Source organism: Ascaphus truei, chromosome 6, assembly GCF_040206685.1.
Source record: "Ascaphus truei isolate aAscTru1 chromosome 6, aAscTru1.hap1, whole genome shotgun sequence".
Classification (NCBI taxonomy): domain Eukaryota; kingdom Metazoa; phylum Chordata; class Amphibia; order Anura; family Ascaphidae; genus Ascaphus; species Ascaphus truei.
In genome coordinates, this window is record NC_134488.1 from 102,203,661 (window position 1) to 102,324,855 (window position 121,195).

At 45.2% G+C, this 121,195-nt stretch overlaps 1 protein-coding gene and 1 long non-coding RNA gene across 7 annotated transcripts; both read right to left on the bottom strand.

Moving 5' to 3' along the window:
- Positions 1 to 7,774: 7,774 nt before the first annotated feature.
- LOC142497519 (uncharacterized) lies at positions 7,775 to 24,948 on the bottom strand. Its single transcript, XR_012802265.1, has 4 exons — positions 18,818 to 24,948; positions 16,224 to 16,375; positions 8,243 to 8,403; positions 7,775 to 8,136 (listed from the first exon to the last, which is right to left on the bottom strand). It is a non-coding gene; the product is annotated as an uncharacterized LOC142497519 (long non-coding RNA).
- A 2,991-nt stretch (positions 24,949 to 27,939) lies between these two features.
- On the bottom strand, positions 27,940 to 94,497 carry KCNJ14 (potassium inwardly rectifying channel subfamily J member 14). Of its 6 annotated transcripts, XR_012802266.1 has the most exons (5): positions 94,067 to 94,497; positions 77,337 to 78,196; positions 42,531 to 42,596; positions 41,985 to 42,246; positions 38,362 to 40,331 (listed from the first exon to the last, which is right to left on the bottom strand). XR_012802266.1 is itself a non-coding variant. In XM_075605394.1 (4 exons), the coding sequence occupies exons 2-3, from the start codon at positions 78,063 to 78,065 to the stop codon at positions 42,567 to 42,569; spliced, it is 759 nt and encodes a 252-aa protein (XP_075461509.1). In that variant the 5' UTR covers positions 78,066 to 78,196; positions 94,067 to 94,497; the 3' UTR covers positions 38,362 to 42,246; positions 42,531 to 42,566. The 6 variants fall into 6 exon arrangements, 5 of the variants coding, with proteins under 5 accessions (XP_075461510.1, XP_075461509.1, XP_075461507.1 ...); XM_075605394.1 differs by having other exon boundaries at positions 38,362 to 42,246; XM_075605392.1 differs by lacking the exons at positions 38,362 to 40,331; positions 41,985 to 42,246; positions 42,531 to 42,596 and adding exons at positions 74,236 to 76,752; positions 78,739 to 78,959 and having other exon boundaries at positions 94,067 to 94,490.
- Between the last annotated feature and the right edge of the window lie 26,698 nt (positions 94,498 to 121,195).

Sequence of the window (121,195 nt, forward strand, 5' to 3'; positions counted from 1 at the left end):
CCATAGCCTCTCTGACCTTCAACACATACTTCAGTCTGACTTTTTGAGACTCGAAAACTGGATTTCCCAAAACAAACGTTTTTTAAACACTGACAAGACTGTAACAATGGTATTTGGGACCAAGACTAAATTTGTAAAGCTTCCAGTGACTGAGCTACTGATTAGAACCAACGCTAACACCACCCTAACACCTGTCACTAGTTTTAAATACCTGGGCTTATGGTTTGACTCCCACTTAACAGTCGGGATGCACATTGATACCCTGACAACCAAGACCTATGCCAAACTAGGGGTACTTTACAGGAACCAATCCTCCCTAAGTCTCCTGGTCAGAAAGCGTATTGCACAGCAGATGCTAATGCCAAGTATTGACTATGGAGACATAGTATATGGCTCGGCTCCTCAAACCCACCTTAGCAAACTTGACACCCTCTACAATTCAATTTGTCGTTTTGTTCTCCAATGCAACTACAACACACATCACTGCGAAATGCTCAAAGAACTAGATTGGTCAACACTAGAGTCTAGGCGCAAAGTTCACCTTTCCTGTCTTGCCTTTAAATTCTTCATGGGCAAGCTACCCAGCTACCTGAACAAGCTTCTCACCCCTACCACATGCAGCACTTATCACCTGAGATCAGACTCCAAAAGACTATTCATGGTCCCAAGGCTCAACAAAGTATCCGGACGTTCCTCCTTCTCCTTCCGCACACCCCAAAACTGGAACAACCTACCAGAGACTCTCACATCCACCACCAGTTTAAGTTCTTTCAAATCTAAGGCTGCCTCACATTTTAACCAATGTCTTGTATATAATGTATACCCTGTTCATTTATGTAACTGTACTTGTAACCATGTATTATTTGTTTTACTCTGTGCCCAGGACATACTTGAAAACGAGAGGTAACTCTCAATGTATTACTTCCTGGTAAAATATTTTATAAATAAATAAAATAAATAAATTACGGAGCTTCGTCAGGGACAATTTTGCAATGGAGGGGGAGCGGACGTTATTTATACACTAGCGTCGCCATAGAAACGATAGGGCTCAGCCAGGTCTTTGCAACTATATTGCATTATTGACATTTATTTTATTTAAACTAGTGACTGTATTACCTAATTATAAACCCATTTTCTCCTTTGTATTGGGTTTATTTACATGTGTAATAAATATACAAACACTATTCATTGTGACATCCATTGAGATCATATAGGTTGTGTGTCTTACATATCTGTTATATTTTTATTTTTTCACTGTGATTTGTGACATCTTTGCATTTTTTTCAAATTGAGGGTTGACTGCTGTACACATCTGACCTTAAACGTTTGGGTTTCACTATTACCCTGTCTGGTAACCTGTAGTTTTGCCTTTGGGATGCTCAAATATTAGACATCAATGAATATCTTTGTGTACACATGCGCAATGTGCTTTAGGCAAGCCTTTTTTCTGTCATTACCTCAAGCACGCACAGCATTATATCACTGCTGTTAGCCGATGAGTCTATCAGCTCACGCATGCGTAATGGCAATCAGGGCAGAGTATGCGCATGCGCAATGTAATGCTATTGAGTGTGAAGTATATCACCTTGCGCATGCTCAGTAGCTTTCCAATATCCGTTCTGCTTCTTTCTTTGCGGATTAGAATGTGGTTAGTATGTCCCAAGGCAACCAAGCGCGGTTAATATAGGACTTTACCCAATAGCGATAAAGGTATTTTACGGTGTGTCTCAGCAGTCGCGCATGCGCTTCTCTGCGGATGCGCAAGAGTGGAGTGCTTGCAACGTTTCTATAGCGACGCTAGTGTATAAATAACGTCCGCTCCCCCTCCATTGCAAAATTGTCCCTGACGAAGCTCTGTAATAGGAGAGAAACGTGCGTTGGGCGCGTGATGATGTCATCAGCCCCCGTTATGGGGCTGTTTTAAAACAGTGTCTGTCAGTCATTTCTCTAGTTTAGCCCTACATATAACAATAGTGTAGCCGTGAGGGAATGGTTCTTCATGTATTTTGGTACTAATTATCTGGATTCACCACCTATTTAAGGTTACATAGTGTTCCATCCCTGCTGCTAACTTTATTTACCACTCCATTGGGCTAGCTAGTAAAGTGGTGGGCTTTTTTGCTCACCCTGGCTGTTTGCACCTTTTGTAGCCTCCAACACTTCAATTTCAATTGTATATTGGAGTATTTATACATGAGAGGTGATCTTGGTGCATATGTTACTTTATTTATTTTTACTCTTTATTAAACAATTCCTTCGGTAATATATGTTTTAAGTATATAGCATTAAAAGTTACATTTTAATAATTGGTAGTGTGCATTTAAGTGAATTTTCTTTGGAGAACAATCACTTTGTACTCCACACTTTTTTTTTTTTTACTTGTGAACACACCTGAGATACTTGGGAAATCCGCTAATTTAAATTAGCATAATGTTCACAGCGTGTTCACAGGTATCTGGACAAATAAGAAAAATGCTGCACACCTCAAAATATGAGCAAAAAAATTGATACAGTTACTCCAATGTTTGTATGAAAGCCTGTAATCAGTCCTGGGTAGATGATAGAAGGAACAAAGGGCACAACGGATTTAGAATATCCAAACTCATTTTTTGAGCCAACACAATGTTTCGACCGTAATGGTCTTTATCAAGTGACATAGTGGCATGTCACTTGATAAAGACCATTATGGTCGAAACGTTGTGTTGGCTCAATAAATGAGTTCACAGGTATCTGCCCACATAGAGTAAAAAGAGTTTAGTATAAAATATTCCGTAAATAAAAATACCACTTGTGGGTGCATTTGCATGTCTCAGACAGGTCTACAACTCTATCTTTCCCCATTATCGCTTAGCAAACAGTGCTTCCAGTGCAGCCAGGGATTCTAGTTAATGACATGCAAATGAGCTCATAGTGATGCACTCTTCCCTTCTTATCCAATTTAACATGGACCCCTATAAGCACATGCCTGCCGTATTACACAGCGTTTCAGCACAGCCTGGGTTAAAAAGGACATAGCCTGTAAACCTACTCAGACAGCTTTTTTATTTTTTGAGCCCCAAGTGGAGTACTTCTCTTGTGCTTGAACCACAAAGTGTTAGTCGTTCAGGTGCTTGTACTTTGTAAGACCGTGTTTCCAGAGTCAGACTGGCCTTTTTCAGTTCCATTGATCTTTGGCCAGAAAGCCCAGCAGATCATCGATGTCAGAACTCTGGTGTCTTCCTCCTGCAGGGTTTCAAACACCTCTTCCCAGAATTCTTCAGCCAGAAGGCCAGACAAGAATGTTCGAGATCAATTGTCTTTCGTCCCTAAGGCCTAATCACCCATAGTCTTTACTCTCATGGGTAGATGATGATCATAAAGTAGTGCATATCCAAATACTGAAACAGACAAAACAAGTGCTCAACTGTGCAAAACCATAAGTGCCTGTGCATAAGTGCCATAGTGAATGTGCAGTGCACACCTGACCATACAAAAAATGTCCAGAGTTTACTTTTTTTTTAATTCACACGTACCTCTAGCCAAAAGGCCAGAGTACAACAAAAAGTGAAATCAAACAAAGTCTGTGGGGAAAAAAATGGTCATGATGGGTCCGTTCTGTGCTAGAACAGCTGGTTGAATCTTTTGGGTCTCATCAGTGCGAGGTTGGTTACTGGCTATGTAACAAGAAGCTGGTGAGTGGGTATAACCAGACTGTCACGTACGGCACACCTGTGAGCACGTGGCCTGTATATGGGACAAGGGGTAATACACACCGCTATCTAACTGATTCAATCTTCTCCCCGCAGGGTCCCTCAAATGAATAATATCTTCCCTCAATCCGTCCCAATATACCATCTGTCACTAATAGCGCACTTGTGAGCATGTGACTTAGATATGTAAGCACGGCTTACACACCGCTAACTTGCTGCCTCACCTTTCTCCTTTGCAAGGTACTTCAAGTGAATACATTTTTACCCTTACTCGGTTACAATATATCTTTAACGTGCTTCCACCACCAAAGATAACGCAAAAACGATATTTGCTAGGGTCTTTGGTCCCTTTGTACTAAAGAAAAACTATTCAATTAAAAATCTGTTATAGCAAAATGTGTTCGAAAATGTAATTACTGTCTACAAAGCATTCAACAGTTCAATCAGAGCCCAAAGTGTAACATTAAAGGTTAGCTTTAATATACAAAAAGTACAGTTCTTAGGTTACAGAAAAAAAGATTACAAGAAATATACAATATAAAATAAATGCAGACTGTTTCTTAAAACCGAAAGATAAAAATAAACAGAATCTAAATTTACGTTATTGCCTAAAATTGATCAGATCTTTTCCAAAAAGGTGATGGATTGGAATATGAGAATTCACGTATGACATCGGACACATCTCTTGTTGAATTCTAATTCATAATTCAAATGTAGGACTTTACAGACTACGGGCTCTATGCAGTAAACGCCGAAAAAGTTCAATCGCCAAGGGTACCTTATCGGCATGATTCTTCCGATTTTCCCTCTCTGTACGCAATAAGTGCCGAATCTTTTCCGAATCAAGCCGAAAACATTTGCTCCCACTCTGCCAATGATTTGCCGATCACACACAGGTATATCGGCGTCCATGGCGAGGTGGTGTTAGGTTCCCCAATGAAACTTCTTTCTGAATCTGCCGAAGCAAGCTTGTTTTGGCTTGAGCGGCCCATTTACAGGCAGCGTGTATTTTTATTCATTCTCTGTGTTGTTGGGAGAGAGAGAGACACACAGAGCTGGCCGATTTACATATTTCATATTGACTGAGACAGTTGTGGTATATTGTGAGAGGTTTGTCCTATGTTGTTTTGTTTACATCTTTGTATTGTTTTCACTTTGTAAGTGTTCAGTGCGATTGTCTTTAAATTTCTTTTCTGTTCTTTGTGAGTGCTAGAGGTATGGCCGCAAGGTGTGGGAAGAGTGATGCTGGTGTGAGTGGTACTTGTAGTCGTGTGAGTACGCGTCTGAGTGAATGTAGGATTTAGGGGAGTGCTGTTGCTGCGAGTGCGAATGGTGTTGCTGTGAGTGTGAGTGCTGCTGGTGGCTGTGTTGCTGGTGCTGGTGGGGTGTCTGCTGCTGGTGCGTCTGGTGGTGGGGTGGTTGCTGGTGGCCCGCTTTTGGAGTCTCTTCCATTGGAAGAAGGAGAGTCCAGTCAGCAGCAGCCAAGCTCTGGGCCTGCACGTATTCAGAAGAAACGTCTGGAGCGGCCACATAATCCTCGGTTCAATGAAGAGGAAAACAGAGTTCTTGTCACAGGGATTCTGGAGCACTATGACTGTCTGTATGGGCATTTACTAGGTAAGTCTATCTTTGCATTGATTCTTCAAAGACATGTTATCCTAGGACATGTGAGATGTCTTAATATCAAAATATTATTCTATAATATCTATCAATTAAACTTAATTGTTACACACATATTCCTTCATGCTTTAGAACGACCATAACAATCAGTCTAAAAATTTTGGCAAAGTTCATACAATATTCATGCAAGCTTCCTTACATTTGTATGTTTACACGTAAATGCTCATGTGGTATACATATTACACCTAAAGCAGCATGTTTGGTATCTCTTGGAACAGGTAGCAGTTTAGGAAACTGATCGTTTTTATAATAATAATTAACGTCATATATTTTGTATGTATTTCAAAGGCGGAAAAGTTCAGCATCCAAAAAAAAAATGTGGGATCAAATAACCTTGGCTGTGTCTGCGTGTGGGAATCATGTCAGGGACCGGCCGAATTGTCGGAAGAGATTCGATGATATCAGGGCAAACTTAAAGAAAAAAATACAAACACAACGGATGCATGCTTCTGGCACTGGAGGTGGGCCGCCAGCACAAGCTCTAATCTTAACACCATTGGAGGAGCAGATGAGGGAAACATTTCTTCCTGTCGTCGTGGAGGGTTTGCCCGGGGACAGAGATATCGGAATTTATTCTGCTCCATTTCCACCAGTTGACAAATGTTACTGTACTAGGCGTGTCGTAGGTTAGAGTTCTTATCTATATTTCCGCTGCAACTTATACTTTCTTCCCAATTTAAGCATACCTACATATATATCTGTATATATGTCTCTCTCTATATATCTATTTATCTATCTATCTATCGATATATATTTACATCTAGTTGTCCTACAAAAAGTAAAAATGAATATATATGCTGGCAAAAGGTGGCACTGAGTGCTCATTTGCATGTCATTTCCCAGAATCCCTTGCTGCAGTGGAAGCGCTGTATGCTGGGTGATAATGGGGAAAGACAGGGTTGCAGACCTGTCTAAGACATGCAAATGAGCATACAGTAATATTTACAGTTGCTATATATATATATATATATATATATATATATATATATATATTAGTGATAATCTATGTTACACCTATAAACAGGCCATTACTGCCTCATCAAGTCTTGCATGGAAGATTGTGCATTCAAAGGCGAACATTCATAATTTGCACAAACCCATTTCGTTATGTTTAATTAAAGCTCTTTTTTCGCTTCATGTAGTATACTGAGAGCATAAATAGGAACATGTACCATATGGTATTTAATTGTGTTCATATGTAGCTCACTTTTTTATTCATATGTAGCTCACAGATTTTTATTTCGCTCATGTACCGGTGTGTGAAACCAGCTGCAATTAATATGTAATCACAGCATAGAGGTGAACAGAGGGGGTGGGGTCGGACACAGAGCCAGATCACAGGGTCATGGTTGGGTCAAGTCTTGTGGGACGGCTTACAGGTGGTAGAACCAAATAAAAGGTCATGGTGGTGTCACGTCTTAGGGGAGGGACTACAGTTGTTACAAGCTGACAAGGTGAACAGAAGTTCATCACATTCATTTGAAATTGTAATTCTCTGAAGACTTTCACCCACCAGGCCACTATATATGAAAACATACGTTAGTCATTCGTTCACTCATATCTTCTTTTTACCTTATAGATACGCCACATTATCACACTAGTACCATCTGTGAGCTACACATTGCATGTGTTGATGAGTGTCAGCCACATTGAGCGCTACACCTTCTTCTCTTAAATGTTCACACAGATCACTAAAAACATTCATTCACATTTCCACAATTAGGTAATGAATTAAAAGCAGAGTCAACTTTGCTGTCATGGTAGTGATGTACATTATTGTTAGATTACTACACAACATATGCAGTGTATGTACAACAGAACACTTAATTTTACAACACATTCATGCATGAACATTGTATGTTGTATTGTTTTTACAATAAATGTGCCAATTAGGTTCACATGTACATTGATGTTAAGATGGATAATGTACAGCTTGCCAGAAACATATCATTGTCATTTCGTTATGTGATGCTGATATTTAGCCATAAATACTCCCACTACACAAACTTAATGTTAATTATGTACACGTCAATAAAATTCTTATGTTATTCTTCTATATAGTTGCTCCTGAAGCTCATGTGTCACCTGACACTGAACATGTCTCATCACCTGGCTCATCCAGCTAATCATCAAGCATGGAAGGTGAGTGTATGAGGTGCAGCACATCTAATGTGTACATTTGTAGATGTTAATTTGCCATGCTAAATAAATGCCTTTCACATGTAATTAACTTCACATCAGTTATTGTCACAGAAGATGTAGTGTTTCCTGACAATATGTATTGTGTGTGTTGTAAACTATCAGCTAGGAGTTGTGAGGTTACAACAAATTTTCATTAATTCTTCTTTCACACTGAGTCGAAACATCATTGTTACTTCAAGCATAAACTTTTAATTTGACACAAATTAAAAATTATGGAAACATGTTATGTGTTACACTATGAGAACAACTATCATTATATTGAAAAACAAGTGAAAGTTCCATGGCAGTTCATAATGTGTTTCTTTATTTGTAGAACCAGATGTTGCCACTCAAGGACAAATTCACTCAAGTGACCATGAAGATGTTCCCACTTCTGGATTAACCCAGCATTCAAGTCCTCCTGCTCGTGACACCTACTCAGCTATTGCAGCTTCTGAAGAAAGAATCTTGGGTGAAGAAAATCGTCGCCATTCAGAAATGATGTCAGTGCTTGAAAGGATGATATCACTGCAGGAAAGGTCAATATCACAAATGTCACAAATTGAAAGAGTCATCATCCAAGTTCCTAAAGAAATCCAAAATGTAAACAGGACATTACAAGCAATAGTTGTGAATCTAAGCCAAGCAAATCAGTTGCGAATTACAGCAAGAAAACAACAATTCCACTTTACCCCATCTGAGGATGGATCTTTACATGCTGCTACTTTTTCTCCAGAGTCATAAGTTCTTCATTCCCCAGTTCTGTATGATACTGGTACAGTAGGTGCAAGTTCTGTGCAGATCCCTCTCAACATCCAACCGCTTACATCTGTTCAAAATCAGGAACGGACACCTACAAATGAGACACGAAAAAGAAAGTTAGGGCAACAATTACTACTAACCAGCTTTTGGAAAAAGATTAAAACACCAAAACAAGAAACTGCTCCACCATCAGTCGTGCAATGTTTAGCAACTGCTTCACAACTGCCACAGGCCACACCCAGTGCCCCTGAAGTGCAACAGCCCACACCCACTGCCACTGAAGTGCCACAGCCCACACCCAGTGCCCCTGAAGTGCAACAGCCCACACTTAGTGCCACTGAAGTGCCACAGCCCACACCCAGTGCCCCTGAAGTGCAACAGCCCACACCCACTGCCACTGAAGTGCCACAGCCCACAACCAGTGCCCCCGAAATGCAACAGCCCACAACCAGTGCCACAGAACTACCACAGGCCAGTACAAGTCGTACAGTTAAGGCCAAAGTACTTGGGAAAGGGAAAAGGCAAACACAACAGCCAACAAGCAGGCCTGTGACTCGCTCTCAAAAGGATAAACAAAAAAAAATAATCACATTCACTAAATTTGTTGGTGTCCTGGTGGTGTTTACTGCAGACTATTTCATGCATAGTGTATGTATGATCATGTACAGATGCTTGATAACATTCAAGTATGTCCTTATACACATGAATGTTTAGAAATGCTCACTGGCTGAATTATGGCATATTTAATAACATATGAATATGTATTAATCATCAGTTGATTTATGGTACAACATTACACACTTACCATGTTAATAGAAGCTGACATTCACTTAGCTCTTGTTCAAGATGAGATGTATGTGGGTTTGTTTGGTAATGTAGATAGTCATTTCATGCTAATATTATTGACATACAACTTTAAATAACTACCCATATAACAGCATACATTTTGATGTTGTGTTTTCTGGTGTCTTTACTCTGTAACACATTACTTACCTTAATCTTCTTTCATAGTACATAATGTTGGCATGTGATCATGTATGATTTTTGGTTACAATAACAGATCTGTAAGTGTGTATGAATATATCTTTATTATCTCTGTATCTCTATGGATATATGTATACACACACACAGTGTGTGTGTGTGTGTGTGTGTGTGTGTGTGTGTGTGTGTGTGTGTGTGTATATATATATATATATATATATATATATATATATATATATATATATATTAACTGATATATATATATTTATATATATTTATATATATATTTATATATATATATATATATATATATATATATATATATATATATATATATATATATATATATGTAATCAAAAAATAAATAGATGATACCGTTCTGTGGCTAACGAAATGCTTTTATTTGTGCGAGCTTTCGAGATACACTGATCTCTTCTTCCGGCGATGTTACAATGAATGAAGCAAGGATTACTTAAAAACAGTGTCTCTTGGAATGTTATCTGTGCTGGTCCTTCCCCCGGTGTGGATGAGATTTATGGCTGGAGGTGTCAAAGGGTAACTGAAAGCAAGTGAAGAAAGAGTGTGTATGTGTATCAGTGTGAATAAAAATGAATGGAGAGCCCACAGTATAAACAGTGCTCTACACAAGGTGTGTGTGGAGTGAGAGAGGATATAAATGGTGTGGGTGGGTGTGGAAATGTGAGAGTTTGTAGCACAACTAAAAGTGTGTGTGGATACTATGTGGTCCCTATTGGTGTATAGGGATGGAAAAAATTATTTCTAGGTGTATAGGGATGGAAAAAATTATATATATATATATATATATATATATATATAAATATCTCTGACACTGTTGTCAGCAAACAGGCCTTCTGTTAATGAGATATAAATTTTAGGACACTTGCTAAAATTATGGTATCACTATGATTGAGCCCCTAATTCACTGAGCTGTATTTAACTTTCAATATGATTTCAACAAGGCCTACTTACACACATCAATGGCTTTAGTTTAGCACTATATATATATATATATATATATATATATATATATATATATATATATATATATATATATATATATATGGGGAAAGGCGGGGTTGCAGACCTGCCTAAGATATGCAGATGAGCATACAGTTGTATTTGCATATTTGCTTTCCTGTGGAGGGTTTTTGTCACTTTTTTTACTCACCATAACTTAACTCAGTATTATGGTATAGCCTATCCCATAGCCTCTTTGCATACCTAGTTAAAATCAACCCCACACTGATGAGACCCATTAAGGTCGAAACAGCTGTCTGTGGGTGGTTTTCTGGGTATGCACCTTAACCCTAGCTGACTCAAAGCTGTGACCATGCAGCAAGCTTAAGCCTATAGGGAACCATGTTAAAAATGGTTTTTGAGGCAAAAAGTGACACTGTGTGCTCATTTGCATGTCATTTCCCAGAATCCCTTGCTGCAGTGGAAGTGCTGTATGCTGGGTGATAATGGGGAAAGGCGGGGTTGCAGACCTGCCTAAGACATGCAGATGAGCATACAGTTGTATTTGCATATTTGCTTTCCTGTGGAGGGTTTTTGTCACTTTTTTTACTCATATATATAATCAGAATGAACAGTACAGGCCTTCGTGGCTCAAAAGAGGCCTTGTTTGGTGTTAAATACAACTTCTACCCAGCTGACTCAAATAGGCCCTCAAACATACTCACCCAGTAATGTTATAAACTGTAATGAACTGTTAAGAGAATTACAACAAGGCCTGTTTGCACACAAGGCCTTCAATGTAGCAATATAAATATATATATATATATATATATATATATATATATATATATCTACTATATATTTCTGAAAGTGTCCTATGTGTCCGGGTCTGTATGTGTCTCCCTGTGCCCCTCCCCGTGTCCCTAGCGGCAATCTCATTGGACCTTGGGCCAGGCCAATGAGATTGCTCCCTTGGGCCGGCCGCCCCCGCACACCTCTCATTGGCCTGAGGCGGAGTGAAGGGCACACACACACACACACACACACATCACTATACACACACATCACTATACACACACACACACACACACACACATCACTATACACACACATCACTATACACACACACACACACACACACACACACACACACACACACACACACACACATCACTATACACACACACACACACACACACACACACACACACACACACACACACACATCACTATACACACAAACACATCACTATACACACACACACACACACATCACTATACACACACACACACATCACTATACACACACACATCACTATACACACACACACATCACTATACACACACACACACACACATCACTATACACACACACATCACTATACACACACACACACACACACACACACATCACTATACACACACACACATCACTATACACACACACACACACACACACACACACATCACTAAACACACACAACCCCCCCACACACACGGTGTTACATACATTAGCGGGGCTCACAGTGTTAGCAGCACATCTCCCGCTCTCTTCCCCACCGGTCCCGGAGGCTCCGCCTCTTCCTCCGCCTCTCCCTGTTTCCCGCGCTTTCACCCCCCCCCCTCCACGTGGGAGCTGCCGGACGGGTGAGGGAGCGGCCGGACGGGTGAGGGAGCGGCCGGACGGGTGAGGGAGTGGACGGGTGAGGGAGCTGCCGGACGGGTGAGGGAGCTGCCGGACGGGTGAGGGAGTGGCCGGACGGGTGAGGGAGCGGCCGGACGGGTGAGGGAGCGGCCGAACGGGTGAGGGAGCGGCCTTCACCTTCCCACACTCATTTCCCCTCCACCCCCCCCCCCCACCCGGCGCCGCTACAGTCAGCGGGGGAGCGGAGTGAGCGAGCGCACGCCAGGGACACAGCGGGGGAGCGGCCACAACACGCTGCCTCCCGCCTCAGATCCACGTGGGACCTGCCGGACGGGTGAGTGAGCGGCCGTCACCTCCCCTCACTCCACTTCCCCTCCCCTCCACCTCCCCTCCACCTCCCCTCCCCCCCTCTCCCCTCCCCCACACCTCCCCTCCTCCACCCCCTCCACCTCCCCTCCACTTCACCTCCCCTCCAACCCCCCCTTAACCTCCCCTCCAACCCCCTTCACCTCCCCTCCACCCCCCCCTTCACCTCCCCTCCACCCCCCCCTTCACCTCCCTTCACCTCCCCTCCACTTCACCTCCCCTCCAACCCCCCCTTAACCTCCCCTCCACCCCCCCCTTCACCTCCCTCCACCTCCCCTCCACCCCCCCCTTCACCTCCCCTCCACCCCCCCCCCTTCACCTCCCCTTCACCTCCCCTCCACCCCCCCCCCTTCACCCCCCCTTCACCTCCCCTTCACCTCCCTTCCACCCTCCCCTCCACCCCCCCCCCTTCACCTCCCCTCCACCCCCCCCTTCACCTCCCCTCCACCCCCCCTTCTCCTCCCCTCCACCCCTCCCCTTCACCTCCCCTCCACCCCTCCCCTTCACCTCCACCCCTCCCCTTCACCTCCACCCCTCCCCTTCACCTCCACCCCTCCACTTCACCTCCCCTTCACCTCCCCTCCTCCACCCCCCTTCACCTCACCTCCACCCCCCCCTTCACCTCCCCTTCACCTCCCCTCACCCACCCCTCACTCCACTTCCCCTCCCTTCCACATCCCCTCCACCTCCCCTTCCCCCCCTCCCCCCTCCACCCCCTTCACCTCCCCTCCACTTCACCTCCCCTCCAACCCCCCCTTAACCTCCCCTCCACCCCCCCGTTAACCTCCCCTCCACCCCCCCTTAACCTCCCCTCCACCCCCCCTTAACCTCCCCTCCACCCCCCCTTCACCTCCCCTCCACCCCCCTTCACCTTCCCTCCACCCCCCCCCCTTAACCTCCCCTCCACCCCCCCCCTTAACCTCCCCTCCACCACCCCCCCTTAACCTCCCCTCCACCCCCCCCCCCCTTCACCTCCCCTCCACCCCCCCCCCTTCACCTCCCCTCCACCCTCCACCCCCCCCCACCCCCCCTTCACCTCCCCTCCACCCCCCCTTCACCTCCCCTCCACCCTCCCCTCCACCCCCCCCCCCTTCACCTCCCCTCCACTTCACCTCCCCTCCAACCCCCCCCCCTTCACCTCACCTCCACCCCCCCCCTCCACCCCCGCTTCACCTCCCCTCCACCCCCGCTTCACCTCCCCTCCACCCTTACCTTCACCTCCCCTCCACCCCCACCTTCACCCCCACCTTCACCCCCCCCCACCTTCACCCCACCCTCCACCCCCACATTCACGGCCCCCTCCACCCCCACCTTCACCTTCCCTTCACTCCCCCCTTACAACCTCCCACCTTCCCACATCCCCACCACCTCCCCCCCCCCTTCCCACCTTCCTACCACCTCCCCCCCCTTCCCACCTTCCTACCACCTCCCCCCCTTCCCACCACCTCCCACCCCTTCCCACCACCTCCCCCCTTCCCACCACCCCCCCCCCTTACCACCACCTCCCCCCTTCCCACCACCCCCCCCTTACCACCTTTCCACCACCCCCCCCCTTACCACCACCTCCCCCCCCTTACCACCCCCCCTTCACCTCCCCTCCGCCCCGCCTTCACCTCTCCTCCGCCCCCCCTTCACCTCCCCCCTCCCCCCCAGCCCCACACCTCCACCCTTCCCACCTACCCCCTCCGCCCCCCCTTCACCTCCCCTCCGCCCCGCCTTCACCTCCCCTCCGCCCCCCCCTTCACCTCCCCTCCGCCCCCCCTTCACCTCCCCTCCGACCCCCTTTCACCTCCCCTCCACCCCCCCTTCACCTCCCCTCCGCCCCCCCTTCACCTCCCCTCACCATCCCCCACCACCCCCCCCTCACCACCCATCCTCCTCACCTCCCCTCCACCCCCCTTCACCTCCCCTCACCACCCCTCCGACCTCACCTCCCCTCCTTCAATGCCTTTTGTCCGCCCTCCTGCCTCTGCCTTTCGCCCACCCGCACTTCTGCCTTTCACCCGCCCACCGCTCACACCCCTGCGCCACACAGCCGCCGCACGCACTCAACAGACACCCGCCACACTCGACACACACCCGCCACCTCTCACCCACCCCACACACTCGACACACACCTGCCGCATCCTGCCCCTACGCAACAATATCACTGACCAGCTGTCACCCGCACTCGCCACACACCCGCCGCCTCACACCCTAGCAGGACTCCGACCCACAGCCAGCACTCACTACCCACCCGCCGCCCGTAATGAACACCCACCTGCCGCCTCACACACGCTCACACCCTAGCAGGACCCCCACTCACAGACAGCACTCACAACCCACGCGCCACCCGCCGCCTCACACCCTAGCAGGACACACGCCTCACATTTTCACATCACTTATGTCACCAAAATATACATTGTACTGTGGTGTGTTTACAATAAACCATTTTTATACAACATCGTATTACATTTTATTCCATCTTTCTTTTCAACATTATTATCCAACCTTTACAACAAATACTCACCTATTGTTCCACGATTTATAAATAATACTACATATTACGCATTTACATCCCGGGCAACGCCGGGTCTCTCAGCTAGTATATATATATATATACACACAAGAAGAAAGGGCAGTTGGCACACTGTAAATTGATAATCCACTGATGCTTGTCCCATATGCACACATAAACAGATACATTTTACCAGATGTTGGTCCGGAAAAACGAGACAGCACACAGCCAGGGAAATCCAGAAACACTGTATTCAATAGAAATACATGGCACTGCATCCAACGTTTCGGTCATCTAAGTGTGACCTTCCTCAGGGATCTCTATCTGGTAAAATCTTTCTGTGTATGTGCATATATGGGATAAGTATCAGTGGATAACCTGTTTTCAGTGTGCTAACTGCTTTTTATTTTTTAATATATACACATATATATACATATATACACACAATAATTATATTAAGTTAATTATATATAGATAAATATATATGTTGATATATTTATATATATTTAATTATATATATTTATTTATATATATATATCTATGTATATATCAAGAGAGACTAACAGAGAGAGTGAAAGAGAGAGAAAAACAGAAAAAGAGACAAACAGAGATGTGTGTGTGGTTAATTTTAGTTAAGTGTAAGCAGAAATCTGTTCATCCTAGCACTGTAGAATATTTCACACACATTGTTATTCTAATTAAATTCGTCAACTTGTTTTGCACATGTTGATTGCCTAAGCCGAAAGTAAAGTTTCGATTCCTCTGAAAAGAGTGTATCTTAGACAAAGAATTTCAGCCAATTATTGTAACAAATTTCTGGTGGGAGAAAACCTAGGCGTATAACAGTTAGGTTGTATTATAACCTTGGAACAAACCGCGAAGATAACATGTAACTATTCACACATTAAGCAGACATCCGTATGCGCTCAACTTAGACACTGTACAGTTGAACAGAGAAGAAATGGCAGAAGCTTCCACATTGCACAGCCATCCACGTAAATCATACAAATTTATGAAGCAATCGAATCAACGCCAGAGAAAAGTGCAAACGTGGCCAAAATCTATGACTTGATCCAAAAGAAATATCCATACTACCAAGAACCTGACAAACAACGAAATTTTAAAACTTCTGTACGATTCACTTTATCCGCAAATGAATGTTTTGAGCGTGTCCATGATCGGCTAGATCAACAATATGGATGCTGGCATGTTGCGCCATCATTTAAACTTACCATGGAACATGGAACATATCTTCTGTTAAATAGCATATTTTTGCCTAATACCAGTGACATTGAAGCCGCACCGACTGTCGCGTCTGCTGCTATACCTGCACCCTCCATTCATCAAGACCAGATGCAAGATGGACATAACTACTATGATATGTATCCAAACTTATATGGGCAATACCAATGTGGATGGGAAAACAACCAACAACTGTACGTACCTCCGGACATCTTGTTTGAAGAAGCCACTGCAGATCCATATGACTCCCTCATGGAGATGTGTGTGATTCAGGATTCAACGGTTGCCTCAACCATGGATGATACTGTTGTGCCTTCCTGGAGCGAGCAGTTGCAGCCAAATCAGTTTTCACTTCTACAAGAATGGTAAATACAACTTTCGTTATGCCTTTACTCAAATTATATATGTCTACATTAATAATATACACCATTTGTTAGCCAAATGAGTGGATACAGCTTAACATTGCAGACAGGCTTACATGTAGCATGCACAAACACATTATTTCCTATAACAATATACTATATGACGAACCATTAGTACACATTGGTGACGGAGTCCTAAATCCTAGATTATTATCGCTTTTAAAGTATCATTTCAACATGTTATACTAACTGTAACATACACACACACCTCATTGTTTAGCATTCAACATATAAAAACAAAGTGTCGCCCACATATGACGTGGGACCGTGGTAATGTCCCAAGGCGTCCTTAAAAAGGTTACCGATGCAAGCCCCACCCCTACCTGACGTGCGCGCATGAAACCGTATTGGCTGTGCCCGTAACTTATTGTTACGGTCAGTGCAGTGTGTCATGCGTGCGTGTTGGTGGGGCGGTGCGTGCAGAGCGGTGGAGGCCAATGTTCATTCAGTGGGAGGGGTGTTTGCGTGCATTTCACGGTGCCTTAACATGACGTCACACGTATTTTGTTCTCTCATTGGCTGATCGTCCGTTTTTTCCGTGGGAACACGTCCGTTTACAAAGTTTGGATATGTACGTGTGAAGAAGTTAATTTGTTTCGCTTCCATATCATAACTTCCAGCCATGATATGCTACTGCTAGCAGCACCATGGAGGGACATGTATTGAACGCACAGCGTACACATCGTTTTGCGCATGTGCTAAGACTTAGTCCACACATTCGTGACGTGCGCGCGCTACTGATGTTGTGCGAGCACATTATTATGTATACAGGCACCGGAAAAAACATATCATTAGTAATGCCAGCAACGCCACTAGAAAAATGAGACAGTTCTGTATCTGTAGTTTTATCCTTGCAGTTTAAACATATACGTTACTTATGCGTGAATATCCGCAATCATATAGAGATGTGTTAAGCGTTGTCATACTGAGATATATATAAATGTGCCATCTTTGAACATCATGTGTTTGCTGTATTTCACAGATGTCGCGGATGAATACATGGGACCAATGTATGATTTCAGATGAGCCAATCGTTATATTAGATGATTGTGACGACTAGTGAACAACTATTATAATAAATATGTAACAATGCTTTCAATGATTGGTGCGCAGATTAACAATCACTACATAATGTTATCCTATAGTGCAAATATTTACTATGCACTTAATTAACATAATGATGTTGCTAAGCACGGAAGTTAGAACTTCTATTGTTTTTTGGTTATTTTCTACTAACATTATATGTATTGCCATGTGATATATGCAACCAACATTATCACTCAGCAAACACATTAATCTACTATATATTATAATCTCACGTGTGACTTTCACAGAATATAAATGCTACATAACAACTCGTAGACATTGTATCTGAACGTACACAATAACAATAGTGAGGTGATAGAAACTGTTTAGTCATGTGCATTTTATATTATCACCTAAGTTGTAGTGGTAACCTAACATGCATGAGCTAATGAATGTTAGTTAAAGATCATGAAACCATGAACATTTGTGTGTACATTTTATTCACACGACTAACTATAGTTTAGTGTTATTAGTAAACGTTCAACACATACATAGCTAAGTGAGGCCGATGATAAAAGCAACAATATTATGTTGGTTTATATTATTTCATGTACAAATACATGCATCACACAAAAACTACAACACACACACACTGTTGCTGAAATGTGTGCGTATGCAAATGTCCACTTCATTTATGTTCATATGTTGACATTAGTTATAAAGGATCATGATCATTATTAATAACTAACGTGAATGAAATAAAAATTATATTAACTACATTGTCATTGTGTTGAATGAATTAGGAAAAGTTGAGAATCTAAAGAACTATACTTTGGAATGGTGTTAACATTTTGACACATGTTACATGTACGTCAAATCAACACACATCTTTCACTTATACATACACATGTGACAATGTAGTAATCAACATGAAGATGAAGTGATACAACAACTAATCCACATACATTGCAATGTTAATGATGTTTAAAACATTGGGGTCTTTTCATACAAACATGCATTGAGTGTTAACATTGCTCATGTGCATCAATGGATGTTCTCCTCCCATAATCAATAGCTGAGCAGGGTTTATCCCCTTATCTCCCCCCACCCCTATATTCCATGAATGGATGTTGTTACGTTTGCTAAATTACATGTTATGTAATGTCCCTAATGATTTTAAAACACACTGCACAATAACCACCAAGTGTAGCTAAACGCACGTACACAATACAGAAATGACATGTTTCAATTGTCACATCTTTTTCATTACGTTCTGTTTATACATCCTGTAACTATACATGTATCGAGGTTTGCACATCTTATGACAGATGTGAATTGAAATACATACCATGAGCAGTCATTGAAGTGATATACCTTGAAAAAGAAAACATGAATGAATATAAATCATTGTCATGACATGTTCATTAAGTTAAGCAACACACAGAATTGACCATTTTGTATGTGATATGAAACAACATCTAGAATACGTCAAATATGATCTGAAATACACAATAGTGTACACATCATTGTGACTCACATGTCACACTCCAAAAGCAAAATTGTATGTAACCATACTGCACTAGCTATTGGCTATCGACATAGTAGGTTTATTGTGTATGCCTAACCAAAAATAGCATGCACAGAAAATATAGATTTAGTACACATTATTTCCTCACGTACACACAACACCTTTTAGTGGTAAGAAGTATAATACAACCTGTTGATGAATGACATACCGGTGCCACATGCAATTGTCCACACAGCAGAGAAGAGAAAGGTGTGCGAACCATATTCATTTGTTTCCTAAGTGAATGATATTTGGACAAATGTATTTATCATAACAAAGAATGAATACATCTATGTAGTACTATGAACATATATGTATTTGCTTACATGAAAAAAATGTGTTTATGACATTCAGACGTGTCTCAACACCACTGGCTGTTTGGTCAGTGTCAGCTGGTAAATTGACGGGATGCTCCTCCTCCAAGCCCTGACGTATGTCTGTTTGTACATTAATTCAGAGTGCCACATTGTGCAAAATGCAACATGCAATTATAATATCAGACACTTTAGCAGGCTTATATTGAAGTGCCCCACCAGTTCTATCGGGACACCTAAATCTTGTCTTGAGAAGCCCAAATGTCCTCTCTATGACGGATCGCGTAGATATATGGGCAACATTGTACCTCTCCTCTGCTTCACATTGAGGGTTTGCCACAGGGGTCAACAGCCACGGCCTAATTCCGTGTCCTGAGTCACCTATAATCCATCGTGCACAAATATGAAACAATTTGTGTTAACATTATTACATACAACATTTCCTAGAAAACCAAGAGTTGTTTGTTAACACATCATAATATGTACTCACCCACCAGCCAACCTGGTCCTGGTCTTCGAAAGCATGGAAGACTGATGAGTTTCTCAGGACAGAGGATTCGTGACTGGAACCAGGGACTTTGGCTACCACATGCATAATCTTCATCGTGACATCGCATACCACCTGTACATTCAGGGAATGGTAGTGCTTACGGTTATGGTAAGCATGCTCACTCTGACTAGGCGGGATCAAAGCAACATGGGTGCAATCTATTGCACCCATCACACATGATATCCCGGCTATGGTATAAAAGCCATTCCTGACTTCCAGCCACTCTGTGTGCTCTGTAAGAAAATGAATATAATTCCTAGCGCATCTATTCAGTGCACATAGAAACTGGGTAAAGGCCCGCGAGAATGTAGATTGCGAGACCCCGCCCACTATGCCCACAGTTGTCTGGAATGACGCGGAAGCAAGATAATGTAATGAGCACAGCATTTTAACAAGCCCAGGGACTGCACGACCTCTGGCTGTCACAAAATCTAAATCTCCCCGTATCTCTTCTTAAAGAGCTAAGATTGCTGCTGAACTCAAACGATAGCGACTTACAATCTCTTCCTCACTCATCCCATCTAACAGGGTTCTCTCTCTGTACAAACGAGGATGAGGCACAACTTCTCTCCTCTCTCATCTCCTTGCCCTCTCCCTCGACCTCTCCCTCTCCTGTCCGCGTGCCTGTCCCTGCCACTGTCCCTGCCTCTATCCCTGTCCCTTCCTTGGCCTGTGACATCCTCTCCATCAGCAAGCCTCTCGTCCAATAGAATCTTCCTCCGTCTCATAAACATTCGCATCATTTTCAGGTCTGTAGCTGTGAATGCGCAGGTAATTGCCCTCCTTTAAATACCTATGTGATGATGTCAGGTGACTTGCTGAAGTGCAAGGTGTTACATTAACATATCCAAGTTGTTCACTCCCAACGTGTATCCAGTACCAATTAAAAGGATTATTTATGTGTGTTCAACAGGAAATCATGATATTTGAGAATGATGTAACGTTAAGCTTTGTAGAACCATTTCTTGGCAAGTATTTCTGGAATGTGTAATGCATGTACCACTTCTGAACACAACACTCAGTCATCTAATTAGGATACAACCATGACATTGACGTTGAGAAACTACGTTGCAACATGTGTAATTTGTCATGTTATTGTCACCTGTTCACATGAAGTAATTGTAAAGTGCATATGCATAATTTAATGCCATCAGGATTTTTGCTATTGATTCAGTTTAAATCGTGTAAAAATGAGTAACTATTCTACATGTGTGTATAAGTTAGCATGAAGTGATTGTAATGCTTCGTGTACAATGTAAACATGCAATGTGATTGAGTGTCCAATTGCGGCCGTCCTCAAAAGAGGGAGGTCACAAAGTACATGTAAACATGAAAACAAAAGGCTACATTTACGTTTGATCATGCGTTACACATTCAAAGCATTCTCTAATGTATAGCAACATTACTATACGCTGGTTGTGTTAGATGTGTGAAATGTGTTACATCATATAATAAATTGAAGCACACTTCAGTTACATGTTGGATATGATGTGAGCTGCTCCTTTAAGAGTTGAGTATAGGATTTTCCCTTGACACATCATAACATGAAGAGTAATGTGACACGCAAATCATCATAACATATAAAAGTACAATGTTATGCAAATAATAAACGTAAGGGGTGACACGATGAAGTGAAGGACCTCGACACTGTAATGCCAAGCACATTTTTATTATGAGCAATACAACGTAAACAGTCCTATAATGTTATAAGTCCCCGCTACATTGACTCCATTGATGTAGAGATGAGCTTTTTTTTCTAAGTGCCGTCCCGGCAACCTTGACGATCCTTCTCCCCTCCAACTTGCCAACTTTAGTTGGCGGGACCAATTGCCGAAGAAATCTCCATTTCTGAGTGCCGATCAGCACCGCTAAGCTGATTGGGGCTACTTGAATACAGCCGATTTCAAAAAGTGCCGAAAAGTGCCGATAAGTGGGTTATCAGCAGCCGCATGCCGATAAATTTTTATCGGCAAGAAAAACTGCCGATTTTGAGCACTTATCGGCGCTTACTGAATCTCAAATCCAATTTTGGCGGGAAAATGCCGATAAAAGCCTTATTGGCGCTTACTGCACGAGGCCCTAAATTCCCTTCATTGAGAACAACATAACCCCACTCCATTTATCAACCGGCTCTGGCTGACATTTTTACGACTAAGAGAATGACGCTTAAACTTTGCCTCAATATATAAAAGACTTCATAACTTTTGTTTCAATAATACATAGACAAACTCCATCTTCACTGTGTGTGCCTCTATGTACTTAATACTCACGCTTGGATATGAAATATGACCACATAACTTCTATTTGTGCATGAGAAACAGATATCAGAGATTGTACATTGGAAACCCTGTTTTTATCATTTGATTTGTGAAATCTCAACAATTACACATATCTATTTGTTATTCGTGCGAATTGCTGTCCGGCCCAGGATTCCATATTTAATAACTTCACAAACTTTTTTGGGAATAGCTTCTTAGCCCCACCCTCTGAAATTTGCAGATCCCTTTCAGAATGCCTGTCAAGGTACATTGAAGGTGGGTCCTGTTTTTTTTGTAGTGTCAGTGAAGCCATATTTAAACCCCCCCAGATATTATTTATCCTTAGATCAGCACATAAAAATAGGCCTGGTCAGGGGTTTAACAGGCAATTAATTCTTGTCATTTTTAAGACAATGTTGTAACCAACATTAACCTCTCGTGTGCCAGATTGATTGAAATACTCAATAATTTCTGCCATTTACACAGACAAAAAAAGTTATGGTGGGTAAAGGAAAGTGTCATAAACACTCCACCATACAGTGTACAGTAAATAAAAATACCAGTTGTGGATGAATTTGCATGTCTCCCTTTCCCCATTATCGTTTAGCATACAATGCTTCCACTGCAGCCAAGGATTCTGGGTAAGACATGCAAATGAGCACTCACAGTAAGTCACTCTTTACTTGTTGTCCATTTTAACATGGACTCCTATAGCTTATGCCTGCAATATTACACAGCTATAACATGGTGGTACCTTTACTCTAGTACAGTGGGTCCCAACCTTTTTTACATTGTTCACCTCCTGCCAGAAGATATTTGTTCTGTGAAACCCTAATTAACAAATAGTAATGCCTACACATGATGCTATTGCTCACAAAACTGTTTGACCGTTGCCTGGCAGTATAGTGTCCTGACAGTAAACAAAGAATAACTTCAGTTGGTCCAATGAAATATATTAAAGTATAGTGTGGGTCTGGGTTGTGAGCTGGCTAAGATTGTGTATGTCTCATTGTAAATTGTTGAAAGGTCTGTGGCCCATCCTCTTAGTTTAGGCTCACCCTTCCCAGCCCCATTTAATCATCCGTTCCACGTATACACACATGTAATTAAAGTGATCTTGCTGCAGAAATAAGCTTGGGAAGATATATATATATTTATTTTTTTATATATATAATTTATTTCTTTTTCTTGTGCCTTTTTTAGATTTCCTTTCATTACTTCTTAGAGCACTTTAGTTTTTGTTTTTTTTTTGTTTGTTTTTTTACTCAGTTTTAACTGCACTGTAGCTCACACATACGTAGCACATATAATAGTTCTAAATTGTAACCCTTTAGGCACAGCATCCCATATATACCATTGTTGTGTTCCCTCTTTTGTCTGTGCAGTGGTAGAGTAGGTACCTCGTGATAGGGTCTATACCTTGACATGGTTGCAGGCTTAAATGTTTTGGCCAAAAGATTGACCTAAATGACCCATACATATGAGAAGAAAAAACATCTAGAAATGAATCAAATCATTTTCCATATTGGACATGCTTTGGGGCTTCTTTGTTTACCGGTGTATGCTTGTGGTCACTTTCCCAGTAGTCAGAATAGGCCCTGCACTCCTGTTCCTATGGATCATTTTCTTAAACCGTTATTATGATTGCGTGGCTTCTCCATGGCGGGATTTCCTAACCGCATCCATGTAATCACAATGGAAAAGGAGAGCAATAGCTGCACTCTTCTTTCAAAAGATCCTTAGATCATTTATTGCAAATCGGTGAGACCAAAAGTAGCACGACGTTTCGTGGACCAGTGTTAACCCTTCCTCAGGTGCAGAAAACAAAAGTCAGTGTTTATATCTGCACATATATCCCACAATGCAGTGCAAAGATTTTCGCACCAAATGTTTTTTTATGTGACATACAGTGGTGTGAAAAAGAAAGTACACCCTCTTTGAATTCTATGGTTTTACAGATCAGGACATAATAACAATCAAATGTTCCTTAGCAGGTCTTAAAATTAGGTAAATACAACCTCAGATGAACAACAACACATGACATATTACACTGTGTCATGATTTATTTAACAAAAATAAAGCCAAAAGGGAGAATCTATGTGTGAAAAACTAAGTACACCCTTACTGCTTCCATAGGAATTAAGAAGCAGACATGTGCTGCTAATTAAATGCCCTTGATTAATTGATCATCAGCAAGTGTGACCACCTCTATAAAAGCTGAAGATTTAGCAGTTTGCTGGTCTGGAGCATTCAGGTGTGTGTTAACACAATGCCAAGGAGGAAAGACATCAGCAATGATCTTAGAGAAGCAATTGTTGCTGCCCATCAATCTGGGAAGGGTTATAAGGCCATTTCCAAACAATTTAAAGTCCATCATTCAACAGTGAGAAAGATTATTCAAAACCTTGCACGGTTATTTGACGCCAGAGCCGGGCATGAGAGGAGAGCAGGCAGGGGGAAAAGATTACACACCCCTGCTCTATGATAAAGTATTTCAGTTGTGCTACATTGTATGGAAGTCTCTGGCAACTGGTGCATCTAAGTTATTTGTTTTAATATCTCTTTTATGTTCATATTACCCTTTGTTTTTTTTTAATTCTCTTAGTTTGTCCTACATATAATTTCCCACAGGGACACTTAATTGCATATATTGCGAAGTTTGTATCACATGTAGCAAATCATTTGAATAGTATTTCTTTTCCTGTTAGTGGATGCTTGAAAGAATCTCATAACATTACTAGAATGTCCACAGTGAAGACACGGAAATGTTCCATATTTCTACTGCGAAGCGCTATGTATATTAATGGCGCTATATAAATAAAGACATACAGACATACAGACATACATACATACAGGCATACCCCGCTTTAAGGACACTCACTTTAAGTACACTCGCGAGTAAGTACATGTCGCCCAATAGGCAAATGGCAGCTCACGCATGCGCCTGTCAGCACGTTCTGAACAGCAATACCGGCTCCCTACCTGTACCGAAGCTGTGCGCAAGTGGGGACACTATAGAGCCTGTTACAAATGCGTTATTTACATCAGTTATGCACGTATATGACGATTGCAGTACAGTACATGCATTAATAAGTGAAAAGAAGGTAGTGCTTCACTTTAAGTACATTTTCGCTTTACATACATGCTCCGGTCCCATTGCGTATGTTAATGCGGGGTATGCCTGTATTTAGGAGTAAGAAAAAATTGTGATTTAGGTGGTTCTATAATATCCGCTTTAATAAGATGGTCTCCTATACTCTTATCTTTAGATAGTGACCCATATGTTGTATCTTTTTGTAAAATTCTCCAATATTTTATGATTATAGTTTACATTTTTCTTGACAGTATATTGCATTTCGATACCATATGTATTCTTTTTTTGTATTTTTCATTTTTTAGATGTAGATTGTAGAAGTCTATCTCCATGAATAAGGCCCACTCTATTCGTAGAAGATCTCAATGTATGTAGTTTATATCCTCTTCCTATAAAGTATGGAAGTATGTCTGTGTTACTGTATATTCATAATTCAAATGAGTGCTACATATTTTACGAGTTCTGATTTGTTGGCTATATAACACTTCACTTACCAAGTAGCACTGCAGTTGACACAATGAAATATATAATACTGTGGGGCTGGGTTTTGAGCTTGCTATGATTGTGTATGTCTAAGTTTGGTGTCCTGAGCCTGTGGGGGGGGGGGGGGTGAGGGGGAACACATGAGTAATAAGGCCCCAAACTGCACCTCAGTGTATGCAGACAGCATGGGTGTCAGAGCCGCAGACAGATTTCCCTGGGGCCCAAGACTAGAGTTATGTCTGGGCCCCCACCCCCCCCCCCCAGCAGTATTGTGAGCCCCCCCCATTTCACACCTCACAAGCCCCCTCTATTTCCCATCCTCTTCCCATTTATTTCTCTCCCCTGCGTCTCACTCTTTCTCCCTCTTTTGCTCACTCCCTCTCCCCCCTCCTCTCACTCCCACCCACCTTCTGTCAATTACTCCACTCTCACTCAATCCCCCCTCCAAAATACATACCAAAAAAAAACCACCCCCCTAAATACATATAACCCCACCCCCCAATACATAATAAAAATACACCCACCCCCAATACATATTAAAAAATACACCCCGCACCCCCAATACATATTAAAAAATAAATTTTCCCCCCCCAATACATATTAAAAAATACAACCCCCCAATACATATTTAAAAATACACCCCACCCCCCAATGCATATAAACAATACCCCCAACCCCCAAATGCATATTAAAAAAGACCCCCATCCCCCAATACATATTAAAAAATACACCCCCCACACCCCAATGCATATTAAAAAATAGATCACCACCCCCCAGTGCATATAAAAAATACACCCCCACCCCCCATGCATATTAAAAAAGACCCCCCCCAATACATATAAAAAAAGCCCCCCACCCACCCAATATATATTTTAAAAAAAACAGACTTACCTTGTGGATGGTCAGGCCGGGTCCAGTGGCTGGGGGGCTTCCGGTCCTCTTGCTGCCAGGTCCTGGCTCTCCCTCAGCTGTGGGTCTCTATCCCTCTGTCCCATGCCGAGTTGCTGGCATGGGACAGAGGGATAGAGGCCTGCAGCTGAGGGAGAGCCGCGAGAGGTTCGGCAGCCAGCCCTGGCCAGGGGTCAGGCCCGACTTGCAGCGTCGGCTGCCGGATCCCCCCAGCCACCAGGCCCGGGACACATGTCCCAGCTGTCCCCCCCTGTCGGCGGCCCTGATGGGTGGTATAGCTGTCAATTACTGCTTACAAAGACACGCCCCATAATGCATTGCTGCTGTGGATGCAAAGCATTGTGGGGAACAACTGTTGGATGCTCTGCTGTAATTGACAGCTTAGTTAACATGTAGACTAAGTGTCCCAGTATACTGCCTGGGATCTGCCATTGCAGATTTTTGGGGGTGAACACCTTGGACACACCCCACAAACTTCCTTTTGGAAATCATTGCTCTAGAAGTTCCCAGTACTGTACATCAGTTTAATCTATTTTGACCCAACATCAGAACGTGGCCTACAAGGTGTCTCCATGCGGCCCACGCTCGCTCATCCGACAAGGGGGAGGGGAGCTGGGCCACATGCGCCATGCCTTGCGACTGTGGGGGCCCGGCCAGCACTGGAAGTTGCGTCCGTCTCCCAGGCTTTCTTTCCCCCGCTGATCTGGGCCTCCTCGCCCTGCAGGTGTGCGCCGGAAGTAGAGCCTAGTATTTAAGGTAGGTTAGAAGAAGCACACAAAAGACTAGGATAGAGTCCAAACAACTTCTATTTGTATTCAATACATCAGAGCCAGTGAGCACAGCGACAATTCAGGACCAGCTGTCCTTTCTTCAGACCAAACACTAAGTAGAGTCTGGACGTAAGTTAGGCTCAACTTCCGCGGCCACGTGGCACCAGAGGCTCCCACCAAGGTATGGTGTGGGTATTGTGGGGGAGGGGCTATTGTGGGAATAATGTTGGGGAGAGGGTATTGTAGGACTATTGTGGGGGAGGAGGGTATTGTGGGGCTATTGTGGGTGAGCGGGGCTATTGCGGCGGAGGGGGGCTATTGCAAGGAAGGGGAGTATTGGAGGGATATTGTGGGGAAGTAGGGCTATTGTGGGGGAGGAGGGTATTGTGGAGCTATTGTGAGGGGTGGAATTGTTGGGCTATTCTGAGAGTGGGGGGTATTGTGGGGCTATTGTGGGTAAGAGGGCTATTATAGGGCTATTGTGGGGGATAGGGGTATTATGGGGCTATCGTGGGGGAGGGGGTATTGTGGGGGAAGAGGAAGAGCAAGAGGTAGGGGATAGAGAGAGGAAGAGGTGAGGGTGGGAGAAGAGTGAGAGAGAGTGGTGGATGGTTGAATAAGACAGTGGTAGAGTGATAGAGAGCGCGAGAGAGAGAGGGAGGAAGAATGATAGAAAGGGGGGATGAGAGACAGTCTCCGTTCCCCATCTTTCGGGGCCACTTACCGGGATTCTGCTTCCTTTTCTCTAGAGACGTTTCTGGATGTAGAAAGGGAGAGAGAGGGGGGGGGGTAAGAGCGGGGAGGTAGAGGGAGGGAAAGGGAGAGAAGTACCAACGACGTTTACATATTTTATAATAAGGAAAACTCTAGAAACAAGTGGGTTTAGGCTGAGTCCCCTGTGCCGCTGACCGCGTTGACCGCGCGGTGCTTTACGAGGTAAATGCTCGCTATTTCAATTTGGATGTCCCCGCTCACGCGGAGAGCGTGCGCGCGTTCATGCGCGGGCACGGACGCTCACCCACGCTTGGCGCTTGCATAAAGAAAAAAACCTGTCTGAACCGCGCTCAGCTTGCCTGCAACGCCCTCCCCCCACCCCCGTGCGCACTTGCGCAATAGCGCGGACATCCGACGCTCATGCTTGGAGAGTTGGTGACGTCACCGCGGTCAGCGGCACAGGGGACTCAACCTTATTTTATGTAGCCTTTAAACTTAATTCACGGTCAGTACTCACCCCGGTCCTTGTTTGTCATTTAAAGTATTCAGTCTGTCACCACTTCTACTTGATAACTTCTTTATTTTTATGAATAGCTGTTTTTTTTACTCTGTGTAACATCCCACCCTCATTAGCTGGTCTGCTTGTATGTAACTGACACCTTTAACTCTTGCATTATCTCAATTATCGCAGGCAAAAGTGGTGCCTTTCTGGGTATTTATGAAGAAGTTTGTATTGGTCTCCCAAGAATTTACTTCTTTGTTAAACTGCAGAACACCTGGAAGACAAGCAGCATAGAGGTGTCTCTTAAGAAGTTTCAAGTATCCAAATTTAACTTTTCAGGGAATCTTCCAAGTTGGGACATTATTTCTGGACATTCAACAGTGAAATCTTAATCTTGCTCACCTAACAAGTATTGTATCATTGTTTCTGGACATTGCCATAACAATTCTATTAGTGCGCCAGGGATTGCACTCTTTTTTTATTAACATTTCAATTTAACAAGTGTGGTGAGGTCATTTATGTGTGGGATCCCCTGGGCAGCCTGTCCAATTTATTTGATCTCCTATAATAAGGGTATTATTTTGTATGAAATACTCAGTGTGTTTACCCATTCAATGTGCACTTAATATGCACAAGGCGCGTCACAACAATTTAGGTTAGCACAATTAGGTTCAGCGCTCACTGTATGTTTTTCGTTTTATATCACTTCTTATTGTGTCTTTTGTGCATTAATTTATTTTGATTAGGATGCCCATTGAGTGCTATAGTGGCTTATCAGACCCATATTATGATATGGGTATGATGTACCACTATACTACTCAATGGGTACAGGGTAGGTATAGTGGGCCTGGGGTGGGTGATTAGGTCTCCTGGGTAGGTAGCGGGGCAGGGTGGGTTAACCCCTTAATTACTATAGCAGTTATTAAATGCTAAGGTGATTAAGGGGTTAGGGGCCATTAGAATGCATTTTGCTATGTATGCTTTCTGGCAATGGAGGACAGGGACCTGCAGTATGCTGACGAGGACGCTCTTCATATTGGCTGTGGTAAGTAGAACTGTATTTATTAACTTTATGCTGGCTAATGTTGTGTTTAATAATGGGCAAATAATCTATTATCCATATCTGGATAATAGTTATTTTGCCCATTACTGTACTGCATGTGTTGGGACCACCGCCGGCCTGGGATATTAATCCTGTTTGTAAAATAATAAATCAGGGTTTTATGGGGGGGCATGGGGTGGGTGGGATATTGGTGCTTACTAAATATTTTTTAATTTAAATTGTGTTCTTAATGTAGATGAGCAGGGGGTCCCTGGAGCAGAACCGCGTTGATTTCAGGTCCGGGGACCCCCTACTTCCCGAGATACAGGCCCCGTTATGGGGTGCCGGTATCTCCTATGCATTGAGATGTCCCGATCACGTGACGCGGGACATCTAAATGCATAGGAGATACCAACACCCCATAACGATTGGACCCGCACGGCTCCCACAGAGCCCCGATTGGATAAGCCACGTCATATGAGACAGCCAGCCAATGACAGGTTACCATTGACTTCTGACGAAGCTACCAGCGAAACGCTGTGTTGAGTCTTGGTTCCTGGTTATTGAAGGCGGTCGCGTCCGAGATCTGTGGAGCCATCACGTGAGGCTCTGCATTTTTGTGAGGAGGGTAACCCGGAAGTCCAGTGGCGCCCACAACGGAGGAGACGCCGGAGCAGCGGACCCTCCGTGGAACCAAGCCACCCTCTGGTTCTCCTCACTTCACGACCGGACAGCATTGCGTGTGGTACATTCTTATGCCTGTGTATGTGGCTTTCTTGTGAGTTCCCACTGCCTGCCATTCTCTTGTATTGATGCTAATACAACAAGTGCTTTTCTCAATATTGAGGTCTAAGTGTTTATTGCATATTGTGTACAGAGCATTAGTTCTACAGGGTTATGTGTCTAGGTGTTTATCACCTTCTGATGCTGTATCATTGATAGGCACAGTGCCTCACCACATGATTTGGTGTGGTTTCCAGAACTCTGCAAGTCTCAAGTCTGCTTATATGTGTGTTTTCTCTCTCTCACTCATTTGTTGAGAGGCACTATTTTCCACACAGAGTTGCACTATCTCTCTTTGTTTTGTGTTTTTTATTTATATACCGGTGTCCTGCGCTCCCTGATTTCTCCAAAACAACACGAATAGAGGATCACTAAGGAAGGTCTAGTGAAGGTCGAGCTGCAATATATCACCGTCTGTATATTTTATTATTTCCAGTTCTGTATTACATTTATATTATACGTCCAAGACACCCACATGAGCGCCTAGTGAACTATCTGTTTACATCACTCATGTATGTATGTGTACCTTTATGTGTATAGTGCCACAGTGTACTCAGCGCTTTGCAAAAGAGACAATACAGTACAGGGAATTATAATAACAACAAAGTCAGACAATAGGAAAGGAAATCCCTGCCCCGTAGAGCTTACAATCTAGTTGGAATGTTGGGAGACTTGCAGAGACAGCAGGTGAGGGGATAAGCGTAGTAGATGGCAGTGCTTGGGAGCAATGGTTGATAGGAGCGACTGTGGGCAGTGGTGGATTTGAAAATCTGATGCCCCATGTCATGGCTTCGTGTTGCCATGGTAACACAACATCATGGCGTCATTTGACGCTGCGACATCGCATTGCCAGGGCACCGAGATGCCGTATGACGTTGGTGACGTCCGCGGTGTCCTTTGACGCTGCGGTTCAGAAGCCAAAGGAGACCGGTCAGCTAATGAGAAGGCCGCAACAGCTAAGTGACTTCCCATCAGGCCTGAGAGCATGGCAAAAGTATATGGTGGCGGACATTTTTGCTGCCCTAGACCCGGACCTAATGGGAAATCCGTCACTGACTGTGGGTGTGGGACAGTAGCCATGATATTGCAATGCTTAATTTAAGAGGTGAGATTTAAGGTTTGTCTTAAAGGTGGGGAGAGAAGGTACTGAGGGTGAGGGTGTTCCACCGGTTAGGGGATGTGCGAGGGAAAAAGGTTTACGGCGAGAGAGAGCTGTAGCGGTGAAAGGAGTGGAGAGGAGACAGTTTTGGTAGAGCGCAGGAGATGAGCAGGGGCATAACGGGAAACCAAAGCCGATATGTAAGGAGGAGCAGATGAGTGGAGAGCCTCAAAGGTAAGAATGAGAACTTTGTAGGTGATCCGAAATTTGATGGACACTAGAGGGATTTAAGGAGGAGATGAGCAGAGAAAGTGAAATTATTCTAGCAGCAGAATTTTGGATAGATCCTTACCAGCCTCATCCTCTACTAAACTCATACGTGGAGCTATCTGAAAGTTTCCTATCTTGTCCATGTCTTGCACTACCTGGGAACAGTATTGCTCTTCTTAATGTGTGTGTGTATATATATAGAAGAAGCTGTCGGCGGGAGAAGATGATCAGCATGTAGATATCTATACATATATAATCGCCAAGCACGCCCACCCCGGTATCGATTGCCCACCTACATCAATTTACCAGGATTAGAGCGGAAGAAGCTGGCGGCGGGAGAAGACGATCACCATGTCGTGACCAGTAACAGGAGGTGTTTGATAGCTAGAGGCGGGCGGCGGATGCAGCAGCAGGAGACTATTCAGATCCATGTGAGCAGCAGGAGGAAAGTCGGTTAGGAGCGCGCCAGTGCAGTCTGACCCGGAGGTCTTCAGTGACTGAAGGTCGGACGGCAGCCGCCTTTTCTCCTGCTGCTCACATGGATCTGAATACTCTTCTGCTGCCTCCGCCGCTCGCCTCTTGCCATCAAGCGCCTATTACTGCTGCTCCCGACATGCTGATCGTCTTCTCCCACCGCCAGGTTCTTCTTCCACCCCCTGTCCTGCCGCTGCATCGCCAGCTCACAAAATCCACTCCCCCAGACGAGCGGGCAAGTGGATTTGTCGGGCACTATATGTGTGTGTGTGTGGATATATATATATCCACACACACACACACACCCCGTGTATATATACACACTGGACCCCATTATAACGCTGTCCTCGGGGTCCACAGATAGAGACCGCGTTATAACTGGGTAGAAAATGTTGCCTCACGAGGACTTACCGGCATCTGCAGCTCTCTCCTCCCTGCTTCAGGCTGTGCCCACGTGCGCATCACTTACTTAGAATTTCGAGCGCAGAGGAGGGTAACATGACACACACACCCTACACCATGTGGTATTTTTTTTAACATTCAATGTTTTATTGCTAACAGACACATACACACACCCCTACACCATGTGGGAGTTGACCATGAATACATTTTATATAATACACATGCAGGAATCGAACCCAGGACCTTTCATATGCTTGTACCAATTCCATACCTGCTAGGTCTGCAGGGAGGTCTCCAGGTTATCCTGACCTGTAAAGGACATCCTTATGTTTGTTTTTAGCATAGGGACAGTAACCCAGTTTAGGGCCTCCCAAGAAAGAAAGCTGACAGACTCTACTAAGGAGGGAGTAGTCGGTATCTGCAGGACTAGGAAGAGACTTGGGTGGGCTGCTGACAATTCCTAGACTAAAGGATATGGGTCTGCGTCACGCAGGGCAAAAGGCTGTTAAATGGGAGGAGCCACTACGTGACTCGTACTGCGAAGAGCTGGGAGAAAACTTTCGGATATGCTAAAGATGCCACATTCACAAAAGTTGTGTTCTTCATGTATGTCTATGAAGAGAATGCCTTACGTTCAATAAATTCAAGTTAAACGTTCCTTGCGCCCTTTTATTCTGCACCACTGCTTTATACAGGCCTGCACAAATCCAACTGCCCTGAGAGGATCCTAAAGCCTGTCCTGTTGACATAATCAGGTGAGCTGCTGAGCACTGACATCCCTTTAAGCAGGTCACAAACCTGTTTAGAGTTACAGAGACTGTTCTAACTACTCTCTTTTGACTGTACACTCTATCCCTCTTGCTGAGCTGGGGTAGGGGTGTTACACGTGCTAAATTTTAGCACATCTTTACTCCCAAAATGGGAGTAAAGGCGTGCTAAAGTTTAGCACCCTTTTGTGGATCTGGGCGTGTGTTTCTAACATAGCTGACTAGTTGATGAACTAAAAAGTTTTAGAAGTGGCCACCAGAGGTCAGTGTTAGCTTGATGCATTGCTGACTAATGGACTAATGAAAGAGACAGAAAAGCTGCAGGTGTCAAATAGTGTATGTGACCAGATCAGTGAAACGTCTATCAATGTCTTGATGGTACAACACGTAGAACAAAAGTGTTCCAATAATAGCACTCCGGTATACTCAACTATAAACATACACATTTTATTAAGAACGTCACATGAATGAACATATAAGTGAAAACAGTCCCTGACGCCACCCTATACAACTATAAATAGGGAGAGACCCTTATAAGATAATAACATGCATGAGCGAATTACATATGATCAGTATTGCCTCATATGAATAAACTAATTGAAAAAGAGGGTTTGAAATAAACCCTCTCCCCAATGAGGCCGTCTGGTCTAAGATACAAAAGTAGATGCAAAAGTAGACTACAGGTATAAATCATCTGCATCAATGACTGTAATATATAGCACAGCACACACAACCAGAATATAACCAAAGTTATAAAGAACACCTCTCTCCCTAAAGTCCCTGTTTGAGATGAAAGACAGCAATAACCATCACAGATGTAGAAAGGATTTAGACGTAACGGAGGGGAGTCCTAAGTGGAAAAAAATGTGTAAAGTACTTGATGTTAATATACTGCAGTGCTGTAGTGCTGCAATGAGTCAAAGCAAAGTCTAAATGTATGCAGATGAGATGCTTAAAAAGGCATCATGAAGTGTCCTGATATAAAGATACAACTGTTCCAGATTTGCACAAGTAAGCTCAGCAGTAGGTCACAATAGGGCATCAGGGAGCACACACAACGGCCCCGTCGATCGTTTCGCCCCTTGGCTTTGTCCGGGACAGGTGGAACAGGTGTATCTTTATATCAGGACACTTCATGATTTATATATATGTATATATTTTTTTTTAAATATATATATATCTTAATATATAAAATCGAATGGTTAGTGAGGTTAGTGCTATCTGCGGTGAATCTGATTGGTCCTCAGCCTCTGGCCAATCAGATTGCTGTGTGTGACGTCACCCAACTGCCACTCTCTTCCCCCTCGGCTCGACCGACACACACACACACACACACACACACACACACACACACCTCTCCCCGCTCCAAATCACCTCTCCCCCCTCCCCGCTCTAAATCACCTCTCCCCCTCCCCAGCGGCATCATCTCTCCCCCTCCCCAGCGGCGCTCCAAATCACCTCTCCCCCTCCCCAGCGGCATCACCTATCCCCCTCCCCGCTGCAAATCACCTCTCCCCCTCCCCAGCGGCATCACCTATCCCCCTCCCCACTGCAAATCACCTCTCCCCCTTCCCAGCAGCATCACCTCTCCCCCTCCCCGCTGCAAATCACCTCTCCCCCTCCCAGCGGCATCACCTCTCCCCCTCCCCAGCGGCGCTCAAACTCACCTCTCCCCCTCCCCAGCGGCATCACCTCTCCCCCCTCCCCACTCCAAATCACCTCTCCCCCTTCCCGCTCCAAATCACCTCTCCCCCTCCCCAGCGGCATCACCTCTCCCCCTCCCCAGCGGCGCTCAAACTCACCTCTCCCCCTCCCCAGCAGCATCACCTCTCCCCCCTCCCCACTCCAAATCACCTCTCCCCCCTCCCCGCTCCAAATCACCTCTCCCCCCTCCCCGCTCCAAATCACCTCTCCCCCCTCCCCGCTCCAAATCACCTCTCCCCCCTCCCCGCTCCAAATCACCTCGCTTCCCGCAGCTGCCACACGGCGCGTAAGATGGCGGACCCCCTTCCTCCCTCGCGGCGCCGAGTCAGAAGATGGCGGCGCCCGGAAGTACAGGTAGGTGTCGCTCCCCCACCTCCGGCGCCAAATGGAACTGAGAAAGGGCGCATCAACTGAGACGTGTGTGTGTGTGTGTGTGTGTGTGTCTCACTGTCCACTGCCCCCCCTCCTGTCCACTGCCCCCCCCTCCTGTCCACTGCCCCCCACTCCTGTCCACTGCCCCCCCCCTCCTGTCCACTGCCCCCCCTCCTGTCCACTGCCCCCCCCTCCCCCCTCCTGTCCACTGCCCCCCCCTCCTGTCCACTGCCCCCCCTCCTGTCCACTGCCCCCCCCTCCTGTCCACTGCCCCCCCCTCCTGTCCACTGCCCCCCCCCTCCTGTCCACTGCCCCCCCCCCCCTCCTGTCCACTGCCCCCCCCCCTCCTGTCCACTGCCCCCCCTCCTGTCCACTGCCCCCCCTCCTGTCCACTGCCCCCCCTCCTGTCCACTGCCCCCCCTCCTGTCCACTGCCCCCCCCTCCTGTCCACTGCCCCCCCCTCCTGTCCACTGCCCCCCCTCCTGTCCACTGCCCCCTCCCTCCTGTCCACTGCCCCCTCCCTCCGGTCCACTGCCCCCCCTCCTGTCCACTGCCCCCCCTCCTGTCCACTGCCCCCCCCTCCTGTCCACTGCCCCCCCTCCTGTCCACTGCCCCCCCTCCTGTCCACTGCCCCCCCTCCTGTCCACTGCCCCCCCCTCCTGTCCACTGCCCCCCCTCCTGTCCACTGCCCCCCCCCTCCTGTCCACCGCCCCCCCCCTCCTGTCCACCGCCCCCCTCCTGTCCACCGCCCCCCCCCCTCCTGTCCACCTCCCCCCCTCCTGTCCACCTCCCCCCCCTCCTGTCCACCCCCCCCCTCCTGTCCAGTGCCCCCCCCCCTCCTGTCCACTGTCCGTCCCTCCTGTCCACTGTCCGTCGTCCCCCTCCTGTCCACTGTCCCCCCCTCCTGTCCACTGTCCCCCCATCCTGTCCACTGTCCCCCCCCCCCCCTCCTGTCCACTGTCCGTCCCCACCCCCTCCTGTCCACTGTTCATCCCCCCCTCCTGTCCACTGTTCGTCCCTCCCCTCTGGGGAACACGGAGGGAGAGAGAAGGGAGCGGGAAATTTTACTCACGGGCAACGCCAGGTCTCTCTCCCCGTCGCCGCTACAACTCACCTCTCTCCCTCCCCGCCGCCGCTCCAACTGGAACAGATGTCGGCGCCTGGAAGGACCCCCTTCCTCCCTCGCGGCGCCCAGTGAGAAGATGGCGGCGGCCGGAAGTACAGGTAGGTGTCGCGTGTGTTGCTCCCCCACTTCCCCACCCCCCCACTTCACCCCCCCCCTACCTACCCCCCCCACCTACCCCCCCACCTCCCAGAGCACGCTCTCTACGGCTCAACATCCCCAAGGAGCAGGAGGAGGGCGGCAGGGACTTAATGTTGCTAGGTGAGGAAATGCAGGGGGAGGAATCCATGCCTTTGAGGTGCCCCCCCCTGCCTTTGATGCCCCCCCCTGCCTTTGACGCCACCCTCCCCTCTCCCTTTGATGCCCCCCCCTCCCTCTGACGCCCCCCCCCTGCCTTTGACGCCCCCCCCTGCCTTTTACGCCCCCCCCCTGCCTTTGACGCCCCCCCCCTGCCTTTGACGCCCCCCCCCCTGCCTTTGATGCCCCCCCCTGCCTCCGGCCAACGCCGGGTATACACACACCTCTCCTCCCCCCCATCACACTCACCTCCCTCTCCGGCGCTGACTCCCCTCCCCGGCGCTCACTCCCCCTGCCTTTCACGCCCCCCCTCCCTGCCTCCGCCCAACGCCGTGTATACACACACACCTCCTACACCCCCATCACACTCACCTCCCTCCCCGCCGCTCATTCACCTCCCTGGCGCTGACCCACCTCCCCTCCCCGCCGCTGACTCACCTCCCCTCCCCTGACTCCCCTCCCTGGTGCTCCCCTCCCCCCCTGGTGCTCCCCTCCCCGGCGCTCCACTCACATCACCTCCCACACACTGACTGACACACACACACGCTGACTGACGCACACACACGCACACTAACTGACGCGCGCACACACACTGACTGACACACACACACTGACTGACACACACACTGACTGACACACACACACTGACTGACACACACACACTGACTGACACACACACACTGGCTCACACACACACACACTAACTGACGTGCGCACACACACACACACACTGACTGACACACACACTGACTGACACACACACTGACTGACACACACACTGACTGACACACACACTGACTGACACACACACCGACTGACACACACACACCGACTGACACACACACACCGACTGACACACACACACCGACTGACACACACACACCGACTGACACACACACACCCCCACACACACACACTGACTGCCGCACGCGCACACACACACCCACACACACACACTGACTGCCGCACGCGCACACACACACTGACTGACTGCCGCACGCACACACTGACTGACGCGCACACAAACCCTGACTGACGCACACACGCACACACTGACTGAGGCACACACTGACTGTGTGTGCGTCAGTCAGTCTGTGTGTGTTTGTGTTTCTGCCTCAGACTCACTGACGCACGCGCAAACACACAGTGACTGACGCACACACGCTACATGAAGCTGTAAAGGAGGGGGGGGGGACTGGATTGATGTGAATGGGGGACAAACAGAGAGAGGGGGGAGGAGAGAGAGAGGAACGGGAACATTACATCCCGGGCAACGCCGGGTCTCTCAGCTAGTATATATATATATATATATATATATATATATATATATATATATATATATATATATATATATATATATAAATTATTATTCAATTATTTATTTATTTTTTCCCCTCAAATCCTTATCTCACTGGCGGGAAGGTGGCAACGGGTGTTAAGGAAGATGTACAGTGGCACTTCCCCATACTGTGAAAGCTTGAACAATATATCAGGCTAAAGTGGGAAAGGTACTTGCCAACATGAAAATGAGGCCATCATGGCAAGTAAGGTCTCAAACCCCAAATACGAAACACACCAAAAAGCAATGGCCCTTATTCTCCGGAGGCTGGATTGTCCCTGGGCTTGACGGCATACAGGAAGACGGAATGAGGGCAGAGTGCTAAGATTCCCTGGATTTTAAACAAATACTGTCATTCAAACATAGACCAGGCTACCTACAACTGCCGGACTCTCTTCAGAGAACTCGAAGACGAACTTGAAAATATTTAATGGGATATTGTTGGCCTTAGTGTTTTTAGAAGAAAAAAGGAAGGCCTCATTGGGCTCAAAAGTGGATACTTATTCTATTACAGAGGTATAAATAATGAAAGAATCAGTGGAGTTGGCTTCATCATTAACAAGAGATGGAGAAACAACATAGTGGAGTATGAAAGCTCATCAGAAAGAGCCGCCAGAATCATCATTCGGTTAACAAAGAGATACAGGCTTCAAATAATCCAATTGTATGGTCAAACATAGAGTTATGCAGTCACTGAAGTAGAATACTTCTACCATGAAATCAAATAACTTAACACCAATGGAAATTGTCACCTCGATATCGTTATGGGAGATTTTAATGAATAGATTGGTGCCCATCAGAAAGACACAAAAATCAGTTGGTAAGTATGGTTACGGTAACAGGAATGAATGTGGGGACAGATTGGTATAATGTGCAGAATGTGAAAAGATCTACATCATGAATTAATTCTTCAAGAAGAATCCAAATAGAAAATGGACATTGGGGGGACCCAATGGAGTCAGGAATGAAATTGACGATCTCCTAACTAACTAGAAACACATTATTGCCGTGTAACTTTCACTTCCCGGCTCCTAGGGAGTTTACATCAAATGTCTCTTAACTTGCTCAGAGTTGATTACCTTGTCAGGGTGCTGGATTCGTGCAGGCTGGGCATTGATAATGCAATGATGGACGCCAGGAACTTTATTTATAGTAACAGCATCTTTTATTAATCACCAACGATAAAGTCTCATTTACATGGTACACATCACTTATTGTATAGTATCATCACTGTTATCTGTATGTGCTGCCTGTATCTTCTTCCCTAGCTGCCCCCTACCTTGGCACGCTAGGAAGATGCTGAGGACTAACGCCTGTTACCTAAAGGATCCCTCTGCTCTATAGCGTAGATAGTGCCCCATCTCCTTTGGGCCTCTGTCGGGCCTTGTACTTCTATCTCTCTGTCTGTGATCAGTACCCCCATCTCGGGTACTAAATGCCATCACGTGGCCTTGGTGAGAGTCGGCTATTGACCCTCTGATTGGGCTGGTCCAACTATGCCTCAGGGCTGCGGCCTTGGAAGCCTTCTCTGTGCATAGGCTGCCTCTATGTGAACCTTTAGAGTAGTGTGGAGCCAATCCTGGGAACGCGATCTAAACAGGCCACTGTCCCTAACTAGAAAACAATAAACGGAAATAATGTTTCTCAGTTCAGTATCCCCAGCGATATATTGAAAGTGTTTTTTTACTCAGAAGACCCGTCGTGTCCAGTGTCCAACCTCCATGAGCGTGCTTCCAACGAGGATGGCGAAGACAAGAAAATCCAGCTGAAAAGCAGGAACGTGAAGGTGCTCAGCTCCGTATATGAAAAAGGGCTAGAAAGCACTGCTGGTTAAAAATGTTTTATTGGCACCTGCAAGATCTGTATGGCAGCATGAAGCAACAAACTGTAACACGTTTTGCACCCCAGACGCTTTGACCAAGTGCCTGGAGGCGCGAAAAGCGTTTGTTTCTTTTGCATTCACAGTGAGATCCTGCCTCTTCAACTCCTCCTGGGATCTGACCTTCTAGAAGCTCTATATATATATATCCTGCAATTACATTAAAAAGAAGACAAAAACAATCAACATCAATAACCTTAAGGAAAACAGCAGAGAATTCCAACTAGAACTGATAAATCTCTTCAGCATGCTCAAAATGCACGAGGACACTTTGAGAAACGATTATGAAGAACTTTTGAAGATTGTAGTTGAAAGCGCAGATCTCAGACACGCTATTAGAGAATTTCACAATATAATTACAGGGCTCCTTAAAAAAAAAATTGGAAACCACTGATCTATCTGTCTCTGTCTATCTATCAATCATCTATCTATGTATGTATATATCGGTGTATCCATCTATTATTTATCTATCATCTAATTAAGATTTAATTGACTATTGGGGTATGTTTCATTGAGCTAAATAGGCAAACCCCTCCCTTAATTGTTATTCAATTGCATGTGAATAGAATATTTAAGACAGACTTTCTTGGCTGTGAAGCCATTTGGCTGTGTGTCCCATCTTAAGTGTCCCAGTTAAAGTGTGTGGCAGAGTTTAAATTGGAGGTGAAGATTGGAGGAAGATCGGGACTCTGCACAACACCTTTGCAACTGTGAGAACTTAACATTCAAAAAGCTGTGATTCCTCCAATAACTTGGAATCTCTCCTCCTGCATCTCACTATGCCCTCCCTATTGCTTTTTCTGTTTACTGTTTCCTCACTCCTTGGTGAACGTCTCTGTTCTCGCCAACTTCCCCACTCCCCGCTGCACCATTATTTATACACCTCTCTACCAATAACTTCTTTACTCCTCAATAAAAAGCGCCCCCACAAATCCTCTATTCACACCCTCTATCTTCTCCTTCCTGCTGCTGTGGATCTCCCCTAAGCATGAAGCAAGACATACACACCTGATTTCACCCATGCCTCCCTGACATCTCTTCCCCTGTAAAGTGTGTTAACCCTGAAGTTATTTGACTAACCTTAAAACTTGCCCCACAAATCAAGCATCCCAATAGTCTGCACTCATGGCTACTGTCCCACACTCAGTCACTCCTACCAGAAATTGTGACCAAGCACTGCCATCTACAGCACTTATTCCCTCACCTACTGTCTCTGTACGTTCCCCATCAAACCTCTTAGATTGTAAGCTCTTCGGGCAGGGATTTCCTTTCCTATTGTCTGATTTTGCTGCACTTATTGTATTATTATAATTCCCTGTACTGTATTCTTTGTGAAGCGCTGAGTACACTTTTGGCGCTACATAAATAAAGACATACAATACAATCTACCTATCATATATCTATTATGTATGTATCTGTGTATCTATCTATCTATCTATCTATCTATCTATCTATCTATCTATCTATCTATCTATCTATTATCTATCAATCTATGTATCGAATAGGTGTATGCTCACAATCACAGGCCTCCTTAGCTCAGTAGTCCTAAATATAAATTGATTTTTTTATGCCTGACAAATATTTGTTTCTTAGCTTTTGGAATGAATATGTAATATTGTTGTATGAAGTGTATTAACCTGTTTAAAGTTGTCTGGGCTAAGCAGAAAAAGTTAATTTTCTTGTTGAGACACAGCTTGTAGATCAAGGAGGCTTATTAATTTAACTGCAATAGTGCCGATCGGGGCACTCTCACGCGGAAACTGCAATTGAAGTCAATGGAAGTAAGCTCCCAAATCTCCTGACCTTAACACCCTCAGCAATTTTCCACCAGCTTCTAAAATGGGAGATGGTTCTTAGCTGCCTTCCAGAGCTGGATGGGATAAAATCTTCTGCCTTTCTGCGCCCACTTGAGGGTGAAATACCTTCCGCGCGCCTGACGTCAAGCACCTTTCAATAAACACCTCGACGATAAGTCGCAAGAATTTTGCCCTGTCACCTCTGCTCGTGTTGTGCATCAGGGAGAACAAGTTCTGCTCCATCTTCTCATAGCTCTATTTATAGCTATCTAAAAGAAAACGAAAAAACACAGGATAAGCATCTGTTCTCCAAGAGGCTAAGGGTGGGTGTGAGTTTCAGGAAAGTGGACCAGGCACCACTGGCAGAATGCCACCTGCAGTCCTAGTATAGATATTGTGTTGAAATGTCTTCACACCGCGTAAATGATGAACTTATCGTTCTTTATCATGCGCCAACTCTACAAGTATATTACTATCCTAATCCTAAGAGCACTACATACTCAGAGCATGCTGCATTCAAGAATGACACGCAGTATAATGTGAAACCATTTACCTTTTTACAGCTGCAGTATTTCCAGGACTCGTCTTTCTATTGAATATTCTCCTTGCCTCGGATTACCTGGTCATTAAGGCACAGACAATTCAGTGGTAATCAAATCAGCCAGTTTCGTCAGTGGGTTTTTGCAAAGATGCAAAGTTGTCGTATGTGACATCACCAGTTAGGGCTAAAGTCAGAATATTGTCCTAAAAAAACTCACAAATTTTACTGATATATATATATATATATATATATTTTAAGACATTCATTTTGCTACTTTGCTTTCTTTATTTATTTATGATCATATGGTCGAAACAGCTGCCTGTGAGTAGGTTTAATGGCCATGCACTTTAACCCGGGCTGTGCAGAAAATCTGTGTAATACGGCAGGCATAAGCTTATGGGGGTCCATGTTTAAAAGGGAAAAGAAGCAAAGAGTGACTCACTGTGAGTGCTCATTTGCATGTCATTACCCAGAATCCTTGGCTGCAGTGGAGATCATGGGGAAAGGCAGGTTTGTGGATCTGTCTGTTGATGGACTGGGAGAGGGTACAGTGCTGCTTTGTACAACAATAGCTGTTTATAGCATAGGGTAAACCAGGGTTGCACAAACAGTGGGTGGCGTGAGATTTTTTTTGGGGGGTGCGGCAGTTACAGAGGCCCCACACTCTTCCCCAAAGCATTTGTAGGAGAGGGAGTGGCTCAGTGACTAAAGACACTGACTGGCACTGAGTTTGAAGTAGGCGAACCTGGTTCAATTCCTGGTGTCGGCTCCTTGTGACCTTGGGCAAGTCACTTTATCTCCCTGTGCCTCAGGCACCAAAAACATAGATTGTAAGCTCTACAGGGCAGGGACTGTGTCTGCAAAATGTGCCTGTAAAGAGCTACGTAAAACTAGCAGCGCTATACAAGAACATATTATTATTATTATTTATTATTTAAATTAAATGCTGGGGGCGCGCACGCGAGACCTCTGTAACTCACTGTTCTTCGGCAGCTTCTGGCAACATGTAACCATGGCAACATGCCGTCAAATGACGCCGCAGGGTCACATGACGTTGTGATGTCAAAAGATGGCAGAGAACAGGTCAGGAGGGTCGCGAGCAAGGGGGGGAAGAGCAGATGGGGGGACGCACACTGAAAAGTTTGTGCACCCCTGGAGTAAACGACTGCATGTTGGATATTGTTTAGGCAGTTCCCATGTACACTATCCAAAGGAGTAAGCCAACCGTAAATGTGAAATGTATGTCTGATAATAGTTGAGATAAACATTTTTAACACTCTCCATAAATACGCTCCATTTCCTTTATATTATAAACCATCATAAACCATGGTAATAGTAGATTGGTCAGCCTATTTTTTAGGACATTTAACCTGGAAACATGCATGGAGACATAAAGCTCCTTTTTAAAGTATGAAGAAACAGATACCTAGGCGCTAATGGTGGGGGGCTAACCCATGGGAATAAAGTGTGTGATAAAAGAACAGTGACGGTGAGTGGCTCAAACCTGATATAAACCCTTTTAAGATTATAAAGATAATGTGAACAAAAACTAACAGGGGAACACTTAATACCCTCTAATGTGTGGTGCTATAAATGATTAATAAGACTATAGATGTGTCAGAGACAAAAGATGTATGACAAAATGTAGCAAACAATAAAACTGGAACAACCTACCAGAGACTCTCACATCCACCACCAGTTTAAATTCTTTCAAATCTAAGGCTGTCTCACACTTTAATCTGGTCTGTAACTGTTTCATACGCCCATAATATATATTATCTTTAACTGTGCATGCAATGTCTTGTATATAATGTATACCCTGTTCATTTATGTAACTGTATTTGTAACCATCTATTATTTGTCCTAACTCTATGCCCAGGACATACTTGAAAACGAGAGGTAACTCTCAATGTATTACTTCCTGGTAAAATATTTTATAAATAAATAAATAATAAATAAATGTAGACACTATGCGATAAATGGAAATAAATGTGACTGTGATAGAGGATCCTGGAAAATAATTCCTTCATAGGATCCCAGGGGACCAGCTGGAATGTTCAGGCTTCTTTCTCAGACATCATAGAATGAAGAAGAGAGAAAAGGATACTCATAGTGCAAATCAATCAAGTTTTTATTTCTTTTGACGTCATTATCCTGGTCGGCTGTGTGTCTGGGTCTCCCCCGCTAGTACAAGCCTGTAGTTTAATGGCAAGAGCTCACCTGTACCTTAGGGTGGTTAGTCTTTCTATTTACTCACCATGGCTTATCACATTTTGTATTTGCATTTAGTTTAGGCAGTTGGACAGCCTCAGTGTGGCCCTCGAAGTCTCTCAGATAGAGATTTGCAGTCTCCGTGCCGAGCTGGAAATCTTCCAGAAAGTATTTCACAGTCTAGATACAGAGTGGGAGATCTTATAGAAAGAGAGTTCATACTTTTAATATAGAGCTGGATGTCTCTCGCCAGGAGGTTAACAGTTTCCGGACAGAGTTGGACATATCGCAGAACAAGGTTTATACTCTCCGCATAGAGTTGAATGCCTCACACCAGGAGATCAGCGGTCTCCACACAGAACTAGAACATTCTAAAAAGGCATTTCATAGTTTAGCTGTGGAGCTGGAAGTCTCAAAAAGAGGTTTGCAGTCTTAGTACGGATCTTGAAGTCTCTCAGAAGGAGTTTCAGGCCTCAACCTAGAACTGGATGTCTCACGCCAGGAGACCTGGATGCGTTACGCCAGGAGACCTGGAGTTTCAACTTAGAAGTGCATACATGGAAGGAGGATTACGAGAAGGCCCTGAAGTTATAGAGACTGTGGAAGGAAAGAATAGAAACCTGACAGATGAGGTTTCAAATCTGGTTGACCCAGCCAGTAAAGAAGTTCAGGAGAAGCAACAACTCCAACGAGGAAAGTTGGAAGTACAGATAGCACTGATAGAAGCAGAGGGTGCTCGTCACCAGGAAAAAAGCAAATCCCTTTGTCTGCACTTGGAACTCTCTCAGATCAGAGCAGAATGAAAGAGAAGAGAAGCGTGCTAACCCTCCAAAAATATGGCCAATTAGAGTGGATAAAAACCCCGCCCAGGTTGAACCACCCGCGATTATTGCTACTGAATCCAATACAGGTGGTCACCATAGTCTGTGAAGAAAAGATGGCCCGACGCATGAAAAAACCCACGGCCAAGCAGTTAAATGAAGAGTTGCTAAATGGAAAGAGGAGCTTAAGAGAAGAGTTCTTCGCAGAGGTGATGAAGCTAAGCACATCATGGAAATACTGTGCTTGGGGAAAAGTCCTCTGAGCGACTAAAGCGCACTGATTTCAAGCACCTTCTGGAAGAGAGACTAGTTATCTGAAGAAAGATCTCCAATCCCAGCGTGGAGGTTCTCTCCCTCCACCCATTCTCATTGGAGCTGCAGGTACATCTCAAGTGAGAGTGGAGGGATGGGCTTCAGCCGTGGCTAGCACAAGCTACCCACAAACAGGGGAGGTATGTGACAGGCCCTAAACCCCAGTCTAAAAGAGCTTCAACAGAAAACGTGTATGGGTTTGATAAGTTCAGCAGGGAGATGGTTAGTTGAAGCTTTAGACAATTAACCAGTCTCCACCTGGATCATCAGACAGGTAGAAAAGCCTCCTGCTTGAACTGCAAGGGATCTCTCTAGCACATGGAAGGTGTTTGCTGACAGAGGGATCCCATGGAATCAGCCCCTCTATTCCATGACATAGCGGCCACTGGAACCTGCCATAGGGTGCCCCTCACAGACACCAACCCAGACCTGAGGGAAAGAGCCCCAGTCTTTGGGTCAGAGACTGGTAAGAGGCCTAGCCTCCCAGTCCAGCAGATAGGGACTGGGAGAGTGAGTTCGCCATTACAAAGTAGCCTTTATTGAAAACAATTGACTACCCCACAGTGAGTGTTAATACTTTATTTTATAGAACATATGTGTATATTGACTTAATAAAGGTTATATTTTACTGTTCATTCATCATTTCATTGTACATTTTTACACACTGGTGTACACCATATATAGGAGTTCTTTGTTGGTGTGTCTCTCTCTTCACACCTCATTTGCCCCCAATAACGCCTCCTCGGTAGCGCCCACATCACGATTCTCAGGTTGAGTGAGGTATCTCTGCTATCTGTGGTTTGGGAATTGTAAAGAAATTAGGGAAAACAATAAAAATAAGCAAAACAATATTTTTTTTCAATATTTGGGCAAACTCTTTGAAGTTTAACATTTTTCGTAAAAGGTTGTGCAACGTTTTTTTTTGTTTGTTCATGCTCTAAAGTTTGCCCAGTTTATTAAAAAAAACATTAAAAAGAGGAAGAAACTAAAAGGAAAATGAACCAGGTTTTGGCTCCAATTTTGATTGAATTTCGAAAGCTCCTTCCGATGCTCAACTTTACCTTCTGACCGAACTGCGAAGTTCGCAAAGTTTAGATTTCGAAACTGCAAACCTGCCCATCCTTATGCTTTGTTTTTGCTTCTCATCCAAATTGTGCTGCAGAAGGGAGCTTAATACATGATAACAATAGTAATATTAATAAAAATGGATATCTAGAAATCTCTTGGTTTTTAAATGAAGACTACAGATGTAGCAGATATAATTGCACCCACTAGCACTGGGCTGTCAAGCCCGCGGCCCGCTCAGCAAGTTGCAGACCTTAGGCTAAGGCCCCGCAGCCTCAGACCACGCGCCCGCACTGCAGGCAGGCAGCGCGTGGAGAGCCACTTGACCGCTATATGCGGTCTGTAGGGAGTGGGAGCTGGTGGGGCGTGGTTTGAGCAGGGGGTTCTCCGTGCTGTCCCCCCCATCCCCCGTCGGTCCATCCGTCCCCCCATGTGTACTGAGCACTGGGGTGTGTGGGGGGGACAGCAGCCCAGCACTGAGTGAGCCGGTTTTCGCGGGGGGGGGGGGCGCGGGGAAGGGTTAATGGAGCACCCCGCTGCAGGTGTCTGGCTGGGGAAGGGTTAATGGACTGGAGCAACGTTTTACAGGTCTGTGGCAGGGGAAGAGTTAGTGGAGCAACCCCCCCCCCCCCCCCACATATCCCATCCATCTGCTGCTGGCCGCAACCTCCCCAGCACTCGCAGCCTGAAACGGGCACCGGAGCTCTAGACAGCTTCCCTCCTCCCCCTTGCCCCATCATTGGCTCCCTGCCGCAGGACGTGACGCGTCGCCGCTTGGGATCACGATCCTCGTGTATCCCCTGCTGGCTGACGCGTTGCAGTGCGCAGCGAGCCTTGCAGGGAGGGGGAACTAGGGCCGACTCAGGAGGAATTCATGTTCGGTGAGTGACACGCACGCGGCCGCTTGCGCCGTCGGAATCAGCGGGACCCCGGCCTTACAGACGCTGTGCGGGAACCCTGCAGAGTGTAGACGAGACTGCAGACCATGTGTCACACTGCATGGGAGCCTCAACAGAGTCCCCATCACCCAAATCGCCCCTATCACCCCACATTACTCCCCCAGATTGCATCACAGCCCCAAACAAACACCCTCCAGATTGCCCCACATCCCCACCCAATCGCTACACAGCCCCAATCAAATACCTGATTGCCCCACATCACACACCAAATTGGTAAGAAAGAGGAAGGATGGAGAGAGGGGATGGGGGAGAGAGAGGGGGGATTGGGGAGAGAGAGAGTGGGTTGGGGGAGAGGGGGCAATGGGGGGAGAGAGAGAGGGGGATGGGGGAGAGAGAGAGAGGGGGGGATGGGGAAGAGAGATGAGGGAGCGGGGTGGAGGGAGAGAGAGAGTATGAGGATGAGAGGGGATGGGGAAGAGATACCTGCAAAGCTTACATATATTTAATAAGGAAAGCGCAAGAAAAAAAGTGTAAGTGTGTAGGTTATATATTTATGTTATTTTTTTCCTGGTGCGGCCTGAGTCTTGCAGTTGGACTTAAGAATTGCCCACCCCCCCCCCTCCCCCCAAGCTGTTTTGAGTTTGACGGGCCTGTACTAGCGCATTCCTGAGGGGGAAATAGTATGTTAGCTCCGCCCCCTTTCCACGCACGACTGATTCAAGACAATGGCTTCTTATGTCCCACAGCAACAGGCATGGGAGTGCAACACCGTCTGATATATCTGTATACATTCAAACTAAAAGACTATTGGGCAGGTGTGCAAACTATGTACGGTGCTAGATCAGGAGTCATAAGGTAACCTACACCATGCAGTGCCTAATTGGCCACAGTAGTAGCAGAATATCTTACTTTGGTAGTGGTTTAAGTCCAGGTATGAATATATAGACCCCTATATATGTGTGTGTCATATATATATATACTAGCTGATATACCCGGCGTTGCCCGTGATGTAATGTTCTTCCCCCCCATCCTCCCTCTCAACTCCCTTCCCCCCCCTCTTCACAGCTGTTCAGGCTTCCCCCCCTTCTCTCCTGACTCCCTCCCCCCCCTCTCTCCTGACTCCCTCCCCCCCCTCTCTCCTGACTCCCTCCCCCCCCTCTCTCCTGACTCCCTCTCCCCCCCCCTCTCTCCTGACTCCCTCTCTCCCCTCCCTCTCCTGACTCACTCTCTCCCCCCCCTTTCTCCTGACTCTCTCCCCCACCCTCTCTCCTGACTCCCCCCCCTCTCTCCTTACTCCCTCCCCCCTCTCTCCTAACTAACTCCCCCCCCCCCCCTCTCTCCTGACTGAATACCACCCCCCGCCTGTCCGCTGTGCACCGCCATCTTACCGGGGGCAGCTGCAGGAGGAAGGGGGTCCTTCCAGAGGCTGCCTGCCCACTTCCTGTCCCCCCGCCGGGGAGGGAAGTGAGCATTGGCGGCTGGGGCAGGAGGGCCGCGCCGCGCTTTCCCTCCGTCCGTGAGCCGGTGGGGGGGAGGGAGAGGGGGAGAGAGAGAGAGAGTTGGGTGACATCATAGAGCCACCAATCTGATTGGCCAGAGGCTGAGGACCAATCAGATTCACTGCAGCTAGTACCAACCTTTCGGTTTTATATATTAAAATACAATCACACAGCAATTTATAGCATCATATTTACAGACTTCCTCAGAGCAGCACATCATGTTTCAAATATTGGTCCGAATTTGCTCTCACTGTCAGTATTTGATCTGAATGTCGCTTGATCCATATTCACCTACTGTAGCTATCACTGGCTTCATCTTGCAGTTCTCTAGTCTTTCTGTGTAGTGAAAGCCTGGCACACAGACTGCCAGTCTAGACCCTGCCTCTAATAAGCATATACCACGTCTGCCTTAGAGGGCACTCTGTACCGGACCGCAAGATAATAATGCTGAAGATTGTCTTTGGGAATTGGTGGAATGTTTTGACGTTAAGCAGATGGGATTAGTGATTGAAACTGTGTCATTTTAATCTCTGTTCCCCCAGCTGGAAAGCCAATCTGCTCGCTCTCTCTTGCTCTCTCTGTGCTTTAACCTTGAGCTGTCTTGTTGCCTTTGTCTAGGCAAACTGGGAGGGGAGATATGTAGATAAACTAAAATCATTACCGATCATAAGGAGAACACCTGCCAGTTGGATGGTTTCATCAGTTTGCTTGTGTTACACAGCGTGGGACAGGTAAAGAACTTTCATATCACTGGAGTAAAGCACTATGAGGCAGGCTATGCAAATATGGTATAAATCAGGGGTGGCCAACTCCAGTCCTCAAGGGCCACCAACAGGTCAGGTTTTAACGATATCCCTGCTTCAGCACAGGTGGCTCAATCAGTGCCCCTGGTATAAACACAGAGCTGTGTAACTTGAATGTTTTAACACTTACTGTAACTCAAAGGTATATTCCATTTCATAGAGTTTACGACCATTCATCATTCTGTGATTTTTTAAAGAGTAAAGAGAGTTCATAATCATCAATTGAAGTACAAATAATGTTTTGTAGCTAAGTGGAACTGAACCTTTAAGTAGATAATTTTTGTGCAACTATACTAGTTATGTATAATTGTATTTATATAGCGCCAAGAATGTACGCTGCGCTTTACAAAATTGCATTATAAGGTCTATAAATGACAAATAATAGGGATAACGTTTCATATAATGGGTAATACCACTCAATCAAAGCAGCTTTGTGCTACAAAAGTACAGTTCACTTCAATCTCAAGTTTCATTGCATCTTTTAGTTAATGAATGTGATGTTAGGATGTGTAGCCAAGTAACCCCTGGCTACTAATTTCTCTGGCCCCCCCAGCACCGTATGTCCCAGTAAAGAGAGGGCAATGTTGGGAGTAAATCCTTCAGGGCTGGTTATGTTATTGTATTCAGGATTAGCCTGGCACTACAAGGGCCTATGCCTGATAGGAGGCCGGTTACAAGCCACTCCCCTGGGAATGTGACAAATTTAAAGGAATAAGTGCGCAACTAAATTAAAACTCAAAATGTTATTAAGTGTAACTAGTGACAATGTATAGAGTGCAAATGCTAATACCCTTAAACTCACACCTGTGAATAGTGAATTAAGTAAAAAAAAACATACAACACAGTGTACGTTTCAGAGAGCGTCTGCAGCTGTACCGTGGGGTGGCTCAGCACCCCTTGCACTACAGAGAATCGAAAAACAGAAGAAACAGCGCAATACGCTCATCGTGAAGTATATCAATACAAATTTATAATTAAAAAGGGTAAGTATTCTGCGTACATAAAATCAGTAGATCATAGGCATGTCATGTGATCATTGTGACGATGGGGAGGATTTGGCCCGGGATTAAAGGGGTTACACCCCAATTGGCCACCCTCTAACCTCACCAGGGAGACAAGGGGTTAACTAGGCTGAGGTCCAGAAATGTGATGTAACCCTTGTTATGACATGAAAATGTGTATTCCCCTGTTCCCATGCTTTATTATAATATCTGGTTTAATCAGTGTCTGCATCACACACACACTAGGACCCATCTGGGAGCACAAGGGTTAATAGTTGTATAGTGATTATAGCCCTTTGTGTAATTTTCCCGCCTTTTCAGGCACCATTTTGCAGGGTCCCATAGGCCGCCATTGGGCCCCATGTATTTCAATGGCGAATCTTGCTGTTTGGGTCCTGTTTCCTGAGAAGACCAGCAGATGGCGTCCGAGAGGAGGAGCGGCGGTTTCCCATTGTAAGTCAATGGGCCCATTGACTTCAATGGAGAATCCTCGAAAGAGCTTTCCAGGAACGAGTTGGCTGCCGTCCAAACCGCAAAACCGCAAAGCGAATACATTTTCAATAGGAGAGCTTTGATCACTTAGCAGTCAAGTTCAACGACAAGTGGCGTGGGAATAAACAGTTCTAGAGCACCTAGGAATAAAATTATTTTTGCCCCTAGTTCCTAGACCTCCCCCCACTCGACCACCACCTGGTCCCCGAATCCTGGACCCCCGATAAGGATCGAACCGAGAAGAGCGAGTCGCGCCATAGGTTCCAATGGCGGCGGCAGAAACAGCTCAAGAAAACGGCTAAGTGTCAAAAGCTGAAATTTGGGAATCCATAGCTCCGGTTCCGGAGGGTCCAGAGGATCAGGGTTTGGGGTATCTGTAGTCACTGCTCCGGCATCGCTGCAGAACCATCCTTGACCCTCTTGGACCAACCCGACGGAGTATGGACCCCCTTGAAAGTTCGGGACTTTTTCCATAGACTCCAATGGCGGCCAATCTCCATTGACCGGCTATGGCGGAAAACCCCCATTGACTTCAACGGCGGCGGCGCCCCGTTGAAAGTCTATGGCGGCGGATTCCCATAGCTGCCAACGGCGGCGGTTTGCCATTGAAAGTCTATGGCGGTGGAGCCCGTTGTTTTCAATGGGGATTTAGTGAAAAACCGTGATTTAATTTACAGCAGAGTTTTTTGTATTAAAATAGGAAACGGTTTAAGGTGTATTTGTGTAACTCCAGTTCCGAAGGTCGTAGCAAGTCGCAAATTGGACCCTAGGGTGTCCCAGTTCCGGCATTGAGAACTGGGAAGTTTGGACCTGCTGGGCCCAACGGAACCGGATATTTTAATATGTTTGTATTTTATCTTTAATACTGTGTCCCAAGGTATGGATAAAAACCAGAGGAAATTCCCTTGGCCATCAGGTAGCAGATGGTCAGAGAAGCGTCCCAATGTCTAGAATTTAAGTGCTGTTCAAAGGAGTTTATCACCTACACTGTTTACAGGAGGGCGGAGATGACTCAAACCAGAGCAGGCTATAAGTGTCCCATTTCACACCTTACAACAAAGGGTTTCCTGCCAGATATTCCGTTTGGTAGACTGGCTGACATTCCTGATGCAAATGTGGGATTACAGAAATGAGACCCCAGAGTGCTACTGCGCATGTGCCAACTAGCAGGGGGGCATGGATCAAAATGTGTTCCCATGTTAGTGAGTGGCTAGAGGTAATTGAAAACCAATCACCTGTACTTAATGTTAAGGATAGGGTTACAAAACATATATAATCTGTGGTCAACCCTTTATCCTGTGTCTGTTCTATACCATCTTGATTGCTGAGAGAAACGCTATGCAATGTCTTCATGCCAGAGGTCTTTCATGTTTTTGGTGTCTTGATGAGTATGAAGATTTGCTGTATGAACTGCCAGTCCAGATGTGACTGTTTCATCATTTCCATCTTTAAGTAAGTGTCTATATTTTGCCTGTTATTTGTATAATCTGTTGTGTTCACCTTTATCAAGGAATAAATTATATTTTATCATATCTAAGTCTCGTCCCAGTTCAACCCAGTTATAAATATATATTATATTATATATATTTTTGTGTATTATTAATAGCCTGTCACAAAGCTCCCGTCACAATCATCACATATGTTACCGAACTTGGAACACTGGTCAGGAACGGGACCCTCAGATGGTCAGCTGTGGATGGTCTCCGAGCGGCGTCTTCTCCCCTCACGGATGGTGGCTTCTCTCACAAGCAGCACTATCAGTCTATTCCGGAGCATGGGCCTCATCAGAGGAACCTCCCCACGGCAGGTGTAGCGTAAAGTCCAGAATCAGAGAGAGATAGAATACTCTCTTTTTGACTAATTAGTCCCACCGTGTATCAAAAAAATAAATGGTAAGTCCACAGGGTCGTAAGATCACATAGATATAGACCCAGAGATCAAGTGATGTTCTTAGGATAATACTGAATGCCCCAGACTAACACTGTGCAGTGCAACCTTTAGCATCGTCACAGTTAGTAAAACCGCTAGTAGGCGGTTCACCAATAGAACGAACAGCTGAACTTGTCACACACACACAAGGTGTTAAGGCTTCAGGGTTATTGCAAAGGCAAAAATTAGCAGAAATAGAATGCGTTTCGTTGCCACTTTGGGTGGGCCTTGACATTGGGAGAAAGGGACATCCGGGTATTGGTGCCTGGCACCCAATGTACTTTGGGGACACTCACTCGTGGTATCAGGTTGGGGCCTATATTACTGTGTGGTTCAGAGTACCGGGGTCTGCATTCAATAAAGTTGTTGTTATATACCTGTCTGTGTGTGTATCATTATTATTGTTCCTGTAAGGGGCCTATCCCACCACGTTGGGAACCCTTAGAGATGGAGGCGCTGCATCGATACAAACCAGAATCACCCCTGGCTCCCAGTGGCAGAGGCTCAGGCCTCCTGGTTGCCCACAGGTAATAGCAGCATTGGTAGTTCCTTCCCGGGTATGGGGAACAAGGGGTACATAACCAAAAGTCAGTCAAATCTTTTTCTGATTTAAAAAAAATAAAAAATAGCAAACACATTATAGGTGCTTTTTGCAGAACATTTCGTCTGGGAAGTTAAAAAACTGCACATGGAGGTAATAAAGTTATATGAAATCAGCTATAACTGAATAACTAGGCTTCTCCAACTTTATCTGTGTGTGGGGATCCCAAGACAATGCTTAGGACTCTGAGATAGACCATATATAAGTGATAACTGATAAATATTTATCAGTTATCAGTATGCATATAATCTCAACAATCCACTTACATTTATAGGTATATTGATTGTTCCTAAAACAGTAGGTTTGACAATGCTCTCTTGATGTTTCCTCTCTTGTATTTCTTTAGGAGCAAGCAGACCAGATTTATTTTGCACCTAAATAAGATGCTCCCAGAAAGAACTCATCCGGTGAACGGGTATCACAAGACAAAATGCCCAGGGGTCACTCACACACCAGGGAAAGTAAAGCTAGCTCTGGAGGGTATTTGGCAAGATCAAACCCTTTATTCAGAGTTTAGAATCACCCATTTAATTCAAAGGATGAGATTAAATCCCTTTAGGAAATCCTCTTATTCTAAGCATCAGGATATTAGCTGTGTGTCTGGTGTTTTCAAAAAGACTACAGCAAATGTTGATTGTTTTTCTGGGAAAGGTATATATGGCTGTTTTTATAGCGTTTCGCCCTTTATCCCCTCTAGCATATAAGAGGCAACTAAAACCAGCAAAGAACAAGCAGGGGATTGGTGGGACACGGACTCGAGGAAAAAATGTGAAACTAACCGGGTTAAAGAAAAAAGAAAAAAAGTTTATTAATTACATGTTAAAAGACACAAAACAAAATACAAACAATACAGAAAATCTCCTCCCATGCGTTTCACGCTCAGAGGGCGCTTTCTCAAGGAGTACAAAGGGGTAAATGAAAGGTAGACTATTTAACCCCTCCTTCTAAATCAGAAACAGCGAAAAGCATGTATAATTAAGCAAAAAAATGGCATATACTGGTGTAGTAAGTATATGTCGGACCTCGCCAATGAATACTATGCTGATTATAATGTCTGTTAAGCAGGTCACCAAAACGGATATGGTGTAATGTACACATGGTAAGGAACATGGGAACAGTATTGTCTTATCAAGATATAAAACTGCACAGTATAGATGAGAGCTCAAATGACCAGAAAGTTACAATCATGATCAGTAAACACTAGTTGTAATGGTTAACAAATAGGAACTACCCACACATTGCATAGTGCAGCAATGCGCAAACTGGGAGGGGGGAGGGGGGGTGCAGCAATGGGCAAACTGGGAGGGGGGGGTGCGGGCAGTTGCAGAGGTCCCGCGCTCTTCCCCGAGGCATTTTAATTAAATGCCGAGGGACCATGCGAGGCCTCTGCAAACTCTACTTACCGAGGTTCAGCCGGCTTCTGAACGCGTGACTATGACAACGTGGCGTCAAATGACGCCGTGGGGGTCATGTGACGTCACAGTTGCCATGGTAACGTGATGTCAAATGACGCCCTGGGTGACGTGACGTCACACGACTACGTGGCATCATTTGACGCCACGCGAGGTAAGGAGGGGGCGTGACCGGCAGAGCAGGCGGGGGGGTGCACAGCATAAAAAGTTTTTTGCGCGACCCCGGCATAGTGTGTTAATCATAAAAAAATAAACACACATATATATATTGATATGGATAAAAATATACAGTTTGACAACAAAAGGGAAAGAAAAAAGTGAAAACAGAGAGAGCAATAGATTTATCAATAACAGCTTTAGAAGTATCAAAAAGCTTGAGGATGGATAGCTAGTGTAACAAAAAGTATGTTATATTTGCTACACATATATTGTTGTGAAAGACAAAAATATCGTAGAATCACAACAAATAACAACACTGTGTGGCCTCTGGCTAAGAGGAACACAGCGTATATATTGGTATTATAGTATTACGCTCTCAAATGTTTACACAAGAAGAATATAAGTCACCCAATGGTGATATTGTTATAACCTAGAAAAAACATAAGAATGGCAACAGATGGTATTATAAGCATGACAATATAAAGTCAGGAATGTCCCTGTAACAGGGGACTTATCCCTGTTCAGAAAACTCGCCTCTAATCCAGCAGTGTGCTGGTTAATTGACCAGCACCTGGCAGTTTGGAAGCAGGAAGGGACAGAGAGGTCTTGAGAGCTGTAGACTGACAGCCAGACAACAAGACAACAAGGGGAGAAGATGTCTGAAAGCTGAAAGTGCCTTAGGACAAAAAGGCTATGCCAGGAGAGCAGAGAAGGATTCCCCCTACTGCTACCAGAGAGACAGATAAGCTTTACTTTCTAAGACTGTTGTATATCTGCACATATCAAACTATATGTTTGGGGCTGGGAAACATACTATCTAAAGGGAGCTCTGGACCGCATATATTTACCTAGAAATACTCCCAAGTGGAGCAGAAGCTTTGTTTAACCCCTTATTTGCATACGTTTGATGATTTTCATGTGTTAAGGAAGCAGGCGCAATAAAAGCCTTATTTTTAGTTCACCTTAAAACCAGTCTCTATTGCGTACCCCTGCACACGTCTCTTACATATGGTGTCAGAAGTTGGATGAGAGGTGGCCCTTGAAGTTCAAAGGGGCCCCGGAGACTGCCTGTGAAAAATGTTGTGCTTTTGCCTGCATAGTTCCTGTAAACAGTCTGAGCAACAAAACCAAAGAAACACATCCAGGCAGCAAAACTGCACTGCCTGTGAACAATGTTGTGCTTATTTTCCTGCATATAGTTCCTGCAAACAGCCTGAGCAACAAAGCAAAGAATCTCATGCAGCAGGGACCAGAATTAAAGGGATATACATCCAGGCAGGAACTCTACACTGCACTGAAGAAAGCCACAAAACCACAGATGGACTCTTTTCCCCAGTCCCAAGAGGAGAGAGAGAGACTGCTGAAGCAGGTAAACCTTACTTGCCTATCACAATGATGTGTAATATAGTATGGTTGTTGATAAAGGGGCTTTGCCTTCCAGCAGTAGTCAGGGTTCAAGAAGTGAGTTAGCGCTCCAGAGGAGCTAGGCTTTGTTTATTGTTTTCTTTAAAGAAAGTAAATAAATTGCGCTGAAGCAGTGAATACAGACAGTGACCAATCAGCGGTACTGATTCTGGAAGTAAAGGCTGTCACACCGCATAGGACTACCAGCTGTGAATGGAGTATATGCAGAAAAGTGTGAAAATGGATGCAAGACTGTGCTGAAGCAGGGAAACTTTTAAAGATGTGACCGACACAAGGTACTGATTCTGGGAATTTAAAATGGCTGCCCAGCTGAAGTCAAATACAGACTCTGCAAAAATGGGGAAGAAAATGTGTTCCTGGTGTAAAGAACCCCAACACACAGAGCAGTGTCCCTTCAGGCCTTATTCAGACGATGAGAGTGAATGCATTCACAGTACTGCTAATATTGTAAAACTTACCCAAGGGAAGAAAAAGTCTACAGAGATGCCTGTGAGAGCTGCGACCTCTACAAGCAAAATATGCCCACCTGTAGGACTACCACAATTTGGGGTTCTAGCAAATACCGTGATAGCTGCAATAGCGCCTCCTGAGGTCAGGAAGAAAAATACACCTGATAGCCCCAAAATGGAGGACAAGATGCGGCATTCCTGTAATGAACCCTACCCCATGGAAGAGTGGCCCTTCCAGTCCAATAAGGAGGAAGACATCTCTTACGGGGAACCCGAACCGAATCACACCCACAAAACACCCCAAGAATGGTGGGGGTGCCTGAACTCGGTAAGAACCGAAAAGACCGCTCCCTATGATGTCGAATGTGATCGGCAGGAGCAAGAGCGGGAACAGCAGGTCGCTGAATATTTACGCCACCTAACGCAACTGCAAGGAAAACATGGCGGATACAGTGAAGCTGCTGAAGTTTCAAATAAAGACGGAGACCTCAGTATCCCTGATGGGATGGAGTCGTCAAAAACAAAAAAGCGGGAAAAGAAAAAGAAAAAAGGGTCTTCACTTACCGTGGAAGGAACAGACACATCTGTAGATCCCGCCGCGGAAGAGAAGGGGGTCCGAAATGCCCTACAGCCTAGATAAAATTGAGAATTCGTCCCGCGGATGACCGAATATCCAGAGGGCCCAAGGCAGAAGTCGTGTACCCCAAAGAAGTGTCTGTCTGGTGCTAATAGTGAGAAACCCTCATCCAACCATACCAGGGAAGCGGAGCCGGAACCAATGAGTGACGATCCCTTGACCAGCCCTGAAGATGCCCTGAAAATTGCCAGGCTTGACTGTGATCTGCTCCGGGAACAATTGAAACTGAAGAAAGATGATTACGCAGAGCTACTGAAAAATAACATGAAGTTACAGAACTGTGCTCACGATATACTCTTTGGCCAGGACAGAATTGGACGATCTCAAGACTGAGCTAGATACTGCAAATGCTACTATTACCGCCATGGTGGAAAAGCAGAGCCAATCGGTTATATAAATGCTAAGCTGGAGCAGAAGTATGAGGAGGCACTGAAGGAGATTACGGTCTTTCAGCAAGAGGTTCACACTCTTCGCGTAGAACTGAATGCCTCACAACAGGAGGTCAACAGTGTCTGGACAGAGGTGGACGTATCTCAGAAGGAGGTTCATACACTCCGCAGAGCACTGGATGCCTCACACCATGAGATCAACAGTTGCCGCACAGAACTGGAAGTCTCCAGAAAGGAACTTCACAGTCTCGCTGAGGAGCTGGACATTTCAAATAAACTATCCTCCATCTTAATTTAGATATCAAAGTCTCTTAGAAGGAGCTTCAGACCCTCAACCGGGAGATGGAAGTCTCACGCCAGGAGACAGCCCGCCTCCAAACAGATGTGCAAAAATGGAAGGTGGACTGCAAGGAGGCCCTGAATAGTACAGAGACTGAAAAAAGAGAAAATGTAAGATTAAAAAAAGAAAATTCTGAGTTGACAGACCACGTCAATGGAAAGAATTAAAAGCTGCACGAGCTTGAAAAAATAAAGAAACTGTTGGAAGATGAAAAGTTTGAAGCAGAGCACCGACTGCAGAACCAACTGCAAGGTCTGCATACACACCTCCAGAATGCCGAGGAGAAGCAGCGAACTCTGCAGGAAGAAAATCTGCAGGCTGCTAAGGAAATACAAGTGCTGCAGGAACGTCTGATTACCCAGTGAGACCTCGCAAAGCAGCATGATAAACCGAAGGCTACCCTGGCCATCATCAAAGCATCGCTAGAGGCTAAGCTTAGAGGCCAGGTGACTCGGTACAAGAGGGAGCGCAAAAAGGTCCAGCACTGGGACGAGTATCTGCGGCCCAAGCGAAGAAGTTCACAGTGCTCCACAAAATAATGAATGATAGGTGGAAGCAAGCTCAGAGAAAGCACAGGGAAGAAATAAAGACCCTGAAAGGAGAATGGCAGGAAACACTCAAACAGAGTGAGACTCTGCAGACCAGTAAGTTACATATGCCTCCAATACGGGAAAAGGTGTTGGCTCTGCCCAAGCATCGGTATCCCACAGTAACTAATGCCCGTGAGGACAAGGGTACAGTGAGAGCTGGGGACACCACTCACCTTCAAAACAAGATTACAAAGTTTGAGCCACCTAAGAAAGCACTAGCCAAACCTGCAGCCGCCCAACAGGCAACAAACAAGGGTAGGGGTGCAGAATCAAAGCCAGAAGAATCCTTAGCTGAGGAAGCTGAAAAGATAGGACGTTCACTGGAAATTGAGCTGGAACCGCAACTCAATCCCAAAGAAGCTGAACTGGCGACTACATTGAATGAAAAAAGTGCAGGAAGACAGTTTCAAGAACTGAGGGCTCAGGTGGCTGTTCTTGGGCGCTCTTGTGATACCATGAAGTGGACATTTGGTGCTAAAGTGGAGTTCATGGGAAAGATGGCGAGAGAAAGCGATTTGCATAAACGCTCTGCGACTGTCGCCATACAGTCTGCCTACAAAAAGAGGAGCACCCGCCACAGGGGCTAAGCTCATGACCACGTGGTCAGTAGAAAGACTGGACTTGGAAAAAGTTCTCCTTGAGCGACTGAGGACTGCTGATCTCAAGCACCTTCTGGAGGAGACACTACTAAACTGGAGGAAGGGCTCCAATCCCAGTGGGACTGAGGGTTCTCCTCCGTCCACTCTCATTCAAGTCACTGAGATATCTCGAATGAGAGTGGAAGGATGGGCTTTGGCTGTGGCAAGCCCGAGCTTCCCACAAACAGGGGAGGTATGTAACAGGGGACTTATCCCTGTTCAGAAAACTTGCCTCTAATCCAGCATTGTGCTGGTTAATTGACCAGCATGTGGCAGATTGGAGGTTTGTTAGAGAAAAGGCTCCTCCTGAAACAGGAAGGAGAGACTCCTGAGCTCCCACGTGGGCTGAAACAGGAAGGGACAGAGAGTTCTTGAGAGCTGTAGACTGACAGCCAGACAACAAGACAACAAGGGGAGAAGATTTCTAAAACCTGAAAGCTGAAAGTCGCTTAGGACAAAAAGGCTATGCCAGGAGAGCAGAGAAGGATTCCCGCTACTGCTACCAGAGAGACAGATAAACTTTACTTTCTAAGACTGTTGTATATCTGCACATATCAAACTATATGTTTGGGAATGGGAAACATGCTATCTAAAGGGAGTTCTGGACCGCATATGTTTACCTAGAAATACTCCCAAGTGGAGCAGAAGCTTTGATAACCCCTTATTTGCATCCGTTTGACGATTTTTATGTGTTAAAGAAGCAGGCGCAATAAAAGCCTTATTTTTAGTTCACCTTAAAACCAGTCTCTATTGCGTACCTCTGCACACGTCTCTTACAGTCCCCTTATATAGTTCATTGATAGGGAGTTGGATAAAAGATCAGTATCAGGAATATAGATAAAGACCTTAAAGATTTAAAAACATCAATTATATCGATCATATCAATGATAGTAAATCATTGGACATATGAGTCGCTGTGTATGCAAAATTAATAACTGACTGCATAGAATACAATATAAGTATAGAAAAGGTCAATAGTGCATACACAACGAATCAATAAATTGAATCAATAAATTGATTACCGACATGGGAAACAGAGAGGGTATACATAATCCATAATGGAAACATTTCCAACTATAGAAAATATTTAAGATCCCATTCAGAATGTAACCCCTACGGCAGCGTTTCCCAAATGGTGGGTCGCGACCCGGCACCGGGCCACGGCACCAAAATTGCCGGGTCGCAGCGAGGCTGGCCGCGCGGTGTCTCCCGTCCGCCCCGCTCAAGTTAAAAAAAATGGCGGCGATTCCCCCCGCGGCCCCGCGCGCTTGCGCAGGGCAAGCAGGGCCCGCTCCCTTCCTCCCCCCCGTTCCCAACGTGGGACGGAGGAGGAAGTACCAGCTCCTCTGCGGCCCACACGTTACATGGGGGAGGGTGGAAGTACAAGCTCCTACTGTGGCCCGCTTCCCCCCGCGGCCAAGTGTCCCTGGCCCCCTCCCTCCCATCCACCCAAGTGTCCCTGGCCCCCTCCCTCCCACCTACCCAAGTGTCCCTGGCCCCCTCCCTCCCACCCACCCAAGTGTCCCTGGCCCCCAAAGTGTCCCTGGCCCCCTTCCTCCCACCGACCCAAGTGTCCCTGGCCCCCCCTCTAGTCACTGACATCCGTCGTTCCCTGTAATTCACTGTTTGTGTCTGTGTGCGTATAAGGGAGAGCGAGTGTGTGTGTATCAGTGTCTGTGTGTGTGTGTATCTGTGTGTATCTGTATCAGTGTGTGTGTGTCTGTGTGTGAATCAGTGTCTGTGTGTATCAGTATCAGTGTAAGTGTGTGTGTGTATCAGTGTCTGTGTTTGTGTGTGTGTGTGTGTAGCAGTGTCTCTGTGTGTGTATCAGTGTGTGTGTGTATCAGTGTGTGTGTGTAGCAGTGTCTGTGTGGCTGCGTGTGTGTCAGTGGCTGGGTGTGTGTGTCAGTGGCTCTGTGTATCAGCGGCTGTGTGTGTGTCTGTGTGTGTATCAGTGGCTGTGTGTGTGTGTGTGTGTGTGTGTGTGTGTGTGTGTATATATCAGTGGCTGTGTGTGTGTCTGTGCAGGCCCTATAGGCGATAAAATTTTTAGTGGGTCACGAAAAAGAAGTTAAAAAATAACCGGGTCACGGAAAAAAAAGTTTGGGAAACCCTGCCCTATGGCATAAGAGTGTCCAATGAAAAAATCCAATAAACCTCTCTTTTATAAAGAACATTTGTTCTATCACCTCCTCGTGTGTGCATTTTGACATGCTCTATGTCTATGGCAACACACTTGAAATTGGTAAGGGACCCTGACTGGCATATACTGAAATGCATAGAAACGGGATGTATCTGATCCTTTTTCAAAATAAGTCTCACATGCTTCATGATGCGAAGTTTAAAGGGTCTAGTGGTAAGACCTATATATCTTTTGTTGCACCCACAAATCAACATATAAATGACAAAATCGGTGTTGCACGTAATAAATGACAGAATATTGAATGTTTTGGTTCCCTCCATATTATCAAACACTTTAGTTTGCAATATGTTTACACATTTTGCAACGGCCACAGGGAAAACAGCCCATAAGCGTTGGACAGACATCTCTTGATTTGAATTGTTTATCTGATTTCCGCAACCTTGGAGATACAATATTTCCTACTAATACAAATACACTTGAGAACGCCTATGTCAATGCATCGGCCAAAAATAGAGAGGGCCTAGTTGATCCTGACCATGCACTTGTCTAAACCGAACTGATACGGGACGTGGGGGAGCTGCTCAGAAAAATTACACTGATTTCGACCCTCCATATTTCATCACACACTTCAGCAACCAGGCGAATCCCATTAAATTCATTATAAAAAAACAGTGGAGTATTCTTTCCACAGATCCACTTCCGCGAGGTATTGTATCAACAGACCCCACATTTGTGGTTAGGAAAACTCGAACACTGGGAAATATTGTATCTCCAAGTATGTGGAAATCAGATAAATACAACTCAAATCAAGAGATGTCTGTCCAACACTTCTGGGCTGTTTTCCCTGTGGCCGTTGCAAAATGTGTAAACATTTATTGAGAACTTAAGTGTTTAATAATGGGGAGGGAACCAAAACATTCAATATTCTGTCATTTATTACGTGCAACACCGATTTTGTCATTTTATATGTTAATTTGTGGGTGCAACAAAAGATATATAGGTCTTACCATTATACCCTTTAAACTTCGCATCATGAAGTATATGAGACTTATTTTGAAAAAGGATCAGATACACCCTGTTTCTAAGCATTTCAGTATATGCCAGTCAGGGTCCCTTACCAATTTCAAGTGTGTTGCCATAGACATAGAGCATGTCAAAATGCACACACGAGGAGGTGATAGAACAAATGTTCTTTATAAAAGAGAGGCTTATTGGATTTTTTCATTGGACACTCTTATGGGGTTAAATTCTGAATGGGATCTTCTTAAATATTTTCTATCGTTGGAAATGTTTCCATTATGGATTATGTATACCCTCTCTGTGTTTCCCATGTCGAGATTCAATTTATTGATTCGTTGTGTATGCACTATTGACCTTTTCTATACTTATATTGATTTATATGCAGTCAGTTATTAATTTTGCATACACAGCGACTCATATGTCCAATGATTTATTATTGTTGATATGATCGATATCATCAATGTTTTGACATCTATAAGGTCTTTATTTATATTCCTGATACTGACCCTTTTATCCAACTTCCTATCAATGAACTATATAAGGGGACATTCCTGACTTTATATTGTCATGCTTATAATACCATCTGTTGCCATTTATATGTTTTTTCTAGGTTATAACAATATCACCATTGGGTGACTTATATTCTTCTTGTGTAAACATTTGAGAGCGTAATAATATAATACAAATATATACGCTGTGTTCCTCTTAGCCAGTACCACACAGTGTTGTTATTTGTTGGGATTCTACAATATTTTTGTCTTTCACAACAATATATGTGTAGCACATATAACATAGTTTTTGTTACACTAGATATCCATCATCAACAAGCCTTTTGATACTTCTAAAGCTGTTATTGATAAATCTATTGCTCTCTATGTTTTCACTTTTTCTTTCCATTTTGTTGTCTAACTGTATATTTGTATCCATATCAATATATAGATGTATGTGTGTGTGTGTGTGTGTTTATGATTAACACACTATGCAATGTGTGGGTAGTTCCTATTTGTTAACCATTAAAACTAGTGTTTACTGATCATGATTGTAACTTTCTGGTCATTTGAGCTCTCATCTATACTGTGCAGCTTTATATCTTGGTAACACAATACTTTTCCCATGTTCCTTACCATATGTACATTACACCATATCCGTTTTGGTGTTCTGCTTAACAGACATTGTAATCAGCATAGTATTCATTGGTGAGGTCCGACAGATACTTACTACACCAGTGTATGCCATTTTTTTGTTTAATTATACATTATTTTTGCTGTTTCTGATTTAGAAGGAGGTGTTAAATAGTCTACCTTTCATTTACCCCTTAGTACTCCTTGAGAAAGCGCTCTCTGATCGTGAAATGCATGGGAGGAGATTTTCTGTTTTGTTTTGTGTCTTTTAACACGTAGTTAATAAACTTTTTTTCTTTTTTCTTTAACCCGGGGAGTTTCACATTTTTTCCTCGGGTCCGTGTCCCCTTTGCATTCTCTATACGATTGGAGTGATGCGTCGATGCTCTACTGATCCGTGGTAGTATACTTACATTCATCCCAAACGGACTATCGGCCAGTTGAACTGGAGATGCAACTCATCACCGCGAGGACTGCAGACACACACAAAGTACTTCCCAGGTGGGTCGTGACATAGAGGTAAAAACTTCCCTCTATTGGCATTACCGACACCGGTTGTTTTTCCCTTCAAGCTGCTTACCTCATATCTCAGCTATTCAGCATACTTGGCTCATCACATTCACTTACCCCTCAGTAATTACAGCTACTCCCAGCTGGCACCCGGCATACTTCAATATTATTGGACAGTCTTGTAGTAATAATAGTAATAATAATCATAATAACATGTTCTTGTATAGAGCTTCTAGTTCTTACAGAGACATTTTGCAGGCACAGGTACTTGGAGTTTATAATCTATGTTTTTGATGCCTGAGGCATAGGGAAATAAAGTGACTTGCCCAAGGTCACAAGGAGATAAAGTGACTTGGCCAAGATCACAAGGAGCCAACACTGGGAATTGAACCAGATTCCCCTGCTTCAAACTCAGTGCCAGTCATTTACTCACTGAGCCACTCCTTCTTTCTCTACAATATATGCTTATCCTGGAGCTAGGACCGGCGCTTTTGTCCATGCACTGCAACCTGCAGCTATTTTTTCTGTCTCTCAATCTTAGTCCTGCGTAGAAATGGGCAAATCCGTTTCCCAGATTTTCTCGCATTTTCACCCCCAAAATCCGTTTCGCAATGTAAAATCCGCAAACGGATTTGGTCGGTTTTAATCCGCACAGCTTCAGCAAAAACTGCCATTGGATACAATCCGTTGAAGGATTTGTAGAATTCAATCCGCGGACTCAGCAATCAGTGGCGGATTTTTAAGAATCCGTCAACGGATTGCTGAATCTGTGTATTGGATTCTACAAATCCGTCAATGGATTACGGAATCCGCGGAATGTATTGGTAATAATAATAAAAAATCGAATCGTCCTTTTTGAGATTGATCCTCTGAAATCCGCGGACCAAAGGAACCAAATTCGCCCAAAGAAAATCGCCCTTCTCTAGTCCTGAGTCTAGCAACAAATCGACATGCAGTATATAAGGATTCATATGATATCAGACGCATGCAAGATAATGACATTACTCACAGGCACATTGTAATAGCATGTTTATTTGATTATTGTAGACACCAAGCAAATGAATTTGCATGTGTTTGCAGCTGTAATGGCTGGGAGTAGGATGGAGAACTAGTGACCAGAAATGGTTATTTCCATAATAACAGGCCCTATGTGAAAATGGGGCAAACCAATGCAAAGATACTGCATCAAATGTATCAAAAAAAACAATGTGGGACGGCCGCTTTAAATGTGTAGGTTGGTTGAAGTGAAACATGAAAAAGTAATGATGTATTTAACGCCTGCTTTTTCTATACTGTCATAAACACAGGTATGTTTTTTCGTTTCTGTGAGAGCACTCTGTTGTGATGTAATAATTAGTTGGAGATATCAGGAAGTTCCAACCATACATTTCTGCTGCTGAATATACATTTCTGCTATGAGTAGCACCTGCATATACAGTACTTATTTCCATATTAGTGGGGGGGGAGGAGGAGGAGTAATGCAGGAGGAGGTTTCAAGCTATTTTCACTACTGAATTGAAATAGAAATGAGAGAACAAGAGGTATGTTACTTTATTTCTTCTGATTTATGAGCTGCCTAGAAGTTTTGCATTGAGCTGAAATCGTTTTATTGCCATTTAAACGAAGGTGGCTATCTATTGATTCTGTTATGAAAAAACTTGAGCTGCTAGTTCCCTTTGCCTTAATCTAGCCCAGTGTATAAAGAGGTTGTGTAGGGTAAGTACTGTACAGTATGTTATTTAAACGGTGTATGCATGTGTTGTACACTGATCTTTATATTAGTGTTATTTTAAATATTTGACTGGGTGACATTCGCTACATTAACCCTTGTGTGGGCAGTAAAGCCAGTCCCTCTGGTCACAAAGGGGTTAAAAGTGAATGCACTGTAAGTACTGTACATTGCAGGCATCTGCAGTACTGCAAGAGCATGTAATTGAGAGCAGCAACAAATCCATGAATATGCTTTCACATGTTTTATTATCATGTACCACCAGCATTTATTAGGGATGCACATTTGTTTTAGCCTTTCATTGCTTAGTGACGTCTCGCATACAGTTACTAATCGGCTTTCTGTTGACGGTATCACCCATGCGAGTTTCTCAATCCAAAGGGGATTTCTCTGAGCTATTTTCTAACCGCCTGACGTAACAAACGGTTTAGGAATCCTACATCCAAGTGACCGTATCTGATTAGCTCATTATGATCCCCAAGAAGTGTTAACACGAAAGCCAGACTGTCGCATTTTGTGCCTGAAGCGTTTGTGACAAGTTTATCTAAAGCATTTATCAAAATTAGACGGCACTTGTGTGAGACTGTCAGATCTGTTTAGGGATTATTGTGTATAATTTCCCACAGTAAATGCAGGTATACAGCTGCCAGCACAGCACTGAATTAAGTAATGGGTTATTTCCAATACAAATGGGATTCTTTTGGTTGAAACCTCACTTTTTTACCCCAGTGTAAACCTAGAGCAGTGGTTAAATAACTGTAATCACCTCTCTTCATCAGGTTTTAAATTCAGTTATATAAACAAATTAGAACTATTCAAACATTGTCAAAAGAATATTCTGCACTTGGGTGGTTGTGTTGTATAGTTTTAAACGGCTTTAGCTGACATTTTGCTCCAGTTCGTTTTTAGTGTTGTTTTAATTCTTGGTATGAGTAAAAACCTTACGTAGTCTGTCCCTGCTTCAGACTGTGGTTTGAACCACAGGCTCACAGTACATCTCTGTTTCCTTTTGTGAGCTACAAGACGAGCTCTGCTTTTTGTTTTTTCATCCTGTAGGTAACCTTGTTAATCTACACGATGTAGACTATGAGATGACCATTTTTTTTGTTTGCCAGTCCAGCACTTGTGCACTATTCTGGCACTGGAATCCAAGGCCTGCTCTCTCTTATCAGCCACACATACCTCCAGTTTATGTAAAACTCTTCCACAAGTCCCCTATTCAAAAGGCCATCAGTCTTCCCTGTGCTGGACAAGATTTTGGTCTCATTTATTTGCATGGCGCTAAACGCTACTCCAGCACGGGGAAGACTGTTTCACCGCATATTGAATAGTGACCACAATTCAGGAAAAAGAGTTGAGCAGAAGCCCTGCAAATTATGGCGGCAACTGGCAACACAAATCCCACATAATGTTGGACACAGTGTTTTTTTTCACTGTAAAAATTGGTAGAACATCGAGAGCTTCCCTTTTAATACAAAAGTAATAAACACATTTTTTTAATAACACCAGATTTTCAGCAATTAAATGTAGTGAAAAATGCTTTAATTTATGGCATTAGTAGACCGGGCTACAAAAATGGGGTACCTCTGACGCGTTTCGCGCTGTAGGAGCGCTTTATCAACTCTTTGATAAAGCGCTCCTACAGCGCGAAACGCGTCAGAGGTACCCCATTTTTGTAGCCCGGTCTACTAATGCCATAAATTAAAGCATTTTTTATTTGCAAGCAGCCTCCAGCCCTTTCATTTTCTCAGCAGTGCTCCACCACTTTCTTCTCTACTTGGATTCATCCTATTGGAAGGAGGCACGCTATACCAGTCCAGGAAAGTCTCGTGAGTTACTCATTTTTATGATTGCAGTTCCATTACTAAATGTCATTATAATGTCTCATGCCTATGGGTTGAGGGGTGCCGTCCCATAAGTGGGTGTGGGGTGTGCTCTCTTCAGTGAGGGTACATTTCACACACCTGCTGTGGTGCTTGCATACCACTCTATTACCCTATCATATGGCTATCAAATGAGCATTTAGGACTTTATATACTGCATAAGACGTATACTCGTACCTGGACACTCATGCTATATTGCACTACCCTGCAGAGACATTTGTAGCACCCACAGGGATTCATTTCCCATTACCTGCTAAATGTAGTGAAAGTTGGATCGCCCGTGTAGCCAGGTATCCCCTGGGCTATTAACCTGCCCTGCCTAACACATAAGCCCTGGTACCAGCGCAGGCAGTGTTAGAGTTAATCTCGGCCATCTGCAGTAAACAACTCCCTAGATGTGACAGGGGGGTGGTCCAAGGCCGAGGTACTGGCCATAATAAGGGCGGCGACCTGGGACCCTCCCCTAGGCACAAAAGGGGGCTGCAGCCAAATAAGTGTGAGTGTGTGTAAGTGTAGAGCCAGGGCTATAGTTCACCTTCCTTCCCCTCCATCAGGTGAGTGGGATCATCTACCCCATACTCTACTAGGGTGTATGGGAGTCAGGGATAGACCTTTGGGGCCTCATGCCCTGGGGGTTGAGTCCAGGGACCAAAGAGTGCTGTATGATGTCAGTGTAATGTATGCTGTGCATTGCTGTATGAGAATAAAGACCACAGTTCTCGTTATACTCCTGCCTGAGACTGCAGTTATTCAGGGGGAGGTGAGAGTGTTTTCCAACAGGGGATTGCACCTATTCCTGATAGGCCCTGTTGGAAGGGAGGTGCTGCACACAGAAGAGAAGTACCAAGCACCAAAAGCCTTTCCTGCTTATCCCCAATACCACCAGTGGATTTTCAGAGCCTCCTGTGAGCCTAAGGTAGCACCAAACACAGGTAACAAGCAGTGAATTTCCCTTAGGGTGGGGGAACATGTGTTACATGTGGAGGTGCTGTTGAGATACCACCAGGACAGGCTTTTCCAGAAAAAGAATGGGATATGAGCTGGGGGAGAAGTGAGATCAGTCACTGTATCCTAGCTAAGTATACCCAAGCTGATGAACGGTCCAGGGGGGCTCTAAACCAAAAATCTTAGTTCATGCCAGACTGAGAGGTGCTTGAAAACCACCGTATCAGGGCTGTTGCAAGAGGAATTATGGGTGGTAGACCTGGTATTGCTAGGGCTCTTGAGATGTGAGAGGCTAGAATCGCTTGAAGGAAAACCATTACATGAATATCCAAAATAAGTACAATATGTGCAGGTAGTGTCCAAGGAGAGGCTCTTGAAATTCAGGAGGCCAGAACTTCCGTTTGAGAAGATGCAGCAATACTATAGCGGTCCCCAGCACAGGGAGCCGCCGTGTGCGCTATCTGAACTGTATCATATAGTCCACGTATGTGCAGTGTCTCAAGGGGGCTTTATGGGATCTTCAGGACCGGATCCCCCGTGAAAGACAGCTACAGCGTGTGAAATGGCGGTTTTGGCAAAAAACAGGAGAATCGCGTGGCAAGCTTTGCAAGATGCAAGCTTTCCTTTTGCAAAATTGTGCAGGGCTTGGCGCGGAGCGAAAGCCGTGCCCTGTAATGTGAGTGGCTTGGCACGAAAGCTGTAGCCGCGCCCATGTTCTTTGTGCCTGTACTCATGGATCCACCAGGGGGAGGAGGCAAGTGATTACTGCGTCACCACTAGGGGCGTAGCCGGACACAAGCTACCACACCCTCAGATGCACATGGTAACTTGACAGAGACAGAGCTACTTGAGACTGCTCCTGCTATACCACTATTATGGCAGAGAAAGCTGCTCCCTTGTATACCCTACCAGGAGGTGGTATCCTGCTGGTACAGATCAACGGGGAGGACTTTCTGCAGGGTGTATGTTCACAATGTGATTGCAGCGGCGGGGAACTGACTGTAAAATCCCGCTGCAAGAGGTGCAGAATGCCTCATCTGCAGCCAGTACTGCCGCCACCACCCACGCCTTCCCAGAAGGATGTGCGGGTCTTCTATGATTTAATTTGCAGCCTAAAAAACTCATGGAAGCTGCCCCTCCCAGAGAAGAGTTGGGCTGCATTCTGGCTCACTACGATATGTGCCACGCCGATAGGCGGTGCAGTACAAAGGGCCAAAGCTGTGACTACATGGCCTGGTTTGAGGAATTGGAAGCGGGTTCCCTTGAAGCGGCTGCTGAGGAGGAATGGAGTGGTACCAATCCAAATCCTGATAGTGACTATGTGTGTGAAATAGCTGGTGAGCTGCTGTGTCAGGACGGACCCATTTCACCCTCCTTAGCGGAGCAAGCATGGGCGCACTACCTGCGAGCTACTACCGGTGCCATACTAATGCCCCAAAGGTCTTCTTCAACTGCTGTGGTTCCTGAGAAGCCCTTACCTGATATTCTGGTAATGAGTGTGGCGTCCTGTTGAAAGCTACTCACAAAAATGTCAGACGCTGTGCTAGAGGAGATCGAGACTGGAGGCCCCATCGCAGTGCTCCTGCCTGAGTGTCACCATATTGTACCTGCAGTGGTGAGAACAGCTGCTCGTATGAGAGAGAACTCCGCCAACCATCGGTGACATCATCGGGGGCAGCCCAACCCAAGCGAAAGAAGTCCGCGGACCCGGAGGATCTTCATGAGGCGTCGGAGGTGCCTGCTCCCAGCCGGGAGTTCCCCGAGACGACATCATCCCAGCAGAATGGTGAGGATACATCCGATCCCCAGGTTCCGGTGATGAGAACGGCCTACCTGACCGTCGAGGGTGCTTCGGTCCAGCTTATTTCTGTGGAGGCGGCCATCTTGGAGATACTGGACAGTACTTCTTTTTTTTTTTCCAGTTGATGCTGCCACCCTTCCAGTGCTACTGGAAGACGTCATCCCGACCTCGGCCGCTGGGGCAGAAACGGAAGTCATGACCTCCGCTCCGGTGAGTGAGGCCGTCAAATTTCTTAAACAGAGCCGTGCCCAAAGTAAAGCCATGGACAGACACGCTGCCAAGGACACTGCCCCTAACAAGGTGTTAGCGATGATGGGCCGAGGTAGGCGCAAGGCCTCTAAGGCATTGGAACAGGACATTCTACCAAGCCCTACCCAGGACAATAGTATATGGGATGCCTTTGATGATGATGTGCTTAGGGGTGGGTTGTCTGACTATTATGTCTTCACGGGAAGGTTGCTGTAACTCTAGTAGTTCTAGACCACCATCTATTGTGGGTTCAATGCGGGAAGAATGTAGTGCGAGGGCTAACGCTAGTACCAAGAAAGTATTACCATGGTGGGACCCCTTGTTTCAGGGATATGTGGATCACTGGTGGGATGAGGGAGAATTTACCCCAGAAGAAACATTAGAGATCCTTAGGGATCGTAGTAAGGATATAAGACAAGGGATTGTAACTCCTTCCGGGCTGGAGGTGGTTCAGAAAGAGATCTCAGTGTCAGAGCCACTATTTTGGGTGCTGACAGGTCAAGCTGGTGGGAAGAACTTAATCAAAAATAGCCGGGCGGATCGTAGCGTGGTCCAACATTATATGAAGTCACACGGCTACGATTACCCTTACGTTCCTGAACCCCTTATGAGAGAGACGGAGGCCCATAGGGAGGAATGACTCAGAGAAGCTGTGCTAGACTACCTAGCTGCCCGCTGTGTAGTGACATATTATTACAACGAAGAAAAAGTGTCCTATCTAATGAGTGTCTGGAAAGTAGGCAGGAACATTTATATGGACCGGGTCAGCGTTGCTTTTCGGTCACTGAACCGGATGGTGCGGGCAGGAAGGTTTGCAAAAACAAGAAACAAAGAAGTCCAGAGCAACATCCAGTGTGACAAAAATGCACAGTGAAATATCTATATATCTCTTGAAAAAGGGTAATTTAGTTAACCCTTTTGCCAAAGCGTATAAGCCTGCGAGCTACTTTCAAGGCATGACCTGTTCGCAGGTCCTAACACTAACTGATTAAAATCCTTATTTACCTCTATAATTAGAGGCAGGATGGTCCTGGCATTGAACCTGTCACAACAAGCACTCTTTTTGACACACACACCCACAGACAAATATATATATATATATATATATATATATATATATATATATATATATATATATTGTGGTACATTTGGGGTGTTCTGAGAGCTTGCAGGGTGTGTTGCTTGAAGGTTAACAAGCCTGAGCCTGGATGGGGAAGGAGTGGCTAAGTGAGTAAAAACACTGACTGGCACTGAGTTTGGTGCAGGTGAAAGTGGTTCAATTCCCAGTGTTGACTCCTTGTGACCTTGGGCAAGTCACTTTATCTCTCTGTGCCTCGGCACCAAAAACATAAAATGTCTCTGTAAAGCACTACAAACTATTATTATTATTATAAGGCTAAATCTAGAAGAAAAGCAAGAAGTCCTCTTTTTAAAGAAACAAAGAAGACTCACCGTAAACTGCTCTTCAATCAACGGAGGATCCACCAACCGACAGACAGCCAGGATGCATCCGGATTGGATTTATTGTTCAATATTGATTTTTTTTTTTAGTTTTTGGTGCCATCGGACAGAGCTTAAGTTTTCATGTTTTTTAGGGATTTTAATTACCGTGTTGGCCTGAATATAGTACGGCCTTGCACATAATGCAACCCTAAGGTTTTGAAGGTGTTCTACATGAAAAATTAAAGGTGTTAAGCTGCACATATAATACCAGTACAGTTTTTAGGAAAAAAACATAGCACTATATTCGGGCCAATATGCTACTATTGGCCATCGGGTGAGGATTGTTTTCTTGGTATTTTTTATGGTTGAGCATCGCCCCTTTATTGGAATTATCTGCTGGTGCCCCTGAGCAGGGCCGGCAGAGAGTTTGGTAGGGCTTGGTGCATTTGGCTACTAAACCTATTGTCCATTACTGGGTGGGATGGGGGTAGTTGCCCCTGGGTGGCTAGTTAGGCCTTTCGGGGGAAGAGGAGTGGAGGGTTGTGGCAGGAGGGGTTAACCCCTTCATTACCTTAGCAGTTATTTAGGCATTACTTAGCAATGCTTTACTAGCCACTAAGGTAATGAAAGGGGGTAAGTAATGTATTATACTATTGTACATAAAAAAAATTATTCTAGGTTACCATTGAAGGCAACATTGGCAAACTGGACCCCGATTGAGAGGGCTTATGTAGCCACAATGCCAGTCAATGGTTTTATGGTGAATATTTATTTTGAAAGTATTTTTTATGTATTGGTGTATTTTTCTTCTCAAATGCCCAAAAGCACGATTAGCCACATTTGGCTAATAGGGCAATTGGCCATTCATCTAGAAGGGGGAGGGTGATAGTGGTAGTTGCCCCAGAGAGGGCTTATCCCTTGATTATGTTACCTTAGCGGTTAGTAAAGCATAGCCGTTTTTAGTCATGACTTGTTGACCCGTGGGCTACAAAGGGGTTAATATGCACTGTAGTGTATTTTAATTACTATTTTATAATCTATTTCAGGTTGGTTTAGCTTATCTGGCCAATATATTGGCCATTACATCCATAGGAAAGACAGGGCCTGGAGTAGGTGATAAAATCTTAGTTTAAAAAAAAAAAAAAATTAAAGCAGGGGGCCTCTGGAGCTGAACCCCATTCATTTCAGACCCGGGGAACCCCTGCTTCCTACTCTGTAGGTGCTGCCGGTATCGCTCTGGTGTTTAAATGTCATGGCTTCCTATTGGCCCGTGTAACTGAGACAATTAAGCCCGAGTAGGAGATTCCTGCAGATGGATTCTTAACAATCGTTTTTTTTTTAATGCCCAACCCCGCTGGCGGTTTTGGGGGGTGGGGGGGCGTATTTGGACTGGTTCACCGATCTCTAGTAAAACTGTCACAAAGGGCTGCATTCTGCTGAAAGAAATGTACCAATGCAATTACATGCTAGGATCCAGTATATATTATTTAATCCCATTCCAACAGAAACATTGGGTGACACATATTTTGCTTTCAGAAAAATGTACGTCACACTAATCCACACAGCTCATTAAATTATGTTGATCAGTTTTCTGTTTGTATGTCCCAACTACTCTAAGGACCATGGCTGAAGTGGAGGAGGCTATCCGTCATGGAGATTTGTTGGATGATTCCACGTTCTGTTTTTCTAATGAAACCCTGAATCAATCTGCATGAGCATGATGCATCATGCGATGCAAGTCAGGAGGAATTTTGTTCCCCAAATTATTTGACCAGATGTCAGCTGTCTACAATAGGGTGAAGATGGAGTGTGGATATATGTTTTAGCAGCAACGCCATAGGTTTCTTGCACAGGATTGTACTCCATGAATGTCTAATCGTAAACTCTCACATGCAATGTCTGTGCAGCAGTGACGGGATAAGATATTCCAGACACTTTTCGTAGGTCATAACTTTTGTATTGTTCCTTGAACATAAAAATAATAGAAAAAACCTGTTAGCATCCAAAATATATACTTTATTTGCAAACATTTCAGTAAAACATTTGAATGTATCATCCCATCCAGTTTCAGTACATTACAGATTGAAAGTATAGTCTTGGGCACTTTATTCTTACCCTCATTAAGTAAATGATAAAAATGTATTATACTTAATAAGGAATCTCATGCATCTTCCCTCTGAAATGTTTTATCCAACATACCTTCTACAGTGGAACAATATGTATTGAGTACATAGTAATCTTATGCTCCTTTTAACTCACATTTTCCACAATCAATAAAAACAATTCTATTTTTATAAAAAAAAAAATTTAACTATTGCAGAAGATGGAACGAGAATAGTTCTTTGGACATGTGAAAAATGAAATGTTTCATAATTGTAGGCCAATGGGATGGAAGATGAGTGTACTGGATTTTGAAGTCTACATTATTATATTTATCAAATGTTTTACCGGGAAATAATACATTGAGAGTTACCGCTCATTTTCAAGTATGTCCTGGACACAGAGTTATGATGACCTTGCAGCATCATTTTGTATTTCTCAGTAAATAATGGTCTTTGTTAATGATTGTGATGGTTTGGGGGGGAATGTGTCTACACTTCACAGAAGTCATTGGTGTCCCAGGTAGAACAAGACATTCTAGTCTTAGTAAAGAGTGTTTCAGTATACGGACATTTGATGCTTTGACCGCTAAGAACATTGATTTCCTCCTGTGCTTGATAGGTCTGAACTGTAATTGAGCAACAAACTCTTGATGATTATTAAGGGTCACCAGGCAAGCAGCATGTGCTGAAAACAAGGAACATGTAATATAATCAAGCAGCCTAGTGTCAAAGAGCAAAGAACTGGATCCTTGGATCATTGACCACTTTCACAAAGCTAGATGTTGAAAAGAGCGCCTGCAGTAGCTTTGTGCAAATCATAGTCAGATCAGTCCTGTGAGCAAATATGACATTTTCCCCTTAACATTAGTATTTTTTTTCTGTAAAAAAAAAAGCCATTTCCTTCAGAATAACATGACGATATCATTCCTTATGTCTGACTTGAGCAAGGAGATCTTCTTCTCACCATTAGCAGACATACATGTAGCTGCTGTACTCAACAGAAACCATCTAACGAATGGACAAGTTACAAACATTTTTGTAGCAAATCATGTTAATAATATTTCTTCCAGCGGATCAACAACCCTAAGCATGTCTAGCTCAAGTGAAGCATGTGGTGTTGACATGTTGGTGTCCAAAAGAACAGGTGACTCTTCATTACAGATGCAGTTAAGTGCCACTTCATTCTCATAGCAGAAAGAGCTGCGAACCAGCAGGGAATATTTCCTCTCGGAAAGCTCCTTGGCGCTGCATGTGGGTGTATTGGGTATATCGTAGGTGCGATGAAAGTGTAGGTAGTCCACCTCATAGTGATTGCGTTTCTCAAAGAGGACGGGTTCAAATCTGCTACCCCAAATGATCTCGGAGGGAAGATAGGAGCTGCGACATTGTGTGGTCATGGCTGTGGCCTCTACCATGCCTTCAAGGATTACGACTATCTCAAAGTTAGCTGTCTCCAACTCTGCTTTACCAAACTCGTATAAGGGACTCTCTTCATCAATCTCATGAACAATGGTTATTGGAGACACCAGGAAGATTCTGTCAGTGCCACTGTCAAACCCAACGTTGACATCTGTGTTATCCAGGGGGATGTACTCTCCTTCAGGAGTGACCCTAGGCTGGTTATAAAATAGTACAAAAAAAGAGCCATAAGAACTAAAACACATCCTAAAAAAAGAGATGTCAATTTAAGATGCCTAGCACAATTCTCATAATACAGTACGTTTCCTTTTCATTTTGTACCACAATTAATCAGTCTAGAAAATGTCTTTGTAAGTTGACTGGATTTGATGTGATTTCCCTTTTACACTAAAGGAGAAGTGCCTAAATAATCTGAACAAAGACTTGCTGTTCTGCAACTGTTAATATCTGACTTCATGTAGTGTTGCTACTCCATATTCAATTTGTAGTCTGACTACAGATTCTATGTTTCTGTAACTATAACTCCCATCCCTGGGATATACTTGCCAAATCAGGAAAGTTATATAAATCTAGAATGTAATAATTTCTTTTACTCTAAACGTTCTTTAATATGTTACTTGAGCAGCTTTCTAACACACGCTAGCCCATACATTCCATGGTCGCTTGTCTATAGACTATATACTGTCCCTAAGCTTAAGGAAACTTGTATTATGGTTTCCCATGGTGGGACCTTTGTAGAATATAGGCGAAACTCCCCAATAGTAAAATAATGAGTTTTTACCTGCAGAAGCTGGGCCCGTACGTGTGCCTCCACCAAATGACTCTTCCGAAGGTTCCCAACTCGCCACATAAGACACAATTTGCCATCTCTTAGTGCAATAACAGCGTTTTCAGTGAAAACAAGTGTTTCATTCCTCTTTTTGGGTTTGGCTATCTTTACCATGATAGCGCCAATGATGAAGGCATCAATGATACACCCCACAATGCACTGTAGTACCACAGTCAACACAGCCAATGGACATTCCTCTGTCACGCTTCGGAATCCGTAACCAATAGAAGTTTGGGTCTCTAACGAAAACAGGAAGGCGGCCATAAAGCTGGTGACTTGCAAAAAGCATGGGGAAAATGGGATCTCCTCAGATCCAGGTTCAGGTGGTGGGGCCAGGTCTCCATGCAAAGAGGCAATAAGCCAGAATGTGAAACCAAAAATAAGCCAAGAGACCACGAAAGTAAGGGAGAAAATGAGGAACATCCATCTCCAGCGTATGTCCACACAGGTGGTAAAAAGGTCCGTCAAGTAGCGTTGGCTCTTCTCACTGAGATTTATAAACTCTACATTGCAATGACCGTCTTTCTGGACAAAACGGTTGCGCTGGCGTGTAGGCTTAGTATGAATCTTCCCATTACGGTAGGTGGTTGGCTTCATGCTCTGTGTCAACTCCGATTCTTCCTCGCGGAGTGGATCAGGGATATCTGTACTGAAACGTCGAATGGCACGTGCTACCCCCATAGCCAGAGTGCCTCGGGGGAGGATGGTGGTGCTACCCAGCCTGGCGGTGGGAAGAAGCAGGACAGATGAGAAAAATGGTTCCCTGGCAGTTCTAAAGGCACAAGTTCATAATGTTCTGTTTTTAACCAGTCCTACAGCAAGAGAAAGAGAACATATTTGTAACATAAACCTATGAGAAGAAACCCACTTTTATTAATGGCCATTGAGATACGCTAATTGTTGGGAATTCAGTTGAACTTTTTCACAAATTTAGCTTGCCATTTTGTTTTTTACTACTTTTAATTTTTTCATGGAAAAAGGCCACATTTCGCATATATATATACAGTATATATGTGTTTGTGTATGTAAATATGCAGTGTTCGACAAACCTATACATTTGCTCGCCCCGGGCGAGTGGATTTAACCCCCGGGCGAGTAAATATTGGCCCAAGCAGCACACGTTTGGTACTAGGTGGCGAGTAGATTTTTTTGTGTGGCGAATAGATTTTTTGGTGATTTGTCAACCACTGTAAATATGTATATATATATATATATATATATATATATATATATATATATATATAATTTAACAAGTACCCCCCTTTTTGTTTTATAAATACATGTTGGGAACCAGGGGTCTCCTTGAGCCACCACCACTCTGTTCCGGGGAATTCCTGGCTCCCAAGATACTTACTGGTGAAGTTAGTGGGTTTAAATCTCTCAGGGGAAACAAAATGGCTGCCAAATCTCGAGCCAATAGAAAGCTCCTACGAAATCAGTTGTAACTTCCTATTGGATGGCCATTTTCATCCCCTTTTAAAAACCAGGAAGTGACTTCACCAGCATCTCGGCAACCGGGAGGTTTCCGGAGCTCAAAATCGTACGTCAAGTCTGGAGGACTACCCGGTTCCAATCCTGAAAATAAAAAATGGAGGTTAATTTATGGTAGATTGCTCCTTTTTAATTGAAAAAAAGTAACTTCTAACTTTTAAACAACCAAAATGTGGAAAACATTCTGCGACTGCAAATGTATATATGTAATATCAATATATATTTCATTATATATCATTTATCATCAAAAAATGCTTGGTAACATCTAAGGTGTTTTACTGTAATTGGCATTTAATTTATTTTTTATTTAAAGAGTCAGTCCAAGCAGCACTTTAAAGAAAGAAAAAGAAAAAAAAAAAATATATATATATATATATATAGATGTAAAAAGATCACCTGTGAGCACATTCACATGTCTAAGGCTAAGGCCCCGCTGCCTCATACCACGTGCCCGCACTGCAGACAGGCGGCGCGTGGAGAGGCACTTGACTGCTATCTGCGGTCTGTAGGGAGTGGGAGCTGGAGCGGGGGGCGTGGCCAAAATGGGAAGGGTGGGCACGGCAATGATGTCAGGGGGCGGGGACATCACACTGTGCCAGGGGTTCCCTCCCCCGCCTCCCCCTCTCGTGCATCTGCTGACAGAGTATGAGGAGAGAGTCTGTGGGAGGGAGCAGGGGGGCTCCCTTGGTGCTGCAGCTGCTTTCCCTCTCCTCTCCCCGAAGCCTCCCCTCCTCCTCTCCTCATTGGCTCAAAGCCACACCACGTGACGCGTCGCCGCTCGGGATTACAATTCTCTTGCATCCCCTGGCGGCTGACGCGTCACAGCGTGTAGTGAGCCGTGCAGGGAGGAGGGACTGGGACCTGCTCGGGAGGACACCATCAGATGGTGAGTAGCGCGCGCCGCCGGACGCAGCGGGACCAAAGCCTTAGGCAGGTCTGCAACCCTGACTTTCACCATTATCACCCATTATACAGTGTTTCCACTGCAGCAAGGGATTCTGGGAAATGACATGCAAATGAGCACACCGTGTCACCTTTTGCCTAAAAAAAAAACCATTGTTACATGGAGCCCTTATAAGCTAATGGATCAGAGGTAACCAAACGGGCTTAACCTTTATTAGTGAGCCTGGCTACCTCTTCACCGTCACAATATATATATATATATATATATATTATTTTTTTTAACTATATGCAACCTTTGATTACTTTTATTGACCACTCATTACCTAAGCTGCTGATTAATTTGATCAGCAAAATTCTACTTCCCAGGGTTTACTAAAGGGCTGTCTTTCAGTTTCAATAAATTTTCAGCAACAATGTATTCTTATATTACCGTACTAAGGTACTATTATCTATTGTTATAATTTGCAGCTCAAACTGCTGGGAATATTGGCAACAAACAGGAAAGTGTTGTAAAGATCTTGGATTGCTGGGGAGGGGGCTAAAACGTACTATAGAAATCAAAGGATGCTCAGTATATTAACGCTCATTAAAAATGGCATTAAGAGTTGAATTTAAAAAAAGTGGTCAGTATTATCTAATACTACAGAACTGATTTATTTAAAAAACCCACATGTAGGATACGGCATAGATACTCCTATAAAAAGCGGCTTGGAAAGGATGATGAACCAGTACAGTACAACACAAGGACTCCAAGTCCCACAAGCTGTTTGATAAATGTTTTCTAAAATCGATCTGAATCAGTCCCACCCAATGAGTCCAGTTGGTAACCTAGGACAGCGGTCGGCAACCTGCGGCTCCCGAGCCGCATGTGGCTCTTTCAGCACCTACATGCGGCTCTCCTCACTGCGCTGCTCTCGGCTGCAGGGGGGGCCCAGCCGCGCTGGTCAGGCCTCTTGTTGCCGCCGGCAACTGTTGGCATGCCTCCTGCACTGTCCCATGCTGGGCCTCTTTCATGCTGGTGTGCGCCGGAAGTGCGTGCTGCCACATCCGGCGTCACAGAGAGGCCTGGCGTGGGAGAGTGCAGGGGGGATGCCTGGTGGCGACAAGAGGCCCACACAGCATCGGCCGGGCCCCCCCCCCCCCCCTGCAGGCAAGAGCAGCACAGTGAGGGAGAGAGGCAGCAGCTGGGGAGTGGCAACCCAGGACAGTGAGAGAGGCAGGCCCAATGTAAGTGTGTATGTATATATGTGCGTGTATATTTGGGGGGGGGGGGGCTGTGTGTGTATTTGGGGGGTAGTATTGTGTGTATTTGGAGGGGTATTAATGGGTGTAACATTAACACTTAAGTTTCCTGACCAATGCACTGACTTTGCAATAAAGTAAAAGCAGTCAATCATGTAACAACTTCTGCAACATTGTAATCCTTATTTCATCATATAAAATGCTTTACAAATTTTGGTTCAAAAACCTATTTCACTGCCATGTAAGTATGTGTGTGTGTGTGTGTGTGTGTGTGTGTGTGTGTATGTATGTATGTATGTGTGTGTGTGTATGTGTGTGTGTGTGTGTGTGTGTGTGTGTGTGTGTGTGTGTGTGTGTGTGTGTGGTGTGTGTGTGTGTGTGTGTGTGTGTGTGTGTGTGTGTGTGTGTGTGTGTGTGTGTGTGTGTGTGTGTGTGTATGTGTGTGTGTGTATGTATGTATGTGTGTGTGTGTGTGTGTGTGTGTGTGTGTGTGTGTGTGTGTGTGTATGTGTGTATGTGTGTATGTATGTATGTATGTATGTATGTATGTATGTATGTGTGTGTGTATGTATGTGTGTATGTGTGTATGTATGTATGTATGAGTGTATGTAGCGTTTTCAGTGGCAACAAGTGTTTCATTCCTCTTTTTGGGCTTGGCTGTCTTTACAATGAAAGCGCTGACGATGAAGACATCAATGATACACCCCACAATGCACTGCAATACTAATATATAATTGATGTGTGATAACAATTTTTACATCACTCCTTTTTTTTGGGAGGGGGGGGGGTTAGGGGCAGCAATGTATATGAAATTGTAAAATTAACATTAAATTGGATCAGACTCCAGGCTTTAGAGACTGTTTGATTCTTAAAAAAAAACAAATGGTTATGTAAAATTACAATGTGTCCTCTGGTGTATGTGGGTCAAGTCCTTCTCATGGCTCTGGCCCTCGTGACTGCTGCAGACCTCGCGCGCACACACTCACTCTCTGCACAAGAGCTGCTTATGTTTCCATATAAAGCAGATGTGAAGCTTAGTGGCAGCAGACTAGGAATTTCATGACAATGTCATATCTAATCTCCGACAAGGTACTGTATCCAATTTGCATGTAAGGTCAGTGATGCAGCAAGAAATATCCATGCTGTTTTTCACATATAGACGGGAGCGTAAATTGCTCATAGTCTCTCTTCCCACGTTTATTTAACATCGGGAGGTTGTAGGATAATTCATTCTATATTTTAGAGGGGATATTCGAATCCGTGTGACTGCCTGTACCTCTGTACTATGTCTCTCAGCCCTGCTGATTTTGGTAAGCCTACGACCCTCTTCCTGGCCTGGCAATACCCAGAACAGTGGTTCCTGCACTGGCGGCTCACAATACCTTAGTATTACACCCTTAGGTTGTACAATCTCCAACCGTGTTTCATGTTCCCTAGGTCTAAGAGCTTCAGCCATCTCCTCTGGACTAAACTCCCCCTCTGCCCACCAATGATCCACTATATCTCTGTGTGTTAACAGGAACCGGATCCTTTGCATTTAGGGCACATATTCCTGAAACATGGGATCCCACCAAGGCAAGAATTTTACTGGGGCAGCCTGAGTAGAACCAGAACCGGAAGTAGTCTTGGATGATACCCTCAAAGTCTCTGATTTACATGATTTAGTCGAGTTGACCCAATAGGAGACCATACTCCCCTCGGTTTCATCCCCCTCAGAGCACATCTCAAAGTCCCAGTCCCTCCAGTCAGTAGAAGGCTTTAGGGTCTTCTTGCAACGATGAGCTTTTTCTTGGAGTATTTGGGCCTCTCATTCAATTGTGAAGTGGTACTGGTAGCGTCCAAGGCCTTAGATTCCCGCAAGTCTCGGTCAGAGTCCCCTGTCAGAGGCCTGCTCTTACCAGGTACCGCAAAGATGGCTGTAATCTCTGGATCCACAGTTTTCCTGCGACCCAGGGCCCTAACAAGATCCATGAAATGGTCCATGCTGGTTTTAGGTAGGGCGGTACTCACCAGAGCGGGCATCAGTTGTTTCTCCTCTGCCCTGGCGGTCGCCACCATGATTACGTCATCTTGATCCGGTCTCGCAGGATACGTGTAGAGGTCGATGTCCTGCACAGGAAATGCGTCGACATCCGGCTTCCGCCAAGGTGTGGCGCTGCTCCCCGCATAGCAGAAGGTACCTCCTCACCGGAAGTCTGCATCAGGTACTGCTGGAGGTAAGGAGGTCGACTCTCGCCGCTCCGCTGACTCGCCGAAACCCTGGGACTCCCTGGGTGGGATGCAGGTATGCCAACCAGGCCGCTGGGAACCGCCACCGTTGGGACACTCCACCGCCGCTCGGGCCGCACCATTGCTGTCATTGGTACCGGACTCCACCGTCGCTCGGATCACAGGTAAGCTCTTCATTTACAGCGTTGGTAGGGGTACACGCCGGTTGCCGAAGCACCACAGACCCCCGACCACTGCTTTGTCCTGATGAAGGCAGGGACAAATCCGTGAGTGAAAGATACTGCAGCATCTCTCTGTCATCAGCAGCAATCAGAAGGCAGCGTTTCAGCTCCTGCACCACTAACGGCAGTGGGCCCTCCTCACCCCGGGCAGACACCTTACCCCGGTTGGCGTCACCCCGGGCAGTCACCTCACCCTGGGCAGTCACCTCCTCACCCCGGTTGGTCGTCTTGGTTGGATTCCGGCTCACAGATCGTCTCTGGAACCATCTCTGGAACCGGGTCTGGAATCGGAGCACACGAGCCCCCTGGAGCGTCTGCTTGGGCACACGGGCCCTCTGAACCTCCATCGGTGAGGTAGTGGTTGCATCATCGACCGCTCAGGTCTTGGGGTCGGCTACATTTTTAGCCGCGAAGGCTATAGGCGGCATCAGCACCGGCTTCATAAAGTAGGCCCCGCACCATGGACACATTGCAGTCAGGCTGACATCCCCACCGGGGAAGTCACAATTGGGGCAGATACATTTCAAGTATTGTCTCCCATCTACTTTCACCACCAGGAAGCCTCCCGGTAGCCGGTAGTGAGAAAAACTGCAATTGCTGGCCCTGATCAGACTTGGCTTGCTGTGCAAAAGTAGGAGAACGGACAAGGTAGCTCCTCTCTCTCTCTGCAGGCTCTGAAGAACTGAGGGTGCGGTCGGCAACATCCGGCTCCTCCCTTTGGATAGACTTTCATTCGGCATTGGCTGTCACAGTGCCCTCTCCCTCTGGAGTTTAGAGCAGGGGCACACTGGAACAAGGCGTGACTTTGACTCTGCTCTGAGCCAGTCACAATGGATGGGCGCGGCTCCGGCTTTCGCGCCGAGCCCTTGCAGATCTTTGCAACAAAAATGCATGCAACCCTTTTGTAGGCAGCAAACGCGGTCTCCAGTCTTGGCAGGAGCCGCCATCTTGAACAGTGAAAGCCACGTGGTGCGTTCCCAGGCATGAGAACCACAATTTTAAGTGCAATCACACAAAGGACCACGCGGTCCTCACGATTCCTGCGGGAATCCACTCCTTGTAGGCCTCCACAGTGCTTGGTTTACTATCTAGCATAGATTTACCCCAGGTTAGCAAAGCTATTCCCAGCACGCTGCACTCGATAACAGTCCATTGTGAGCCCTCTGTAGTTTACTGTGTATTGACGGCTAGTGGTGCTGTGGTAGCCCTTCCAGCAGAGAGGTATAGGCACCGGCGGATCTGGCAATCCTGTGTGTTACCTGTTTCTCTCAATGATAGAGACAACTAACTAAATTTGGTGGTGCAACCCTTAAGTACAATGGGAGGAAGGTACCAGGTCTGAACCCAGGATTGGGTAGAACACAAGCCTAGGCCCACCTCCTCCCCTGTCACTAAAGGGAGCTGTCTGTGTAGTGAAAACCCATAATTGGTCCTGTCACTGCCTGCCCTTACCAGAGCTTGTATGACAGGGATGGCAGACTGGTAGCCAAAACCAGCCATGGCTACATATACATATACACACACATATATACATATACACACACACACATATATATATATATATATATATATATATATATATATATATATATATATATATATATATATACAGGAGTGACACAGGGGGTCTCCAGAGCTGAACTGTGTTAATTTCAGCTCCGGGGACCCCCTGCTTCCAGAGATACGTATCGCCGTAGCAGTGCCGGTATCTCTGTGCAGATTAAATGTCCCAATAACGCTGGCCAATAGGAAGCCAGAACAGATGACATCACGGCTTCCTATTGGCCCGCAGGACATAGGCTATTTAAAGCCGCCATTATGTTAGGCACACAGTTCTCTGGCTGCAGGGATACTGGCACCGATACAAAAGTAAGTACCTCTGGAAGCAGGGGGTCCCCGGAGCTGAAATTAACAGATTCCCAGAACTACAGGGAAATAAAATACTTTTGTACAAATGTCGCTGTAATATCTTTCAAGACCGCAAGTCTTCGGGGTGGGACATTTCATGGGTATTAATTCTTAATAATTTGCATGTCTGTAGAAGAATGTACATCCTTCCTAGCATCTAGCTTTCACCAGGACTAAAATCCATATTAATCCTGATTACTTGACCCGAGGAAGAGAGTAGAACTATTAAAGGCTTGTCCTAAAATATCAGTTTTGTCGCAATAAAAATTAAATAGCATACCTCAGTATAAGCAAAACCCATTTTAAATGTTTTTATTATTTAAACTAATCTGGCTACCTATGTAATCCAGGACTAAAACATATAGAAAATCTCAGCATCACATCATTCCACATTTAGATAGCCACCCGGTTTCATGAATAGATAAGTACTACTGCCAAAGTTATGCTTTTATAAATGCCAATTCCCAGCCACATATAGAAGCTGTAGGCCCTACCTTGCCACATGTTTCAGCAAATCAGAACGTGTAACAGTGGATAATGAGCTGTTGTTTTTTTGTTTTTTATCTTTTAATGGTTTTCCCTTTTCTCCAACATTTTATGTATAATTGGAGTGACTGCAAATCAGACAGCAATGTTACACATCTTCTCCGTGACTAATTAGAGCTAGACTAATGTATGATGCTACAGATGCCTCATGGTAATAACAAGTCAACACAGACTTTGACATTTTTAGCTTCCTACTGGAAAAGGACTTTGCTGGTAGTAAACTTTATCCAGCGTGTACAAAGAAATGAATCTTGGAGTCCTCATAACACCCAGACTATAGTGTGCTAACGAAAGCGCACATGAAATGAAACATTGCTTTGGGCCTTCAATCTGCTGGTTCAGAGGCCTGGTTCAGTGAATGTCCTCTTATAACACACTGTATTGATTTCTACTGGAACAGCAAAATAGATTGTTTAAAGTAGCAGTCTTCCCCCAAAATAATTTCTCGCATCCCTGAACTGGAGGGTCAACCGGAGCTCCGTGGTTCCCCGACATCCAGTCACCCACTGGTTCCAGAGCAACACTAGTTTGGGATAATTGTCAGCATTGTTCACACCACATTCATTCTGCGTTAGAGGGTCTTTGTAATAATAGATTTCCGACACAGGCAGCTTTTAAAGCATTAATCCACGATGCTCGATATTGCCCCCCGCCCCCCCCCCCCTTTATCTGAACTTGGGGAGGTTCCCAGACTTTCACAGACCTCCCGGTTTAGAGCTTTTATGCCCTGCCATTTTAAGGAGGGGTAAACTGACCTAACACGCGTTTTTGTGTATTATACATTCAAAGAAGGGAGGTTTAACTAGGCCTGCGAACCATCCTGATTTTTTAAGTAATCTCCCATCTCCAGCTGGTTGAAATGGGAAAATATCCTAAATTTGGCAAGGTTCTTCTTTGAGGTCACTTTTTTAAGGCCTTTGGTTGAGTTTAGCAGCATTGACCAAAAATGGATATGAAAAGAAAGACAGAAGGCAGGGCATCTAGTGACCAAACAATATGCTCTGAAGAGGATGATCACTGATGATGGCATATTGTCGAGTTTGCTAGCCAAGCATCACCACAGTGCCAGCTATCAATGGCTGGTAACCCTAGGGTAAGAAATCTGGAAAATATACATGCATAAATTAAATGTATAATATCGGTTTCTGTAACTATGAACAAAAGATGCATGTTCTGCACCTCACACGCAATCAATGGTTAATCATTGAAATGAGGATATAGCTTTATGGTTAACCTTCACAGCACGGGCATGATGTTAAAACATTAATCATGCTATGCAGGCTCATTCAGTGCATAGAAGGCAAATAGAATGAAAGCTGCGGCCTGAACGCTTCTGGTTGGTTTCCTTCCTGGGGCTGCTGCTGAACAATGCCCTGGGACAGGATCTATTGCAGTGCAGGGTTAAAGGTTAAATCTATAATACTCCCACCATGCAGTGCTGTAAAGTCCTGAATTCATACAACACTCGTACTTTAAAGCAGCAGTTCAAGCAATATCCTACGTGTGTTTTTTTTTTAAAATAAATCAGTTCTATACTATGAGAAAATACTTGTAGCATTTAAAAAAAATGTTTTAAAGACATTTTTAATGTTTCTAACGTAGGAAGCATTTCCAAAGTGACAGCCCCCTTCCCCTTCTGATAGGCTCTGGCTCTTGTGCCCCGCCCTCTCTCTAGCAGTGCACCAATTGTATCTAGTAACTGCTCGGTCACATAATATTGCTGGACTACATTGCCCACAATGCTGTGCAAGAATTGAATTAAATAACCCTGATTCAGTGATCGATTACAGGAGAACGGATCGATCTGCAGCTCAGCTAATCACTCGTCAGTGGGCAGATTGTATTGATGCACATAATGAATGGGAAAATATATATATATATATATATATATTTTAAAAACGGCAGCTTGAACTGCAGCTTTAGAGGGGAATTACCTTTATTAGTCCACAGCGGATGAACAACAAATTGGCCAGTGCCGCATTGCTGAGCAAATTAACAAGAGCAGACATGTACTCTCAGGGCTGGTTGATCATTTCCAAAGGTTTATAGTAGCAGTCCGTGCTGATTGCTCTTTGTGCATATTTCTATTATATTTACTTAAAGGATCTCACCTCGCTGTTTCAGGGGATGTTTCTATTTTTAAAATCTGATGTTTCGTCCAGGAGATATAAGCAGTTAAAATAAGTGTCTGAGAGGTCAAAGTGGGTGTCTCCGAGACGTACGTGCGTGCGTATATATAAATATAAATAACCACTGGGGGGATTAATTATGCTTTAAACTGATACAGAAGTATATGTATAAGCTGTGCTCTGCCTAAAATGTCTTCTGCTGCCAGGTGTGTTATGGAATAGCGCTACTTGGTAAACATGGGCCACACTCCCACCTGGCAAAATGTAAATTGTAATAGGGAATTCGCCCAGGCAAGTAGCAGCTTCCCTATCATATTTAACATTTTACATTTCATATTTTAGGCCAGACTCTGAAAGCACAACAACATATTACAGAATACTTCTGCACACTGCTTTTGATAGAATTATTCTATCTTTTTTTTTACGAGGGACTAATTATTCAACGGCTCAAATAATAGTGATGAGGGTTGAGTATTAAACAAGTTAACAATTGTTGCCATTTGCAACATTGGGACAACATTCACTAGAGTCTGACCAGTGCTGCTCAACTCCAGTCCTCAAGCCCCCTCCTCAACAGGTCAGGTGTTTAGGATATCCCTGCTTCAGCACAGGTGGCTCAATCAGTCCGTGCTTGAGCACAGGTGGTTCAATCAGAGGCTTAGTCTTTGACTGAGCCTCTGATTCAGCCACCTGTGCTGAAGCTGGGACACCCTGAAAACCTGACCTGTTGGGGGAGGAAGGGGGGCTTTAGAACTGGAGTTTAGCCCCCTGCACTAGATCACTTGCCTATTTACCCTTTGGAGACAGGCGCCTGCAATACAGGAGCAATTCTAAACCCATTCTGAGCTAAAAGTGCCCTCCCCCACATGAGGGAGATGAGGTGTACTCAAGAAGCGGTTACATAATAAGGTATATTGTGCTGAGATAAGTCTTATTCAAAATAATACTACCCAATGCATTTAATTTCTATTTCATTCCACAATCGTAATTCCTAAACAACAATACCACGTACAGGCACCCCGCACTGGCACTTGAGAGGCACACTATAAGAATATCCTATTATTCTAATATCCTGATTGAGGGTGCTTTCTAGGTTTCTCGTGTCTGTAGGTGTTCAGGGAGCGAATAAAACAAGTCCTAAAAAGAAAAATCGAACCGTGACATAAAGTCCAAAAATTGGCTACAGCATGGGAATATGAGTTATGAGCTATTAGGATATGCTACGTTTCCAGGCACTGCTACATTATTGATGATTTGTTTCGATTTTTGCATTTTCCAAATCACTCTGGAGAACCCTTTCCTGTATCTTCCCAGCTCCCATTTCAGCCAATGACCTGACCTACAATGACCATGTGATGTTTACATCAATAAGGGCTCTCCCATAACCCTGCCACATTACATCTCTATTATTCTCTAACTCTGATATATTTGCACTCTCCCCATTACACTTAAACTGTACGCATTTCAGTTTTACATTGAATTTATAACACATTGCTCCCTGGCTGCTAGATGACTCCAGGCAGAGAAGTGATGAAAGATGGCAATGTTACACTGTAATAATAATAATAAAAAATATAAATATATATGTTGTTATGTTAGCTGATCTGCTGTATAAGCTTTGAGATCGCTGTCCTTGAGAACAAATAAATAATATGCATTTATTGTGGGGTGTCGTGTAAAGATGATTGCCTCTATGATGAGTGTTATCTGTTCATTGTAAATTATTCATATATTTTTTTAAGTGGAAAAGGTTATTAGTAAAACCTAGAAGTGCATATCTTATTTTGAAAATCACGTGCTTGAAATGAAGACCCCTTTGTTACCAAAGTAACCTGTTTGGTTAGAAAAAACTGCATTTTGGGGGATTTCCCCATATTCTTTAACGTTCTATGTTTTGTAATATGTCACTTTAACCACTAAATGATTGGGGATGGAGAAAACTGATCTTTTATGTATCTGTCATGGAATAATCAAAGTCAAATCTCCACAGGTTTAGGCAAAAGATCTGAAGCTACACTAATAAAAAATCTCAACATACATTTTTGTGGATCATATTTTATTTAAAAAAATAAATGTTGTTGCTTATTATTACATTCTGTATTACAAGATTTCGAAATACAAGACAAAAACAAAAGAAATACACATCCACCCACTTTGTGTGTGTACTGTATATATTTTATACAGTACATTCCTATTTCTTTTCCGCTGGTATTATCATAGATATCATTGGATGAATAATTATATCAATTGCAGTCCTTGTCCATTTTTTTTTTCTATCCGCCAGTTTTATTTTTTATATATAATACAAAAGCATCAAAACAAATGAGGCTCCATTACTAAAAAAACGAACCTTTTTTAAGCTTCTATCTCCACAAAACAGTGTGTTTTTTGCCTTATTTGTGTCATTATAATGGGTAGCGAGCCATGTAAGCCACATGTTGCCATAAAGCGATGCTGCTGTGTTGAATCGACTAAAATACAAGATGGCATCCAGAGATAATTCTACTATGTCTCCCTGGTGAGATGTGGCAGAAATAAATATGGTGACTGGGAACTGCCCTCCCCCTAAGCCAATCAATAGTTCCAACACTATGAGGTGCTTTCAGTGGTATTATACAACTATGCATTGCTGGAGGATCATCTTGGTCTCAAATTCAATAGAAAAGTACAAGAGATCAACCCAGGGAAAAAACGATATTGCTGCATCGATTGTACATAGTGTTGTGTGCAAGAACATTACATGTTCAAGTTCCCTTGGGAAAGAATAGGAATAGAAATCATGCCAGGAAATGATCTGAGACGTCCTTGCAGATCTGTAGAGAAACGTCACGTTTTAATATCCGTAATTTGGCCTCTGTGTGCTGCCTCCTCTTTAATTTTCCAGCACTTTTGGGAAATACAAATGGTCACCACCTGCTTCATACCAGTGAACCAATGAATGGGAAACTACACTATGACGTGTGGTGTTGCCCACGTTGTATTATTTTTGGTCAATGTTTATGCTGGGAGAGGTCCCAGTAACGAAATAAACTACAGTAGATGAAGAAGTTATTGTTTGGCTGTTATAGTGGCCATTTTAGTCCTTTTTGGGACCATGTTCTCCAGAACTGAAATAGGATAGAAAGAAAAGGCTGGAATGTTGGATCAGCAGGTTTAAAAACATTTACATAATAAACAATGGTGTCTGCTGCTTAAAGTGTATTATCCTTACCAATGCATTGCAAGCCTCTCTGACAGTGATGGGTTAAAGCAGGAATAATACTGTATTGCCAGCAGTGGGAGGCATAAGCACAAATCATCTACTGAGTATATTTTATATGAAAACCCAAAAGGAAAACATTGCAACTCTTAATATCGTGACTGCAGACTCCCATTGGCCATCTGACTGCCACCATTTTACAAGCACTAGTAGAGAATCTCTCTATAGAACGCTGGCAAATTCTCTAAAGAAAAGAAGCTGGTGAGAGACAGGAGGTATACAGTGCAGTATATGTTCAGTGGAGGTTAAAAATTCTCCAAAAACAAGAAATGTGACTTCACGATGTATACTGTATGTACAGTAGCCTTATGTGTATTGTATATAACGATGCTACAGAAGCTGCATTCCCCCGTATCTGTCCTGCACACATGATGAAGTGAGAGGAGAAACGTGATAAGCCGAAGTGTGACATTTCCCAAAGTGATCCACTAATGTCTGTCTTTTTTGTGTCTGTATAATAATATCAGTATTTGATTATGGTTGTTCTGTAGAGTCTACAAGTGAATTATCTCAAGTTGAGGTTCTAAACATTGTAAAGGGATTTTCGATACCTTGTGTATTTAAGCCAGGGTGTGGGGGTTGGGGGGGGCAACTCCAGTTCTCAAGGGCCACCATCAGGTCAGGTTTCCAGGATATCCCTGCTTCAGCACAGGTCTTCGACTGAGTCAGATATGCTGAAGCAGGGATCCTGAAAACCTGACCTGTTGGTGGCCCTTGAGGACTGGAGTTGCCCACCCCTTGAATGAAACCCTGCTGCTCTGCAATGTGTTTGCAATGGCCATTATGATGGTGAAGAGGTCACTTCAGACTGTGGCTATAGCAAGTATTCCATTCTGTTCGTGTATCACTACTGTACTTTCAGTGACCTACTACAGAGTCGATGATTGAGAACTACAGGGCTGCTTTTTCAGTCCTATATTTATAGCTGAGCTGGACTGTCAAAATATTGTGTGAACGTTGTATCTATTAAAGTATTAACCCTTCAAAAGGCGCAGCCCATGTTTGCCACATATTTAGGTTGCGATAAAGGGGCAGCAGTGGCGCACACCTCCTGTAACATTCAAGTCGTTTATAATTAAGGACGGGCAGGTTTGTGGGTTCGTTCACAAGTTGGAGTCGAACTTGGGAACTCATTTTGGAATCCTAACGAACGCTTAGTGTTCCTGCACAACCAAAGCAGTTTTGTTTTTGGGGCAGGGGGGGGGTGGGGAGGGGGTTTAAGAACCAAAACACCAATGAAAGTGCCCTTCTTTCTCGTGTTGTGTTGGCTTAGAAAATGTTTATACCCAAGTGAATTCGCTGCGGCATTCCTTCTACACCACTGCAGTGATCTGTGCTAAGTTGTAAAGCAGAGTTTATATCGTTATTTTTAAAAGTTCTGTGTAAATCTTTATCTCGCCCAAATCCTATGACTGCTGTATAATTGAATAACTGTACTGTATATGTTCTGAAGATGTTACAAGGAAAGTGAAGGCAATTTAAAAAAAATGTGACTCCGTAAACGTGCACCATTAAAGTACCTCTTGTGTTTGTACACCAGTGTTTCCCAAGTTATCGCCAACCCCAAACTGTGACCCTAAAGTGGGAATATACCATTTTGCATTGAAATGACACCAGTCACATTGCAGCCTCTCTACACTCTGAAGATCTGTAGGCACTGCGTTTGCCTTCCTTTTTCTCCAATGAAACCCGCTGGCAGACAGGCCTTGAACGCCCAATAATAGTCTCTGTCAGCAGAGCAATTAATTACTGCAGTGTTTCTACCAACTTTGAAATCATTCGGAGACTTTGCTAAGCCTGAAACAGCTTTTAGAGTCCAAACGTTGTTCACAGCCATGAAAAGAGGCTGTTTGTATTTTGGGTAAGTATTCTAGATAAAACCGGTTTATTTCGTTTGTACGCAGTGATAAGTCTACTCATTACTGTGCTGTACATGCATAGAAAAAAACTGTATAGTGTAGGGCTGTATTAATACTGTATCGGGATAAAAGTGAGAATGGAATATCTGTACACGCACAACGCATGTACATTTGAAGCTTACATGTAAAAAAAAAAGAAGTACAACTGTTTACTGTCAAAAGTAGGAAGTTGAGTTTTCCGCCACAGTGATCATCAGCTCGATGATGGTGCCTGGGACATGGGGAGATGAGGTTGGGATGCTGGATTCCAAGCATGTTTGTACCTGCATCTTTCACTTACTAGTCCGTAGATTTTTGAGGGTTTTTCAGGGTAACTTTTATCGAAGTAGAGGAATCTTTAGAGCATTGCACTGCACAACAGTATATACTCCCTGTCTTTGTAGACCTTTGTTTATTTATTTAAAGATATATGTAAATGACCGTCCCTGGCTTAGAGCAGACCCTATACACAGCGATGTACTGAGGAAATGTGTATGCGCACTGAATCCCTGCCCTGTAATGTTGGTGCCTGAGGCACAGGGAGATAAAGTGACTTGCCTAAGGTCACAAAGATCCCACACCGGGATTTGAACTGTCAAAGGCATTGACATTAACACTGAGCTGCTCGTTCAGCCCATGACTCCTTTGTCTTTGTCTCCGTTTCTTTCTAAGCCTGTCTTTCTTCTAATCCCTCTCTCCTGACCTTACCTTTGCATGACTGCCTGTGTCCATTTAACAAACTTTAGGGAAGAAAAAGTCTATATTTGTCACTAGCATTCCAGCCAGCTTTATCCTCCTAACACAGGCATGATCACGTGTCTCATCCAATGTAAAATAATTCTTAAAAGAATCTTACCTGGGAATCTTAACATTTTCTTTCTATTCTTTATATGATTGATTTGTTCTCCTTTAAACGCTGAGGATAATCTCTTTAATGTTCCCCTCTTTTCCTGCTTGGTAAGGGTGTATGAAAACTCCTCATTTGCTCTGTCCAGTGTGTACCAAAAGCACTCTTTTTTTTTTTTCTCTCGGGCAATCAGTGTACTTCTGTCAGTCTCTTTACTTCACTTCTTCAGCCCTACATGTGGGAATTTCAGAGAATAAAATTCAACCACCACTTAGGTGGCTCAATCCTTTGATCCAATCATCGCTCTGCCCTAGGCCTCCAGCCAATCACCTTTCAACCCCAGTCCCTTATGAGGATGAGCCATCCTTAAGCAGGCTTGGAAATGACCGGAGTGTGGTCCCTCCCACTGCCTACTTACATTGGTGACTCGAAGTGTCTTGCCCCAGTCCTGATTGGGTTCTGATGAAATTCAGAACATGTTGGAGGCAAAGATTAGAGCTGGCTCCATCCAAAGAAGAGATCAATAAGCCTATTGATCAGAATAGCTACACACTGATGATTGCATAGTGTTTGTGTGGTATTTACTTCATCACATAGCATGAATGTGATGCTCTGATGCCTTTTAAGTGTCTAGATCAGGGGTTGCTAACTCTAGTATTTAAGGGCCACCAGCAGGCCAGGTTTTCAGGATATCCCTTCTTCAGCTCAGGTGGCTCAATTAGTGGCTCAGTCATTATGACTGAGAAACCTGTGCTGAAGCAGGGATATCCTGAAAACCTGGCCTGTTGGTGGCCCTTGAGGACTGGAGTTGGCCACCTCTAGAAGAACATATAATGGTGGATTATAAGAAATAATTTTATAGACATAAAGTATCCCATGATAGCACAGTATTAACTCTCAATCATTCAGATGCCGCACAATACTCCTCCTGTTTAGGCTGAGTCTCCGGTGGCCGCGGCTGCATGCGTGCCACACACACGGTACAGCCATCTATGGGGCAGTTCCCACACAAGGCGCGATGCGCGACTGCCTTTACCAAAACACAAGATTTTTGTCCTTGGGCGCAGCGGGTGAGCATTGGCCACGTCCCGGCGGCGGTTCAGTCAATGAGGGCGAATCAGCCGTGTAATGTCATAGACGTGCCCCCGCCACGCCTCAACGTCGCGAGTTGCTTGAAGTCTATCAGGTCGCGCTGATGCAGGGAACGAGCGCCGCCAGGCACCCCATCGCACGCGCATAGTGTGAACTGGGTCCGTGGCCTTAAGATATGTTGCTGCTGTCTGTATTTTTGTGTATGACCCCTACTCAAGCACCAAAAGGTGCACGAAAAAGACGTGTATTGAAATGGCATTTTTAATCCTCAATCTCTATTGTCGTGATGACTCTTTAGAAGAGTACAGTATGTATGTATGTATTCATGTATGCATGTATGTATGTATGTACAGTATGTACAGTATGTATGTATGTATTCATGTATGCATGTATGTATGTATGTACAGTATGTATGTATGTATTCATGTATGCATGTATGTATGTATGTACAGTATGTATGTATGTATGTATTCATGTATGCATGTATGTATGTATGTACAGTATGTATGTATGTATTCATGTATGCATGTATGTATGTATGTACAGTATGTATGTATGTATTCATGTATGTATGTATGTATGTATGTACAGTATGTATGTATGTAGATCTTTATTTATATAGCACCCACAGTGTACTCTGCACTTTACAAACACCATACAGTTACAGGGAATTATAATACAATAAGCGCTACAAAGTCAGACAATAGGAATGGAAATCCCTGCCCCGGAGAGCTTACAATCTAAGTGGTATGTTGGGAGACTTACAGAGACAGCAGGTGAGGGAATAAGTGCAGTAGATGGCAGTGCTTGGCAGCAGTGGCTGTGAGACAATCGCCATGAGTCCAGGCTATTGGGATGTTTCATTTAAGAGGGGGATTTTCAGGTTTTTAGGTTTGTCAGTAATTGCTAATCCAGGTGTTGTGACACTGTCGTGCGTCACAGCCCTCAGCCAATGTATAGGGCAAAGTAAGAGACTAAGAAAACGTGTATAAAGCTGCAAACAGAAAAAAAAGAAAACATAACCCCATCTCCCACAAAAAAAAACTTTTTAAAACATTAAAGATTAAAACAAAGTAGACCAAGAGAAACCGAGCATAAAAAAATAGTAAAGAATATCTGAAAACCGATACTTGTTTTTGCATTCATGTAGCAATCAACAAACCTTTATGTTGCACATCATTTTGCTCTGCAATTCGTAAGGAAAGGAGACGGAATGTGCATTAGAAACTGACCGCTGATATGAACCACTTGGGCTCACCTACTCAGATCCTTTTGGCTTCTTTCATATTTATGATCGCCTTGTGTTTATCTAAAAAATAATAATAATTTCCTTGCTGCAGTATTCTGTACCACCTCGGTTTGGAAGCTATTCTTTGGACATACCACCCTTTCCTTGAAGAAGTACTTCCTCTCAGCTAGTTACCCTGCAGATTTAGCGTATGAGCTCTTGTTCCGGCAGTTCTTTCCCTGAAATATACTCCCCTCCTGAACCTTGCTGAAACCCCTGATATACTTGCGTTTCTCCCATATGCCACTCTCCCTTCTTTACTCGGAACTATACATGTTGAGGTCATTTAGTCTTTCCTGATACTTTTTAGAATGAAAACCACGCACTTCCCTTTTTCATGTCGTTGAGGAGATATAGGCAGTAATTCAATATAGTCCGAAATACCCGTTCGGGGCTGTTATCGACCGAAAGTTTGATAAATTAACTATAATGGGAGTTTGTGGCCAATAACAGTCATTTTGGACTATATTGATTAACTCCCCATAGTCCTCACAAATAAACACAGTACTGTTAGTGAGGTCTTATCAATTAGCTATGAAGCGTCTTTACTACTTCTCTTTTCCTCCTGCTAAGGCCTGTAATATAGAGCACGCTGTTGTATGTTGTAAGCGGTAGCGTGCGCGGATAGGGGGTGTGGCTATAGACATCACAACGATAGCCGCGCTGTGATTAGCTTGACAGTGTCACGTGGTGCGGCAGCAGTGAGAAAATATAATTTTTTGTGTATTTGCTGTGATCTACCGTGCCACTACTTACGGCCGTGGGCGCACGTGGTTGAAGTATAGAACGCCAGACCTGGACACAGTCAATTGTAATTGACGCACATTATATTACACGCCTAAACCTTTCTCTATAGCAGAGCTGCGCAAACTGGGGGGTGCAAGATTTTCCATGGGGGGCGCTGAGGTTGCAGGGGCCCTGCGGTCTTCCCCCAATGCATTTAAATGAAATGCGGGGGGATCACATGAGGCCTCTGCAACTTCCCTTACCTTGTCTTCGGTGCCGTGTCGCCATGGCAACGTGGTGTCAAATGACGCCACGGGTTCACATCACGTGTTCATGGCAACATGGCATCATTTGATGCCCGAGTCACGGTAAGGAGGGGGGCGCGAGCAGGGGGGAGAGAGCAGACAAGGGGGGCAGGCTGAAAAGTTAGCGCACCCCTTGTTACGCTTGTGCTGCCCGCAGACCAGACCCGTCCCCTGAACTGATGTGGGATGTATAGAGACACGCACCCGCAGCGGAGAGAGCGTGTCCGGAGTGTGGTGGTAGCGTAGCCGGCCAGGAAGTGTAGGTATAGTAAGATAGGTACTTGCCGGATCCGGGGTAGTAGAAATGCCATAGTGGGTTCCATAGCCGAGGGTCGAGGATAGGAGAGGTACTAAAGCCGAGTCCGAGGGTCTTAGGGGTCAACGTAGAGAGGTGGAAGCCGGGGTCGAGAGCCAGAGAGAGTAATCAGCCAAGCCTGGGTCAAAACCTGAAGGGAGTACAAAACGAAAGCAAGGCACAGAAACCACAACTGCTCGAGAGGAGACTATGCAGAGCAATGAGCCAAAGGAAGGACGGGGGTTATAAAGGTAGGTGGTCCAATGGAGGCAGGGTTCAGAGCAGGGGTGTGCCGGGGAGCACTCTGTGGTTGGACGTCATTGTATTTGGTTTCCGGGAACAGCTGTGCCGGGAACGTGAGTGCGGATGCCGGGGGCGTGGCTAAAGGCAGAGTGCAGTGAATAAATTATAGGTGGAGACACGCGCTCTTTAAGAGTGAGTTGCGCGCGTCCCGGCAAGATGGCGACTGCCTGCGAGTGTGCTGGAGGTGGGTGAGCGGCACCACGGCGGGGATACTGCCGAAGGGAAGATGCGGCAGTGGCACCGGACCCCGCGGCAGGCAGGGGGGAGTCACGTCATGGCGGACGTGACCCCTGATTCCTTACACCTCTGCTCTATACAACCCAATATCCTGCTGGCTTTCCCCATTGCTTTGTTACATTGGTTGCCTCCTTTAGTCAGCTGAAATGCTGACTCCCAGATCCCCCTTTCATTTGTAGTGATTTTTTTTTTTTTAAATTGCCATTAATACGTATTCTGTTTTTCGATTTTTGTGGCCCAAGTATGTGATTTTGCACTTCTTGGTATCAAATGGTATTTTCCACATGTGACCATTCCTCTAATCTACCTAATTCATTCATCATTTTGTTTTCCTGGAGTGTCACCTGCAAAAGGACATGCTTTCTCTTGCAGACCATTTCAAATATCACTAGGGAAGGCATTGAGCAGTACAGATGATCACCTTCCCTTTCTCTGAGTTGATTCCATTTGTTACAAAATTGTAGCTTATACTGTGGGTGACCACAAAACCGGGACAAAGGTCACGCAAGCCAAAATGGTGAGCACCGACTGTGCATGTGTGATGAGCGTTTACCAGCCACTTATGCGCATGCGCAATTGGTACTTGCCGACTGCTCGTGCCCATGTGCAATTGGAGCTTGCCACCTGGCAAGTGCCGATCACGCGTGCACACAAGCGGCCGGAAAGTGCCAATTGCACATGCCCGTATCGCAAATATAAAAACCGGGACGGTGGCCAGAAAAGTCGGGACCCGGGACAAACGGCTAAAAACTGGGATTGTCCTGGCTAAACCGTGATGTCTCATCACCCTACTTATACCCCAACAAGTATTTTATCCATTTGCCAACTTCAGAATCCAATCCCAGGCATTGCAATTTGTTTATTACTCTTCCATGGCTTTACTAAAATCTAGGTAACTTATATGTACTTCTCCACGATGATCTGTTACCTTGGTCACACATTACAAAACAAAACAAAAATCAATCTAATTAGTAAATACATGTTGCCTGGGATCTTTTAAATTGCTGGATTTTAGATATTTACCAATTTTCCCCCACTTCTGACGTCGGGATGCTGACCTGTAGTTCCAGTTTTTAGGTGGGACTACATTTGCCCTCCTCCAGTCATCTGGAGGAAGACACTTGCAAATAATGACTTGTTAAATAGGCTTGTTAGTGGTGTTATAAGCACCTCTCTGAGATATTTCAATATCCTTGAATGTACCCAGTCTAGCTGTATTGACTCATCCACTTTTAGTTTTCAACGATCCATCAGGATTTCTCTCTCTGTCAATTGTCTTGTCTCCACTTCCTTCCCATTTATATTCTTGGTTGAATCTTAACTCTGGTCCCCCCCCCCCCCCCCCTTCATCTGTTAAGTAAATATTTTTTTGTTTAGGTTGGCTGTTAAATTGTTGTCTCCCGTGTGGCTTATTAAAGTATTGGTGGATATGGTCTCCAGTTGTTTTGCTCCCGAAAAAACATCATTATTAAAATTGGCTTAATGAAAAATACTTTATGAATCATTGATATCCTGCTAAGTAGCACGATTGGTTCGTTAATAGCCACAAAGGCAAAACTTCACCCTTAAAATGAATAAATGTACTTATTTATTTACTTTTGTGGTCAGCGGCCTTTACAATGTTTGTAAAATGACTACATTTACTTGTTTTTCCTTTTATTTCAAATCCCCTTTTTGGTTCTTGCCATTCCTTGCACTCTATTGCTTTTTCTTTTCTCTTTTCGCCTGCTCCCCATATCTCATACCTTGTTCTGCACATCTCCTAAAACGGTGACATCTGTCCCTTTGCTTTGCAGAGCGGAGATTGCGATAAAAAGATAGAAAGGGAAATCGATGAATGGAAAATTCCCTCGGGCGTCATTCACCCTCCCATCACGAGTCTGATTTTACTAATGGTCTCAGTCACACACGAACACTGATAAATAATAAAACTCGTTCCTCCTTTTTGCCTTTTATGCCTGCCCACAGAACTGCCTCTTCCAAGTGCAGTAAATACACTGGGAGAGGAAGAAGTAATGTCCACAGAGAAGACCAGGTATCTTCAGTTGTGTCCATCCAATGCACAACACTGCAGCGTATGTTGAAGCCTCGTGCGAGAGCTGTAACTAAAAAACCTAGAGAACTAGCTATAAAAAGATTTATACTTCGGCCTGATGAAGCCAAGTTAATTATTATCCTGGCATTTCTAGACAAAGAGATGCAAAAAAAAGATTAAATTGCTATTAAAACATCAGTGAGTACAGGGACTCTAGTTGCTTCTGTTCAGATGGCTTCAAACAGTATTTCTAAACCTCTGCTACTTACTACTATTAGTGCTATTGTCAGTTACGTTACTGTAAGTGGGGTGCTTTAGCATCGTTTTTTTCTTTTATAATGAAGACTGGTATGGTCACGAGGATAGTTAAGTTAAACAGTTCTTTTGGTTCAGTTCTCTGACTAATCTATAGGTAAAACAGTATGGATAAGAACTAATATATTTCCAGATCTTTTGCCACATTCCTTCATGCAGCATGTTCGAGAATATTAGATATATTGTGTTTGTGTGTGCGTGTACAAACACACACACACACACACACGTTTATTTCTGTATTAAGAAAAATTCTGTCCGGTAAACCCAGAAGCTGACATCTTCACGTTCCTGAAAGTGGATTTGCATCAACTTAGAGTTCTCACGTCTACAAGAGCAGAAGAACCTACATCACTTCCCAGCTAGTTACCACTTTCCATATGTAACTGAATAGAGCATAAAGACTCTTGTGTACACAGGTGAGGTTTGGTTGCCCACACGCACACACTCATCCAGTTTAACCCCCTCAACCTTAATAGTTTTGTTGCGATGGCACAGATCCCAACCTCCCCGCCCCCCACCCCTCCACATTTGAATGATTTAGCTCACTGCTAGACAATGAAATACTTCTCATATTTGAAATATATAACATCCCCGATAATGCAATTAAAGGAATCTTTGCTCTCCCTTTTCCTCATGGTATTCCTCCTCTAACAGCTGCCTCTTCTTCCCATTGGATATTTGACGTTCTTCTAGTCTGGTTGCTGAGAATCCTAGGCATTTCTTCAATGGTTGGCCTTTTACAAGTAGTAATGTCAGATGTTGGGCAGCAAGAAATTTATGATGGCATACGAAAGCTATTATAAGCTTTTTGTCAGATTTTGAAGACACTCCAGGAACTGAATTACTATTGAGCTAACTGATCTGTGTGTTTTATACAGATTTAAAAGTGAGGAATTAAAATGTTTATTCCATTCTGTGCGTGGAGAATTAGTAGTACTGAGAAATGCTGCTAAAACAAGCCCTTAGACATTCCTGCAACAACAGATTACCATATTGAATGATGTACAGTACTAGTCTGTTCAGGAAAGGGCAAATGATACATTGAATAGTGTTGCTGATTCCCAGAATCCTGTTGCTTCTCCTTGTTCTGTGACTGTTATGAGATGAGATCAAGGCTGAGAAGTTAAAATCACATTTTGTACGTATTTGCTGAGCATTAATTCACCATGTGCAAGGTATTTCCTTTTACTAATGTAGGTGAGATTGGTATATTTGAAGCAGTATTTACAAACTAAATTCCCTGTCATGATGACATCCGGTGGTTCTCCAAATGTTCTCTTCTTAATTGTAGTGTCATATTGGTCTCGAAAAGGTTTTAATCCCTCAGCATATAATTCATTAGTTTGAATAATGAGTGGCTTGTTTTGGTAAATATGACTTTTATATATATTGTATTGTATTGTATTGTATGTCTTTATTTATATAGCTCTGTCTTGGACTGATTGCAGGCTTTCGTGCAAACACTGGAGCACCGGTAATTGTATGTTTTTTCTATTTTTGAGGTGTGCAGCATCACTTTATTTGTTCTGGACTTTATTTATATAGCACCATTAATGTACATAGCGCTTCACAGTAGTAATACATGTGGTAATCAAATAAATAACAGATAATATAAATAACAGATCATGGGAATAAGTGCTTTAGACATAAAAGTAACATTTAGGAAGAGGAGTCCCTGCCCCGAGGAGCTTACAGTCTAATTGTTAGGTAGGGAGAACGTACAGAGACAGTAGGAGGGAGTTCTGGTAAGTGCATCTGCAGGGGACCAAGCTTTATGTATCATGTGTTCAGAATATCCACAGTATATATATATACATATGTAACGGTTTTTCTGGACCCCTCCTGACCCACCCAATCTCAGATTGGCCCCTGTGGTCTAACCGGTCCCCATTTCATGGTTGTGTCTGGTGGTGCACCTGTTGGCTACAGAACTCCTGAGTGTCCCGCATGATGTTGTTATGGGGATATCAGCAAGACAGGCGCTGAGGTAGTGTGCTGTGAGTCTTACCTATATCCAATGCCGCGCTTCCACCTCATCAGGATCTCTGTGTCCGTAGGGAGATGGTTCTGATGAGGAACTCCTTCCAGGTGCCTTCCTCTGCTGAGTAACTTCACACTCACACATGTGGGTTTTGATGAATAAGGGCATCTTTATTGTCAGGGTAGGCAACTGCCCCTCGCAGCAGTCAGCTCAGCCGCTCATTCTTTTACAGCACTCTCCTTCAGAAGAATCTGCCCTCCCAATGGAGTTGGATCACCTCTCCCCTCAGGGAGATCACCACCTGTGCCAGGTCCCTGGACACAGTGTAGGCACTCTCTTTGTGCCTGTCAGCCTTACGGCTGCAGACCTTAAACTGCTTAAACACTTGAACTTGAACACACTCCTTGAACACTCAGTCAAGCAGCACACGTTTGGTACTAGGTGGCGAGTAGATTTTTATGTGTGGCGAGTAGATTTTTGGTGATTTGTCAACCACTGGTTATTATGTCCTGATATGTAAAACCTTAGAATTCAAAGAGTGTGTACTTTCTGTTTCACACAACTGTATACACACACTTTTTTTGACGATCCCTAGAGATCCAATATACCGGCCCAGCACGAGGGATAATCACATACATTTGGTTTATTGGGTCCAAAAAATATTTATGTGTATGTGTATAATATATATATATATATATATATATATATATATATATATATGTATGTATGTATATATATATATATATATATATATATATATATATATATATATATGTATATATATATATATATCTACTATATATTTCTGAAAGTGTCCTATGTGTCCGGGTCTGTATGTGTCTCCCTGTGCCCCTCCCCGTGTCCCTAGCGGCAATCTCATTGGACCTTGGGCCAGGCCAATGACATTGCTCCCTTGGGCCGCCCGCCCCCGCACACCTCTCATTGGCCTGAGGCGGAGTGAAGGGCGCACACACACACACACACACACACACACACACACACACACACACCACACCACTATACACACACACACACACCACTATACACACACACACACACACATCACTATACACACACACACACACACACACATCACTATACACACACACACACACATTACACACACACACACACACACACACATCACTATACACACACACACACACACACATCACTAAACACACACAACCCCCCCCCCCCACACACACACACACACATCACTAAACACACACAACCCCCACACACACACGGTGTTACATACATTAGCGGGGCTCACAGTGTTAGCAGCACATCTCCCGCTCTCTTCCCCACCGGTCCCGGAGGCTCCGCCTCTTCCTCCGCCTCTCCCTCCGCCTCTCCCTGTTTCCCGCGCTTTAACCCCCCCCCCCTCCACGTGGGAGCTGCCGGACGGGTGAGGGAGCTGCCGGACGGGTGAGGGAGCGGCCGGACAGCTGAGGGAGCTGCCGGACGGGTGACTTCTGCCTTTCACCCGCCCACCGCTCACACCCCTGCGCCACACAGCCGCCGCACGCACTCAACAGACACCCGCCACACTCGACACACACCCGCCGCCTCTCACCCACCCCACACACTCGACACACACCTGCTGCATCCTGCCCCTACACAACAATATCACTGACCAGCTGTCACCCGCACTCGCCACACACCCGCCGCCTCACACCCTATCAGGACCCCGACCCACAGCCAGCACTCACTACCCATGCGCCACCCGTACTGAACACCCACCTGCCGCCTCACACACGCTCACACCCTAGCAGGACACACGCCTCACATTTTCACATCACTTATGTCACCAAAATATACATTGTACTGTGGTGTGTTTACAATAAACCATTTTTATACAACATCGTATTACATTTTCTTCCATCTTTCTTTTCAACATTATTATCCAACCTTTCCAACAAATACTCAACCTATTGTTCCACCATTTATAAATAATACTACCTATTACGCATTTACATCCCGGGCAACGCCGGGTCTCTCAGCTAGTATATATATATATGTACAGTTCAGTTTGAAAATGAATTGAAATGGATTGGAACTGATTGTCAGTGAGTCTCATAGGTTTGGAGTCAGTCTCTGTAAATTTTAGCATTAAATTCTCTTAGATCAATTGTGTCTCAGAATTCAGTACTTTACCTTTACAATATATATTTTGGTACAGAACAATCACATGGTATTTTCTTGGGGTCCTTCGACGTGAGATAGAATCAGAACTGGCTGACTGTGTCTCATAATTGTAGTCTGTTTTCAGGAAGTATAAGACGCCATTGTTTCATTTAATTGCAGTGCTTCTTGGTACTATACATTGACACATGGAAGTCGCTGCTTGGAATATATTCGCCTGCGGAGGAAATGTGGTGGGGATCTCCTGCCAAGTAGCTTTTCAGAAAGGAAATTCCTTTAACCCAATTGCAGTCAGACATCACTTCGATGAGCGGCTCAGCAATGCATGACAAACCTCTCTGTGCATGAAGGTGTTAAAGGAAATGTGCACGTTTTCAACGTTTTAGAAGATTTCACAACAGAATAACAGAAGGTATCCCGTGTCCCCAGCGTGTCCCGTGTCCCCAACTTAGTTTTAAGCTTTTCACTGCCAGACAAACCAGCAACCCCCTTTTCATGTAATTTTGGTTTGATAATATATGTATGTTTGTATGTATCTTTATCAGTTTTATCCGCTCTGGTGTGAATTATGGTTGCCAGGTGTCCAGTATTGAACCGGACTGTCCTGTATTTGGACACTGTCCGGTAAAAAAAATGAGCGCTAATACTGGACATGTATGTGTTTGGTATTACCTCTCTGGACATGTATGTGTTTGGTATTACCTCTCTGGACATGTTTGTGTTTGGTATTACCTCTCTGGACATGTATGTGTTTGGTATTACCTCTCTGGACATGTTTGTGTTTGGTATTACCTCTCTGGACATGTATGTGTTTGGTATTACCTCCCTGGACATGTATGTGTTTGGTATTATCTCCCTGGACATAGTGACCTGACCGGCTTGGGGGGACACGGGATTTCGCTGAGCAGGGAGAGAGAGTAGGGCTGTGGCTAGGGGGCTGGGCAACTTCTTCCATCCTGATTGGCTAAGCAGCAGCCAATCATGAGGAGTTGTCAGGAGCCTGGGGGTGGTGCCAAGGAGTGGAGGAAAGGCCATGGAGCAGAGAGTAAGTCTCTCTTACTAGTGGATACAGAGTACCGCTACTTTTTTCCTTTTATATCAACATTTACAGTTTCACAGTCAGTCCTTGTAAATATAAAGGATCGTTTTGCAAAAGGAGAGAGAGAGAGAGAGAGAGAGAGAGAGAGAGAGAGAGAGAGAGAGAGAGAGAGAGAGAGAGAGAGAGAGAGAGAGAGAGAGAGAGAGAGAGAGAGAGAGAGAGAGAGAGAGAGAGAGAGAGAGAGAGAGAGAGAGAGAGAGAGAGAGAGAGAGAGAGACTATTTTTAATAACCACTGCTTATTTCAGCCACTTTGACATGGGTATTAGTTTAATATATTATTGTCCCTGCTGAGGTGAACTATAAGATGGTAACCCAGCTACTGAAGTGTCTGTCCATTGTGACATGGAATAATGTACACCTAATATACTGCAAGATTCATAACATGGTGCATCTGGGCAGCAAAATGTGGTTAGTCGTGTTTTGACTGCTGCTGGCCATATTTGTCATGCACACATGAAGCTTGCTGTTGTATTTGGATGATCACCACTCTTCGGGTTTTGTTAATAAATTCAGCTTTGGTTCAGGTCTACAGTGACACGTAGGGGCAGGTTTGTGCAACAGCAAAGTCTGCTGAGAAAAAAAACACTGCTCTCCAGTAAATCAAATTAGGTTCAGTAAAGCTCTTCAAACATGGCGAGTTCAGTGGCAATGACCCCATATACATGCGAGCTGGCAGGTTCAGGGTAGAGAAAGGGTGTTTTTTTTTTTTTTTTAAATAAATAAATAGGATAAGAACAGAGCTAAAATTTTATAAAAACACAAATGCAGTTAAAGCTTAGAGTACAATACAGATGGATATTTAAAGTCCTGAAAGGAGAGGCGATGTTTGAACTGCCTGAGTAGGACACCAGGGTTTAATGGGACTGTCTCGCTAATGGCCAAATGGAACTAATAAGTTATGCATTTAACCGCTTCAGTGCTGTAGGGTCCTGCCACCTCCGTGGCCACAGCACCCCCCGGCAGCTTCCGGATTGCTTGAGTGATCACATGATCTCAACGTCATTCCGGTGACATCGACGGGAAGTTCTACCCCTAGAAAACGAGCATAGTGCCATCATGTACAGGGTACGTCATAAGCGCCACTGACTTCTGCCAGCCCTCATGACATTCGCTCCATAGGACACTAAAGGGGGTTAACAGGCTACATCAAGAACAGTTCGTGGCCTGCTAAACCCGAAGCATGAAGTGTGTTCCTGAAAGGCCCACTCAATATAGGACACTACTAACTCTATGCAAGAGACTGCCAATTTAACCCTTACTATGGAGAAAAGTAGAAGTACCTCCCCACCGTAGGAGTGAGAGCTAACAGGGGATGACGTCCAGAATAATATGTTTTGCCACAAGTTATGTCAAGTGAGATCTCCATACCTGTGAGTCTTACCAGGGACACCGACAGGTGGGGACAGAAGGGACAAGTGTCCCGGGCCCGGCTGCCAGTCGTGGCCGGGCCCCGGCTCTCCATCAGATGCAGGCCTCTTCCTCACTGTATTCTACGCCGAACTTCCAACCTCTGGCGGCGCGCGATGGGCCCCTCTGACGTCAGCGCGCCGGAAGTAAGCTGGGCTTCAGCTTCTGGTGTGCGCTGACTTTGAAAGCTCGGCATGGGACACAGAGTGAGGAGGCCTGCAGCTGATGGAGAGCCGGGGCCCGGCCAGCAGTTGGGCCTGGCCAGACCAGAGGTCGACCCCCGCAGCCACCGGGCCCAGCCTGACCATCCCCAAGGAAAGTCTACTTTTTTATATATGTATTGGGGTGGGAGTGGGGGGTCTTTTTATATGTACTGGGGGGAGTGGGGTTGTTTTAATATGTATGGGGGGAGTGGGGGTCTTTTTAATATGGAATGGGGGGTTGGTATGTATTTTGTGGTGGGGGATTGAGTGAAAGTGGGGTAATTGACGGAAGGTGGGGCGAGTGGGAGGAGAGAGGGGTTGAGTGAGGCGAGGGAGAGAGGGGGTAAGAGTGAGACCCGGACGTAACTCTAGTCCTGGGCTCTGGGAAATCTGTCAGCGACCCTGAGCCCTACAGACGGTTGTCAAATAAATCACCTTTTATGTTTTACAAAAGTTCCTTTTTCTTATCTGCTTATTCCCGCCCAGCCTGCACCTACCCAGCACCCTGATAAGAGAGACTGAGCACAGCCACTGTATATAGTAAATTTGATGTATCCTCTTTTTGGAGACGGATAAAGAGGTTTACATATGTAGCCATGCATAATAATGACTGCGTACATCTTCCCTGTGGCAGTAAGCCCTGGTAAGTACAGGTCTGCCAACAGTAGTTATGGAGGTTTTCCCTCACACCCTGGTGTGGTGCCCTGTGTAAGGAAGGGAGTGGCGGTATGCTCTGAGTCCCTGGATAGTGACCTCAGAGATGCGCCTGCCCCTGAGGTATAAAGGGCACAACACTGTCAGTTGCAAGAGTTGCAAAGTGTTAGCCAGCAGTTGTGTGAAGCAGCTGGTAAAATGTATGCTACGGCATACGGGATTGGAGGAATACTTTTGTGACCCTAGTGCTGTAACTAGCGGTAGCAGAGTGACCAATTAAGTCTGTCTAAGCCACACTGTGTCCAGGGACCTGGCGCAGTGGTGATCTCCCTAGGAGAAAGGGAATCCCACTTCAATATGGGAGGGCGTACCTGGCAAAGGGACAGCACGGAAAGATGTGCGGCTAGAGCCGGCAGCTGCATGGGGCAGTCTGCTACATCCCAACCTACAATAAAGATGTCGTGTTCAAAGATATTACCGCTGTGTGAGTGTGAGATTACTCTGCAGTGGCAGTCACCACCGAGAAGGAGTTCCTCACCAGGACAATCTCCCTGCGGAAGCATAGATCCTGATGAGGTGGAGGCGCTGCACATGAAGTAAGTTGGACTCGTAACCACTACCTCAGATACCTGTCCTGATGATATCCTCTTATAACACCAAGCGGGAGACTCAGGAGTCCTGTTACTTGCAGGTGCACCACCACACACGACCTTGTAATGGGGACCGGTTAGACCACACGGCCAATGTGAGATTGGGTGGGTCAGACAAGGGGGGTCCAGCCGTTACATTTGGAGGCGCTGCTGAGAGACCTGTTAACAGGACAGGCTTTTGCTAGGCACACGCTAGGAAACAGAGAGAGTGTCTGCTGCCACTTTGTGCTGCGTGGGATGGAGCCAGGGGTAGTCAGGGAGATGCTGGAGCTGCATGCCGCAAAGATGCCTTGGGATCCGTTAGGGGTTAGTGAGTCTGGAGCAGGGGGCTATTGCTGTTCTAGTCGCCTTGAGGTAGCGCTAGCGGGGGACGCCTGAATGGGTAAACTGGTACTTAGGGCAGGAATTCTGGAAGGGTCCGCACTAGGCTAGCCAAAAGTAGGTCGACGCCCAAAGTACTGCATGGAAGAGCCAGAGTACTCTAGTCTCCATTCCAGATCACTTACCAAGGAGCACAGACTGGAGGAACGTGTTACAGTAGACCCAGAAAGAGTGAGCCTAGCCTGAGGTAGTGCAAACACGAGTCAGATCTACGTTAGGTACACAAGGTGGTGCACAAGGCATGTTTATTGTACGGATGTGGTAGCTGCCCGCAGAGCGGAGCTCCATGTACAGGAAATCAGTGTTCAACGATCAAGAGAGACCTGTCAGAATGGAGGATCTGCACAGAGCAGAAGGTCCAGGATGGCGGGGAGAGAGAACCGCAAGAATGGAGGATCTGCATAGAGTAGAAGGTCCTGGATTGCGGTCAGAGGAAGAACACGCATATGAACTGTGCGTGGACGAAGAACAAGCTACAGAAGAGACTTTTGTGAGCTTGTTGTGGAATGGCGTGAAAGCCGTGGCTGCGCCGTGTTTATCATGTTTTTGTTCTCGGGATGATACCCCTGAGAATAATGAGCATGACAGTGTTATCCGATGGGAGGAACGAAATGGACTTTGTTATACCCCAATTAACAAACAGCCAGACGCTACCTCCAATGGGAAAAAGGACAATACTTACCAAGATGGCAGTTCCCGCGTTCCCGGGACACCGCGTGGGCATGCTGCAGAAAGTCTTGCAACTTTGCAGTTTGCTAATTGTTGGCCAGGATTGGCGCCAACGAGAAAACTCCACCCCGAGGGGGAGTTTGGCGCGAAAGCTGAGCCGCGCCCTCATGGACTATGACTCACTCGGCCCCAGTGCTGGGTCAGCCTACAAGTCAACGAGACATCCCCCTAGTTTCAACCAGGGGGAGTGGTTTGCAGTTCCACCGGATGTCGACTGAGAAAGAAGGAGAAGGGGTTGCCAAACCCGCCCCTGCCCTTCAGTTGCGAAGAGCCATTGACCAGTACAGACCTCTGAAACGAGTGCCTCCGCTGGTGAATATGGCTGCAGTTGCTGATAAAGTGGACCAGAGTCCGTTGATCTCTACTCATCCCTACTCGACTCCAGGAGGCTTCCTGATCATCCGGGTAGAGGGTGCGGAGACTGTGGCGTGTCCTTTGCCTGCAGTGCAGACTGCCGGGCGGAGCCGTGGGCAGCGAGGCCCGATACTCCCACTGTGGACTGAAGTACATGTGGCCCATGACCACTTTTGTACCGGTACAAGCCGGTGGGAGTGGCAGGAAATGTCCCGATGCCGATCGATGAGCAGCCGGGAGCACTATGGAATGAGAGTGCAGGTCCCGGGGAGTCGGAGTCAGGTTCGGTGCTCCCGACGGAGAAACCCAGCCATCGGAGAGGTGATCACAGAGGAGCCCATCGCCGGTCTCCTACTGGGATGCCTCGGCCGAATGGCAAGTTAGAATCCTCGGACGAGGAGTGTGCTAGGCTGTCGAGTAAGATGGTCATAAAGAGAGACTGTCATACTATTTCTACGCCATGGAGAGATGCCATTCCCCGTGGTGTAGAGACGCGGAGTAGAGTGTCTCCAGTACCGCGACCACCCGATCGCCGGAGTCCCACTGCCGTGGTGACTAGTGGATCGGAAGGAGGTCGATCCACCCCGACCCTGCGAGGTACTAAGATGACAACGTGCCTGTCGCAGACCCAGGGGGTGGAGGAGAAGGAAGAGCGAGTCCAGAGCCAGACTGGATCGCGCAGCAGACGGGCGTTGCCGGATGTCCTCGTGGAGGAAGAGATCCCGATTGGGGATCCAACCCAAGATGGCGTCGCAGCACGTGCGTGTGCGGAGGTGATTCCGGATGACCAGAGCGGCATCGAGTGGGAGATGATCGCGCCTCTGCGGTCGAGCAGCGGAAGTCGTTCACCTACTGCCAGACGGAATGGGCGCTCGAGTCGGAGAGTGAAGAGTCCCACTGCCGGTGAGAAAGAGAGACTTTGTGCCGAAGCCGAGACAGGTATTGCTGGGGAGCAGGTCGTAACCCTGCCTATACCTACGGTTCGGTCCCGTCCCCAAACCCCGTCCACACCCAAGGTTAGCCCCAAGGCCCTAGCTAAAGCCCCTGTCCCCGTCACTATTCATTCGGGTCCAGTTCTAGCTTAGGGTTGTCCGGGGAGTCACGGGGTCCTTCCGAGGATCGGACTGGAAGCCTGGACTGGGGAACTTCGGATGATGGGTCGGAGGGAGGAGGGAGGATGTCCCGACAAGTGTCGGTATCCAGTGATTGCCCTAGTGTGCTAAGCATTACCGTTAGAAATACCGCACAGTACAAAGGAGTTGTTGAGCGATCTGAGGGTACGTCCGGGGTATCTTCGGGTGGGCCTGATGAGGAGTCGATAGAGGAGTCTATAGAACCTAGCTCCGAAGAACGGAAGGAGACTAGGTGGTGGGCCCCGTTGTACGAGGGGTATGTTGCTTGGTTCGACCGCACCCGATTTATCCTAGAGAGGGAGTGGGTGGTTGATCACTGGTGGGCTGCCGGTGACTTTGATGACGAGGCATACCTTAGGGCCCTAAGGGTAAGGTGGGATCGCATCCAGGCAGGCCTTATTATCCCAAAGGGGTCCGCAGGGTTGGATGACCCGGTAGAGACCGATGAGCCCCTGTCATGGGTGCTGCCCGGGGCGGCTGGTGAAAGTAAGTTGACCAGGACTTGCCGAGCTGAACGGGCTATTGCGGCAAAATACAGAAGGTCGCATGGGCTTGATTACCCATATGTCCCGGAACCTCTAATGAGAGAGATAGAGGAGAATAGGGAGAGATGGCTTAAAAACGATATCCAGCACTATATCGTAGAAAAAGGGGGAGCCATTAAAGGAATTCAGGCCGAGCAGAGGGTAGCTCAACTTATGCGGGTCTGGAAGATAGGACGCAGTGTGTACATGCACAAAGTGGTGTATTGCAATGAGCGAGGGATACCACGGGAATACAGCGTGACTGTGCATGATGCCGCGGGGCGGGAGGTGAAGAAGCCAGAACCTCGACATTACTATTGAGTGCCAAATTAGAGTGGTCTGCTTTTTCGTTAGCGCTCCCTGCTGGTCAGTGAGTGAGATGGGCTTGCATTATTATGTTAATGTGATGATGTTTGCCATGTTATTTGTGTGTTCTTTTGCAGTGTTTCCTGGCGCAAGGTACACCAAATTTAGGTCCCAGCCGGGACGGTGGGTATTAACCAGGGGGAGTATGTAGCCATGCATAATAATGACTGCGTACATCTTCCCTGTTGGCAGTAAGTCCTGGTAAGTACAGGCCTGCCAACAGTAGTTATGGAGGTTTTCCCTCACACCCTGGTGTGGTGCCCTGTGTAAGGAAGGGAGTGGCTGTATGCTCTGAGTCCCAGTTGCAAGAGTTGCAAAGTGTTAGCCAGCAGTTGTGTGAAGCAGCTGGTAAAATGTATGCTACGGCATAAAGGATTGGAGGAATACTTTTGTGACCCTAGTGCTGTAACTAGCGGTAGCAGAGTGACCAATTAAGTCTGTCTAAGCCACACTGTGTCCAGGGACCTGGCGCAGTGGTGATCTCCCTAGGAGAAAGGGAATCCCACTTCAATACGGGAGGGCGTACCTGGCAAAGGGACAGCACGGAAAGATGTGCGGCTAGAGCCGGCAGCTGCATGGGGCAGCCTGCTACATCCCAACCTACAATAAAGATGTCGTGTTCAAAGATATTACCGCTGTGTGAGTGTGAGATTACTCTGCAGTGGCAGTCACCACCGAGAAGGAGTTCCTCACCAGGACAATCTCCCTGCGGAAGCATAGATCCTGATGAGGTGGAGGCGCTGCACATGAAGTAAGTTGGACTCGTAACCACTACCTCAGATACCTGTCCTGATGATATCCTCTTATAACACCAAGCGGGAGACTCAGGAGTCCTGTTACTTGCAGGTGCACCACCACACACGACCTTGTAATGGGGACCGGTTAGACCACACGGGCCAATGTGAGATTGGGTGGGTCAGACAAGGGGGGTCCAGCCGTTACACATAAATATCTCACAAATGTATTTATAAATAATGTATGCCTCAATACTAAATATACAAGGATTATAAAAAAAAAATGTCTACAATCAATTTCCACTTGAAAGTGCTTATACAGCTCAACCCTGTTATAGCGCAATCCGATACAATGCGGATCCGCTTAAAACGTGGTTTGAGCGTGGCTCCCAATAAAATAAGCAGCAGATCTCCTACCATGCGTTTTTCTATCTTACCTGCTTTTCATGTGCCAGGTGGCAGGGAGCTTGCTGCCTGTGCCCCCCTCCCCCTCCTCCTCGGCTCCGGCGTTAAATGACGCCTGTTACCATTAATGGGAGCTGCGCGGTGATCTGCTGCGACAGATGATGAAAAGGAAGGATTGGGTTTATCGAGCGGGATTTTGGTTCAGACATGAGTGAAGACAAAGCCACCAGCAGTATGGAATACTTAATGCAGCATTTCATGCATGATGTCTCCCCTCGCTCTGAAGGTGGATATGCTGCATTGTAAGTCATATTAAGTATGACTACATATTGAAGCAGCTTGCGGAACATAACGCCGCAAATTACTGCTGTCCCTTAGTGTTTACAGTTGCTGGTCCACTACTGCCTTTGCATGTGCCCTGTATACCGCTCATTCCTACCCATAATGCCTTCTACCCTGCCACTTTTTTCCCTCCTATAATGCCTTCTACCCTGCCATGTATTGCCCTCTCTAATGTCTTCTCTCTTGCCACTACATGCTTTAGCCCTCCACGGCCCTCCATTAGTGGTTATACAATCTCCCTGCATGCTCTTTGGAGCATCAGATCTGAAGTAAACCTTTATTGTATAACTCTCACTTTATTATACAATTGCCCTGCAGTGCCTCACATGCCCCCTCCCTGTTAGCCCGGACTTTAAATACCCATATTCCCCAGCAGTGAGTGGATCTCGCTGACTTCAAACAAAGCATAAGGCTGCGGTCCCAGTAAGCACTGTAGCACACGCGCCCGGCGGGGGGGGCCGAGCGTGCACAGCGCTTGACCGCGATCTGAGGTCTGCGGGGAGAGGGAGAGATTGTGATGGGAGGGGGCGTGGTGGGGGGGTTTGCAGGGGCGTGGCGCGGCTGCACCTTCCGCGCGAACGTGCGTACTGGGCCCAGTCCCAATGAGGGGTACTGCTTGTGCGCACAGCGCACATCTCGTAGAAGGCACTGGGACCGCAGCCTAAGGCTTTTCACGAGCGTTGTTAATCCATAGCCTGCGCTGTGAAGTGAGGGACAGAAAGAAAATGGGGGGGGGGAGAGAATGTCTACATTTGGGCACACACACACACAGTCTCTGGCTGTGATTTTCCTCTCTTGACTTGTCTACCGGAAGCTGAAGGCACAAGCAGGGAGAGGAGAGAGCCAACAGCTGATGCAGATGCCGGGAAAATCCTGCGTGGTGGTGCTGCTGCGCCGCCAGTCTGGGACAACTGGGAGAGTTATCCCTGCTCTCCCCCTCCGGTGGCCGCAGAACCCCTGAGCAGTACAATGATCGCAACCCAAAAAAATTTCCCCGCAATCCGCATATAACTGCGATGGTGCTTGTCTCAAATCAGGAAGCGGATCCGCAGGGCTGAGGTAGGGATACAAATAAACCGAAAACAACCCAGGTACAGAGTCCTGTAAGAGTATGCATAGTCGGTATGGAAGCAGGGATCAGGGCTGGCGGCAGAGTTGCAAAGTCCAGGAGGCAAGCGGAAGGCAGCGAGGTCAGGGTCACGGTCTGGGGTCAGCCACAGGAATTCAAAACAAGCAAGAGGATAAGGCGTAACTGCAAAGACCGACAGGAACTGCAAACACACAGAACTTTGCTCACCGACTCCCTATGGTAACTGCAGCCTTATAAAGTAGCCTGCCAGTACGCAAAATGGCCACAGAGAGCAGAAAGGGCAGGAGAGACAGAAAACCTGGTCCTAAGTGAAAACACATCACGGATCAAGCAGAATCCTTACAATAACGCGATCGCATTCTGTGGACCCGAAGCACCGCGCTATGACAGGGTTCATCTGTATATTGTTTTCCCTGCAGGATTTAAAGTGCATCAGTATCATGTGCTGCCTCTCACACAACTAAGAAAATAGATGTAAGAAAAGCAGAAGATCTTCACAATTCAGATGCTGAAATGTAAAGTCCCAATGAAACATCAAAAATTCTGTTAAACTACTCATAATATTGACAGAGATCAGTGTTGGTGTTGGGAAGTAGGATATTGATTAGCGTCATGAAAATCTGTGATAGAAACCTAAATTCAGGCATTCCCATTGTGTTATAATACTATGTCACGTGTATTGTAAAGCACTATGTAGCTGGATGGTCGTTATATACAGTATAGGGTGACCAGATTTTCAAATGTAAAAACTGGGACACATTAAAAAATATTTAGAAACAAATTAAATCCCAAACTGCACCTCCCCCTTTTTCGCTTTCCTCCCTCTCCCCTATTCTCCCCCCCCCAATCCTTTATCCCCCTCTCTACCCCCCAATCCTCTCACCTTCCTCTCTCCCCACCCAATCCTTTATCCTCCGTCTCCGCTCCACAATCCTCTGTCTTCTCCACCCCTATCCTCTCTCCTCCTTCTGCCTATATACATACATACATACATACACACATACACACATACACACATACACACATACACACACACACATACACACATACACACACACACACACATACACACATACACACATACACACATACATACACACATACATACACACACACACACACATACATACACACATACATACATACACACACACACACACACATACATACACACATACATACATACACACATACATACATACATACATACATACCGGTGAATGCTGCAGTAGAAGACCTCATATCTGTGTCAATGCAAATTCTCCAATACAAGTAACCTTCTGATACCCCTTTGGAACCGGGAGTTTAGTGCGCACAGATATAAAATGCTGATCACAACCAGATCATCATGAATGTAGGCTTCTATCACAGAATTAAGTGAGGCTAATTAATATTGTACTTCCCAACACCAACATTTATCATCTCTATTCTGGGGAGTTTACCACACTTTTTGATATTTCATTGGGACAATGTTTTTTTTTTTTTTTTGACAAAATATTTTTATTTATTGGCTGTGTGAAAGGCAGCACATTGATACTTAATGTGCTTTTAAATCCCACGGGTGATTGACTGCTGGCAAATATTTTTTATGATTGATAATACTTGTATGCTATTGTATTGTGGGATGGATTATTTATAAATGTGTATATTGAAGGTTTTCTATTTTGATTATTTCAGGGCAAGCAATAGTGCTGTAAGATTGTTCTTCTCTCTAATATATTATAATATTTATTAATATAAAAGAAGTAGCATCCTTTTATAGACCTAGAACAGAGCATTATTTGTATATATTGTCTTTAGCACTTGCCATTGTGAATATAAAGGCCACGAATCTCCAAATAGAAACATTTTGGGTACCATTTACTTAATATCAATTTAAACTTTTAAATGATTATTTAATATTTTTCTACTTCATACTACCCTGATAATGTGTTTGGTTTCCAGACGGTGCAGCTTCACAGTGAAGAGCCAGCAGTCAATCTCAAACGGATGAGTCCATAAGAATATTTCCATCCTTTAATTGGGTTTGATTCATAGTGTAAAATGTAAATATAATACAGGCACCGGAGCTAGGGCTAACACTGTGGATCATCAAACCCTATAGTGAGGGAATTCACTGTATCACCGTTACCACTGAATCTCCTGGCGTTTAACCATGGAGGAGAACCGCCGGAGTGGATGTAGTGCCGGGTGAGATCCCCAGGACATTGAAGTGTTCGAGGCACGAGGACATCTCCATGCATTTGATCGGAGGCATGTGACGGCGGCGACTATCCATGGAGTGGTGAATCAGCGAATCTTTCGAGTGGTAAAATGTACCCTGAACATGCTCTGCACATTTGATTGATTTTTTTCTGTACGTGCATGTAGCAGGGCACTCCCCTTACCTCGGTAGGGAGCAGGCTCTGTGGCTTGGGGAAAGTTGTGGTGGCCATCTCGCGGTTAGCGCCGCATGTTATCTTAGTCATCTTAGGTTCGTTCTCTGGTGTTCAGCGCCTCCAGCTTCATTAGGCTCTAGGGGGTCCTAGAGGGAGTCCCATCTGAAGCACATCTCCTACACCCAGCCCCACTGACTCAAATCCAGGCAGCTGTAAAAAGTAACAAGGGATTATTTATTGTGGCAGTCACTGTAGATCTTTCACAGCGGTGCATAGGTCTCAGAGGATTCCAGGCCTCTGGATGGTGCTTGCTCTTTGAGTCTGGAGCATTCAGATCTTGTAAGGCCAGCCTGCCATGAGGGCTGACTGGCCTCTCTCACTCCCAGCGGGGAGGAGAGGCTCTCACTCCCACTCCTGTGGAAGGAGCAAGGCTAAATTTAACACTGCCTCTCTGAGGAACCAGAAGGGAAGGGCTCAAGGTCTATACCTACACATGATAGGCTATACACAGGCCATGATTCACCACCACACTTCTGTCACTCAGAGAGGAGCATGAGAGGGGAGGGGTCAAAAGCCCACAGGATGGCCTGTCACAGCCTAGATGGGGGGAAAGAGAGGTAGAATAGACTAACCATGTTACACACCGTTGGTGTGCAGTTTTTTTCTTTTTATTCTTTAATTGGGTTGTTGGCTCTGTTTCTCTTTTATCCAGGCTTGGACCGCGGTAACAGAACTGCACATTTAGGCAAAGTAGGCAGGTTGAGGTCCTCGCTAGCAGGAACAAGTAGGGGGCAGTAGAATAGGATGTAGTATTGGGAAGAAAATTCCCAGACAAGTGGGTTCAACAAATTATCTTGGTGATATGTTCAGGAGAATTTGAAACTATGAGTCAGCAGGCTGCTTTTAATCAGTCTCAGTTATCTAACCACCAGCATCTAGCAAACATTTGCCTGTGGGACACTTGTCTTGTGCTTCTGTACAAAATTATATTTAATGCCTTAAATTAAGTTTTAAGAGAATATATCAAACAGTTTGGTCTGACCATATGCACAAAGGTCATACCTTCTGGTTTGAAACTTTGTATAAACAAAGCCTCTTTTATAATATATGTTCTATTCCTTTGCTATCAAATGCTAAATATTTCATATCTGGGTTTTCTTTGTACCCCAAATTGTTATATTCTACCTTGTTTTTTGTTTTGTAATTGACCTGTTCTTGTTTCCTCTACAACAGGGGCGCACAACCTTCCTGTGCTGCGCCTTCCCTGCCTGCTCTCCTCCTGGGCCGCGCCCCCCTCACCTCTGTGACGTCAAAGGACGCTGCGGTGTCATGTGACATCACGTGACCCGTGGCGTCATTTGACGTCACATCTCCATAGCAACGGGTGTCATTTGACGCGTGACTGATGCCGGGTAAGTAAGTTTACAGAGGCCTCGCGCTCTCAGCGAGGGGCCTCTGTAACCGCCGCGTCCCCCCAGAAAAGTCTCAGGGGGCCGCGACCCCCAGTTTGCGCACCCCCGCTCTACAACCACGTGGTAACACACATTACTCTGAACAACCTGCCCCTGTAGCATGTACATTCAAATGTCACGGTCTACATACTGTACCATAGACAAGTGTATTGTCTTGCACACTTGTATGTATGTCTTCAAGCTGCAGTTCAAGCTGTCATTATTTTATTTTTAAATCATTCAATATGTACATCAATACAATCTACACACTGACAAGTGATTAGCTACGTTGCTGATCGATCCGTGTAAATCGATCCTAAAATTCGTCTGGGGGTTCACAACATGCATCTTGGGTAATTTTCTGTTGCATTGGCGCCAAAGTTCTGTGAGGAAGATCATGTGACCAGCCAAGCACTAGATTCAATTGGTTCACTGCTAGAGAGGGCAGGGCCCAAAAAGGTGATTCCGTTTCAGAAGGGAAATGGGTTGTGACTTTGTATATGTAACCCAGCTTCCTATCTCTAGCAAGCGGCTACCATGTGCTGTGTTACCTGTAGGCTCACAGGGCCTAAGTCTCTGCCACGGAGAGCCTGGGGTTACTCGCGCAATACTATATTGGGTGCAGCGCCTCCACCTGCGATGGCTCCCACCAGAGGGGGAGTGGTTCCTCGCAGGAAATATATATATATCACTCCACACGTAGGTTAAATAATCAATGACTTTACTGGCAGGTAATATCATACACATGTACATATATTAACCGGTGTCCCTCCCTAGAGGCGACACTATACACAGCGTCATGCAAGACGCTACCTCCACCTCCTCCTTCACCTCCACAGTAAGAATGATATGTGTGACTGCGAAGCCACTATGTCCCTTGTGAGTGTGATAGGCCTTGTTGGTGCACTTGTAGATTTAGAGTACCTGCCGAGCATGCCCGTGCTCGAATCTGCAACTGGCTTCACAAAGGATCCGGCGACCGAAGAACACTGGAACCCCTCTCCAGGACGATCCCACCAGGATAGCCTCTGCAGCCGCAACGAAGAACGGCGCCCAACCTACTGCACGGATGCGCAGCATAACCAAAGAAGTCCTTAACTGACTCAGTGAACCAACGTGACACTCGCTGTACTATAGGCCGTCCCTACAGCGCAGCAAACTTGAATGACTTTAGGGGAAAACTCCTAGGGCCTACGGGGTCGCCTATCCTATGCAGGTAGGTCCCTGACCCCCCTGCACCCACACTACTCGTAAAGCGGGCCCTGGGCCATGGTCCCCGGATTGGTTACCGCTATGACCCCCCCAGTTGCCTCACGCTACCTTCCTCTCCTAATCCCTGCAGCAACGCACTACAACCTGACACGATGCCCTCTTGTCCGCCCTCACAGCACTGACCGCTGTGACCGGACAATAAGGCACCTTCCGAACCTAAGGGCAGCGTCCCTAACCTAGGGCCGTCCCTTATCAATTACCCACTAGCCTGATGGTGAGTTGGGGCCTATCTGAGATTGGGAAACCTACCTGGTGCAGGAGCTTCACTTGCTCCCTACACCCTTCCTGCTCCCTCCTTGCTCCCAGCTCCAACTGACGATCTGCAGCGCGCAAAAAGTATGTATTCTCCCCCTCTAGGGAGATCCTAAGCCCTATTGGCTCCCTGGCATAACGTGGGGCGCGCAGAGTCTCAGGGGACTCTTGGTCCCTCCCTAGAGCCTTCCCTGATAGGCTAGGGTTTCACGGGCTCTCCTCGCGCTGTCCTGCGCATGCGCGATCTCTGCAGGGCCGCCGGGGACTTACTGCGCATGCGCGACCTGCATCAAGATGGCGGCGCCCTGCTCGGGAACCGCCGGGGACCGCCGGAACGGCAAAGCGCTCCCTGCACTGGCCCCCACCCTCCAGAAGTGCCGTGGGTCCAGCGAGTGACCCGCGGCAGCGGAGGAGACGGGAGGGGTCGCGGGACAGCAGACACCCACGGGGGACCTGGCTACATATATGGTTTCTATAGGAACAAAAATGATTGTTACATTAGAATACATTAAAAATGTTGTAAGAGATGTGTGCAGAGGTATGCAAAATGAAGACTTTTTTGGGGGTGAAATTAATATAAGGCTTTATTGCCTGTTCTTTTAAATAACACAGCAAACAAAAAAATACATAAAACAACAAACACCTATCCCTGTGTAAGGGTTAACTCACCCCCCAGTCCCTACCTGTAAGACTGAGGGGGGGAAACCAGTATACCACCCCCAAAGTCTCAGCTTACCTTAAAGCAGGTGGCCCTTCAGGTCAGTGGTGTCCAGGTGTGTTGGATGATCCAGCCTCTGGCAGGTTCCTGGGTCCAGGAAAAGAGGTCTGCCCCCCTTGTGTCTTGTTTTCAAAGCCCAGTCCTTCAGTGCACTCAAGACCTCTTTCCTCTTGTCAGCACCCTTGTGTACTGAAGAAAATCTCTTTCCTATGTCTCACACGACACTCTTTACAGAGCTCTCATTAGGCAGGTGGAGTCTGGTCAATTGCC

What these genes read in the sequence shown, in the direction of transcription:
- KCNJ14 (XM_075605393.1), bottom strand. Translation starts at nt 78,065, where the DNA reads ATGGGGGTAGCACGTGCCATTCGACGTTTCAGTACAGATATCCCTGAT. An exon ending in TACGGGCCCAGCTTCTGCAG is followed by an intron (nt 76,753 to 77,336) that starts GTAAAAACTCAT and finishes TTTTATAACCAG; the next exon opens with CCTAGGGTCACTCCTGAAGG.